Genomic DNA, 141,432 nt, shown 5'->3' with positions numbered 1-141,432 from the left:
GAGGATGGGTCAAGGCTGCTCCTGATGCTTGAACCTTTCTGGCTGTAGCAGCGGAGCTCTGGAGCTGGCCCATGACAAAGAGGTCCCGGACCGATCCAAGGCAAGTGGGCTGTAACAGCTCAATTCCCCAACCTAGCACTTTGGGTATAGATTTGTGGGCCAGCTAGCAGAAGAAATTTTCTAAGAAGCTGTCTCTGTAACTCCCAGAGACAAACTTGTCCGCTTTCAGTTTCCCTGAGACCAAAAAGAAAGACGGGTTGGTTGCTGCCACCACCAAGTGTAAATAAAAATATAAAATAAGCCCTTTTCCAGGGAAGAGATTACTTGGAATTCCCTCCCTGAAGCAATCTCTCCCCCTACCCCAGCCTCTGTTTTGCTTGGAGCTGGAAAAACAGAGGTTAATCCATGGAGAACAATGTGACTCTGCTTCTCCCGGGAAACCTAGTCACGTAGGCTTAAAGACACACACAAAATATCAATACCGGTTAACTGAAACAAAAAGAAAACACTTCTATTATTAAAACAAGACTACTGTAGCAAGGATAGTAAATGACTGGGTGTTAAAAGCCATGGATTGAAATAGACTCAGGGAGAATCCCTGGGCTGTAATCCTTTGTTACAAAAGAGAAAAACAATTAACCAGCTCAGACATGAATTCCAAACCTCCAAACAATAAAAACAATAAAAACCTAATGGATTATCTAAACTTTTCCCTACTTACACATTTCAAAGAGTCTGTTCCTGGGAGAGCCTGTCTCTCCTGCTACCTGGGGAAAAACTGCTCTGATCCAAAAACAAAGGAAAAAAATCCCTCTCTCTTTTTAAAATTCTTTATCTGCATTTCATTGGCTGACTGTCCAAAGCCCCCTCCCTCGGATGCCTCTCCAGAGTTGCTTAACCCTTTCCTCACTCTCCAGGTAAGTCAGACTCTTCTTAGCAGCTCCTATTCATGACATGGGGTCTTGGACCAGGCCACTCTGGCCACTGCAGGAGGGCTAGGAGAGATGTGCCTGGTTCAGGTCAGCCTCCCCCAACTACAAAACTGGAGGCTAGGTTGGGGGTGAAGCCCTTCCACCATGTAGCATTAGCTAATCATCTGTGCAGCTGCACAGCCCATGCTGGAGCCATGAAGGATACCATCTCTGAATGGTTACAACCCATACATGAGGGTAGCCCCATCTTAAAAGAAATCTTCCCAAACAGCTCCCCATCTTCATACCCATCATTGTCAGCAAGTTCCCCACTGAACGGGACACACCAGCCCAGACCCCGAGCAGGCAACAGATGTAAAAGCTGCAGACTTACCTCACTGCCACAAGGATTAACACTCACCCATACACCCATCACCCTTCACTCCCTCGCACACCTCTCCCAATGTCTGGTGTTCCTCAGCCAGGGAGCTGAGTGCCCCAACAAGAGCAAGGGGTCTGAAACCAGACCATGGGTCCCTCTCCAATGAGCTCTCATGGAAAACTGATCCAAGACAACACCAGTTCCGTGCCTCTAGGCGAACACCCTGCTGCTGCCCTGTCAAGGCTGGCCTGTGAAGCAAACCTGCCCCACACCCAGCACTTAAACTCTGCTGGACACTAACCAGCACGGGCTGAACACAGACACTGGGCATGGGGTGTTGTAGGTTCCACCTGCCCAAACTGCCAGATGTCTCCTGGCCCAGGCTCCACCTGTAGGCCCCCTCCTGCCTACAGTTTCCATGCCAGAGGCTGAGGCAGGCAGGTTGGGGGTTGCAATGTGCTCCCCGGGCCATGGTGCACCCACTGGTTCATGCCAGCTGCCCTGCACTTGACAGGCGTTTAGCTTCAGCTGAAGGATGCCCGGGGATGAGCTGCTTCATTGCTTTAACCTTTCAGCACGTCGTCCAGCACAGCAAGGCAGCACGAATTACCCAACTGAAGGAGAAAAATGAAGAATTGTTAAGTGGCCGAAGGAAGAATTCTTGCTAGCTACAGCCTAACACTTTAGAATTAGGGCAACTGATCGAAGTAATAATTATGGATGCGATTGCACTTAGCCAGAGGCCTCTATCTCACTTTTCCTCACAAGAGTGTTATTCTTTGGCCACTTTCTTCCCCTGAGGAAGCTTTGCCAAAACAATGCGACTGCTGACAAGACAAAGGTGAAAGCTTTGTTTATGGACTATGGTGCATGGAGGATTGTAGGTAACAGGAGAAGTTGATTAGTATGATGAGTGAGTCATTCTAAAAGTCCCTTTTATGAGAAAAAATAAGGTCAAGTTGACATGAAAACGCAATGACATAGAAACTGTATAAACATCAACGTCTGTGCAAATTGGCGCTTGCATTGTACTGGTTACCTAAGCAAAGGCACAATGCTGATTGGAGAAAGATGATAAACGTGTTCTGGGGGAATGGATGAGGATTCAAATGGAAAGAACACGAGTATAGGCAGGGGTTAGCAGCTCTGGCAGCCATGATGGAGTTCACATGAGCTTCACAGTACCCTGCATAGAGAACAGGTCCCATATGAGGAGAGGCTAAAGCGACTGGGACTTTTCAGTTTGGAAAAGAGGAGACTAAGGGGGGATATGATAGAGGTCTATAAAATCATGAGTAGTGTGGAGAGGTGAATAAAGAAAAGTTCTTCATTAGTTCCCATAATATAAGGACTAGAGGACACCAAATGAAATGAATGGGTAGCAGGCTTCAAACTAATAACAGACAGTTCTTCTTCACAAAGCAAATAGTCAACCTGTGGAACTCCTTGCCAGAGGAGGCTGTGAAGGCTAGAACTATAACAGAGTTTAAAGAGAAGCTAGATAAATTCTTGAAGGTTAAGTCCATAAAAGGCTATTAGCCAGGGGGTAGGAATGGTGTCCCTGGCCTCTGTTTGTCAGAGGCTGGAGAAGGATGGCAGGAGACAAATCGCTTGATCATTGTCTTCGGTCCACCCCCTCTGGAGCACCTGGTGCTGCCCACTGTCGGCAGACAGGCTACTGGGCTAGATGGACCTTTGGTCTGACCCAGTACGGCCGTTCTTATGTTCTTATAATAGGGTTTTTCAATCTAGCAGAAAAAAGTGTAAGATGAGCCAAAGGCTGGGAATCGAAGCCAGACAGAAAATAAGGCATTCATTTGTTGCAGTTAATCATTGGAACAACTTGCCAAAGTCATGGTTCATTCTCCATCGCTGGTGATTTTTAAACCAAGATGGGATATTTTGTTAAATGATCGGCTCTAGGATTTCCACAAGATGCACTGATGTCAGACAGTAGGAAGTCAGAGTTCTTGCGGAAATTCACGCGGCCAGTGTAGACAGCTGGCAAGTTTTTTCAGCAAAAGCAGCTGATTTTGTGGAAAAACTTGCCAGTCTAGACACAGCCTGAATGTTTGGCCATTTTCTCCTATTGGAAGTTTCCATTTTTTGACATTTTTGTCTGAATTTTTCTGGTCAAAGATCAGATTGTTTCAAGGTGGGAGGAAAAAGCCATTTTCAAGCCAGCTCTATGTGAACATCCATCCAGGGCTGTACATTCCGTGGGCCCTGCTAGCAGCCTGTCAAACCTCCCCTCACTCCGCCCCAAGAGAGTGGAGAGAGAGCTGCTTGGTGTTCAGAGCTCCATAGAGTCCCAGGCCGGGAGAGGTGGGTGTCCCCCTCGTATATCACAAACCAGGATTAATTCAGCTGTCTACACTGGCCGCGTGAATTTCCACAAGAACTCTGACTTCCTACCGTCTGACATCAGTGCTTCTTGCAGAAATACTATGCTGCTCCCGTTCAGGCAAAAGTCCCTTTTGCATGAAGCTTTTGTGCAAAAGGGCCAGTGTAGACAGCTCAGATTTGTTTTGCACAAAAAAGCCCTGATGGCGAAAATGGCAATCAGGGCTTTTTTGCGCAAAAGTGCGTCTAGATTGGCACGGACACTTTTCCACAAAAAGTGCTTTTGCGCAAAAGCGTCCGTGCCAATCTAGACGCTCTTTTCTACAAATGCTTTTAACAGAAAACTTTTCCGTTAAAAGCATTTGCGGAAAATCATGCCAGTGTAGACGTAGCCTCAGTGTCAGGAGAACTGTGGGTTCTGGTTTGCTCCGTCCCGCACTGGAAGCTGGCTGCTCAGGGTGCCTGGGTGCCCGGGGGGAGCACGCTGGTAAGAACCCAGCCTGCCTTCCTATCTGAATGTCCTGGGATCAACACTCTCCCACAGGTTCCAATAAAGCTGCAGCCAGCTGCTGCTAGGGGCGGAGTTATCCCTGTGCAGCGCTGAAGCAGCATTGTAGACCCTTCCCCCTGCCGGTAACCAGTGACCCCCACAGCCCGTATTCCCGGGTCCTGCAGCTCTCAGGCTGCTTCTTGTGGTGGAGGAATCCCCAGTGGTGATCAGAGCTGAGCTGTCTCCCAGGATAAAAGCAGCCCACAACTTGGGCATGGGAGGGGCTCGCTGCCTGCCCACCTCTAGGGTGCAGGGTAGATTTACAATGGAACATACCATGCCCTGGCAAGCCCCCCCCAACAACATGGGGGCCCCCAGGACCAGGTGGTCCAGCACCCCCCTCTGCCACGCAGGGAGGCCAGTCCCTCTGCAAGAGAGGGTGGGGGCAGGGGAGCAGGGAGGCTCACCCGAGAGCTGGCAGGAGGTGATGAGCAGCCCGACCAGGGGCTGGAAGGCTTCAGAGGAGCATGGGGCAGCCACCCTGCCCGCCAGAGAAAAGCGGCGCTTTGAAGCGGGAAAGCCCCGTTTCTCTGCAGCCCGGCTGTGCGGCTCCCCAGTGCTCCTCTGAAGCCTTCCAGCCCGCGGTCGGGCTGCCGGTGGCTCCCGATGAGTGGCGGCTGCCCGCGGGGTGGGGAGGGAGGCCGGCTGTGGCTGCCTGGGGGGAGCGGGGCAGGAAACAGCCACACTCTGAAGCAGGAAAGCTCCGCTTCTCCCTGGCTGCGCGGCTGCGCTGCCCCCTCCTGAGCTGAGTCCTGCAGCCCCTGGAGCGCTGCGCAGCTGTTGGCTTCCACCTGGTGAGTGGCGGCTGCCTGCGGGTGAAGGGGAGAGCGGCTGGGCGAGGGAGAGCCCTGGCGGGGGGCAGGGCGCTCAGGCAGTCGATGGAACTCACCTTCAGGTGGAGCACATGTGGGTCTCTGCCCTCTTCTCCAGGCCAGCCAGCGCAGAGCCACTGGGGCGCTTGAACCTGTCCTCTGTGACCATGAGATCTTCCTATCTCCTCTGTCAGTCTTCTCCAGCCCCACCATGGCTCTGCTCCTGCACTGGGCCCGCAGCTCCACCCCTTGCACCCGAGGCCCTGCCTTTCTGGGGGCTCAGACCTGCCCCCTCACACACCTGGCCCAGGTGCCTGGCTATTCTGTCAGCAGTCCTCCCTTAGTTTCTGTGCCTGTGGCCTGCACCCAGGTCTGGGCCTGCACTTAGGAGAGGCAAGGGCTGGCTTTCAGCATCCCACTATTCCAGACATTCCATTGGAGAATGGGTGTTCCAAACCATGGCCCACCCAGGCCCACCGGGAGCTACACCCCTGTTCTTTAAGATATTTTTAATCTGCCTAAAAACCAAGCCATAAAAAAGTGATACTCTGAGTCTGGCAGACAAAGACAAAAAATGAAGGTGAGGCGAAAAGATGAAGCTAAGCAAAAAGACAGTTTGTGATCTTATTTTAAAAATCTTGAAGTACTGAATAGAGAACATTCATCAAAAAGTAGGGGCAAGGAAACATTTCAATTATCTCATCACTTGCCGACTTGTGGGGATACCACAACAACTGCAAAAGTGGAACAAGTGGACTCTGAAGTGGCAATGGTACTACAAAGTGTTGGTAATTTTGTCAAAGTAAGCGAAGAAACCTACCCTAAAGGCATTGTATTACAGCCAAAATCTATTTTATTGGATATGATAGAATATTTGTTAGCAAATAAACCGAAAATAAAAGGAATGTGAGATTGGAGGACAAAAGCAATTTTGAAGTCTTCATGAGTCTCATTTTCTGACAATAAAGAAAAATGGGACCACAAACATGAGAAATTGGTGTGGTTTTTTTTTTCTGAAACCACCAAAGCAGTCTACTGTCATGTTTGCAAATTGTTCCCTGACCATAGTAAAGGAAAACAAACATTTGTTGATGGGCACTCTAATTGGAGAAATGTTGCAAGAGGTATTGCTGATCATGAAACTTCAACAGGTCATATTAATGCTATGTGTAAATTTGTTCAAAGATGTAAATTATATGGAAGAACTGATTGGCTGTGTCTAGACTGGCAAGTTGACTGGAAAAACTTGCCAGCTGTCTACACTGGCCGCTTGAATTTGCGCAAGAACACCGACGATCTAATGTAAGATTGTCAGTGTTCTTGCACAAACACTATGCTGCTCCCCTTCGGGAAAAAGCCCTCTTGTGCAAATGTATTTGCGCAAGAGGGCCAGTGTAGACAGCTAAAAAGTGTTTTGCGCAAAAAAGCCCCGATGGAGAAAATGGCGATCGGGGCTTTCTTGCATAAAACCGCGTCTAGATTGGCACGGACGCTTTTCCGCAAAACGTGCTTTTGCACAAAAGCGTCCGTGCCAATCTAGATGCTCTTTTCCGCAAATGCTTTTAACGGAAAAACTTTTCCATTAAAAGCATTTGCGGAAAATCATGCCAGTCTAGACGTATTTTTTTAACCTGCCTTGAAATCTTAGTTAATTTGACAATTTTCTCAATGAACATTTGAAAAATTATCAGTATTGTGACCCAGAGACGACCAATGTTTTAATGTACCAAACCTACAATGAATTCATTACTATAATGGCAAAGCTGCTCAGAAACCAATTCACTGATGAAGTAAAGGTTGCCAAGTACTATTCACACAAGAGGCACAGGCCGCCTGCTCCAAACGGGATGGCTCCCTCCCTGCCCCGTCTCCAGCCCTGCCATGGGGCATGGAAAGGGCCAGGGGAAGCCCGCCAGGCCTTGCACAGGTGCCACTCTGTGCAGTTAAATCCTTGGGCAGCCAGCCTGGCCCCCGGCCACTCATTGCCCTGGGTGCCAAGGGAAGGAGGCTTCACCACGGCCCCCTGCTTCGCTGGTTCCCGGAGAGGGCCAGGCCTTGCTCCAGGGCCCTGGGCCAGCAGATCCGGCTCCTGGCATAACACGGGACCAAGATTTGAGCCCTCGGTTGCTCCCAGGGAGGGGTGGGACGGGGATGACACAGAGTGCGGGTCCAGGCACGCGCCGGCTCTCGACGGCACAAATACGGAGTCACTCGCCTCATGCTGCACTAGCTCTATGCCTCTCACGCCGTAACCGCGGCCTCACCCCTCGGGCTGCAGCACAGCCCCCCAGAGAGCCACAGACTCATCCGCTGGGGCAGGGGTGCGGTGGTCACTGGGCCTTCGGGAAACGGCGCCCTGGCAAACTTCCATGTGGACACCCTGTGGGCACAGCGCCCCTCCCTCCCTGACGCCAATAGCTCCCCAACACCTGCGTCACTCCTGCACCCCAACTCTCACAGTGTGCCCTTAATGTCTGTACTGTGCCCTCTTGACCTCTAATCTTAGCACAACACCTTCGCCCCAACCCCTGACCCTGCTTATGCACCAACTCCTGCCCCCCATCCTGTGCCCCGACCCTGACCCGACCTCTGCTCTGATCCCTGCCCCCCAGCTTGTGCTCTGATCCCCTACCTCTGCCCTGACCCCCGCATGTGCCCCGATCCCTGACCCTGGTTTAATTTAAATTATTAAACAGATTAAGCATTTTAACTTTCCCATGTTAGTTTATCAAACTTCATTTTAAACTAAAATATTATTTTATGTCCAACAAAAATGGTTCCCATGTTTTCTTTATTTATGACAGGGGTGGGGAATCTCTTTTGGGTCAGGGGCCACAGATTCACAGAAAAATCAGTTGGGGGCCACAGAAGTGAGAAGCAAAATAACTCCTCCTAAAATCCCCAAGTGAAGGGTACAGTGTGTGGAACAGGGCTGCCAGCGAGTGGGATAGGGATGGGGTGCAGGACCTGGGAGGGAGGTGCGGTACAGTAAGGGGTGAGGGTGCAAGGCGGGGTGCAAAACCAAGCAGGGAGTAGGGTATCTGGCCAGGGGTGAGGGAGAAAGAACAAGGGAGGTGCAGGGTGTGGCCAGGAGGGAAGGTGCAGGAGCAACAGTGGATACAGGAATAGGGTGGGGTAGGATGTCTGGCCAGGAGGGACTGTGCAGGAGCAAGGGAGGGTGCAAGTGTGGCCAGGAGAGAGGGTGCAGGAGCAGGGCAGGGTGAGGGGAGTGAGTGAGGGGGGTTGTAATGTGCTGGTTCAGGCATGAGGGGGATACTTATCTGGCTGTGCACCCCTGTTGCTCCCATTTGCAAGTTGTTTGTAGAGATCTGCTCCCTTGTAAGACTGTGCTACTGGTAGCAGGAACTGCTCCTATTGGTTCCAGAAGTAGCACAATCCTACAGGCTGTGGTTTCTAATCAGAAAACCAAATGTTTAGGATTGCTCCCCATTTCAGTGCGGGGAGAGCTCCTCTGTTGCCCTCTGCACTGGCTTTGTGTTTGCGGCAACCCAAGTGGTACCTTGCCAGCACAGGAAATCCGGAGATTCCAGCTAGTTTTACGCGGTGGCGCAGAGCAAGCCGGGGGCAGGGTGGGGTGCACTGGACACAATGCAATACGGAAGTGTTCCTTGGTTTACACCAGCTCTTCGGTGAGGGGTGAAGGTGGGGGACAGAGTCCCCTAGTGACCCTGCTCCTTCTGGCTGCACTTCCTGCCACCTGGGGAGACAGGCAGCCCCCTTCCCAGGCTTCCGGAGGAGCTGCACTCTGCACGGCTGCCCTACAGAGCAGCCCTTCCCACGTCAGAAATGCAGACACCATGAGCAGAAGGCAGGATGGGCAGGTCCTGTGGGGGAAGGACTCTGGGCTCCTTTGCTTGCTTCCAACGGCCCCAGCTCTGCCGCCTCCAGGGCTTCTCCAGCAGCCGGCGCGGAGCTGCCCCCGGGCAGTACCAGGAGGGCTCATGGGCAGATGCCATGGCACAGCCGATCCCACATCTAGCAGAGCTGGCTCCCCGCAGGTGGGGCTGGATGTCAGGCTGCAGCGGTGCTAGAGGGCTCCCAGCGGCGCATGGGCTGCTGTTTCCCCATTGGGTGCTTCCAAGACTTCTGCCCAGGCAGCAGCGGAGCAAACCTCATTGCCATTCCCCCAGTGTGGGGGGGAGCTCTCTCCCTCCTCCTCCCCCATGCAGCAGGGAGGCAGCAGGGGATCCCCACCTCATGTGGGAGGAGGGGGGGGCTGAGCTCGAGCCGCAGACCACCTAGGAGGCAGCCGCGGATCTCTAGTGATTTTTTTGGAGTGAGAAAGTATCTGGAGTAGAAGCCCTTTCCTCTCTGATGTGCTGGTACGAGCTCTATTGCCCCTATCTGGAGACCCTTCGGGAGCAGGGTCTCATGAGTGGGGTCCCTGAAGGGGGTTGGGCTGGAGGAAAGCAAAGGAAGGGAATCGTGAGGCCTTTTGCCATTTTGCCCAATTACCAAGCCCACCTCTTGGTTGTCCGCCTGGCAGAAGGGCTGAAGGCTGCACTGGTACTGGTTGGCTGGTGGAAATGTCATTGACCAGATATGCAAAAGGTCTGTCTGCCATTGGAGAACTGAGACATGGCAGGTTGCTCTTGAGGCTGCCTCTGCCAGCATCTGAGGTCAAGCTCCTCTGCGTCGGCTATGAGGATGGCTTGCCTCATGGGGTGCAAAGATGATTTAGCTTCTTTTTAAGTTGACAGACATACAGGTCCAAGGTCTTGAGCACGGCTCACGAGTCCTTGAGCGAATGCAAAGCCACCTCTGTGGTAACAGAAAAGGGGAGGCCCTCAACTGTATTCTGTACCTCCCTGGGTAGCGCAGAGAGGTGCAGCCAGGAGGCCCTACATGTGGCCACTGACATCGCAAGTGATCCGCTGTGCAAGGGCTCCATTTTGGTCACATGGGGGGCTGCAGCCATGCGCTCCAAGACACAGTTTGCTTTTCATCCCGTTCCCCAGATGCTAAGGGAATGAGGGGAAGGTGCCTGCGTCCCGTGCATGCCTCTCCTGCCTGGCTGGTGAAGGTAGCTCCACGTCCATGCAGCAAGCAGTTACTTTGACATAATGTCAAAATAATGGTGAGCTGGAGGACTGCTTACTCTGACTCCCATAACCCTTATTTTGCGAGAAGTAAGGGAGGCGGGGGAAGAGCGCTCCAGCTCAGACTTCCTGCTGCGTAGACAGTGCCAGAAGCTGAGTTAAGCTATTTCAACTTCAGCTACGCAATTGAAGTAGTGGAAGTTGCACAGCTTAATTCTACTTTAGCCTTGCTGTGTAGACGTGCCCTGAATATTTTCAGTTTCTCAAAATAGTAGTATGTATATTTTGCCAGCAATGCTGAATAATTGGCTATTCTAATCCGGAGGGATGCAGACGAATATGATTTCTGACCCAGGATCTCCAGTCTCTTCCAGTTCTTGTCATAAGACGTGGACCTAAATTAAGTTTCCTTATCCCTGGGGTGGGCTGCATCCACCCCAAGTGAGCTCGGTGTTGGGTGGAGGAACAAACATTCTGCCCCTGTGGCAGGAAGATAGTACTGTCAGTTCCCCTCTTGGAAGTTGAGGAAATAGAGGCTGGAGTTTGCCACAGTATCGCTGCTGGATCCAATACGGTCCTGTTGACTGGCAGAGCTATTTTAGATGGCGCTGATGCCTGCAGCCCATCAGTTCAACTTGTGTGCCTCAGGTACTTCCACAAGGGAAATGCCAAGGGAATTGGCCACCCTCTTGTACAGGCCCTGACAGGACTCAGTTGTCGCTTGCTGAGGGCAGAGGGGCATCATCGATTCATCTGGAGGGAAGAGACGTGGGATGGAGGTAAAGTGTCGTCCTCCTGAGTCTCCTCCAGATCTTCCTTCTCCTGCGTGGTGTCCGATGTGGTCGGCACAGGGGGCTTAAGCACCACTGCCTGGGGCTCATCTGCGGCTGTCACTTGCGGCCCTGCTACCTGAGCCCCGAGGGGCCCCCAGGGATGCCATCCCTGCCACGACAGTGGGAGTGGAATGGGAGGGAACCACGGGAATGGCTGCCACAACTGGGGTTGGCTCTGCTGCTGCTGCTGGGAGGAAGGCTTGGGGAGGGGTGTCGGGAGAGTTCCCCCTCATCCTCACTGTCACGGAAAAGAGTGGAGCTGAGCTTGGGTGCAGCCAGTCTGCTGGGGCCCTAACGTGGGTGTAACGTCGGTACCAAATAACAGTGTGCCCAGCTCCGGTGAACTGCCAGCTCCTGAGGGTGCTGAGAGGCCCTGGTGGAGGGAAGAGCAGCACTGCTGGTGTGGAGGGCTGAAATGGCTGCGGTGCCAGCTTGACCCATGCCTTGGATGTGGTCGATACCGAGGAAACGTTGGTCCACGGTGCCGGTGCCGTCTTTGCAAGTGTCTGTACTGGTGGTTCCGGTTGGCCTTTAGCCACCGTCTGATTCAGCGGCTTGGGCATTACTGCCAGTGCAGGGACAGTCTTTTCAGCTTCGGTGCCAAGACTGCAGGGCGAGCTCTTTGGCCAGCACCACCCCTCGGAGTTTGTCTGTAACCAGACGACCCCAGTTCCTGTGCATCCCCCAAAGCATGTACCTTAGGAGTGGAGAAGGCTTCTGCCGAGGGGACAGCTTCTCGGGTGGTCTGTCTGCTGTGGGAGATGGATGTTTCCTCTTAGCCATTTCCTTGGCTGGAGGATCCCTCGGTGCTGACAGCCCTGATATGACGCCGCTGTAGGCGTGATGTGGTGTGGTGGGGAGGGCTGGTCTTTGTGCCTTCTCCATAGGCAGGGGTTTGAGCTGCAGTGACCTGGCCTGTGGGAATCTGGAAAAGAGCTTCCTACAGTGGTGGCAGCTCTTCAGAGACTGGTCCTGTCCCAGGAACCAGATACATTGCTCATGCCCATCAGAGACTGGAATGGACATCCGGCATGTGGGGCATCTCCTCAGTCCTGGAGGGCCCGGCACCACCACTCTCCCGCTAACTACTAGGGCTGTGTCTAGACTGCATTGCTATTTCCTGACACCAGAGGTATCCCAAAAACGCAACACCACGTCCAAGGATCGCATCCACTTTTTCAAAATGTTTTCCAAACGAACGGGTGCGATCTTTCACCACCCCTGTAAATCCCGTTCTAGGAGGAGTACGGGATGGCTCGAGAGAGTACTTTTTTCCAAAATGTGGCGCTGTGTAGACACGCCAAATTTCAAAAAAGCCTTTTTCAAAAGTAATTGAATAAAAGATACGCAATTAAAGTACTGCAAGTTGCATATCTTGTTCCGATTTAACAGTGCAGTCTAGACGTAGCCTAGGAGAATACAGGACAAAAACTTTTTTTAATGAAAGAGACGCATCAACAACTGGGATAGGGGGAGCCAAACCAGTAATAATTACCTAACAACTATCTGCTAATTAACCAAATAAGACTATCTCAGTACTGACCATGGGGCACTGCTGGGTTCCCACCAAGCCTGGAGCAGTTGAGAAGGAACTGAGGGATGGTTGGAGGCACACAGGGCTCTGGGGGGATACTGCTGCTAAAATGTTCCAATTATAAGCGCAGGAGCACTAAGGGTATGTCTACACTACAAAGTTAGTTCGAACTAATGGACGTTAAACTACACTAGCGCTCCGTTAGTTCGAATTTAATTCAAACTAGCGGAGCGCTTAGTTCAAACTAGGTAATCCTCATTCCACGAGGATTAAGCCTAGTTTGAATTTACTAGTTCGAATTAAGGGGTGTGTAGACCCTTAATTTGAACTAGTGGGAGGCTAGCCCTCCCCAGCTTGCCCTGGTGGCCACTCTGGCCAACACCAGGGAAACTCGTCTGCCCCCCTCCCGGCCCCGGACCCCTTAAAGGGACACGGGCTGGCTACGATGCCCGTGCCAGGTGCAAGCCTGCCAGCACCCAGCCAGCAGACCCTGCACCTGGCACGGATCGAGCCACCCACCCGATGCCCCCCAGCCCATCCCCTCTTCCCGGGACCAGGCTGGCGGCTCCCGGGAGCTTGCCCGGGACCACAAGAGGCGGGCACCCGCCTGGGCTAGTGCGAACATCGTGGACCTTGTCCACAGCCTCCACACTAGGCACAGGAAAGTGGCCGTCTAGGGCAGGGGAGCTGCCAGCCTGGCCACCCAGGAGCAGGTTTGCATGAAAATCAAGGTGGTCCACTGAGACCCCCGACTTTGAGCCCTGAGTTTACAATGGCTGTACTGGGTCAGACCAAAGGTTCATCTAGTCCAGTAGCCTGTCTGCCGACAGCGGCCAACCCTAGGAACCCTGGAGGGGATGGACCAAAGACAGTAACCAAGCCATTTGTCTCGTGCCATCCCTCTCCAGCCTTCCACAAACTTTGGGCAGGGACACCATTCCTACCCCCTGGCTAATACCACTCCATGGACCCAACCTCCATCACTTTATCGCACTTCTCTTTAAACTCTGTTCTAGTTCTAGCCTTCACAGCCTCTTGCAGCAAGGAGTTCCACAGGTTGACTCTTTGCTTTGTGAAGAACAACTTTCTGTTACTAGTTTGAAGCCTGATACCCATTCCTTTCCTTTGGTGTCCTCTAGTCCTTCTATTATAGGAACTAATGAAGAACTTTTCTGTATGCACCCTCTCCACCCCACTCATGCTTTTAGAGACCTCCATCCTGTCCCCCCTCTGTCTCCTCATTTCTAAGCTGAAAAGTCCCAGTCTCTTTAGCTTCTCTTCATATGGGACCTGTTCCAAACCTCTGATCATTTTAGTTGCCCTCCCCTCTCCCACCCTCTCTCTTCCCCTCTCCCACCTCCTTTTCCCAGTCTCCCCGAGTTTTGTTCAATAAAGAGAGATTCTATTTTTGAACACACGTTTTCTTTATTTTGTACATCAAGAAAAGGGGCTAGGGAAGGGTAAGTGGAAGGAGGTGAGGGAGGAATGGGGTACGTGCCCCCGATGGGGAGGACTGGGCTGACTCTGCGGGCTTCTGGAGGTGGAAGCTCCCCTGCAGCCCCCCAATTGTCCCCTCTCCCCAGATGGCAGCCTGCGGCAAGTGCAGCCGGTCTGATGGCTGAGTGCTGTGATGTGCCCAGTGTGGGTAGTCCGGGCAATCCAAGCCAGGACTGCTTTGCAAGCGGGGCACCCCTGAGAACTGTCTGTCCGGGGTGGGGGTCGGGTCCCTTTAAGCACAGCCCTCAGCTAGCCTGAGACAGCAGCTCCACGCTCTAAGTCCTATTCTGATGCCCTGCCGGCACTGCTTCCGGCCATCCTTAACCCCTATTCAGGGTCCACTTAATGTGAACATGCTAGTTCGAATTAACAAAATGCTAATTCGAACTACAGGCAGTCCCCGAGTTACGCGGATCCGACTTATGTCGGATCCGCAGTTACGAACAGGGCCCTCTCCCTGGTCTCCAGCAGACCAGGGAGAGGAAGCAAAGCGGCGGAACACGCGGGCAGCGGACAGCCCAGACGCGTCTGGGCTGTCCGCTGCCCGCGTGCTCTGCGGCTTTGCTCTGCAAACCAGGGGGACGGGGAGCAAAGCAGGGCAAAGTCCGCTGCCCGCGTGCTCCGGGGCTTTGCCCTGCTTTGCTCCCCGTCCCCCTGGTCTGCAGACCAGAGCAAAGCAGAGCAAAGCCGCGGAGCCTGAGGGCAGCAGGACAGCCACGGCGCGTCTGGGCTGTCCCGCTGCCCCCGTGCTCCAGGGCTTTGCTCCGGACGCTGTGGTACAGCAGCTGGGGCGCTGCCGGTTGGTCCCGTAGCGCCGCTCTGCCCCAGGCGTCCTGATTCAGCCACTGCTGGTCAGTTTCAGCAGCGGCTGAATCAGGACGCCTGGGGCAGAGCAGCTTGGGTGCTGCTGGGTTGGTCCAGCGGCGGCGCTACTGGACCAACCCAGCAGCACCCCAGCTGCTCTGCCCCAGGCGTCCCCAAGTCAGCCGCTGCTGAAACTGACCAGTGGCTGACTACAGGAAGCCCCTGCCCCGGGCTTCCTGGAATCAGCCGCTGATCAGTTTCAGCAGCAGCTGACTTGGGGATGCCTGGGGTTCTTAAGTTGAATCTGTATGTAAGTCAGAACTGGCATCCAGATTCAGCCACTGTTGAAAGTGATCAGTTTCAGCAGCGGCTGAATTTGGATGCCAGTTCCGACTTACATACAGATTCAACTTAAGAACAAAACTACAGTCCCTAGCTTGTACGTAACCTGGGGACTGCCTGTAGTTTTTTAGTCTGGATCCGTTAGTTCGAATTAACGTTGTAGTGTAGACGTACCCTAAGACACCTACATTGGAATGCCCACAGGGATGCTCCTCGAAGAAGAAGAAGAATCACTTCACTAGATCTGCTGGCAGTGCTCCTCCTAATGCACCTAATACCTAATTTTTGGCTACAAGGGCCCCCTGTTAGAATCATAGGGCTGGAAGAGACCTCAGGAGGTCATGAAGTCCAGCTCCCTCCCCAAAGCAGGACCAATCCCAACTAAATCAACCCAGCCAGGGCTTTATCAAGCCGAGACTTAAAAACCTCTAGGGATGGAGAAACCACCCCCTCCCTAGGGAACCCAGCCCAGTGCTTCCCCACCCTCCTAGGGAAATAGTTTTTCTTACTATCCAACCTAGACCTCCCCCACTGCAACTTCAGACCATTGCTCCTTGTTCTGCATCTGTCACTACTGTGAACAGCCTCTCTCCATCCTCTTTGGAACCTCCCTGCAGGAAGTTGAAGGCTGCTATCAAATCCCCCCTCACTCTTCTCTTCTGCAGACTAAACAAACCCAAATTCCTCAGCCTCTCCTCATAGGTCATGTGCTCCAGCCCCCTCATCATTTTGGTTGCTCTCCACTGGACCCTCTCCAATGTGTCCACATCCTTCCTGTAGTGGGGGGAGGGGGAGGAGAACTGGACACAATACTCGAGATGTGACCTCACCAGAGCCGAATAAAGGGGAATAATCACTTCTCTGGATCTGCTGGCAATGCTCCTCTTAATGCAACCTAATATGCCATTAGCCTTGTTGGCTACAAGGGCACACTGTTGACTCATATCCAGCTTCTCGCCCGCTGTAATCCCCAGGTTCTTTTCTGCAGAACTGCAACGTAGCCAGTCGGTCCCCAGCCTGTAACAATGCTTGGGATTCTTCCATCCCAAGGGAAGGACTCTGCACTTGTCCTTGTTGAATCTCATCAGATTTATTTTGGCCCAATCCTCTAATCTCTCCACATCACTCTGGACCTTATCTCTGCCCTGCAGCATATTTACCCCTCCCCCTAGTTTAGTGTCATCTGCAAACTTACTGAGGGTGCCATCTATCCCCTTGTCCAGGTCATTAATAAAGATGTTGAACAAAACGGGTCCTAGAACAGATGCTTGGGGGTATGTCTTCACTACCCCCCTAGTTCGAACTAGGGGGGTAATGTATGCATACCGAACTTGCTAATGAAGCCCGGGATTTGAATTTCCCGGGCTTCATTAGCATAAAGCCGGCGCCGCCATTTTTAAAAGCCGGCTAGTGCGAACCCCGTGCCGCGCGGCTACACGCGGCACGGACTAAATAGTTCGGATTAGGCTTCCTGTTCCACGAGGCGTACAGATAGTTCGGATTAGAAGTCTAATCCGAACTATCTAGTCCGTGCCGCGTGTAGCCGCGCGGCACGGGGTTCGCACTAGCCGGCTTTTAAAAATGGCGGCGCCGGCTTTATGCTAATGAAGTCCGGGAAATTCAAATCCCGGGCTTCATTAGCAAGTTCAGTATGCATACATTACCCCCCTAGTTCGAACTAGGGGGGTAGTGTAGACATACCCTGGGGCACTCCGCTAGAAACCAACCTCCAAACTGACATCGAGCCGTTGATCACTACCTGCTGGGCCCGACAGTCTAGCCAGCTTCTATCCACCTTACAGTCCATTTATCCAATCGATAGTCTCTTAACATGATCAGTACCCTCGGATGCATTAAATCTGGGCCCATGGATTTGTGCATGTTTAGCTTTTCTAACTAGTTTCTAACTTGTTCTTTACCCACCAAGGGCTGTCCACCTCCTTTCCATACTGTGTTCCCTAGTGCATTTGCCTGGGAGCTGACCTTGTCCGTGAAGACAGAGGCAAAGGAAGCATTGAGTACTTCAGCTTTCTTTGCCTTCTTTGCCAGGGCTGGGCAAAACAAGGCCCGGGGGCCAGATCCGGCCCACCAAGCCACCGGATCCAGCCTGCAGACCTCCCTGCCAAGACCCTCAGGCACACAGGGCTGCACAGGTTAAAGCACAGTCCATGCTGTCTCTGCTCTGCAGGGAGGGGGAGGCTGCATGAGATTGCCCCTGCCCCCAGCCGAGAAACAATCAGCCAATAGGAACTGACCCCAGCCACTCTCTCAGCTCCTATTGGAGCTGAGAGATTGGCCCCGGGGGCAGCAGCAAGACTCTTTCCCCTCTGGAGCTGAGAGCCAAATGGAGGGAGCAGCTGCAGTTTCAAGCAGGGCTGCAGCAGGCAGGGAGCCCAGCCTGCCTTGGGGTGCTGCACGGCTGCTGGCTTAGGTAAGTGCCTCCTAGCCAGAGCCTGCCTCTGGCACCCCGGCCCCTCCTGCACCCCAGCTCCCTCCCCAGGTCACCATCTAAACCTGCACCCCACTGCCCCAGGTCAGAACTCCCTCCCAGACTCTGCACCCCTCCTACACCCCTCCTCCAGGCCAGAATCCTCTCCTGCACCCAAACACCCTCCCATACTCTGCACCCCATTCCCCTGCCCCAAGTCACCACCCTATGCCCTCTGCAGTCTGCACCCCCTTTTCCCCTTCTCCCAGGTCACAGCTCCCTCCCAGACTTTGTCTCCATCTCTCCCTCTTGGAGCCCCTCCCCCAGGTCAGAATCCTCTCCTGCACCCCTACGCCCTCCCTGATCTTACACCCCAATCCCCAGACCCAGGGCACAAGCTCCTCCCTTGCCCAAACTTCCTCTCAGACCCCACGCCATCTCCTGCTCCCCAGTCCCTTACCTGTGCACCCTGCTGTGCCCAACCTCCATCCTAGACCCTGTGCTCTCTCCACAGAAAATCTTTCCAAAACCTTGGAGTGGTTCCCCCACACACCAAAAATTATTGCCCACCCCTGCTGTTGACTCATATCCAGCTCATCCACTGTAACCCCCAGGTCCTTTTCTTCTGAACTGCTGCTTAGCAACCTGTAGCCATGCTTGGGATTCTTCCATCCCCAGGGCAGGACTCTGCACTTGTCCTTGTTGAACCTCATCAGATTTCTTTTGGTCCAATCCTCTAATCTGTCTAGGTCACTCTGAACCCTGTCCCTGCCCTCCAGTGTATCTACCTCTTCCCCTAGCTTAGTGTCATCTGCAAACTTGCTGAGGGTGCAATCCATCCCCTCATCCAGGTCTTTAATAAAGATGTTGAACAAAAGGGGTCCCAGAACCACCTTTGGGGCACTCCGCTAGAAACCAATTGCCAACTAGACATCAAGCCATAGATCACTACCCATTGAGCCCAACAATCTAGCCAGCTTTCTGTCCACCTTACAGTCCATTTATCCAATACATACTTCCTGCTGCGTCTAGACTGGCAAGTTTTTCTGCAAAAGCAGAGGCTTTTGCGGAAAAACTTGCCAGCTGTCTACACTGGCCGCTTTAATTTCCACAAGAACACCGACGATCTCATGTAAGATTGTCAGTGTTCTTGCGGAAATACTATGCTGCTCTCGTTTGGGCAAAAGCCCTCTTGCGAAAATGGCGATCGGGGCTTTCTTGAGCAAAAGCGCGTCTAGACTGGCACGGACGCTTTTATGCAAAAAGTGCTTTTGTGGAAAAGCGTCCTGCCAATCTAGACGCTCTTTTCCACAAATGCTTTTAACGGAAAACTTTTCTGTTAAAAGCATTTGCGGAAAATCATGCCAGTCTAGACGTAGCCCCTTAGTTTGCTGGCAAGAATATTGTGGGAGACTGTATAAAAGCTTTGCTAAAGTCAAGGTATATCACATCCACTGACTTTCCTACATCCACAGAGCCAGTTACCTCATCATAGAAGGCAATCAGATTGGTCAGGCACGACTTGCCCTTTGTAAATACGTGTTGACTATTTCTGATCACTTTCCCCTCTTCCAAGTGCTTTAGAATGGATTCCTTGAGGATCCCCTCCATGATTTTTCCAGGGACTGATGTAAGGGTGACTGGTCTGTAGTTTCCTTGATTGTCCTTCTTCCCTTTTTTAAAGATGGGCACTACATTTGTCTTTTTCCAGTCTATCAGGATCTCTCCCGATCTCCACGACTTTTCAAAGATAATGGCCAAAGGCTCCACAATTGACATTTGCCAGCTCCCTCAGTACCTTCGGATGCATTAGATCTGGCCCCATGGATTTGTGAATGCCCAACTTTTCTAAATAGTTCCTAACCTGTTCTTTCTCCACCCAGGGCTGCCCACCTCCTTACCATGCTACCTAGTGCAGCAGTCTGGGAGCTGACGTTGTCTGTGAAGACAGAGGCAAAAAAAGCATCAAGTACTTCAGCTTTTCCCACATCATCTGTCCCTGGTTTACCTCCCTCATCCACTCCCTCTGGCTGTGTCTACATCGGCATCCCTTTCCGGAAAAGGGATGCTAATGAGACACTTCGGAATTGCAAATCTGCGGGGGATTTAAATATCCCCCGCGGCATTTGCATTTACACGGCTGCCGCTTTTTTCCGGCTCAGGGTTTTTGCCGGAGAAAAGCGCCAGTGTAGACACGATTTTCCGGAAAATAAGCTCTTTTCCGGAAGATCCCTTATTCCTATTTGAAAGGCAGGGACAGAGCCCAGGAATTGAGGAGGTGGGAAAATTTTAATTGAAACCATTTTCTGTTGGTAAATCCCAGGAGCATTCAACAAGTTTGTTTTCCACATTCACAGATGAAAATTCTTTGCAACAATTGTCTGCTTCACAAAACTGTTTGTCAGGTGCGGTGACATTGTCACGTGGCACCCGAAGGGGAGTCACTTTGATCCAGACACTGGGGAAGACGCTTCAGTCTGTGTTAGGAGTCGCTCCTCTTAATGATTTAAACATAATGAAATACCCATCAAAACCGACTAGTTCAGCTGTCCTACAGCAGAGCCCATCCAGGTCAGTTTATGGCATTGAACTGGGACTAGAGCTGGGTCAGACCATGAAAAATTCCAGAGGATCAGGAGAATGGGGAAGTGAGAGACTGCAGCGCCATGTGGTGGCCACAGGAGAAATCGCCAGTTCCTGGCCCTGCGTGAACTGGTTGCTGAGTTCACATGGAAAGTTGCACAATGGAAGGTTATCGTGTGTAATCATCATGTGAAATGACTCAACATGAGCCACTCACACCTTGCTGCCAGCGACACCCTCACACGGCTCCTCATGGCTCCCCAGCCGCCCCCGCCATGGGGCAGAAAGGAGAGGGCTGTTACACCCGACTGACAGTGGGGCTACGTCTAGACTGCATCCCTCTGTCGACAGAGAGACGTAGATTAGGCACATCGAAATTACTAATGAAGCAGGGATTTAAATATCCCGTGCCTCATTAACATAAACATGGCTGCCACTTTTTTTTGAAATGGAGGTTTTTTTTTTAAAAAAAAAAACGGCAGTCTAGACACGGATCTGTCGAAAATAAAGCCTTTTTCGACAGGTCCTGTATTCCTCAAAAATGAGGTTTACAGGATCTATTGAAAAAGGCTTATTTTTGACAAATCTGCATCTAGACTGCCGGGTTTTTTTCAGAAAAACTTAAAAAAAAAGCAGGTGTCAGGGTTGGGGGTGGGGGCTCAGGGCAGGGGGTTGGGGAGTTATGTGCAGGTGTCAGGGTTGGGGGTGGGGGCTGGGGAGTTATGTGCAGGTGTCAGGGTTGGGGGTGGGGGGCTCAGGGCAGGGGGATGCAGGAATCTGGGCAGGGATCTAACCTGCGTCCTAGACTGCTGACTTGGCCCCCAAGCACACGGGGGGACCTAACAACTGTTTCCCGACTTACAGAAATTCTATAGAAGGCTGAGGGAGCAAACGAGGATGGTGTTCAGCTTGCTTCAGGATCAGGCACCCGGACCCCTGCCCAAGGTGCCATAGCCAGGGTGGCACTACGCCCTTGGCTGCAGTGGGACTTCACTCAGCTGCCCACAGTGCAAACTCCTGCTCCCTACCCCCACCCCTCAGCACCAGGCTGGCAGTCTTCTCCCCGACCCCAGTTCCCTCCCCTTTGCCCATGCACTCCCCAGCCAGCTGGCCCAGGGCTCCAGCTCCAACCCCCGAGGAGCCCTGAGTACCACCAGCCTCCACTGCCTGGAACAGAGCAAAGTCTCCCCCTGCGCTGTTCAGTCTGTGGCTGGGGCCAGGCAGGGGCTAGGAGCAGAACTTGGGGATGAGTGGAGAAGCCAGGCAAAGCTGGGAAGAGACTGGGGGAGGGGTACTTGGAGAGGCTGAGGAGAGAGGGGGAGCCGAGCTCGGCGAGCAGCCGGCAGGGAGCAGAGGGGCACAGCAGAGGAGATACTGGTCTGGGGATAGCTGGGGGAAGCTGGGTGGGATGCTGAAGTCTGAAGGGAGGGGGCATCATGGGCAGCTGTGGGGGGTTGTGAGAGGAGTACAGGATCTTTCAAAATGAGGCATTTTGTCCAAAATGCCCCATCTGAACGGCCTTTTTTTCCAAAAAGCCCCATTTAAAAAAAAAAAACGGCAGCCGCCATTATGCAAATGAAGCGCGGGATATTTAAATTCCCACTTCATTTGCACTTTCAATACATCTAATCTACATCCTTCTGCTGACAGGGGTGTAGTTTAGACACACCCAGAAGGTCCTTACTGGGTTAGATTCTCTTGCCCACCTCATTCCTGGTACAGCAGGTACCACGCCAACCGTACAGGATTGGGATTAGGGCTGAGCTATGATTTGTCATGGCCTGGTCTGCCAGCTGGGACAAGCTCAGGTTGGGGAGAAGGGATTTGGCATTGTCTCCGGAGACTTTGAAACCCTAGAAGGGAAACAACAAAATAGACAGGCCCTGCCATTTGCCATTTCACTGCGGGGACGAGTGTTCTTATCGCACTCAATCTGCCTTGGGGAAGTGATGCTGTCACAGCCCCTGAGACAAAGCAAGTGCCACTGAAATTCCACTGCTGAGCTGGCTCTGCTGTTGATTGGTTGATGCTTATTTGTGGACCGAGATGCTGGCAGCTGGCTGTGGTGGTTGGGTGGAGCAAGCGGTGTCTGGTCGGGTGTATGGGTTCGCGAGATAGTCACGCAGGTGTGGAATATTATTAAGGGTTGGGAAAATGCAACTTTTTAAAAATAGGGGCCATAATGCCAATAACTGAACTTTAACTTGTCTAAACTATCCTAATGCACTAATTTGTCCCAATGTATCTATTTTAAACCAAGGTTTCCAGTGGCTTGCTGAGCTCCATCTTGGGCTGAGGACTGTTGAGAAGGAACTGAGAAGTCTGGGTCATGGGTGCCCTTGATGACGTGCCAACAGTGCATGAGACAGGCACCACTGTGTGGGACCCATGCAGGCACTGCTACAAAGCTCTCCAAGCAAAGGGGCAGGGCTGCACCATGATCTGGAATGGAGCATCCATGGGGACACCTCTCAGAGAACTGGTCCTGCCTACTTGTGTGTTAGTGTCACCAAATGGATATTAGACATTAAGTTGGCAGGAATGTGCTTAGTGTTTTACAAAATGCTTGTAGGACATCACATATATTGTTCCTGCTCAACTGCAGCCCATGTTATAATGCAGTGGTCCCCAACCTGTGGAGGTTGCCGGGCGCCAGGGGGCGTGGCCGTTCGCCCGCCGGGCGCCAGGGGACAGGGGTGGGGCCCCCCCATAGCCGCGCGCCCCCCCCATACCCGCGCGCCCTCCTTCAAGTGCCCGGGGCCACCTCCAAGGGCCGCGCGCCCGGGGCTGGCGCCCCCCCTCCTCCAAGCGTTGGGGGCCGGGACAGGGGCCGGCTCCCCCCCCTCCAAGCGCCCGGGGCCGGGGCCGGCGCCCCCCCCTCCAAGCGCTGCGCACCCGGGGCTAGCGCCCCCTACTCCACAAGCGCCGCGCGCCCGGGGCCAGCGCCCCCTCCCCTCCAAGTGCCGTGCGCCCGGGGCCGGCGCCCCCTCCTCCAAGCGCCCGGGGCCGGCACCCCCCCTCCAAGCGCCGCGCGCCCGGGGCCGGCGCCCCCTCCCCTCAAAGCGCCGTGCGCCCGGGGCCGGCGCCCCCTCCTCCAAGCGCCCGGGGCCAGCGCCCCCCCTCCAAGCGCCACGCACCCGGAGCCGGCGCCCCGTGGCCAGCGCTCACCATGCGCCTGGAGCCGGCTCCGGCACTGTGTATGCGCTACATGCCCAGAGCCAGGCCAGCCCCGAGCACGTGGCGAGCGCACACGAATGCCCCCACGGGCGCCATGGCGCCCGCGGGCACTGTGTTGGGGACCACGGTTATAATGTAACAGAAAACATTTGCATTGCACATATCCCTATAACTAAAGCCATGTCTACACTACTAAAAGAAGCTGACCTAGCTTCTGTGGGCAGAGAGCCACCACACCAATTACATGGCTTGTGTGGCTCTTCTCTTTGCTCCTTGTGTCAGCAGTGTGACTGCTCCTGAGGAGAGCTTGTGCCACGTGGACTGTCCATGGGGTGCATTGTGGGACACTTTCTGAAAGCCAGCAATGGACAGGTGGAGATGGCGTCACTAAGCCAGGTTGCAGGGCAGTTACCTCAGCGGGAGCAACATCTAAGTGTGGACACCTCCTTAGCTGCCTTGTGTTGCCTTAACACTGGGGTGTAGAACCCCTCAAACAGAAAGAAGCCTCCGGTAGTTCAGTGGAGACCAGGAACCTGCTCCTTCACACACATTTGAAGGAAAGTGCTTATCATGTGTGATCATCAGAGATAAAAGGCTCTAACTGCTTCCCCGTCTCCGGCATCAGAGAACGAGCCCATGGGAGAAGTGACCCTGTCAGCTTGTTTCTGTGAGACAAAGCTCTAAATACGGATACAAGGAAAACTTTAAAAAATCTTTATCTCTGGACTGTTTGGATTCTAAGGGTGCATCTACACTGCACTGTAACTCGAAATAAGATACGCACTTTGAGATACGCAGATTGAGTGTCTTATTTTTATGCTATTTCGAAATAGCTTATTTCATCATTTGGTGCTGTCTACACAGCGCCAGATTTTTAAACAAAGTGCTATTCTGAAACATCCTTTACTTTCCATAAATGAGGTTTACAGGAATGTTGGAGTAGCGAGCCCAAAATAACGGGCTTGCTGTGAAGACGCGGGATAGCTATTTCGGTATAGTTCGGAATCCTGAAATAGTGTTGCAGTGTAGACATAGCCTAACAGGGCAGAATAGCTAACCAAGAAGATGGAGAACCCCACAGTTATTCTGGGTAGGCCTGGGAGATTTGTGGGGAACTGGCAGATTGCTACATCACAGCTACCATTTGCATTTATAGACTGTAACTCACCTGTTCATATATTTTACCTGCTTTAACCTCTTAATAATTAACCTCATAATAATTTTCACTTTTTTCCCTAATAAATCATTGTTTGGATTACTATAGAACTGACTACTGACACAGTGTGAGATCTAACATGCAACTCAACCTGGGTGAGTGATTGATCTCTTGGGACAGGAGTAATTCTGGTGTGATTTTTGGTGTAAGTGAGCATTTCTTATAGGGTATGTCTACACTAGCCCCCTAGTTCGAACTAGGGAGGCTAATGTAGGCATTCGAAGTTGCAAATGAAGCAACACCTCATTCCATGAGGAGTAATAGTTAATTCGAACTAAGGACTTAGTTCGAATTAACGTTTTACTGCCGCGTATAGCTGCGGGCAGTTAGTTCGGACTAAGGGGATTTAGAAATGGCACCCAGTCGGGAAGATGCAAATAAAGCCTGGGATATTTAAATCCCGGGCTTCATTTGCAACTTCAAATGCCTACATTAGCCACCCTAGTTCGAACTAGGGGGCTAGTGTAGACATACCCTTAGTGTCTGGGTAGCATGATAGACTGGAGTCTCTGTGACTCCCTTATAAGACTTCTGCAGCACTTCAGGACTCCACAATGGTTACTGGCTTTGTGAAATCTAATTGTAGAACATGCCACTAGTTTGGGGTGTCTGCCCTGCTTTTGACAGTCTGCTCTGCAGTCACAAGCCATTCTAGATAGTGTGATACCAGGCTTGTGTTGTTTTACTGAGGTTATAGCTCACTTGAAATAGAAGGAGTGAGATTAGAAGGAGCTGAAGAAGCTCATAGTTGGAGAAGAGAACAGAGGAGATTTCTGGCCCAAAGTTACTGGCAGACATAAGGGATAAAATACAAGAAAGCAGACAAGGTTGGAAATATAGATCCAGCTTCTCAGCAGGGCCCTGCCGAAGTCAATGGGACTGTGTGGGCTCACACTACCCCTAAGGCCTTGAAAGCAAGGATCAGAAACCAGCCTGAAACACAACACAGTAGGGAGCGCCTGGAGGGGTTCAAAGAAGGGATTAAGACATGCCTGTGAAAGGACTGGAAGGCAGCAATGACCACGCTCCAGAAGACAGGAGGGCACAGAAGCCAAGGCAGAGACAAGCTGTAGGAATGGAAAGAATGAGGAAAATGCGACAGTATAAGGGGTGTCCCTCATATGCAAGTTGTTCTGCCATTATGGGATTTCTTGCTCCTTTCTCTGAAGCACCTGGCAATAGCTGCTGCTTTGAAAACTTACACTGGTTTTTGACTGAAAAAAAAAAGCTGACATTTTTCATGAGAGCTGTCTACTTTCTATAGACAATGCTTGACCTTTTGAAAAAGCACCAAAAGAAAATGTTTCTTAGTTTTTATATTATTATTATTATTATTTATTATTATTATTCATAATAATTAATAATAATAAAAGTTACAATTTTCCACAGGTAAACTGAGATGAAAGTTATTTTTTCTTCTTCATTTTCATTACAGTTGTCTGCAGGAGGGAAAAAATAAGTGCTGGTCAGTTCTGGATAGAAGATTAAATGGACCATTATTCAGCTCCAGGGTAGTAGAGACTGGGATGCCAGATTAGATGGATCCATCTTGTCAATTCTTAGTGTATAGCTTGTGTTTGGGAGTAAGATCACATGCTTTAGCTCCTCCATATCCCTCACTTTCTATTGTTTGTCACTAGCATTCCTCAAATACACCATACACTTCACCCAACTGTGGAGGTCTACCCTGTCGTACCTGCTCCCCTCCCTGGCTCACCCATGCAATGCCATCTTCTTGCCCAGCCCCCTTTGCCCTTAAATTGGAATTGAGAAGTGGTTGAAGGAGGAAAGGATGTAACTAGATATTTGCCCATGGACAGGTCCTTTGGCCAGGGAGTGTTATGATCCACCTATTTCCAGCCACCCATGTTGCACAAGCTGGATTTACTGGACTGGGGAATGGAAGGATACTGTAATGGACAGGAGGAGTGCTGACCAGCACCCAGTAACTAAGGGGTTAAACTTGGGTAGCCAGAAGAACCATTGGGCATGTGGTGCTGAATTTTGAATTGTATAAGATTCCTTGCCTGCTTTCTTTGTGTGGGAGAGAGAAACCAGGAGTTGAGAGACACAGAATGATTTAAACCCAGACAGGACTACTATGCCTCCAAGGAATTCGGGGCATGGAAGTGGACTGAACAAAGAGAAGATTGGAAGTAAGTAAAGGGAGTGGGGAGTGAATCTAGTCACTTTCAGGGTATTTTTTCTTTATTTTGTGGTTTGGTTTGAACTACTTTGTGTGGATCTATTTACCCCTCTCCATTTACCATCTAAGCATTGTTCCCAGAGATTTTCTGTGTTTTTAATTTGTTTTCCTTACTTGCTCTGTAACATCTAGCAACCAAGTCTGCTTTCTCAAGTATCTCTTTTGTTTTGTAATAAAAGTCACTTTTGTAAGTGATTCTTGTGTCCTGGAAGGTGCAGGAGGTCTGTGTGTCGGTGTGTGTCTTCATGGCTCAGACTGAGAGGTCAGCTACCGGAGACTGCAGCTTGTTTTTCTCTTTTCAAGCTCTCTTGTGGCAGAAGAGCTTGGGGTACCCTGAGGTGGGTTCAAGTGTTTGCCCCTGGTTTTAGGGATAAAAATCGTTTGATGGCGGCAATGACCCCTCCTCCCCCGATACCTGTATATTGTGATTCTGGGGGAAGTTGTGATTCTGAGGCAAGGGTGGGTTGGGTTTTTTGAGCTCTTTGCGGGACCTCATCTTCTGCACCCTGGCTGGGGCATCTGCAATAGTTTGTGTATGTGCACTTTTGGGCAGCCCAGATTGATATCTTCATGGGTTAACAGCCCCCCACCCAGAAAAGTTTCCCCATCCCCGCTTAAGACAATAATAAGCAGCACCTAATGTGACAGCCCTTCCCCCAAGTCCCCTCCGCACACCTCCTTTTCAAAGCCCTGCCCCCACCCCACACTTATGCCCGCCCTGACCGTGTGCCACCTCTTCCTTGCAAGACCCCACCCACTGCTCACTCACATCCATGCCCTTCCCCTGCCCCCTCAGCACAGCTTGCTGCTGTGGGTGCAGACACGGACAGAGGTAAACGACGGCAGCAGATGGCGGGTCGGCTCATGGGCTGACCCCGGCAGTTGTGGGTTGGATGCAGAGCCGAGGGCTCCATGGGTTAGGCAAGGCACCTTCTGGCTCAGAGGGAGGCTGTGGTTACCCACCTTGGCACAGCTCTCCCATGGTCCCCAGGGTATCGGCAGCGTGCCTAGGACCGGCTGCCCAGCTTCCCAGCCCGCTTTGCACTGAGACATAGCCTGAGTTGCAGTTTTCCAAGGATCCTTTATTCCACTGTGGCAGCATAAAAAGGCCGTAAAGGGCGGTGTGAAGGAACCGCGCAGGCGGATTCACGTGCTACTTGAAAGCCGTTTCCCGAGAAATGCCGGAGTGGGCTGCTTCAGATCTGCCGCAAACGTCTTTGTTGACAGGTACAGAAGCGATTTCCCAGCACTGCTGGGAGCGCCGCACACACAGGAAGGCACACACTGTCACCTGCGATGAGTGACCGGCCAGCCCAGTGCAGAGAAGGGAAGGGGTGGCTCTGCCGGCTTTCAGACACTGCTAGAAGAGAAAGAGACCAAATCTTGTCCCTCCTGCTGGGCTGCCAAAGGGATCGAGCTTGACAGAACTTTTTATCCAACCACCTCAAAATATTTTAAGAGACTCCTGCCTGCCAACTGGACCGAAATCCAGTGAACTCTGTGGACACTGGGACCATCTCATCAAGAACCCAGAGTCCATACAGTGACTGAGAGCATCCGCCCTGCCTCGCACCTCACTCTAGGTTAATAAAGGTGCCAGAAGAATTGCCCCAGGGCTGGAGTAATGTAGTGCTGGTACGGGCAAGAGCTGTGCTGCCCACCTCAGAAGTCCCAGCGTATGGGCCATGCCAGGCTTGGGGCAAGAGCAGTCACCCTCATACTCTGTGTCCCTGCAGCAGTTCTGGGTGGAGCCAGGTGGTGAAGCAGCCCGTGGCTGCCCTCCTCTATGCCAGGGGCCAAAGCAGAAGCAGAGCGAAGGTGCCACAGAAAGGAATCTGAGCTACTGTCTACTCCAGCCAAGGGGGAGGCAGGTAGCCCTGGCCAGCCAAGGGGGAGGCAGGTGGCCCTGGCCAGCCAAGGGGGAGGCAGGTGGCCCTGGCCAGCCAAGGGAGAGGCAGGTGGCCCTGGCCAGCCAAGGGGGAGGCAGGTGGCCCTGGCCAGCCAAGGGGGAGGCAGGTGGCCCTGGCCAGCCAAGGGGGAGGCAGGTGGCCCTGGTCAGCCAAGGGGGAGGCAGGTAGCCCTGGCCAGCAGGTTCCAGAACACAGGTGTCGGGTGGGGGTCCCTGGCTTCCAGCCCTGAAAGTCCCTTCTTGCTTACTGACCAGGCTACGTCTACAATGCAATCAGAAGGGGAGACTGCAGCAGGGGTAGGGCTGCCTCAGTAGCTTGACAGCAGCTAACAGCCTGACCACAGGCCTGCCCCAGGCCCCAGGCAGGTACTTGTGCAGTTCTCCCAGGCTGCTGCAGCTTTGCTGCTATTTTTGGTGAGCTAGCTCACCCAACCCAGTGGAGCTATCGCTGCACATGCTGCGGTCCCACCTGGCTGAGGGGTAGACACACCCAGAGAGACCAGCCGGGCTTCTGCCCTGGGCACATGGCAGCAGCACTGGTTCATCAGAGCTGGCTGCAGCTTCAGGGCCCCTTTTCAGTCCCAGGGGGTGTACAGGCACGAGAGGCTAGAAGAAGAGCAAGACCATCTTCCCCCTCCATTCTGCACTGGGGCCCAGGGCCAGCAAGAGGGACTTCAGGCTTGGCGGGCTGGTTGGAATGTTGTTGTCACAGCTGCCACTCCAGTGAGGACGCGTTTTCACTCTGAGCTATGGGTCTGAAGGGCAGCGTCAACTCTCCTAGGACAGGTTTGGTATTTTCCATCAGACAGCCCCAACCCAGTAGTGGATTCTCCAGCACTGAAAAGGCTCCAATCCAGACTGGATGCTTTTCTAAAAGGTCTGCACCAGTCCTGGCCTGGTTACGCGGGGGCTGGACTAGAGCATCTCGGAGGCCTTCTCTCGCCTTGGAACCTGTGCAATCTAGGAACCAGGCTAAGCCCAGGAGCACACAGGCGGCGAGTGGGTGGCCAGGCTGCCCTGGAAGAAGCAGCCCTTTGAAGAGCCCCTTACCTTCTTGGGAGGTCTCGTGCCTTCCAGGCTTCAAAGACCTCTGTGATGTTCCCCACCACCTGCCCACTGGGCAGCCGCAGGTCATCGGAGTCATCACCATTGAAGTTCCCACAAGGTGCACACAGCTCGTTGGCCAGGCTCTGGCTGACTGTCACCGTCACCTCCCCGCTCAGGCTGAACAGGATCTTTATTCTGGAGCCCTGGACAATCATGATGGTGCCCTGAGACTCGCTCACAGACAGAGTTTTGGACAACATCACCGGGAACTGCTTTTGGTGACCTCTCACCTGGAAGGCACAGACGGGAGATCAGAGAAAACCTGGGCTTTGTGAGAGGGAGTCTAGTGTCTGCAGGCCCCATTATGAGACAGTGGGGCCCATATAACACAGCAGGGGGTGCTGATTCTTTGGGCCAGCGCAACAGGTCCCTGATCACAGGTGGGTGGGGCCCGTGTCCTGCTGTGTGTCTATGCAGTGCCCCGCACAATGGGGCCCTGATAACAGGTGGGTGGGGCCCGTGTCTTGCTGTGTGTCTATGCAGTGCCCCGCACAATGGGGCCCTGATCACAGGTGGGTGGGGCCCGTGTCTTGCTGTGTGTCTATGCAGTGCCCCGCACAATGGGGCCCTGATCACAGGTGGGTGGGGCCCGTGTCCTGCTGTGTGTCTATGCAGTGCCCCGCACAATGGGGCCCTGATCACAGGTGGGTGGGGCCCGTGTCCTGCTGTGTGTCTATGCAGTGCCCCGCAAAATGGGGCCCTGATCACAGGTGGGTGGGGCCCGTGTCCTGCTGTGTGTCTATGCAGTGCCCCGCACAATGGGGCCCTGATCACAGGTGGGTGGGGCCCGTGTCCTGCTGTGTGTCTATGCAGTGCCCCGCACAATGGGGCCCTGATCACAGGTGGGTGGGGCCCGTGTCCTGCTGTGTGTCTATGCAGTGCCTAGCACAATGGGGCCCTGATAACAGGTGGGTGGGGCCCGTGTCCTGCTGTGTGTCTATGCAGTGCCCCGCAAAATGGGGCCCTGATAACAGGTGGGTGGGGCCCGTGTCTTGCTGTGTGTCTATGCAGTGCCCCGCAAAATGGGGCCCTGATCACAGGTGGGTGGGGCCCGTGTCCTGCTGTGTGTCTATGCAGTGCCCCGCACAATGGGGCCCTGATCACAGGTGGGTGGGGCCCGTGTCCTGCTGTGTGTCTATGCAGTGCCCCGCACAATGGGGCCCTGATCACAGGTGGGTGGGGCCCGTGTCTTGCTGTGTGTCTATGCAGTGCCCCGCACAATGGGGCCCTGATCACAGGTGGGTGGGGCCCGTGTCTTGCTGTGTGTCTATGCAGTGCCCCGCAAAATGGGGCCCTGATCACAGGTGGGTGGGGCCCGTGTCTTGCTGTGTGTCTATGCAGTGCCCCGCAAAATGGGGCCCTGATCACAGGTGGGTGGGGCCCGTGTCCTGCTGTGTGTCTATGCAGTGCCTAGCACAATGGGGCCCTGATCACAGGTGGGTGGGGCCCGTGTCTTGCTGTGTGTCTATGCAGTGCCTAGTACAATGGGGCCCTGATCACAAGTGGGCCCCCACTGTGCTTCCATACTTGGGACTCCTTATTCCCAGTCTCCCTCCCCTACTGTGATAGAAATAAGGCTGGGCAGAGAATATATAATGGTCCCCAGAGTGTATTCCTTCAGTCCTTGGAGCCACGCTCAAAGCAGGATTGTTTTGGGGGTTGTGAATACCCAAGGAGGGAGGAAATGGTTTTCTAGTACTCCCATGATTTTTCAAGAGTTTGAAATGTTTTTTATCCTGAATTAGTACAGAAAGTCTTCAAAATGTTCACAAGCAAGAGACTGTGCTTGTTGTTGCTGTTACAGCTCAGTCAAAATGGTTTGTTTCAGTAAAGTGGTGCCGTTTCTGTTTTGACCTTTCCTGTTAACTGGTTTGTGAACTAGCTCACCAATGGTTTGAGCACAAAGCTGCTATTCTATATGAAAAACCAGAATTATTCATTTTGAAAATACCAAAATGTTTCATTTTGACCATTTCAGATCTTGTCCAGAGGGGTTGGGTTTGTTTGTTCATTCGGGGCCTTCATCAAATCCAACCTGCTTCAGGAAAAGTTCTGGGTTCAGCAAATACGTATTTTCTGTCCAAAAAACAATGCCAGAAATCCTGCCCACAACACAGACATGCATGCTTCACTCTCCATTTCCAGCTGGGACCAGGACTAGATCTACTCAAAGCACCATCCTGAGCCCCAGCTCTCACCCACTTAGCAAAGGCGAGGGGTCTCCTCGGACAACGCTCGCGCCAGGGGTCGAGTGGTTAAAATGACTAAACAAAAGTCTTCTCTTCAATCCAGATCCCTAGAGCTACTGCAGGTGAGCCTGCTGGTGTGCTAGGAACAGCCTTTATATTGGCGCAGTGCAGCCTGGCCATTAGAGGAGGTGAGGAGTTCAGGCTCCTCGCTCCATGTGGTGCTTAATCCATTGGTGATGAGTGGCTAAGGTTCAGAACGGAAGGGTTCTAGGCCCACCTCTCAGAGGGTGGGGTGAGGGTCCAGGAGGTTAGTGCTGGGGGCTGGGACTCCTGTATTAGTGGCTACTTCAGGGTCCTAAGAGGAGTCCCGCACTCAATTTCCAGCGTAACATGTGACTTTGGGCAGATCACTCCTCCCCCAGATTTTTGCTCTCTCCTTGGATTAGGCTGTGCTAACCCAGCTTCCTCTTACCCAGACCTCCTTTTTCTTATTGATATGGATAAGACCCTCATCGAAGAAAACGTAGATGCCTTCTGGAGTTGCCAAGTCATCTCCTCTGAACACAATAACCACCATCCGGAACCAGGGGAGGTTGGTCCCTTCGCAGAGGGAAGTCAGCTCATAGGCCCCATCAAGGAGGACTTTCCTTGTGACACCATCGAAGGAGGTGAACCATGCTCCCGGGGCCAGTGTGCACCGGCCCATCTGCTGCACACAGCTGCGCATCCCATTCCTGACCATGCATTCCTCCTCTTGGGTGCACTGGGACTCCTCACAGACAACCTCGCCTGAGGCCTGGCAGGTGCATATCTCGGAGCAGCCACTGGAGACAAAGCTCTCCCCAGCCTGTAGGGAAAGACCCAGACAGCTTTGCTTAGGGAATGCAAAGGGAGTCACACCCAGCAGGAGAGACTGGAAGCAGCAGTATACAGAGCTGTGGGAGGACCAATGGAGACAAGCAGTCAGGAATGTTGACCACAAAGAGAGCAAGGTGCAGGATTGACAGGCCTCCAGACTGAGGTTCACTAACTTCCCCCCCACCCTCGCACACACACAACAATGCCCCTGCCCAAGGGTCAGCTGCAGTGGTGATTTTCACGTGCAAGGCAGATTTTCCTACCAGAGCTTTTCTTTACACACAGTCAATGTTCTTGTTTCCCAGGAGCCAGAGTAGAGGGGAAGGGCCTCATACTCCACCCACTGAACTAAGGCTATGTCAGAGCTGGGCCCCAGGAGGGGAAGACCCCATATTGCTTTCCCCATCCTCCTCAGCCAACTAATCCTGGATCAGAGTCAGACACCTCGTCCCATGTCCCATTCCCTGCACATTTGCTCAGGCGCCAGCCTGCCATACCGTTTCATTCCTGCATGGTCCAGCTGTCACTTAAATGTCCTGTAAACAAACTACATCTCAGTACTGTACCTGGATATGTGTGTACGGCTCTGATCTGACCCCAAGGGAGTCACGTTACAGACCAGGTGATTGGGGAGTTCCCTAGATCAGTCCACCGAGACTGCAGGGGCGACCACGCAGAGCCAAGGAAACCCAGACACCTGGCTCCCCCACAGGATGCTCCGGGCTCCATGTAACACTGGGAAAGGAGCTTCTGGGGGCAGCTGCTGCTTTGGTTGTTCCAGCCCTGCCATCCCTCTAGTAGAATCAATGGGACTCACATTTCCTAGGCACCGCTGCCCTGAGCACAGACGAAGCCGCAGGGGGGCTTTGCCAGCAGGAAATGCTTCTCGGTTTTCGGTACAACCGCACAGAACATGCTGCTTTGCAATCATTCTAACCCCCACTGGAATCCTACCGCCAGAGGAGAAGGGCAGCACCAGAGAGGCCCAATGGATCAATTACCCAGCACCCACCTTGATGTAGCGTCCATTGTGCACACAGCCACACTTGTCCATGGAGACGCACACCCCCCCATCAGACACATACTCTGGATCACATAAGCAGCCTTCAAAGCACTTCCCGGTGCAGCGGACAGGGGCGAACAAGCTAGCGCAGGTGAAATCACAGGACCTGGTGCACAGCTCATAGTGGCTGTTGGCCGGGCAGGCCAGGGCTGGAGAGAGAGAAGAAAGTTACAATCATCTCAGACAGAAAGCCAGGTTGAGCTGAGCTCTCCCACCAAAACAGAGAGAGGACATGACTTAGTCTGGAGAGGCACTGGGGGGTGGGTACCACAAGAACCACAGCAAATATGGCTACTGAAGTACAGACTGTGGATTGTCCTGTAGACTCACGGCAGAAGGAGGCCGTTCTCCAGGTCTTGATCCTGGCCCCAGTGGCTTGACAGGCAGCCGCGTAGGCCTGCAGGCTCTGGCAGAGGGTTTCTCCCGTCCCGTTGGTGGTGCACATGTCGTGAAGACACTGGCTGAAGTACTCGGCCGGGCTGACCAGTGAGTGGCAGTCTCTGAAGGGACCTGAGGCAGCTTTGATCAGCCCACAGGAGCTCTCCGCCTGGTATGGTGCTGTCTGGGCCACATCACACGTGGGGCACTTCTCACCGCAGCCATCAGAACACAAGGCGCCCTCAATGGGCACCTTCCAAGAGGAGACAAATTCATCCACATTCTGGGTGTTCTTCACACCAGGCAGCAGGAGGTCGTCATTCTTGTCATCATTAAAATTTCCACACAGGCCACACACATGTCCCTTGTAGGTGCTGGGGATGGACACTCGGAGGTAGGTGGCAGCATCATAAAAGACTCCGAGGCCAGCGGCAGACTGCAGAATGATGTTGTTCCCCTCCTGGTTGATCCAAAGTTTCCCATCATTCGTAGCCAGCGGGAGGGTGTAGAGCTCCCCGCCAACCTGTGCCAAGAAGAGGGAAATTCACCCATCAGTGGTGGGGATTCGGTACACACACGCACACACATGCGTACACACAAGCACTAGTGCAATATAAAATTAATCTCAAACCGGGACTTACCAGAACCTTCCACTTCCTTCCCCGCTCCATGGTGATGGTGTAATCATGAACAGAGACCACCACTGTCTTCATCACAACCACATGGCCACCACCAGCACCCTCATTCTCTACCACCACGGAGAAGTTCCCCAGCCCAGAGTCACTTCTGCAGACCTTGGCTAAGGTGTAAGTGCAGGAGCCCTGGAAGTCAAGGGCCCATCCATCAAAGGCTGTGTAATGATTGCCGCCAGACACAAGGCATGTTCCATAGCCTACGGTGTGGCAGCCCAGGACTCCGTTCTTCACACCGCATTCCTCATTTACTCCACAGGAGGCCTCCCGGCACTCGATGACCCCGTTGCCCTTGCACAGGCACCGCTCCCGGCAGGAGGTGCTGGGGTAGAATTCCTCTTCTTTCTGGTAGTACCTGTCCTGGTGCACACAGCCGCACTGCGCGACGGGGACGCACTGGTCTCCACTCAGGGTGAATCCAGTATCACAGAAACACCCTTCAGCACAGGGCTCCTCACACCGATGCAGAGCCCACGTGCTGTGGCAGGTGGTAGGGCAGCTGGTTCCACAGAGCTCGTAGTGAGAGTTAAGGGGGCAGGTGGGTTCTGAAAAAAGAGTTGGAGAAAACTGAAATATCAGTGTGAGGCGAAGCTGGTTGAACTCACCCCCCCCCCCCTTCCCCTTGCTTAGTGGTGTAGAAAGTCTCCTTTTCATGTCTGTGAGGATGTTTAAAGCAAGAAAATGAGAATCAGGACTCCTGGTCCTAGCCTTGTCTCTGAAAAGCACGCTCTAGTTGGCCATTAGAACGCCTGGGTCCCATTCCAATCGGGGGGAGGAAGGGCCACCTCTCCACTGGAAGAGCAGGAATCTGCATTATGTTGCCAGCAGGGGGCTCAGAACTCCTGGGTTCTTTCCCTAGCTCTGCTACTTACTGATGAAGGATCCCTTTGGCCAAATCCTCCCCATGAAAGACACCAGTCATTCCTGCCTTGCAGTAAATTACAAGATTCGTGAATGCCTATCATAGACTCAAAGACTCATAGAATCCTAGGGTTGGAAGAGACCTCTGGAGTCACTGAGTCCAGGCCCCTGCCCACAGCAGGACCAACCCCAACTAAATCATCCCAGCCAAGGCTTTGTCAAGCCTTGCCTTAAACACCAAAGTAGTAATTCAGTTTACTCTGGGAAGGCGAAGTATAAGACTGGGTCTACATTACAGACTCCCATAGGTAAATACACCATGCAGGAATGTGGAAAATCCACACCCACCACCAACCAACCTCCTGGTCTAAACAGCGCTATGGCAACAAAAGGGCTTCTTCCGTTGCCATAACTACTGTTTCTGGAGGAGGTGAATTAACTACACCCTTGGGAGAAGCTCTCTAATCAGCAGAGACAGCATCTTCACTGAGCATTCCAGTACCACAGCTGCGTCGGTGCAGCTGTGGTGCTGTAAGTGTGGATGAAGCCATGAAAATACCGGAAACAGAACAGATCGGCTCTAAGCGAAAGTTTCCAGGCACATCTAAGCTTTAAATAATGCAACACAGAATGAAAAAATATTTCAGAGACCGTATACATTTTAATCACACGGTGAAAATGTCGAGGCCTAGAAGCTGTAGCAACCATATTGTACCCTGTGAAGTAAACAGTTCTGACCTCGCCCTGCCGAGGGCACTGGTGCACATGTGCAACAGCCAGACCCTAAAGCAGACTATAGTAGGCGACACTTACTGCAGAAGGAGGCCGATCTCCACTGCCCTGTCGGGATGCCCCGGGCCTGGCAGGCCATCACGTAGGCGCTGATCGCGCTGCACAGAAAGTCATGGTGACCCTTGTACTGGCAGGTGTCAAAGGCACAGTCGTCGAAGTAGGGGGTGGGGTCGACGGCCCCATGGCACTGACTGAACGGCCCATCCCCTCTGGCGAGGACCCCGCAGTACTGCTCTCCCCTGTAGGTTTGTCTCTGAGCCTCGCTGCAGACTGAGCAGTCCCCGGTGCAACTAGCCGAGCAGCCTGGGACCTCCCCCACCTTCCAGCTGTCGGCGAACTGAACCTCATCAGCTGTCCGAGTTCCATCCTTCATGGTCAGATCGTCACTGGGGTCCTGATTGGCATTGCCGCAGAGCCCGCAGACGGCGCCGGCGTAGCTGCTGGGTATGATGACCCTGGCGTAGCTGTACCAGTCGAAGCTCACTCTCAGGTCAAAGTCAGTCTTGATGAAACCATGGACACCACTGATGTAGGCTTTGAATTTGTTCTTCTGGGAGAAGGGCAGGTCCACAAAGACACCATCCACCTGGAAAATATATAATAGAGATTGTCAAGGATTTGATTCAGCCTGACATAATTCCATTGAGCTGCCAGACATGGCCTGGCTCCATCGTAGAGGATAACCTAGTGTGTTAATATTTCATCCCATTGCCCTTCACGGAGAGCTTTTCCCTTTTCTAAAGCTCCTTCTCGCCAAGAGTGCTACACAGCTAATGTATTAAAGACTAGAGGTGGGTAGAAAATCTCACACAAAGGACACACTTGCTGATAAATGCAGTTTTCTTCAACCAGAAATCATGTCCTCGTAGAATAACAATTGGTGGGATAGCTGAGATGGGAAAAGGCAGGCTGGATGCCATGGGACACATGCAGGAGTAGTTTCTACAATTACGTTCAGCCCGGTCGTTAGGGCATTCACCTGGGATGCAGTATGCCTGGATGCATCCCCCTCCCCTGCCTTATAACAAGCAGGATTGAACTGCGGTATCACATTTAACACCAGAGTGAGCTAAACCCCCGGGGGCTAGGTTGGCTTCATTACAGTGTTCAGGGGGTAGATTTTTCACACCCTGGAAAGACGTAGCATTAATATGAAATATAGAATCTTAGAATCCTAGAATCCCAGGACAGGAAGAGACCTCAGGAGGCATCGAGTCCAGCCCCCTGCCCAAAGCAGGACCAATCCCAACTTTTTAAATCAACCCAGCCAGGGCATTGTCAAGCCGAGACTTAAACACCTCCAGGGATGGAGATTCCACCCCCTCCCTAGGGAACCCATTCCAGTGCTTCCCCACCCTCCTAGTGAAATCGTTTTTCCTAACATCCAACCTAGACCTCCCCCACTGCAACTTGAGACCATTGCTCCTTGTTCTGCCATTGTCACTACTGAGAACAGCCTCTCTCCATCCTCTTTGGAACCCCCCTTCAGGAAGTTGAAGGCTGCTATCAAATCCCCCCTCACTCTTCTCTTCTGCAGACTAAATAAGCCCAAATCCCTCATCCTTTCCTCATAGGTCATGTGCTCCAGCCCCCTCATCATTAGTGCAGGACTCTACAGTTGTCCTTGTTGAACCTCATCAGATTTCTTTTGGCCAAACCCTCCAATGTGTCTAGGTCACTCTGGACCCTATCCCTGCTCTCCAATGTATCTTCCTCTCCCCCTAGCTTAGTGTGATCTGTGGACTTGCTGAGGGTGCAATCCATCCCCTCATTCAGTTAATTAATAATGATATTGAAGAAAAGTGGCCCCAGAACTGATCCTTGGGGCACTCCGCTAGAAACTGACTGTCAACCAGACATCGAGCCGTTGTTCACTACCCGTTGAGCCCGACAATCTAACCAGCTTTCTATCTACCTTATAGTCCATATATATAAGCAAAGCCAAATAAAAGCCAAGCCTCCCTCCAAATATCCCATAGTTCCGTAGCTAGGGGATGATCCAGAAATTCAAATTCCTTCTTTGCAGTGAGCCAAAGGAGGAATGGAATCCAGGTCTTCCCCATCTCAGGGGAGTGCTCAAGCACTGGCCCACAGAGAGTGGTTAGCGGGGCGGGCAGTTGTGGGAATCTAGCCTGTCATTTCCTTTGCTGTGTGGTTTTAAATGGCCAGAAACAAAAGCTTCCTTTTAGGCTGGATGGAATGTTTCCTTTGACTCAAAAGAGAATTGTTGTCAGCATTTCCAGAACCAGCAGTGAATCAAAGGCCTGTTATTCACCAAGCTCCACTCCCCACACCCCGTGAAGTGACTTGCTGGGGAAATCAGCCAGGCCTACACTAAACCCTTACCTCAGTGTAATCGCATTACTTGGAGCATGAACACCTCTGCCCACACAACTCAGTCACACTGAGCTAACAGGCAGCATAGTGAGTGCTTTGCTGACCGAGCATTTCTCCTGGCCACAGAACCACTGCCTCTTGTGGAGGGGGATTAACTACCCCAGCTGGAGAAGGTCTCCTGTCCACATAGTAGCATCTTCATGGAAGTGCTACAACAGGGCAGCTGCTTCGGTGCAGCGTTTCCATTGGAGCCCTGCTCACAGAGGCACAAAGACAGGAAGCGACTTGACCTAGATTGTTGGTCAGGGGCACAGGAAGGAACAAAATCCAAAATGTCTCACATCAGACCACTTCCCCCAGGTAGGAGCAGAATGGAGGGGCTCTAGTTCTTAACACTGTAAGCCAGTAGGTCCCACAGCTATGACGGAACACAGGGTTCCTGGCTCCCAGAGCCCCTGCTCCAATTATTAGACCCAACACCTCTTACAGGCCAGTGGTGGAACCCAGGAGTCCTAGTTCCCAGCCCCCCTGCTCTAAACACTAAACTCCTGAGCCCTTCCGAGAGAGAAGAAAAGAACAAAAAGCCCAGGCAAGCGATCACTGAGATACCTTCCTGTATTCCCCCGTGATCCTGTGTCCCTACCTGGATCTTGCGAGGATGCTCCTGGCTCAGGCTGATGGTCACGTTGTAAACCTCTAAGGTCACAGTTTTGGTGAAGGACACGGCCTTGCTGCCCCGGTTGTTATTCTCCACTTTGACGTTGAATGGGGTGAGCGTGGGGTCCTGGGAGCAAAGAGCCGCGAACTGGTAGATGCAGGTGCCCATGAAGTCGTACTTCTTCCCATCAAAGGTGGTGTAGTGGGGATCTCCAGTACCTATGCAGGTGGAGTAGCTGATTGGCTGGCAGCCCCGGACCCCGTTGACCACGGCGCATCTCTCACTGGCCTTGCAGCTGGTCTCCTGGCAAAGCACCATGCCCAGGCTGGGGTCACACCTGCACCGAGAGCGGCAGTTCTCATCGGCCCAGAACTCCTCGCTGGGTTGGTAGTAGCGGCCGTTGTAGTCGCAGCCACAGCTCCCCACGGGGACGCACTGCCCGGCGCTGAGGACGTAACCGGCGTTACACTGGCAGGTCTCCACGCAGGGCTCCCGGCAAGAGGTGTTGGCAGTTCGGTCGGAGCAGCTGGCTGGGCAGGCGTCCCCACAGGCCTCGTAGTGGCTGTTCTCAGGGCAGGGCAGGGCTGGGACAGAATTGGGAGGGGGAGTTTTAAAAAGACAGGAAACAAATGAAAAAAACGCCCTAGACACATAAAAATGTAGCCGTGTTAGTCTGGTGTAGCTGAGAAAAAATACAGGACTAAACCATCTTGTTAGTCTTTAAAGTGCTACATAGTCCTGTATTTTGCCCTAGACACATAAGTGCAGGATGTAGGGGTCGAGGTGCTGCAGCACCCCCTGACTTGCAGCCGTTTCCACTATACACAGTGTTTACAGTTTGGTTCAATGGCTCTCAGCCCCCCCACTAGAGAAATTGTTCCAGGCCCCTGGCCTAGACAGTGAGAGCTACAGACAATTCTCATGTGCAACCAGCACCTCAGGCATGAGGCACCCTGCACAAAACAGTCCGCAGGAAAAGGGGGCCGGGATTCATTTCTGCATTCGGGAACCACAAGGCCAAATCTCAGGGGCCATGAGCCGATCTCTGCTAGCATCTACGGGGAGCACTCAGGGTGAGTCAGGGCTGACCAGTGTGGAGCCAGCGGTCAGTGTTCTGCATGCAGAGGAGCAGGGTATTCCCCTCTTGAGTCAGTGCTGGCTCCAACGCCCCAGAGTTGTATTAGAATTCTAGGGCTAGCAGAGCCTTCAGGAGCCACCAAGTTCAGCCCCCTGCTCTAGGCAGGACCAACCCAACTCAATCATCCCAGCCAGGGCTTTGTCAAACCAGGACTTAAAAACTTCTAGGGATGGAGATTCCGCCCCCTCCCTAGGGAACCCATCCCAGCACTTCTCCACCCTCCTAGGGACATAGTTTTTCCTATAACCTAGAACTTCCGCACTGTAACTTCAGACCATTGCTCCTTGTTCTGCCATCCGTCACTACTGAGAACAGCCTCTCTCCATCCTCTTTGGAACCTCCTTTCAGGTAGTTGAAGGCTCCTACCAAATCCCCTCTCACTCTTCTCTTCTGCAGACTAAACAAACCAAAATCCCTCAGCCTCTCCTTGTAGGCCACGTGCTCCTGCCCCATAATCATTTTGGTTGCCCTCTGCTGCACCCTCTCCAATGCATCCACATCCTTTCTGTAGTGAGGAGCCCAGAACTGGACACAATACTCCAGATGTGGCCTCACCAGAGCCGAATAAAGGGGAATAATCACTTCCCTAGATCTGCTGGCAATGCTTCTCCTAATGCACTTCACTGTGCCATGGACACAGTACTTCAGAAGTGGTTGGGAAGGCTCAGTAGGGGATCGGTGCTCTCCCCAATGCTCCAAGGGGTACTAAGGGTGTGTCGAGACTACATGGCTCCGTTGACGGAGCTATATAAATTAGTGAATTCGGCATAGGCAAAGAAGCGGGGATTTAAATAATTCCGTTTCACAAGGCAACCAGAGTGGTCAACAAAGGCTTCCCCTGTCGACCGTGGCACGTCTAGACTGTCCCGCTGTGCCGGATCAGCTGATCAGCAGCACAGTGTGGTGGCCATGTTTATTTTAATGAAGTAGGGATTATTTAAATCCCTGCTTCTTTGCCTATGCCTAATACACTAATTTACATGGCTCCATCAATGGAGCCATGTAGTCTAGACACACACTAAGGGTCCTGTACTGCAAGGGGCAGAGGAGGGAGCTTAGGAGACATGCTCACTCCCTCAGAGTCAGTGTTGTTCTCACTGCCCAAAACCCCCAGATATACCCAGTCATGCACCCAGGCCACTCACCATCCCCTCCATCAACCAAGTGCCCAGATAGGTTACAGGAATGGAGCTGGGACTTGATTTATCATTCATAGAGAATACCAAGATTTTGGATTTTCTTCTATTCCGAAAGGGAAGAGAAATGAAATTCCTGCCCCCAACATTGTTGCAGGTCAATCCAAGTGTTTGGTTTGATAAAATCAAAACCTCACTTTCCCATTTTCAAATCAAAGGCTGTTTCAAAATGAGAAATCAAAATGTTCCATTCTCTAGCCTTGCTGACACGTATGGTCTGCAATGACATTTTGTTATAACAGGCAATTTGGTAACCATTTTGAATGTGACGAGAATGGCATTTTCCCTCCAAACTCCAGTGGAATGAAAAACGTTCAGGCTTCTCTACTGACTACACCTGACCACACCATTTCAGAAAAGGCACCCCGCTGCCAGACTCACCACAGCCAGACGGTGTCCTCCAGTCATCGAGGGTAATTCCGTAGGCTGTGCATGTTGCTGCGTAGGCCTCCAGTGCCTGGCACAAGATTCTTGTAGCGCCCTTGTTCAGACACCCGTCGGCGACACAGCTATTAAAGAACTCACTGGGGTTCACTCTGGAGTGACAGTCTCTGAAGGGCCCTCCCGCTGCTTGGCTGATCAACCTGCAGCGACTGTCGCTCCTGTACAGCTCCTTTGTGCTCTCATCACACGTCAGGCAGTTCTCTTGGCAGGAATCCCAGCACAACGCATCCTGGTCTTGGACTTTCCAACCGGCTGCCCAGGCCACAGTGGAGGAGACCCTGGTGCCATTGGGTGACGTCAGGTCATCGTCAGGGTTCTGGTTGAAGTTCCCACACAGGCCACATGTGGCCCCATAATAGCTGCTGGGGACGGTGATCACCAGATGCCAGTCCCAGTTATATGCCACTTGGAGGCCAAAGTCTGTCTGCAGGATGGCGCGGAGGCCACTCTGGTACATGCGGATTTTGCCATCTGCCAGTGTCACCGGGAGACTGGTGATCATGCCATTCAGCTAGAGACAATGACAGGTTATTGCTCTTTCATCCTCACTTGTTCTTATTGCAGATGTCACCTGACCACTCATTCCAATGGTACCTCATTGTCATTCAAACCAGTGACACATACATTAAGGGTCCAAATCCTTCATCTCGTTCTGCCCATTCCTTACCGGAAAGAACCAGGGAAATCAATCTGAGTTGGCCTAACTGCATTAAATACAGGTTTGACAAACACCCATCAACGAAGTTTTGGCTACACTTCAGCTTGCACGGACTAGGATGATTTCTTGAGGTGCCCTCTGGCCCTACGTAGACTTCTGCATGCAGTATGTCCCTATCTACACAATCTTCCTACAGTATCTGTCCGTCTGCAGAATTCTCTATATCTATCTATCCATCCATGCTACCTAGCTAATGGCCACTCATCTGTAGAATATAACCATCCATCCATTCAACCATTCTCTCACTCATTTCTCTGTTCACATTATCTAGCTATATGATTTACCCTCCCACAGTATCTATGGTTTATTCACAGAATCTCCATACAAACATTTAAATATCTAGGTCTCTAAGGGTATGTCTACTGTGGGAGAAAAATCAATTAACTCCAATTGTGTCTAAGGGGGGACTGTGCAAAAATCAAAACTCTCTAAAAGAAAACTGCTGTAAGGGTTAAAAGTTTTCCAGACCTCTCTCCCTGTATCAGAGTGAAATCAAATTAACTCTAATCAAGACCCTTACAATGCCTATCTCAAGTTCATGAATACTCCTAGTCTGTCACAATTTGACATGTAAACCCTTTTGTGACAGGGCAGAGGCGCCCCGCACTCTGATCCCCCTGGAAGTTGCCTTCGCGGCGACCCAGGGGTCGGAGCGAGAGGCCCTGGCACCAGCCGCACCACGAGCGGCGGTGTGTGGGCAGGAGTCGGAGGTGCCAGGGACAAATGGGCCGGCCCCAGCGTGGGGCCACTTGCCACACCGGAGATCAATCTTCTGGTGTTTGATTTAGCAGGTCTAGTTAAGACCAGCTAAATCAATGCTGAAGTTGGCTCTGGTCAGCACCAGCATTCCTCACACTTGTGAGTAGTAAAGAAAGCTGATGGGAGTGTTTGCTCCTCTCAGCCTTCCAATGTGATTACAATGCCAAACTTGGCTTAAGGTAAACTGACTTCAGCCATGCAGTTGCGTATCCTAAGCTGACCTTCTGGGTCTAGAAAAGACCTGAGAAAAGACTGCATTTTCTCTTTGAGCTCTATGCAAACTTCTGACTGGCCATTCTGACACATGCACCATAACTAAGTGTAGAATTCAGCTCTCTACTGAGACCCTTGATCTCTGTTACCTATTCCCACTGATTTCAATAGGGTCTTGATTTCACCTCTAGTAACTTTCTATCAACACTCCTTTCATTCTCTGTCCCTTCTATGGGCTGAAGACCCTTCTCCCATGCTTCTTCTAACACCTGAAAAACTGCACCACCTTATTCTAGGTTAGAAATGTCAACTGAAAACATCTATTTCCCATTTCCATGTGTCTTTCTTTCTCTCATCTCCTGATTATAGGATGCTATTTGTGCAGGATAGACACTCTGCCATATCACTATATAGGGCATGTCTAGGCTACATGGAAGATGGATGCTGCCATGGTCAATTTTCCAGGGTTCAATTTAGCAGGTGTAGTATAGAGCTGCTAAATCAAACTCAAAGGGCTCCCCCATTGGAACTGGTATTCCTACTCTTCACGAGCAGAAGGAAAGTTGACTGGAGTGTTTGTGCCTATCAACAGGGATTTAAGATATATAGACTCCAGCTACATAATTTACATACCTGGACTTGCCCTATCTTACTTTGACCTCTCCATACAATGTAGACCAGGCCTATGTGTTACAAGTCAAAATGGTGCAATCCTGAAATCAGAGACTCACCCGGACTTTGCCAACTTCCCTCTTGTAGATGGAGATGTTGTACCCATAGACATAGATGTTGGTCACTCGCAGAATGGAGATGGCTTGGCTGCCCCTGTTATCATTCTTCTCATCAACAGCAAAGGGTTCCAGGGCTGGGTCATGGCCACAGTACTTGGCGACGGTGTAGGTGCAAGAGCCCTGGAAGTCAAACTTCAGGCCATCAAAGGTCTGATAGTGTGGGTCCCCCCAGCTCCAGCAAGTTCCCAAATAGTCAGGAACACATGTTGCGTGGCCATCCTTAGTCTTGCAAGTCTCCTTGGTCCCGCATTTCAGGGCTTCGCAGTTTTCTGAAAGGAGAAAGTCCATTCACATCAACAGAGTGGGGGACCCAAGTCAAGTGTCTAGACTGGGGGTGCAAAATCCATCATGGGTGCAGCATTCATGTAGAACCAACTGACCCAACCAAGGCATGCTGAGGCCACTCAACAGAAGTTTCTCTGGTCCCATGGTGCCACTCACACACTTAAAGCCGTGCAGATGCTTAAATGCCCTGGCTTCTGATCCAATGTGGCCTCAATAACCCACTGCGGTGGCACTGACATCATTGGCTCATTCCACTGATTTCATTGGGGCTATGTCTACACTACAGAGTTTTGTCGGGAAAATCAGCCATTTTTCCAACAAAATTCGTGGAGGATCCACACCTCAAGCACGTTTTTGCACAAAAACATCAAAAGAATAAGGGGGGAGGGTTGCGCAATTGGTATTCCACTTTCTACGAGGAAGAAGCCTTTTTTGCGAAAGGCGTGTGTGGATGGGGGAAGGGGTGGGGGGGTGCACCCGGCTGGAAGCAGGCTAGCCACAAGGGCACAGGAATGCCCCCAAGCATACCGAGGAGTGCTGCACAGAGCGCACGGGCATGCCTACACATGTGAGACAGCAGCCTCTCCCACAGACAGCACAGTGAGCAACAGCTCCCAGCTCCTCTGCCACCCTTGACGGCATCCCACTGTGGCAAGACACTTCCTTTGCCTGCCTGTCCATGGTATGAGACAGGGGGAAAGGGGGCATCATAGTCCTATGGACACGTTGGTGCTCACTCTAGATAGTCCCATGCTCAGATCACTCTCCATCCCCTCCCTCCATCCCTGTTGCATTTACCCCATTGCCACTTGTTTCAACAGGGTACCAACCTCCCGATTCATTACAGCCGGACGATGTCCTCCAGTCATAGACAGTGGCTCCATGGTCCTTGCATTTATCCGCATAGTCCTCCAGTGCCACACACAGAATGGTCTTTTCCCCTCCATTCTGACACACATCATAGAGGCAGTTGTCAAAGACTTTGTCGGGGCTCTCTCTGGAGTGACACTCTCTGAAGGGTCCCAGTGCTTTACTGATCAGCCCACAGTGACTGTCGTCCCCATACAGATTTCTCTTGCTCTCTTCACACATTGGGCATGTTTCTTGGCAAAAATCCCAGCAAAAGGGGTCCCGGTCTTGGACTTTCCAACTGGGAGCCCAGGCCACAATGGAGGAGGCTGCGGTGCCACTGGATAACAGCATGTCATCCTCAGGGTTCTTGTTGAAGTTCCCACAAAGGCCGCACATGGCATCATAATAGCTGCTGGGGAGGGTGATTGTTAGCTGCCAGTTCTTACTGTATCCCACCTGGAGGCCAACGTCCGTCTGTATGATGGTGCTGAGGCCTTTCTGGTACAGTCTGATTTTACCATCTTTCAGCGTCACTGGGAGACTGGTGCTCACGCCGTTTAGCTAGAGACAGACAGGAGGGCAGGAACATGGGAGGCATTATTCTTCTTTCATCCTCATTCGCTCCTGTTCCCAATGCAGCCTCCCCATTCCTTTTGCCTGTTACTTTATGTCACCCTAACCAGCAGCAAGTAAAATACATCACGTCCTTAATCACTTTTTACTATTCATCACTCAAGAGGGACAACAGAAATCAGTCCAAGGTCCCTGAATAAACACAGTGTTTATCATTATCTGCCGATAGGATCTATCTCCAGAATTCCTTGTATCTCTGCATAGATTCTACCTACCTGAAATATCTATCCCTCTAGCCCAATGTCTTGTTTCTCTCTCTCTGAAGGTTTTCAAACAGACAGATGATACAGATCTGAGGTATTCTTGTACCTGGATTTCCCAGATGACATTCTCAGCTCATGGCATCTATGTTTGGGACTCTGTGTGAGACCGTTCACAAGAGTACTGTGCCCCGTATATTGAAAAGTGTCAGAGCCCTGAGCTGGGAGACTCACCCGGACTTTGCCAACTTCCCTCTTATAGATGGAGATTTTGTGCCCATAGATGTAGATGTTGGTCACTCGCAGAAAGGAGATATCCTGGCTCCCCCGATTGTCGTTCTTCTCCTCAATGGCGAAGGGCTCCAGGGTGGGGTCGCTCCCACAGTATTTGGCCAGGGTGTAGGTGCAGGTGCCCTGGAAGTCAAACTTCAGACCATCAAAAGTTTGGTACTGTGTGGCTCCTGAGCCCAAGCACACGCTCTTGTAGTCAGGAACACACGCTGTGTGGCCATCCTCAGTCAGACATGTCTCTTTAGTTCGGCATTTCAGAGATGTGCAGGCATCTGAGAGATTTGAAAGAGAAACCCCTGGTCATATCAACATGGCAAGGAGCTCAAGTCCAATATCTAAGCTCCTAAGTGCCACAGTAGCATAAATAATACCAATTGATGTATAATAAAACGGTAAGACATCTACCTATGCTATGCCATGAGATCTAGATCATTGTGATTTAAAAGTATCTCAGCCAATCACCACCCTTACTCTACATCTAGAGTTGTTTGCATTTAACAATGTCTTGGGTTGTAATAAGTCAGTGGTATAAGGGACATTGCTTCACAGTTCTTTAAAGATTGATTCACCACCTGTACAACTTAATACAAACTCTCCAGATGCCCAAACAAATCAACACAGGATCCCCAAGCCTGATCCCCCAGATATTCTCCCCTCATTTGTCACCCGCACAATCCAACACAAAATTCTTCAGTCCGGTTGCCCCGCCCTTATGCAAGTTAACACAACCACCAAAACAACACAGCACATGTTAACCCCAAGCACACAGCCCCTCACCAAAGCATATACTCCTCTTTTACCACCCCACAGAATTTCTCAACACAACACAAGCACTTGCTCAACTATGTTTAGATTTACCACCAAACAATAAACATGAGCGGCATAGCTGTGAATACCAACAACAACATGGGAGAGCCAGACTGGCCATGAGCATATTCACCCAGAACCATGCCTGCCATGGCCTGCTGAGTGGATGGTAAGTCCATGTAAGTCAACAGAACATGGCTTGCTACAAGCCATAGTCCTAGTCCAGCTGCTGCTATAGCCCAGAGTTCATTTGTGAATTCCCACTGCCTCCAGTGGGAACAGGATTTCAGTCCACAATGAGGAACTGAAGGGCTGCAGGTGCTGAGAGTCAAATGCTTAGAGCTTTGAGCGCCTTCAGATCCCATGCACTTCAATGGGAGAACAGTTCCTGGATCTCTCCCCATTCTAGCTCCACATCCGTCTACAGACATTTCACGCTGGAGACCGACACTAAGGTTCCAAGTCCCCTATACTCGGGGACACTGAGGAACACTGACCTCCACCGTCGCCTGCTTGTCAGTTCCAAACCACTGGCAGCATCTGTGTGTGCACAGAGGAGACCTTGGCAGTTGGCCAAAACCCTCCCCTGCGACGCTCACCTGTGCTGATATGTTTAGATACTATCTCATGCCAAGGGAGTGCCCGACTTCCCGCCTGAGCGGAGACTTACACCTACATGCACTCTAGCCAGCTGACTGGGCGATTGGTTAGATCTCAGCTAACAAGGCCAGGTGGGTTAGCTCTTGGAGGAATGGCTGCTCGGGGAGCGCTACCCCCCAAAGTCAGTGCTGAGCCCAGTACACCTGGGATCCTGGATATTTCTAGACAGTGCTGGGTCCTGTCATGAGGGCAGGGCGCTAGACTCGATGACCTCTCGAGATCCCTTCCAGTCCTAGTGTTCCATGATTCTATGCCCTCCGTAACCTGCCCAGCCCTTTCATGGGCACTGCATTCATACAGAACCAGCGGAAATCAATGAGGCTACACACAAGTTTACAGCTGCGCATGTGCACCGGTGCCATTGCTCTGATCCCGCAAAGTGCCAAGCACCCCTGATAACATATTTGATGTGGCACTGAAGTCCTTGGCCATAGGTGCTGGAGCTGGGGGAGCTGCCCCGCTGCTGCCTTGAAGGGGATTCCAGCGAATGCCGGGTTTACAGTTTGGTTCCCTAGCTCTCCACATCCCCACTATAAAAACAGTTCCAGAAGTGAGTTATTGGCTGACTCCCAGTGACTCCATCCGGAGAGGGAATTCAGTCCATCACCTTGGCTCATGCAGCCCATGATGCCATCTCTGATCCGGCAGGTTTCTCCGCTGGCGCAGTGGTGGGCTTTGCAGGTCACGTCTTGGGCGGGAAGGCAGGTGCAGCTTTGCTGGCACTCGCTCATCAGGATGGTCTCACTGGGCTGAGGGGACATTTGGAAAAGGGGAAATGATACATTGTAATGGGGAAAAGATTATTTATAACAACAGCTGGCAGTGCGGAACCCAGAGCTGTGTGTGAGCAAGTTGGTTCTGTGATCATATTGTTTGCTCTTAATGTTAAAGAGAAAGGGCGGTCTCATGGGCGCAGCTCTGAGCCAAGGGCCAAGAAAAATGCCCAAGTTCGAACCTCCCACTGGCTCCTGACTCACTGGGCAGCTGTGAGCAAGTCAGTGCCCCTCTCTGTGCCTCAGTTTCCTCACCTGAGACAAAGGGAATTACACGGTGCTTCAGGCAGTGAGTCCTAGCAGAGCGGGATGCCAGGCAGCTTTGGCCCAAGCTCTGATCCGCTGCAACAAACTCTGTTGCTGGCTCAGGTAGGGACTAAGATGTGTATAGAACAAAGATTAGATCCAACCCAGACCACTCAGGGCGGTACCTTGTAATATCTCCCATACTCGAAGCACCCGCAGCTGTCCTGAGGCACACAGCCCTGGCCATCGAAGAGGAAGCCGGCGTCACACTGGCAGCCTTCGGCACAGGTCTCCGGGCAGTTTATATTGTTTCTAGCACAGGCGCTGGAGCAGAGGCTGGCACATACTTCGTAGTAGCTGTTGGCTGGGCAGGTCATGGCTTAAATAGGGAGAGAAACAATTGAGGGCAGGAAAGATCTCACAGCATGAGCCAGGCCCAGAGACATGAGGGAGAGGAGAACAGGCTGGGAGGACGTGTTTTTAAGGTTGGTTCCCATCCAGAAGAATTTCTGAAGAAATCCAGAGATCTGGAATGAGATGCCTTGCAATTATGACACCCACCCCCAACTCACTCCCAGAGTATCCTTCAGCATCCCGGCACTTACGGCAGAAGGAGGTGCTCCTCCAGGGCTGGATGGAGGCCCCAGCCTCCTGGCAGGCCGTCACGTAGCTGTGGATGCTCTGGCACAGGACCGGGGAGTCCCCGTTGGCCAGGCACACGTCATAGAGGCAGTTGTTGAAATACACGCTGGGGCTGACCGTGCCATGGCAGGCGGCGAAGGGGCCGTCAGGGGCCGTGAGCACCCCGCAGTAGTGGCGCTGTTTGAAGACGTCCTTCTTCCTCTCCTCACAAACCGGGCAGCTGTTCCCACTGCATCCGTCCTCGCAGGCCGCCCCTGGGACCGGGACTTTCCAGGCCAACCCGAATGCCGCCACGTTAGGGGCTGGCTTGCCGCCAGGGAGCAGAAACTCGTCGTCCCGGCGCCCGTTGTAGTTCCCGCACAAGCCACACGTCTGTCCCTGGTAGTTCCCTGGAACAGTGACTCTGGCCTGGTAAACCAGGTCATAGCTCACGGTGAGGCCAAAGTCCGTTTGCACCAGCACGTTCCCGCCGTGCTGATATGCTTGGAGCTGCCCCTCGGCCACGACCAAAGGCAGGTTGTGGGAGACCCCATCCACCTGGGAGAGACAGAGTGTTCCCTGTGAGTCACGAGGAGCAGACGCTGTAAGGATTGGGACAAGGACTTTTGAGCGTCTGCTCTGATTGACACTGGTATAAACCTAGAATGACTCCAGACTTACTCCAGTGCCACTGAGATCAGAATCTGGCCCCAGGCCTGCAATAAATCAGAGGCAATAAAAGCCCTAATCACAGTACCACATGATTACTCTGGCCCACATCTCTCTCGGCCCCTCACTTCACTCCTCATACTTTCTCTTCTCCCCTCCGTCCATCTCCTTACCCTGCTCTTTGTCCGTACCTCTTTGGGGGTATGCCTAGACTACACCACTCTGACAAAAGAGAGATGTAGATTAGGCACGTCAAAATTGCTAAATAAGCAAGGATTTAAATATCCTGCGCTTCATTAGCATAACCATAGCCGCTGCTTTTTTTAAAAACTGTTTTTTGGAAAAAACCACAGCAGTCTAGACACAGATCTGTCAAAAAATAACCCCTTTTTCGAAAGATCCTGTAAACCTTATTTTTTGAGGAATACAGGATCTTTCGAAAAAGGGTTTATGTTTTGACAGAGCCACGCCTAGACTGACTTTTTTTCAAAAATATCTGTTTAAAAAAAAAGCGGTGGCCATGTTATGCGAATGAAGCACGGGATATTTAAACCCCTGCTTTATTAGCAATTTCGACGTGCCTAATCTACATCTCTGTCAGCAGAGAGGTGTAGTCTAGACACAGCATGGGAGCCGACCTCACCGCATCTCAGCCCTTCCCTTTGTGCTCGCCTGTACTGTGTGATTTTTGTTAGGTGCTCAGCAATGTTCCCTCCAATCTCTTCCATCCACGTGAGGATTTTTTCCATCCATGTGTGGAATAAATTATTTTATGTGCACTGAGGCATGTTGAATGTGCTCCAGCAGTAGAAACAAACAAAAGCAACCGAACAGAGGGTGCTCTGCTACTCAGCTGGGCAGCATTTTAGTCTCTCCTGAGTGGCTGCACAAGCACTCAGCTTACAAGGCACACTGGTGCTCAGATAATCAGCATCACTGCTCTGACTTGAGTCACTCCCTGCTGACCTGCTCCTCCCCTGCTGTGCTGAGGAGCCCCCCCAGAGTCAAGGGGGGAGTAGAGGGAGGCCTGAGGGAGGATTTCAGAGACAGAGAAGGGTAACAGTTCCGCTGCCAACAGACAGATTTTCAGCGAGAGGATGGTCAGGAGAGTTCAGATTCAAAGTCTATAGCCGGGGGAAAAGGAAGGCAAATCTTTAAGGGAAAACATCTTTTCCTGACATTTGGGACTCAATTCTGGCCTACTTCTCTGCTCTTCCTTCAATACTGCCCACCTCCCTCCTGTTCCTCTCTCTGGAGCATCCTCTTCTCCTCTGGCCACATTTGGCCTGCTTCCTGCCCACCCCTTCACTCACATCTGGGTTTTTCTTCTTGTCCATCTCCCCCTCCCCTAAAATCCTGAGTTAGGAGCCAAGAAGGGAAGCAGAGAAGGTGGAGCTGAGTTGGAGGATGCTCATTGTGCCCAGGAGAAGCCCTCATATAGCAGCCTCCAGGAATACTACTTTCAACCATCTCCTCTTGGCTAGGAGACTGCCCCTTCCTCCAGGGAAGACCTGCCCTCAGTTACTCATGCTTTTGCCTGCTCTTGGCTGGATTACAGCCGTGCAATAGAACTGGACACAAGACTTGTGCGCTTTGAAAATGCCAGCTGGAGCACTCCTGTACAACACATCTCCCCCACAGCACTGGCTGCTGTGAACCTCCCAAACCCGTCCTAAGCTCCCTAGAGAGAACACCAAGTCCAGGTGACATTCTCTGTCCTTGTCTTCAAGGGTGCTCGCTATCCTGAGTCCGGCGTATCTAAAACATCAGTTAAACATCTGGGATGAGACGCCTGTGTACGCAGGGTCTGAAGGAGCTCTCCCTAACATCTGGTGAAGAGCTGGGGGGAGGACTTCGGAAGAGATGGGAGGTTCATGAACACCCCTCAGCAGAGGGGCTGCTTTGCCAGCATGGTCAGTGTTGGCTGGGGGGTGCAGAGGGAGTGAAACCTGGCTATCCTGATGGCGTGAAGAAAGCGGAGCAGAAGGGTACTTGGCTAGCCCTGATTGATGGAGGCGTTTCCCATCAGGAAGAGAGGCAAACAGGGGCATGAACCCCAGAATAATCAGCATGGGACACAGGACTCTGCCTGCTTTTGACCTGTGGCAAGGAGAAAGTCACAGCCCCAGAGCTGGGGGAGTCCTCTCTCCCTGGGGATGAAAGGGGAGAGAGGCAGGGAGCTCCTCCCAGAGAGCGTGGGGAGTGGTGAGACCCTCCCGGGGCCAGTGCCGATGGAGCAGTGAGCCCCTCCTGGGGACAGTGCTGGGGGAGCAGTGAGGCCCTCCCTCCACTACCCCCCCCCGGCCTCCTATGCAGAGAGGAGGAGGTAACACACGTGCAACAGGTGGCATATTGCTCAATGCATTCCTGGAAGATGCTTGTGATAAGCCTTGTGACAGGGTGGCTTGCCCCTGAGGGGATAGAGGCCTGAGACTAACCAAACCTTAGATTGAGTCTGCTCATGTACCACCAGTCACCAGATTGCCTTATAAGAGCAGATGGAGGAGTCCAGAGAGCTGGCCCAGCAGGGAGCTCTCAGGGAAAACAGAGAAGAGTGCAGAGGTTGCTGCAGGCCAGTACACGTCAGCAGGGAAACCTGACACTTGGGCAGTGAGAGGACAGGCGGGAAATGCCTGGGAGTGACCAGAAAAAGAGATAAGTGAAGGGTCTTGAAAATGTAACTTGTGGGTTACATAAATAAGCCAGACTCCCAGAAGGACAGTTATTATGGGCATTTCTAAAAGTTCTTCAAAAGTTCAAGAGGGGAAACTGAGGCAGGCCCCTGCACAGTGGCCATGGGGGGGACAAACCAGTATAGAATAGGAAAGAATTGCTCTGTCCAAAAGGAACACTCGGAATGATCTACATGAGGATGTGGAGAAGGACTTACCATGATGAGCCCTTGTCTGTTCTGCAGCAGGGTGAGTGTGATCCCGTACACCTGGATGGACACCTGCTTGGCCACGGACACGTTCCCGCTGCCCCAGGATTCTTTCTCTATACGGATGGTGAATGGCATCAGGTTGCTGGAGTCAGTGCAGGTCTTGGCCAGGATGTAGGTGCAGGTGCCTTGGAAGTCAAAGGGGACCCCATCGAAAGAGAGGTAGTGGGGATGGCCAGAGGCAGAACAGGTGGCAGATCCAAATGGGTGGCATTTCCGGACACCGTCCACCACCCCGCACTGCTCACCAGTACCACAGGTGAAAGCCTTACACACAACTTCTCCCCAAGCCTGACACATGCACTGCTCCTCGCAAGAGTCGCTTGGGTGAAAGGTTTCCCCGACCTCGTAGTAAAGACCTCTGTGGAGACATCCACACTGGGAAATGGGGACACAGCGGTCGCCACTGAGAACAAAGCCCTCGTCACACACGCAGCCTTCCTTGCACTGGGTCGTGCATTGCACCGGGGCATAGAGGTTGCTGCATGTCAGATCACAGCTGCTGCGGCAGAATTCATAGTGACTGTTCAGGGTACAGGATGCAGCTGTAAGAAGAACAGAGTTAGCTCACCAAGTGCAATAGCAATGAGCACAATGAGCCATTGCAGGACATGCAATGTCATTCAAGCTCTTAATTGTTTTCCTTTGGTTTCATTAATTGAAAAACAGGAAACACCCCTAATAAGATTCTGGGTCTGGAGGTCTGTGGGCCCACCAGCACTGGGCAATGGCATACAGACGACCTATCTGGTCTGGTCAAAGAGCCAAGTGTTGGGAGGGGAAGGCCCATCGATGGCCATCTGAAGCTTTTTGTTTATTTTTTTGTTTTCTGCAAGAGTGACCCCATAGGGGAAGCAGTGCAGAGCAGAGGGTACTCACGGCAGAATTTCGGTGTCCTCCAGGAATACACCACAGCTCCAGCTTCCTGACATGCCTCGGCATAACCAGCAATGGCCTGGCAGACGTTACTCTCCCGCCCACTCAGGAAGCAATAGTCGTACACACAGTCTAGGAAGTATCCATGCGGGTCCATGTTGCGGTGACATCCTCGGAAGGGGCCACCCGTGTCCAGGATGAGCCCACACTGCCCTCTGCTCCCTCGCTGCTGTTCTTCAATAGCTTCTAGATTTGCACATGGAGGTATCGTCACTGCAGAGCATCCAGGGACGTCTCCCACCTTCCAGCTCTGGCCCAAGCTGCCGGGGTTGGGTGCCAGCGTGCCGTCCCTCATCAGCAAGTCGTCATCCCTGTCCCTGTTGAAGTTGCCACACAGACCACACACGGCCCCCGCGTAGGTGACAGGCAGCGTGACCGTGGTGCGTCCTGACCACCCGGTAAAGGTCACACTGAGGCCAAAGTCTGTCTGGATCACAGTGGCCCAGCCCTTTCTATACGCAGTGATTTTCTTATCCCCCAGGTAGAAGGGAAGATTCATCAGGAAACTGTCCACCTGTCAAAGCCAAACATTCAGTACAAGGAACATCTCTCGCCCCTGGTGGAACCAATCACTACAGCACGGTGGTATGGTCCGTAACTCTAATAATAATCCGCCTCTGTTCAACTCTCTCTCCAGGCTGGCCGGCTCCCCTCTCCACGTCTTGCCAGGATCCCAGCCCTTCTGACTGGGCAGGATCCTCTAACCAGACTTGCATTACCCCAACTTTAGCCACTGCAGCTCCCTCCCCTCTGTCCTACTGGAGCCCTGCTCCTCATGTTCCCACATATCCTGGAGTCTGACCCACCTCAACTGAAAGGACAACAGCCTTCTTCACCCTGTATTTCACAGCCCTCCCACACACTGCCTGTACCCTGTGCTCATGACACAGGGGACTGCGTAGAAATGATTCTGAGAGAGTGGAGACAATCTGAGAAACTCACCAGCACTTTCCCAGGGAACTGATCGCTGACCCGGAGGCTGGTCTGATACATCCTGATCTGGAGAGGAGTGGTGTTGTTCTCCTGGAAGTGGACTTCAAAGTCCACCAGCCCCTCTGCCTTCTTGCACAGGGCTGTGAGCTGGTAGCGACAGGTGCCTTGGAAGGTGTATGTCTCTCCATCGAAGGTGGTGTAGTGACGACTGCTTGTCATGGAGCAGGTGGCATAGCTGGAGGGGTAACAGCCCCGCACACCGTGCACTAGCCCACACGTCTCCGAATGTTTGCACACGGCAGCCTGGCATTCGACTTGTCTAGAGTCTGCGTTGCATTTGCACAGTGTGCCACATGCCTCATCCAGCCAGAAGCTCTCATTGGGGGCATAGGGGCGCCCCTCAAACAGGCACCCACAGCCGCTCTTGGGTATGCATTTCCCCTGGCTCAGCACAAAACCATCCTTGCACTGGCAGCTTTCCACACAGGGGTCTTGGCAGCTGCTGGGGGCCAAGTGGTCCACACAGGTGGCTGGGCAGGCTGTTCCACAGAGCTGGTACTGGCTGTTCTCCAGGGGGCATTCCAGGGCTGGGGAGCGAAGGAGCCACAGATTAACATCATGTTGTCTCTAGGCAAAAGCAGTGTTCACACCGACAGAGGGGCTGTATCTCGGGGTGCTCTGAGAACCGTGGAATCCCAGTGGCCTTGGTGGGACCCAAGGGTGCTTGGGACATTGGAGGACAGGGACTGGCATGAATAGCTCAAGATGCGAATGTGAAGAAGGCTTGGAGCTACTTTAAAGCAAAGTGGATGAAAGAATCTGAAGCTTGGCTTCCAAGCAAGGGGAAGAAATTCATAGGAAAGGATTTCAGACCAAGTTGGAGGAGCAAACATCTGAAGCCAGCGATTAAGAGATAGCAGAATGAAGGGGTGTCATTTTGGGAGGGCAAGGAATAAGAGGTCCTCCGGAAAAGGGCTTTATTCCGGAGGATCGCGCCAGTCTAGACGCTTTTTTCCGGCTTTTCCCCAAGCCGGAAAAAAGCGGTGGACATGTTTATTTAAATCCCGCGGGGGATATTAAAATCCCCCGCGGATTTCCCTATTCTGACTTACCTGCTTTGCATGACTTTTCCAGAATTAGGGGCCAGTCTAGATGTAGCCAGAGTGTAGAAAATTGTGTCTGCTGCTGGTGCATATGAATTCTCTCTGGGCTAGATGCACAGAGAGCTGTACCGTGAGAGGAGTAGAACAGGAAGAATTGAGACCTTTCCAAGTTTTGGCCCAAGCAAGGGTATGTCTACACTACCCTCCTAGTTCGAACTAGGAGGGTAATGTATGCATACCGCACTTGCTAATGAAGCCCGGGATTTGAATTTCCCGGGCTTCATTAGCATAAGCGGGGAGCCGCCATTTTTAAATCCCCGCTGCTTCGAACCCCGTGTAGCGCGGCTACACGGGGCTCGAACTAGGTAGTTCGGACTAGGGTGCCTATTCCTCGAACTCACGAGGAGTAACGGTAGTTCGGAATAGGACCCTAGTCCGAACTACCTAGTTCGAGCCCCGTGTAGCCGCGCTACACGGGGTTCGAAGCAGCGGGGATTTAAAAATGGCGGCTCCCCGCTTATGCTAATGAAGCCCGGGAAATTCAAATCCCGGGCTTCATTAGCAAGTGCGGTATGCATACATTACCCCGCTAGTTCGAACTAGCGGGGTAGTGTAGACATACCCCAAGGGAGCACGGGGGCGTCATTTGAGTACCCCGCCTCAGATGCCTAAATGTTGTGAGCCAGCCCTGGATTACAGCCACGCATACTGAGATGCTGCTTGCTCTTGGCATTTTCCCTGCACTGACAGAGAGTGTGGGGAAAGTACACAGCTTGTGTCACTCACTCCACTGCCCCCTGCCATGCCTGGTCAGGACCAAGAGGGAGGCAGGAAAACTGTGCGCTGGGTAGGAGAAGAGCAAGCAGCTTCCTGCTACACTCAGCTGTAGCCTCTCAGCCCCATCCCTCTGGAATGGTGCCCTTGTGCAGAAAGCCAGCAAGGGATGGAGGACGAGATGGACCAAGAGGGAAAGCTGCTTCCTGACGCTTAGAAAGTATAGGAAAAAGTAAGACCTGCCAAAAGCCAAGCCAAGTCTGACCCTGCAATAGAAACTGCACCCAGCAGTAAAAAGGTTCCATTACCATAGAGGGAAAAGGGAAAGAAGGAAAGAAAAGTGAAACCATTATGCTCTGAGGGTGGCATGGAGACTAAAGATAATGCTGGCATGGCCCAACACATAAACAAATACTTTGCCTCAGTTTTCAGTAAGTTTAATCATGAGTTTAGGGGTATTGGCAGGACAACTAATGAGAATAAGTATGTGGAAGTAGAATTTAGCACATCCAAGGTTTAGATTAAACTCAAACAGCTTAATGGGATTACATTGGGGGGCTGGATAATTTCAATCCAAGACTATTACAATAACTGTCAAAAGGGAAGATAACTGATTTTTTTAGACAAAGGGAGTTCAGTAGATCAAATATACCTCATTTTCAGTAAGGCATTTGATACACTGCTACATGGGAACAAATTATTAGTTCACATGGAGAAGACAGGGAGTCCTATGGTTATTGAAAGGTGGATAAGCAAGCAATTAAAGGGGAGACGAAAACAGGCCATAATGAAAGGTGAATTGAAGGGTGGAGGCAAGTTATTAGTGGAGTCCCTTGGGATTGGTCTTGGAACGAGTCTTAGTTAACATTTTCATTAACAACCTTTGAACAATAAGTGGGATTGTGCTAACAACATTTGTGGCAGACATGGTGTGGGGAGGTATTGTCAATGGAGAAGAGGATTGGAATGTCAAACAAAGAAGAGCTGGGTGACCTTGAAAAGTGAAGAAACAGACTAAGAACAAGAAGTTTTGTTATATGCGGGGGACACATCAGTTGGAAGTGACAGAGGAGAAAGATCTATGTGTATTGGATGATCAAAGGATGGCTCTGCGCCACCAATGTGATGCACCCGGGAGAAAAAGTCTAATGCAGTCACAGGATGCTTGAGCAGCGGTATTTCCTGTAGAGGCAGAGAATTGTTAGCGCCTTGACAGAAGACGCTGGGGAGACCGTATCTGGGATACCGGGTGCCATTCAGAAATTGACCGCTAACAAGTTGAGTCTTGAATTAGATGAAGGTTTCTAACCACCACACGAGTGAAGCTCTGGAGCAGCCTCCCGAGAGCTGCAAGAGGCGTAAAAACCTGACTAGCCTGAAGCCGGAGCTTGCTAGTTTTGTGGAGGGGATGGCATGATGGGACTGCCTACAACAGCATGAGCGGGGAGCTGGCCTATGACTGCTGACAGCAGGTATCTCCAGCAGCCAGAGATGGGACACTAGGAGGAAGGGTTCTGATTCATCACAGAGATTTCTTTCCCAGGTGCCTCACTGGTGGGTCTCACCCACATGAGTAGGTGCCAGCTGATTACCAGATTTAGAATGAATTGTCTCCTAGGTCAGATTGGCAGAGAGCCTGGGGATGATTTGCTTAATAGTCATTTACATGGTGGCTTCTGTGGCAGGTACGTGAAGCCTTTAATTCATGATTAGAGGATGTCAGTAAGTCAGCCAGAGGTCGGGGCCTACTTCAGGAGCGGTGGGCGAGGTTCTGTGCTTTGTAATGTCAGGTCACACTAGAGGAACATGCTGTCCCTTCGGAGCTTAGAGCAATAGGGCTCTACCTGCAGTTATGGGCCACTTGCACAGAGCTGTGGCCCATGTGACGCCCTCGGGCCATGTGTTGTGTGAAAGCGGCTCACAGAACACACAGAGAACTCCAGATGTGGCCTAAAATGGGAAACAGGTTGAGAATATCTGTCTCAGAGGCTATGATTCTAGGAGTGACCTAAATACCGACACCTTACCACAGTCTCCCGGCTGTTGTGAATGGATATTAGATACCCAGCGACAGGCACCGTGGCCATACCCTGGACAGACAAGTACAGTGGGTACAAGAGAACCCAGGAGTCCTGATTTCTTGACTGATATTTGCTCAGTCACAAACTGCTTGATCACACCCCTTCCCAAAACCAGGGCTAGAACTCCACAATGCTGGGCCAGAGTCCCAGATCTAACTGCAGAGCACAGACCTTGGCATACAACTCTGTACTCACGGCATCTGGCTAGCTGCCTCCAGTCCCCAAGTCTGACCCCCTCCAGCTGGCAGGCATCCGCGTAGGCCTTCAGGGCCTCGCACAGGGCCTTCCTGTAGCCGTCGGTGTGGCAGAGATCGTACACGCAGTTGTCCAAGTAGGCTGTAGGATCCACCTTGGCGTGGCACTGGCTGAAGGGCCCATCTGAGACCTTGGTTATCAGGCCACATGAGTCCTCCTCCTTGTACTTTCTGGCTATGCTGGCGGCACAGGGCTTGCAGCCCCCAATGCAGTCATGCCAGCAATGCTGTTCCTCATCTTCCACTGCCCAGCTTCTCCCCAGGGCGGCAACACTGGGAGCCAGGTCCCCGTCTGGGGTCTGGAAGTCATCAGTGGGATCCCCGTTATAGTTACCGCACAGGCCGCACAAGCTGTTGGAGAAGTCACGGGGGACGGTGACCCTCAGGTGGTTGTTCCAGTCATAGGCTACGCTGAGCTTGAAGCTGGTGCGGAGGACAAGGGAGGTGCCGCTCTGATAGAGACGAAGGACACCATTGTTCAGGGAGATGGGTAAGTGGGCCCTGGTGTTATTCACCTTTGTGATGAGAAAGAAAGGGCAAAGGTCACAATCACGTGCACAGGCCTTTCGTTTACATACCGAGCTCCACTCCAGTGTGGTTGGTCACTGGTGTGTGCCAATCCCCATAACCATCAGGGGTTTGAAAAGACTGCGCTGTGTCCAAGAAGTCGATTTCAAAACCTGGCTGGTTTCTCCTGCCGCCAGCTCCCTGGCAGCCTGCTGAGCAGACTGGCTGGGAGCTGGGGTTCCAGTCTTCATCACAAAATGTAACAATTCACAGGGGTTGTGCCCTATCCGAAGGAAGCTCATTTTCAAACTACTGAAGCTTCAGGGGGTAGCCGAGTTAGTCTGTACAGAAAAAACAACAAATGGTCTGGGAGCACTTTGTAGACTAACAAAACATGTATCATGAGTTTTCGTGGGCACTGGCCACTTCTTCAGATGACTGGAGTTTTGAGTTTAGGGTATGAAGACCCAAAATAAATAGGAGAGAAGGTGTGGGGGGAGGGAAAAAAGAGGGGGGTGGGAGACAGGGAGCTAGAGGGAATCAGTAAGTATCTGAAGCTTGGGTAGTTAAAACGCAGCAGATAAGAATCAAAGTCAATTGACAATACTGACTTTGTGCCAGGGATGTGTCGTGATCGAAGTGCTCAAGTCTACGCTTTACTGGGCATGCAGATCCCATTTCCTCGAGACAGAGCCAACAGCTCCCCACGCCGAGTCACGCACCCCACTCTCCGCAGCACAGCACCCTCGCGTGCCATGCTGGGGACGGGGGTCAACGTGACTCCCCACGGCACACCGGGGCTTACGTCAGTACCGAGGTCGCCTCTGTAACTACTGAGCAGGCTGCTTTGACTGGAGCCCATAGGGGACACGAGTCAGCTGGGCACTTTCAGAACCCATCACATCCCAACCACTTTTCTTTGCCTGCTCTGCCCTAGCCGCAACATGCCCCATCTCTGGCGGGGCCTGCTGTTTCCTGCCTTTTATTGATCAATGCCAATGGGCATAGGAGGAGGTTGGGCCCAGCACTCACCCACACCAAGCTGATCTCAGCCCTGGCAGCTGTGATGGTGACTCCATCCACCTGGATGGTCACTGATCCAATGTAGAAGACCTGTGTGCTCCCACTGTTTTCACTCTTGGCCGTAATGCGGAAGGAGGGCAGGACGGAGTCACCCTTGCAGGTTTTGGCCACAGTGTAGGTGCAGTTGCCATGGAAATCATAAGCCCGTCCGTCAAAGGTGTGGTAATGCAAGTATCCCCTGGCCCAGCACGTGCCCTGAGACACTGGCACACACTCTGGCTGCCCATTTATCATTTTGCAGATAGCTCCTTCCCTGCAGACGACCACGCTGCAGGGTGAAATTGGAGGCTCTAGCAGGGAAAGACAAAAGACAGAGGAGATATGCCAGACTAATCAGTAACATCTGTCTAACTTTCCATCTTTCTCCCCACATGCCTCCTTATATCCATAATCACAAAGCACTCCCGTTTCCCTTCCTCCCCCGGCACTGCCTTTGCATCATCCACAAACCTCCCACAAATCCCACGCCGAGGAAATTGCCGACCCAGCTCTTCTGTGCACATGGGGTGCTGGATAGAGCAGAGACCCTGACCCAACATTGTTCCAGACAAAATTCTGTCATAGTCGGGTCAGGATTTCAGGCTAAATAAAGGGAGAGGGAGAGGGAGAAGGACGAATAGACACAGAGAACATGACTTTTCTCACCACTTGCGAGTAACCCACAGAGCACGTTTCAATCACTGACTCTCCATTACCTTTTCCCATGCAGCCCATGACGCCGTCTCTAATCTGGCAGGTTTCTCTGCTGCCACAGCGGTGGACTTTGCAGGTCAGCCCTCGGGCAGGAACACAGGTGCAGCTTTGCTGGCACTCGTTCGTCAGGACCACCTCGCTGGGCTGTGGGGTGTTTGGAAAGGGGGAAATAAGGCAATGTGACAGGAATTGGTCATTTAAAATAATTTCTGGCCGTGATTAAGAAATACATTAAGGTGCAGATCTTATTATTTTAACAACACAGGATTTTAAAAAAATCATTATGATCAATCAGAGTTTGAGATACATACAACACTCCAAAAACATCTGTTAAAAGAATCTTTTTCTTTCTTACTTTGGGATACGCAGGCTTAATTCTTGGCGCCATCACAGACTTCTTGAGTGAGCTCAGATAAGCCCCTAAGCGTACATCTACACTACAGCTGGGGGTGTAAGTTACAGCTCAAGGAGACATACACTCAGGTTTGGGAATCTCCCTAATATCCTCAGACATGAAGACTGAAGCAAAGAATGTATTTAGTTTCTCCACAATGACCTTATCATCTTTGAGTGCTCCTTGAGCATCTCGACTGTCCTGTGGCCCTACTGGGTGTTTAGCCGACTTCCTGCTAATTTTAAAATATTTTGCTATTACTTTTTGAGTTCTTGGCTAGCTGCTCTTCAAACTCCTTTTTGGTTTTCCTTACTACATTTTTACACTGAATTTGACAGAGTTTATACTCCGTTCTGTTTTTAACTCCCACTTTTTAAACAATGCCTTTTTATCTCTCATGGCTTCTTCTTCTTGCTTGTTAAGCCAAGGTGGAATATTTTGGGTTCCCTTATGGTGTATTTTAATTTGGGGTACACATTTAAGTTGGCCCTCTGTTGTGGTAGTCCAACTTCCCATATGCTACTGGCTCACTGGGTGGCTTTGGGCAAGTCACTGCCCCTGTCTGTACCTGAGCTTCCCCAAAATCGACAAAAGGCTTTACGTTGTCTGGTCTTTATTGCACTCTGGGCATTGGGTAGAAGCAGAGTCGGATTGCCAAGACAATGCTCTGATGTGCTACCGCCAACCATGTTCCTGACTAGCATACAGATTAAGATGTGTAGAGACCAAAAATTAGATTGGACACAGACGCCTAGAAGCTGCACCTTGTAGTATCTCCCTTCTTTGAAGCACCCGCAGCTCTCCTGAGGCACACAGCCCTGGCCGTCAAAGAAGAAACCATCGTCACACTGGCAGCCTTCAGCACAGGTCTCTGGGCAGCCCATGATGTCTCCAGTGCAGGAGGAGGTGCAGAGGTCGGCACAGAGCTCATAGTGGCTGTTGTTCGGGCAGCTCATAGCTTAAATAGAGAGAGAAATGATGAATGCCGGGAGTGAGCTCACGCCCCAGCTTAGACCGACAGACAAGGAGAGGAGAGCGGAACAGAGAGGAGAGGACATGGCACCGTTGTCACAGAACAGGAGATTGTTTGGTTCCCCCCAGAACAGTTCCAGAGGAAACCTGGTGATCTGGAACGAGATGCCTAGTAACACTGACCCCCCTCTTCCACAGAGCGCCTTCCTCAGGGCACTTACGGCAGAAGGAGGAGTTCCTCCAGGGCTGGATGAAGACCCTGGCCTCTTGGCAGGCTGTCACATAGCTATGGATGCGCTGGCACAGAATCTCTGTATGCCCGTTGGCCAGGCACACGTCAAAAATACAATTGTTCAGATAGACGCTGGGGCTGACTGTGCCGTGGCAGGCGGCGAAGGGGCTGTCAGGATCTGAGAGCAGCCCGCAGTAGTTGCTCCCTTTGAAGACCTCCTTCTTCCGCTCCTCACAAACCGGACAGCTGTTTCCAGCACACCTGTCTACACAGGATGCTCCTGGGATCGGGACTTCCCAAGCAGAGCCAAATGCTGCCACATCAGGGGCTGTGCTTCCGTTGGGGAGCAGGAATTCCTCATCTTCCCGTCCATTGTAGTTCCCACACAGGCCACACGTCTGGCCCCGGTAGCTCCCTGGGATAGTCACTCTGGCCTGGTAAACCAGGTTGTAGCTCATGGTGAGGCCAAAGTCAGTTTGCACTAGGACATTAGAGCCATGCTGATATGCTCGCCATTGGCCCATTATCACCGGGAGGTTGTGAGACACCCCATCCACCTGAGAAAGACAGCACATTCCGCTCGTGAGCAGAAAGGGTGAGCACTGCATGTGTGGGTAATGGCTATGAACAACAAAGTTTGAAATTCAGCTCTCACTGCCCCCTGGGGTGAAATCCAGAATGACTCATGGCTTCGGAATGATTTGTCCTCACCTTCCAAACTCTTCACCTTGTCACTCTGACCTACAGTTTTTATCTCATCTCTCAGGCACTTCCCTCTCTCCTGATCCTCTGTCTTTATCCTCCCCATCTCCTCAACCCATGCTTGGTTTGCTCTTTGTCATGGCAATTTCTGGACTCAGAACAATATCCTACTTCTTCTACATCTCCCCTCTCTCCTAAAAATCTCTCCCCCGGTGGTGACACCTTCCTTCATCCTCTCTCTCTTCCTCCTTTCTAAAACATGTTCCACTGTGTTGTGTTCAATTTGTACCAAAGGCGACTGCCATGGGACAGATTCTTCAGCAAAGAGACTCCTAGAACTGCGTAGTAACCTCAAAACATCAGAGTCCAATGGCAAAGAGCTAATGCCTGGGATTGACCAGAAAAGGAGGTGAATGACTGCATGTGAAAACTCCTATTGGAACGATCCTCCGAGGAGGGCTGTTGCTATTGGACTTGAAAAATTTAGACTTGGACTTTTGCAAATTATTGACAAATCCAAGATGGGAAGCTGAGGCAGCCACATAGAGTGATCTTGGGCCACGAAAGAACACTCGGAATGATCTACATGAGGATGTGGAGAAGGACTTACCATGATGAGCCCTTGTCTGTTCTGCAGCAGGGTGAGTGTGATCCCGTACACCTGGATGGACACCTGTTTGGCCACGGACATGTTCCCACTGCCCCAGGATTCTTTCTCTATACGGATGGTGAATGGCGTTAGATGGCTGGCGTCAGTGCAGGTCCTGGCCAGGATGTAGGTGCAGGTGCCTTGGAAGTCAAAGGGGACCCCATCGAAAGAGAGGTAGTGGGGATGACCAGAGGCAGAACAGGTCACAGATCCAAATGGGTGGCATTTCCGGACACCATCCACCAGCCCGCACTGCTCACCAGCACCACAGGTGAAAGCCTTACACACAACTTCTCCCCCAGCCTGACACACGCACTGCTCCTCACACGAGCTGCTTGGGTGGAAGATATTCCAGGACTGGTAGTAAAGTCCCCTGTGGAGGCATCCGCACTGGGAAAGGGGGACACAGTGGTCACCACTGAGAACAAAGCCATCGTCACACATGCAGCCTTCCTTGCATTGGGTCGTGCATTTCACCGGGGCATAGAGGTTGCTGCATGTCAGATCACAGCTGCTGCTGCAGAATTCGTAGTGACTGTTCTGGGGACAGGATGCAGCTGTAAGAAGAATAAAGAATTAGCTCACCGAGTTCATTAGCAATATGCACAATGAAGTGTTGTAGGACATGCAATTTCATTCAATCTCCTAAATTTCTATTTTCTTGTCTTGGTTAATTAATAAGAGGCACCCTCTGTAAACCAGTCAGGCCTGATTAACTTGATTGCCTGTGTCCTATTGCCTGATTTCTTTGAAGCAATCTTTTTCCTAGGACTCAGCTTCTTATTTTGACTAAGGTCTTGGTGTAGAAGGTGGAGGGCTCATGCACCTGGGAGTGTCCTGCGGATTTCTCACCACTGGCTTTTTGTTGTGAAAACAGATTGACAATGCTTAAAACTCCAATGGAGAAGGAGTTGGTGAGTTCCTAGTGGACAACCCCCATGTCCCAGCTCTAATTCTGTCCCTGTCTCACCACATAAGACAAGGACCAGATGAGTTGTGAAGGATACAGGCACAGCTCTGGGGCAGCTTCTATGGCCTCCGGCAATGCTGTTCCCATCCTTTGGAGACACAACTTAGTAGTAAATTAAGAAATGTTTTACATTGCCTGATCATTTCAATAAGGATCTCACAGCCAGCTCAGAATAGTAATCCCCATAGGGCAGGCAGTGCTGAGAAGGGAAGACTCACGGCAGAATTTTGGAGTCCTCCAGGGATACACCACAGCTCCAGCTTCCTGACATGCCTCGGCATAACCAGCAATGGCCTGGCAGACGTTACTCTCCCGCCCACTCAGGAAGCAATAGTCGTACACACAGTCTAGGAAGTATCCATGCGGTTCCACCTTGTGGTGACATCCTCGGAAGGGGCCACTCTTTTGGAGAATGAGCCCACACTGCCCTCTGCTCAGTCGCTGCTTTTGTTCAATAGCGTCTAGATTTGCACATGGAGGTATCGTCACAGCAGAGCATTCAGGGACGTCTCCCACCTTCCAGCTCTGGCCAAAGCTGCCGGGGTTGGGTGCCAGCGTGCCGTCCCTCATCAGCAAGTCGTCATCCCTGTCCCTGTTGAAGTTGCCACACAGACCACACACGGCCCCCGCGTAGGTGACAGGCAGCGTGACCGTGGTGCGTCCTGACCACCCAGTAAAGGTCACACTGAGGCCAAAGTCTGTCTGGATCACAGTGGCCCAGCCCTTTCTATACGCGGTGATTTTCTTATCCTCCAGGTAGAAGGGAAGATTCATCAGGAAACTGTCCACCTGTTAAAGCCAAACATTCAGTACAAGGAACATCTCTCGCCCCTGGTGGAACCAATCACTGCAGCACGGTGGTATGGTCCGTAACTCTAATAATAATCTGCCTCTGTTCAACTCTCTCTCCAGGCTGGCCGGCTCCCCTCTCCACGTCTTGCCAGGATCCCAGCCCTTCTGACTGGGCAGGATCCTCTAACCAGACTTGCATTACCCCAACTTTAGCCACTGCAGCTCCCTCCCCTCTGTCCTACTGGAGCCCTGCTCCTCATGTTCCTACATATCCTGGAGTCTGACCCACCTGAGCTGAAAGGACAACACCCTCCTTCACCCTGTATTTCACAGCCCTCCCACACACTGCCTGTACCCTGTGCTCATGACACAGGGGACTGCGTAGAAATGATTCTGAGAGAGTGGAGACAATCTGAGAAACTCACCAGCACTTTCCCAGGGAACTGATCGCTGACCCGGAGGCTGGTCTGATACACCCTGATCTGGAGAGGAGTGGTGTTGTTCTCCTGGAAGTGGACTTCAAAGTCCACCAGCCCCTCTGCCTTCTTGCACAGGGCTGTGAGCTGGTAGCGACAGGTGCCTTGGAAGGTGTATCTCTCTCCATCGAAGGTGGTGTAGTGACGACTGCTTGTCATGGAGCAGGTGCCGTAGCTGGAGGGGTAACAGCCCCGCACACCGTGCACTAGCCCGCACGTCTCCGAATGTTTGCACGCGGCAGCCTGGCATTCGACTTGTCTAGAGTCTGCGTTGCATTTGCACCGTGTGCCACATGCCTCATCCAGCCAGAAGCTCTCATTGGGGGCATAGGGGCGCCCCTCAGACAGGCACCCACAGCCGCTCTTGGGTATGCATTTCCCCTGGCTCAGCACAAAACCATCCTTGCACTGGCAGCTTTCCACACAGGGGTCTTGGCAGCTGCTGGGGGCCGAGTGGTCCACACAGGTGGCTGGGCAGGCTATTCCACAGAGCTGGTACTGGCTGTTCTCCAGGGGGCACTCCAGAGCTGGGGAGTGAAGAAGCTACAGATTAACATCATGTTATCTCCAGGCAAAAGCAGTGTTCACACCGACAGAGGGGCTGTATCTCGGGGCGCTCTGAGAGGCCTGGAATCCCAGGCTATGTCTAGACTGCAGGCTTCTTTCGGAAGAAGTGTTTCTGGAAAAGATCTTCGAAGAAACTTTTTCCTGAAGAGAGTGTCCACACTGCCAAAGCTCATCGAAAAAGAGATCTGCTTTTTCGATAGATAATATCCACACTGAATGCACGCTCTCTCGAATGTAAGCGATGGTTACTATGGGTGGGGTGGCTACCAGGGTATTAGTTCTTTTTTCTCTTTCCTCTTCTTTCGAAAGAACTCATTCTTCCCCGTCCACACACACTTTTCTGCGAAAGAGCTCTTTTGGAAAAAGGCTTCTTCCTTATGGAATGTTGAAAAAACTCCTCTCTTCTTTTGATTTTCTTTCCAAAGTATGCAATTTTAGTGTGGATGTAATTTAAGTTTTTTCAGAAAACGGCTGTTTTTCCAAAAGAACTCTGTAGTGTGGACAGACCCACAGTGGCTTCAATAGGAGCCAAGGGTGCTCATCATGCTGCTGTCTAGAGGATGAATCAATAGTAGGAAAAGTGATGTAAAAACTGGGATCATTTCACCTCAGCCTCTCATGTGTTTTGAGCAGATATTAGACACTAAGGCTATGTCTAGACTGCAAGCCTCTTTCGAAAGAGGCTCTTTCGAAAGCATCTTTCGAAAGAGCCTCTTTCGAAAGAGAGCGTCTAGACTGCACAGAGAAATTTCGAAAAAGCGGCTTGCTTTTTCGAAAGAAAGCATCCAGTGAGTCTGGATGCTTTCTTTCGAAGAAGCCCTATTTACATTGAAGAACGCCTTCTTTCGAAAGAGGAACTTTCGAAAGAAGGCGTTCTTCCTCGTAAATTGAGGTTTACCGCCATCGAAAGAAAAGCCGCGTTCTTTCGAATTAATTTCGAAAGAACGCGGCTTGAGTCTGGACGCAGGGGAAGTTTTTTCGAGAAAAGGCTACTTTTCCCGAAAAAACCCCTGAGTCTGGACACAGCCTAGAAGTGAGAAGCCCTTTAGCAGTTCCACAGACAGACAATACAGTGGGCACAATAATACCAGGGCACAATCTTTCCTCATACCCTCTCCCTATAACCAGGCTAGAACTCAAAAGTGATGAGCATAAATTTTCCCAATTTAACCATAGACAATAAATCATATTTCTACTCACAGCATCTAGCTAGCTGCCTCCAGTCCCCAATCCTGACCCCCTCCAGCTGGCAGGCATCCGCGTAGGCCTTCAGGGCCTCACACAGGACCTTCCTGTAGCCGTCGGTGTGGCAGAGATCGTACACGCAGTTGTCCAAGTAGGCTGTAGGATCCACCTTGGCGTGGCACTGGCTGAAGGGCCCATCTGAGACCTTGGTTATCAGGCCACATGAGTCCTCCTCCTTGTACTTTCTGGCTATGCTGGCGGCACAGGGCTTGCAGCCCCCAATGCAGTCATGCCAGCAATGCTGTTCCTCATCTTCCACTGCCCAGCTTCTCCCCAGGGCGGCAACACTGGGAGCCAGGTCCCCGTCTGGGGTCTGGAAGTCATCAGTGGGATCCCCGTTATAGTTACCGCACAGGCCGCACAAGCTGTTGGAGAAGTCACGGGGGACGGTGACCCTCAGGTGGTTGTTCCAGTCATAGGCTACGCTGAGCTTGAAGCTGGTGCGGAGGACAAGGGAGGTGCCGCTCTGATAGAGACGAAGAACGCCGTTGTTCAGGGAGATGGGTAAGTGGGCCCTGGTGTTATTCACCTTCATGGTAAGAAAAAAAGGGCAAAGGTCACAACTGAGTGCACCATCTGCCATTTCCAAAGTGGCCCTACTCAGATTAGCAATCTGCTCCAAATCTGTCAGGGAATTTGGATCCAACTCAGAACCCGAATTACACTGCATCATATAACATGGAGCTGAGAGGGAAAGGTAATTCTTTTTAGAGTATTTTGGTGTTTAGAAATGTGTTTTAATAATGGCACCACACCTTGAGAGGTTGAGCCTGGGACCCTATGTTCTTAATTTTGCTAGATACTACAAATTGTGACTGTAGTAAAGAGATTGGAGTTAGAGCTCATCCCAGCACTCTGTCTTCCAGTAACTGCCCTTTTTTGTCCTGTGTTGTCAGGGGGGTTAACTGCTTATGCTAAATGACCTGTTCCATCCAGCTATGACACTCTGAGGACTCATCTATACTTGGAACTCTGCAGGTGTGGAAAATCTGCACCTCTGCAAAACACAGTCACACTGAGCTACTCCTGGTGCAGATAGCTCAGTGTTGGCAGGAAAGCATCTCCCATAGACATGCGCACAACCTGTCAGGGCATGAAGACACCACAAAATTAAGTTGACCTGAATTCAGCCAGCATAAAGCCACCTCAGTGATGACCTAACTTGTGCATTTCAACTCTGCTCTTTGTATCTGTGATGTGCATCCTCATCAGGAATGCTTGCACCAATTGGACTCTCAGGGTGGGGCACTGTGGGATGGCTTCTGAAAGCCAGTTACAGTCCATGTAATCGAGGCAGAGTCTCCAGTGATATTGCATTGACCTAACTACGTTGACAGTGACTCTGCACCTCTCATTAAGGTGCAGTTATTAAGTCAGAGAAGCAGGGCATTTACATCAGCAGATGCAAAATTTTACATTAGATGCTTACATAGTTAGGTCAATGTCAGCTTTCTTGCATTGACCTTACTCTGTAGCATAGACTGAGTGGAGTACAGACACCAACAAGACAAAGCTGTCCCTTTGGTCTAGGTAGCATCTTCCATAAGCAGCTGCACTGGTAGACAAGCCCTCAGGTAGACTACAGCATTGAGTGTGGATATTCCATGCCCCTGCATATGCACTGACAACATTGGCACTCCCAGACTGGAGCACCCCCTTGCAGATCAGCTCCCCCTTCCTTCCCAGCACCATCCTAGCACCTCCTACCCACTGAGGTCAGCAGTTCCATGGTGCACAGGAGGTTCTGAGGGAGAGAGAGGGGTGGAATGGGGCAGGAAAGGGTGAAGGAGGGATGGGGTCTTGGGGGAAAGGGTGAAGATGGGGTTGGGCGCCCCAAGAGAATCAAAAGGTCGATTCTAATTCATAGACTAGTCCTGAGTACCCTTCCCAGACAGAAGATAAACGACATAAAATAAAAAGAAAGTCATTTCCTCTCCCACCTTGTCTCTTTAACATCCTGAGACCAGCATGGCTACCACAACTCTGAAAATAGTTAAACAGTTGGACATTTTATTCCAATTTGGAACAAAAATGAAAAATTACAAACTTCTCTGGGAAGGGAAGGGAAGGGAAGGGAAGGGAAGGGAAGGGCAAGCCACCTGGTTTCCATTGGGGAGTCACTAAAACCGCAGCATCTCCTCACAACATTTTGTTGTTAATGAATTAGAAAATACACCCAAGAAATATTTCATTTGAATTTGTCCAACCCGTTTCAACACTAAAACTACGATTCAGGGACAACTGGCAGGTGCTTTTGTGGGGAGAGAGCTGCATTGGCTACAGCCATTAGGGAGCGGCTCCTCTGCGGGGATGGGCCACATCTGTTACAGCTGTTAGGAAGTGGTGCCTGTGGGGGATGGGCCCACGATGGTTAGAGTCATTAGGGAGCAGTTCCTGTGGGGGAGGGGTTTGCATTGGTGAGAGCCATTACAGAGAGGTGCCTGCTGCGGGGGAGAGTCCTGAGGGATTTTGACTCTTAGCACTGACTTCTGATTCTAGATCTAGCTACTAGCCCTGACTGCTCCAGTCACTAAGTCAGACCACCCCCACCCAGTTGCTGACAGGAGCCCCAACCACAGTGCTTTGGAATTACCCCGCTGACCACCTTTACCATACCATGACACACGGGCTGTGTCTAGACTGGCCAGTTTTTCCGGAAAATCAGCCACTTTTCCAGAAAAACTTGCCAGCTGTTTACACTGGCTGCTTGAATTTCCGCAAAAGCACTGACTTCCTACTGTAAGAAATCAGTGCTTTTTGCGGAAATACTACGCTGCTCCCGTTTGGGCAAAAGTCCCTTTTGCGCAAAACTTTTGCGCGAAAGGGCCAGTGTAGACAGCTGAGAGTTGTTTTCTGCAAAAAAGCCCCGATCGCGAAAATGGCGATCGGGGCTTTTTTGCGGAAAAGCGTGTCTAGATTGGTCACGGATGCTTTTCTGCAAAAACTGCTTTTGCGGAAAAGCGTCTGTGACAATCTAGACGCTCTTTTCCGAAAATGCTTTTAACGGAAAACTTTTCCGTTAAAAGCATTTCCGGAAAATCATGCCAGTCTAGATGTAGTCAGGGTGCCTGGTGTTGCCAGGATCGGAATTGGTTAGCACTGACTCCAAGGGCAGAGTGGGATACCTGAACATCTGAGTGTAGTGCGGTCTCCCTGTCCTCACCCTCCCTTTTCTCACCCAGCAGCACAGCGCCATGGCTTCAGGGACAGCGCCATGGCTTCGGGGACAGCGCCAATTCAGCACAGAAGCACTTTCTGCTTCTTAACCAATTCTGCCCCTTGCAACACTTTGGGCAAATGTTTCAAAGTACCCTCAGTGCTGACAAAACCCAGCACTCACCCACACAAAGCCGGCCTCAGCCCTGGCTGCTGTGATGGTGACTCTGTCCACTTGGATGGTCACTGACACAATGTAGGAGACTTGTGTGTTCCCCCAGCTTTCACTCTTGGCTGTGACATGGAAGAAGGGTGTGATGGAGTCACCCCTGCAAATCTTGGCTACAGTGTAGTTGCAGGTCCCATGGAAGTTATACACCCGGCCATCGAAGGTGTGGTAATGCAAGTAGCCCCCAGCCCAACACATGGCCTGGGAGACTGGCACACACTCTGGCTGCCCATCTATCATCTTGCAAACTGTTCCTTTCTTGCAGCGGACCACAGTGCAGGATGGCTTTGGAAGATCTAGTGGAGAAAGACAATAGATAGACAAGAAACACCAGACTAATCAGTTATATATGAAAGCAGAAAGGGAACTGAGGGTGGTGTGAAAACCAGAATGAAATGTAGTGTCTCTGGAATCCAGCTAGTTAATATAGCCTGTTTATGAAATGGACTGAATATGCATTTGTCTCCCATACATCTCAAAGGTCCTCTGCTTAGAAATCTCTCTGCCTGGGGGTATGTCTATACCGTATTCTTACCTCGAAATAAGCTATGCAATTTGCGCTATGAAAGTTGCGTAGCTTTTTTTGAGGTCATTTCAAAATAAAGCACTATTTGGACATGTCCCTTAACCCTCATTGAATGAGGATTACAGGGATGCTGGAATAGTGCACCTATTATTTTGAAATATATTTTGAAATAATGGTCACGTTCAAAGATGTGGAATTGCTATTTCAGGATATTTCCGGTATCCCAAAAGATATCGCTGACTAGACATAGCCTGGGTGAGTCCATAGCAGACTTTGAGCCAGCAGAGCAAGCTGGATTGGCAAGTCTAGGTCGTGTTGAGTGGAAAATCAATAGGACTCTCTTGGGCTTGGGTTAAACCAGCTGGTTTTCCTGATTCCTCTGGGTAGAGTTGCTAGGTGTCTGTTTTTTTTACCAGAAAACCCAGGCAAAAAGAGAACCTGGCAGTGTCCAGTCAGCTTAAGACTGGATACTAACAATTCAGTAACCTGAATTTAACTGGACTCTGCCACCAGTGGCTCAGGAGATCAGCAGTTACTACTGGAGCCTGGAGGAGCACTAAGCAATCCCTCTGACTTAGAAAGGTACCAGTGTACTGGTGGATCTTCCTTCCTGACCTGAGCACAGCTCTCTCTCTCTCCACATGCACCCCGCCATCCCACCACCCCAAAGCCTGCTCAGCTGGCAGCGGAAGGGTGGTGGAGAGAGCAGTGACCGACCGGGAAGGGAGAAAGGGGGGCAAAGAGGAGTGGGGGGCAGGGTCTGGAGGGGAAGAGGTGGAGCAGGGGGAGGGAGGAGGTTCTGTTGCTCAGTGTCCAGTTAAAATAAATGAGGAAGATGGCCACCCTGCCTACGTGATCAGTGCAGAGGTGGCTGCATGCTCAGTTCTTACTAACTGCAACAGAGCAAACACACTGCAGCCGGGGATGGCGGATGTCAGAAGCAGGGTACGTAGCCACCATTGGGCCGACTCATTCAATTTCATGGGAAGAGTCAGGCTGGCTCAGAAAATGACCTGGCCTTCTCAGGCTTGGAGTCCTCAGTGATAAGGCCCAACACACCTCTAGCATGGCACAGACGAGGAGAGTGGTTGGGAGGTGATGTGCTCTGACAATGCCCAATGACCGATGGGCCCTGTGGGACCATAGCCAAGCTGTTCTGTTTATAGCAGCCCCCAGGCTGCACCCAGGGAGAGTCTCATGAGTGTGCTCAGCTCCCTGACACCTGCTGACCCAGCTCTGCTGGACACAGCAGAGACCCAACAAGTTTTTCCAGCTTTCCAATTGAAATTCTGTAACATTACAGATCAGGGCTACTGGCTAAAGGAAGGGGGAGAAAAAGTGAGAGGTGAGAGGAGACATAACCACGCCTGGTACTCGCTGCCTGTGCAAACCCCCTCTGGGGCATATTTCAAACAATGACTCTCCTCTACCTTTACTGGCGCAGGCCCTGACGCCGTCTCTGATCTGGCAGGTTTCTTCTCGGGCGCATTGGTGGGCTTTGCAGGTCACCCCTTGGACAGGAACGCAGGTGCAGCTTTGCTGGCACTCGTTTGTCAGGACCGTCTCATTGGGCTGGTTGAACATTTGGAAAACAGGAAATAACACTGCAACTGGAAAACCTGTAATTTTTTAAAGCACTAAAGCCAGAGCTGCAGATGTGTTTTTCTAACAGATGTATTCTAGGAATAATACTGGGGCAGCTCTCTGTCCTATGTTATCCAAGGGCTCAGACCAGATTATCACAATGGTCCGTTCTGGCCTTGTAATAGAAGTATCTATAAAAATGATTGTGTCAGAATATAATTTCCTCTTGCCTGTCTAATGGACTGTGGATTGGATTTAAGGCATGGAACAATGTCTAGGTTTGACCTTCCATCTGCTACCGACTCACTGTGTGGCCTTGAGAAAGTCACTATGCCGTTCTGTGCCTCAGTTTCCCCACAACAGGCACAGGGCAATAAACTTTCTGTCCTTTTTTGGCACTTTGATCATTAGGTACCAGCCAAGAGGGAAGACAGCCTGGATGAACCAATCTCTGATCGACTATAGCAAACCCTATATTCATGACCAGTCTAAGGATTAAGATTTAGCCAGAGCAAAAATTAGCTCAGACCTAGATACCTTGTAATATTTCCCATGCTCGAAGCACCCGCAGCTCTCCTGAGGCACACAGCCCTGGCCATCAAACAAGAAGCCATCATCACACTGGCAGCCTTCAGCACAGGTCTTCAGGCAGTTCATGATGTCTCCAGTGCAGGAGGAGGTACAGAGGTCAGCACAGAGCTCATAGTGGCTATTGACTGGGCAGCTCATAGCTTAAATAGAGAAAGACATAACTGATGCCTGGAATTCTCTCCCATCACAGCCTGGGGGACACGTATGAAGGAGAGGAGAGGAGAGCACGACAGGGAGAAAAGGACCAGGGCACTTTTGAAAGGGAAAATGAACTTGTTGGTTCCCACCAGAGGAAGCCCAGAGACCTGGAACAAGATGTCCAGTAACACTGACCCCCTCTGCTCCCACAGTGACTCCTAGAGCACCTTCAGTATCCCGGCACTTACGGCAGAAGGAGGCGCTCCTCCAGGGCTTGATGAAGATCCTGGCCTCCTGGCAGGCCGTCACGTAGCTGTGGATGCTCTGGCACAGGACCGGGGAGTCCCCGTTGCCCAGGCACACGTCATGCAGGCAGTTGTTCAGATACATGCTGGGGCTGATTGTGCCGTGGCAGGTGGCAAAGGGGCCATTGGGGTCTGTGAGCAGCCCGCAGTAGTTGCTCGCTTTGAAGACCTCCTTCTTCCTCTCCTCACAAACTGGACAGCTGTTTCCAGCACACCTGTCTGTACAAGGTGCTCCTGGGACCTGGACTTCCCAAGCAGAACCAAATGCTGCCACATCAGGGGCTGTGCTTCCGTCGGGGAGCAGGAACTCCTCATCTTCCCGTCCATTGTAGTTCCCACACAGGCCACACGTCTGGCCCTCATAGCTCCCTGGGATGCTGACCTTGGCTTGGTAAACCAGGTCAAAGCTCACAGTGAGGCCAAACTCAGTTTGCACAAAAATATTTGTACCGTGTTGATATGCTTTAAGTTGCCCATCAGCCATGATCACTGGGAGGTTGTGGGCCACCCTGTTCACCTGTAAGAGAGAGAACATTCCTTGTCAGTTACTCAGACAAGAGTCTACTCTGAGCCATGGCATAAATCAGAATGACTCCAAATTTCACATTGTCCTTCCAAGATAATCACATTATCATCCTGGACTACATCTCTTCTCTCCCCTTCGCTTTACCTCCTTCCTGGTTTTTTCCCTTTATCATCTATATTTTCTCTAGCAGGTTCTGTGCTTTTTTTCATGAGAGATCCTGCACATGGAACAGTTTCCTACTTTTTGTCCATTTCCCTCTCTGTCCAAAACACCCACTTCCTGGATGATACCTCATTCCTTCACCCCTTGCCTTCTTCTGTTTCAACCAATTCCCCATATGCTGTTTTGGCTCCAGGTTAGAGTGCAGGCTTCTCCGGGGAGAAATTCTTCAACACAGATCCAACGGAGTGAAAATGGGGAGGAAGCTTATTCCATGTTTGCAAAAATGTGAATTATATATATAAGTTTACCGAAATCATCTTCTCCCAAAAACATGGTGTATGAACCAAGAAGCGACACAAAGAAGATTGAGCTGAGCTAGAAGGATGCTCTGCTTGCCCAAATAATGCTTCTTACCATCTCCAGTTGGCCAGGAGACTCTGTCCCATCCTGATAGATGATAATTTGGCCTCAATCATTTTATGCCTTCATCACCTCTCTGGAGAGCTATATGAACCTTTCAGAACTCCAGAATGTTCATCAGCCTTGTCTCTCCTCTGGCTATTCAGAACACATCAAAACTGTCCTCTGCTCTGTTTGCTGCCTTCCAAAGAGAACATTGAATCTAGTGCAAGCTCTCAGAGCTTATCTTCAAGGCCCTCAATGGCCTGGACCTCAGGTTTTTAAAAGATCAATTAAACCTCTGGGATGAAGATTGTAGCTGACAACTTTGTTCTTCTGGAACAGTGGACTTCTCTCCAATAAGAGTAATGTGAGCCTGTGCAGGAGATGGAACTGTACTGGTGACCAGTTCTGAGGAATGAACTCCTTCAGGATCAAAGGATCTTCACAAAGCTCACCACTTCCATCCCAAGTGCAAGCTGCATTTCTCTGACCTGCTGTCTCTACCACATAGGAATATATAAGGCAAAAGTAAACCCAACACAAAACTCTCTCCTTCATGCATATCTCCTCCTGGGGATAGGATGAGGAAAAGGGCCAAGTTCCTTAGAGAATGTCTACACTACAGAGTTCTCTCAAAATAACAAGGTGAGCCTCCACACAGCAAGCGCATTATTTCGAAATAATTTTGAAACAACGGGATAGCTATAGTGAAATAATAACCCTTCGTTCTAGGATGAATAACACCTATTTCAAAATTGCTATTTCAAAATAGGTTTAGTGTGGACACTCAGGCTACATCTAGACTACACCCCTCTGTTGGCAGAGGGATGTAAATGAAGCACTTTGAAAGTGCAAATGAAACTGCAGTTTAGATGTGGTTTTTTCAACAATGGGGCGCCTTTTCGAAAGATCCTGTATTCCTCAGGGTTGTCAAAAAAACTGTGTCTAAACTGCAGTTTCAGTTTCGAAACGGCGCTTGTTCGAAACAATGCCGTGAAGTGATTATGCAAATGAAGTGCAGGATATTTAAATTTGCTCTTCATTTGTACTTTCAAAATGCTTCATTTACATCCCTCTGCCAACAGAGGGGTTTAGTCTAGACATTAGTTGCTGTTAGTTCAAAATAACTCCCCAGAGTCATTCAAACTAATTAGTCCCCAGTGCTTCCTGGGGCTCTAAGTTGAGGTAGCATGTCCACATTAAGGGAACCTTCCTCAGACTAATGTTGAGGCTTCCCTGTAGTGTGGACATGCTATTTCAAAATAGTTATTTTGGGAGTTATTATTTTTAAATAACTTATTTCGAAATAACCTAATAGTGTAGACATTGCCTTAGTGTATTGCTGGACCGTGCTCAAATACTACATGACAAAGCATCTTATAAGAATTTGGAAGTGGATGGTTTATTCTTTAGGGCCAGTGGGCCAGCAAAAGCTGAGTACTAAGGTGGCATGCCTGAGCAGGGGGCACATGTAAGAGCAGCAGGGGAAAGATGGATGGCTGGCACTGCAGGGAGACTTCTCATGGAGACCACAAGCAAATACAAAAGAGGCTGATAAGAATGAATAGGGAAGCTGAGGCAGACCACCTACAGTGCAACCTTTAGTCATGATGAGACACAAGGAGATGGTGTCACATTAATGAATTCGGGGGAAGCAGCCAGATCACTGTAATCTGTGTAGATACTGAATATTTCTCTGCATGTTGTTGAGCATTGGGCAGAACCCGGCCTATGGACATGCTAATTAGCGAGGCCCTGTGGGACAATGGCACTCATTGGGCCAAGGACACACCTAAAGAATGAGGGCTGACACCTGAGGACTGCCAGCAGGGAACACAGGGATAGGCCGCTGGCTAGGTGACCTGCTACAGCCAAGAAGAGACCAGGAAGGATGTATAAAGAGGCCATGTGGTGGACTCCATCTTCGTACTCAGCTCAGCACTTCATCCCAGAGGCAGCAGTGCAGGGATCGAAGAGCCGGACTGAACTGTGGACCCATCCTGATCCTTGGATGCCCAACAAGGACTTTTAAGCCAGCAGCTGTAACATCTCTGCTAGAGCCTGCATCGAGAACTGGGAGATTCAATGCATGTAATGTACTATCCTTTAACAACCTTACTCTCAATCTTTTCTTTATTGTAGTGATAAACCTTTAGATGTTAGATGCTAAAGGATTGGCTCAGCGTGATTTGTGGGTAAGATCCAGAGGGTAAATTGACCGGGGATCTGTGGCTGCTTTCTTGGAACCAGAGAGAACTTGTTCGGGGTAGGCGGGGTTGAGTTCTAAGACCCCCCACCGGTGTATGAGGCCCGGGACCCTCTGGGGCACGGATATTGCTGGGGTGTCGGAGGGGTTTTGCTCGTGAGGCTTCAGGCAGGCTGCTGAAGTGCTCTGTGGGACTGGTTTGTGGCTGTTTGGAGAGGTCACCAGTCTGGGGGCTGTAAGGAGCCCCGAAGTTGAGCAATTTGCCCTGAGCGGACGCCCTCAGCTGTGCCCAGACCAGCCCGGTCCGTCACAGATGGACAAACGTCAAACAACCCTGTATAGAATAGAATAAATTCCCTGTCCATGAGAAGCTGGAAGACTTACCATGATGAGCCCTTGTCTGTTCTGAAGCAGGGTGAGTGTGATCCCGTACACCTGGATGGACACCTGCTTGGCCACGGACACGTTCCCGCTGCCCCAGGATTCTTTCTCTATACGGATGGTGAATGGCGTTAGATGGCTGGCGTCAGTGCAGGTCTTGGCCAGGATGTAGGTGCAGGTGCCTTGGAAGTCAAAGGGGACCCCATCGAAAGAGAGGTAGTGGGGATGGCCAGAGGCTGAACAGGTCGCAGATCCAAATGGGTGGCATTTCCGGACACCGTCCACCACCCCGCATTGCTCACCAGTACCACAGGTGAAAGCCTTACACACAACTTCTCCCCCAGCCTGACACATGCACTGCTCCTCGCAGGAACCACTTTGGTGGAAGGTTTCCCCGGCCTGGTAGTAAAGCCCTCTGTGGAGACACCCACACTGGGAAATGGGGACACAGCGGTCGCCACTGAGAACAAAGCCCTCGTCACACACGCAGCCTTCCTTGCACTGGGTCGTGCATTGCACCGGGGCATAGAGGTTGCTGCATGTCAGATCACAGCTGCTGCTGCAGAATTCGTAGTGACTGTTCTGGGGACAGGATGCAGCTGTAAGAAGAACAGAGTTAACTCACCAAGTGCATTAGCAATGTGCACAGAGAGCCATTGCAGGTCATGCAGTATCATTCAAGCACCTAATTTTCTGTTTGCTTTGCTTTGGTTAATAAAAAGGCAACGTGTCCAACTAGGTCCCAGATCTGGGACACTGGGTGCCCGATAGGCACCAGGAGAAGGGATGCAGATAATCCCCCTTCTAGGGTTTATTATTTCATGGTTTCACTACTGGGCTGTGTCTAGACTGCATCCCTTTTCTGTAAAAGGGATGCAAATTAGACACATCGCAATTGCAAATGAAGCGAGGATTTAAAATCCCCCCCGCTTCATTTGCATAAAAATGGCTGCCGCTTTTTTCCAGCTCGGAGCTTTGCCGGAAAAAAGCGCCAGTCTAGATGCGGATCTTTCGGAAAAGAAAGCCTTTTCCGAAAGATCCCTTATCCCTATGCCTCTGCACTCAGTTGTGTGAAAATGATTTCCCAAAGGATGGCTTGTGTGGGATGTGTTGGTGGGTTCCCAGCCCAGTTCCTCATGGACAAGCATTCCAATCAGTAAGCCCACTTGAGGCCCAGCTACTATTATGTCCCAGTCTCAGAAGGAAAGCCAAGGATGGGACTGGTCATGAAGAGTATATTATATCCCTAGCAATATTTCTATGGCCCGGGATGCAGCAGCCAGGGGCATTACCAGTGCTGAACCCAACCTGCTGAGAGAGACCTTTGTTCAACATGTTCTTCAGTGTTTAGCCCCACATCTACCAGACAACAAGAGCTGACAACACCCATGGGGCAAGCAGCGGTGATCATGGGGGACTCACAGCAGAATTTTGGAGTCCTCCAGGGATACACCACACCTCCAGCTTCCTGACACGCCTCGGCATAGCCAGCAATGGCCTGGCAGACGTTACTCTCCTGCCCACTCAGGAAGCAATAGCCGTACACACAGTCTATGAAGTATCCGTGTGGGTCCACTTTGCGGTGACATCCTCGGAAGGGGCCACCCTTGTACAGGATGAGCCCACACTGCCCTCTGCTCCCTCTCTGCTGTTGTTCAATAGCTTCTAGATTTGCACATGGAGGTATCGTCACTGCAGAGCATCCAGGGACGTCTCCCACCTTCCAGCTCTGGCCAAAGCTGCCGAGGTTGGGTGCCAGCGTGCCGTCCCTCATCTGGAAGTCATCCTCCCTGTCCCTGTTGAAGTTGCCACACAGACCACACACGGCCCCCGCATAGGTGACAGGCAGCGTGACCGTGGTGCGTCCTGACCAACCAGTAAAGGTCACGCTGAGGCCAAAGTCTGTCTGGATCACTGTGGCCCAGCCTTTCCTATACGTAGTTATTTTCTTATCCTCGAGGGTGGAGGGGAGACTAATCAGGAAATTGTTCACCTGCAAACGTAAGAGACATGGAACATTGTTCACCTCTGATTGCAGCACAGAGCTGCATTGTTATAATAATCTACGGCTCCTGACATCTTCGTCCCGGCTGAGCTGCTCTCTTCTTTACAGCCTGCCTGGATCCCATCTTCCCAGAATGGGCAGAATACCTTTTTCCCTGATAATGGTCATTGCAGCTCACTCCCCTATGTCTGACCTGAGCCTCAGCTTTCCAAGTTCTAATATATCTTGAAAGTTATTGACACGGATGTCATGTAACCGCTTCTCCCTGACCCTTAAGTGTCTCCATTTGCTCCCTATGTACATAAGGATTCAGTTTAGTCTGTCAGTTTTATTTAAATCCTTCCATGCCCTTTCTGCACCAACTAGACTAGATGTGATTCCTGAAACTCACCATGATTTTGCCAGGGAATTGAGTGCTGACCCTGAGGTCAGTCTCAGAAACCTTGATCTGCACAGGAGCAATATTGCTGTCCTGGAAGTAGACTTCAAAGTCCACCAGCCCCTCTGCCTTCTTGCACAGAGCTGTGAGCTGGTAGCGACAGGTGCCTTGGAAGGTGTATCTCTCTCCATCGAAGGTGGTGTAGTGACGACTGCTTGTCATGGAGCAGGTGCCGTAGCTGGAGGGGTAACAGCCCCGCACACCGTGCACTAGCCCACACGTCTCCGAATGTTTGCACGCGGCAGCCTGGCATTCGACTTGTCTAGAGTCTGCGTTGCATTTGCACCGTGTGCCACATGCCTCATCCAGCCAGAAGCTCTCATTGGGGGCATAGGGGCGCCCCTCAGACAGGCACCCACAGCCGCTCTTGGGTATGCATTTCCCCTGGCTCAGCACAAAACCATCCTTGCACTGGCAGCTTTCCACACAGGGGTCTTGGCAGCTGCTGGAGGCCAAGTGGTCCACACAGGTGGCTGGGCAGGCTGTTCCACAGAGCTGGTACTGGCTGTTCTCCAGGGGGCACTCCAGGGCTGGGGAGTGAAGGGGACACAGATTAACATCGTGTTGTGTCTAGGCAAAAGCAGTGTTCATGCCAACAGAGGGGCTGTATCTCGGGGCGCTCTGAGAACCCTGGAATCCCAGTGGCCTCAATGGGACCCAAGGGTGCTTGGGACATTGGAGGACAGGGACTGGCATGAAGAGCTCAACCCAGAACCCTCTCCTCACTCTGAGTCCCTTCGCCCCAAACTCCCCACAGCCTGAGGCCCCCTCTTGCACTGCAAACCAGGCATTTCCAGCCCCACCACAGAGCCTGCTGCAGCCCTCAACCCCTCCTCCATTCCAACCTCCTGTCCCAGCGTGGTGAAAATGAGTGAGTGAGCAAGGATGAGCGATGGAGGGACAGGGAGGAGCCTCGCAGAAGAAGCAAGACGAAGATATAATTTGGTTCTCTACTATTAGAAAGTTGTCAGTGGTACTCCCAAAACCAGGGCTAGAACTCAAGAGTGCCAGAGCACAGACCTTGGCATACAACTCTGTACTCACAGCATCTGGCTAGCTGCCTCCAGTCCCCAATCCTGACCCCCTCCAGCTGGCAGTCATCCGCGTAGGCCTTCAGGGCCTCGCACAGGGCCTTCCTGTAGCCGTCGGTGTGGCACAGATCGTAAACGCAGTTGTCCAAGTAGGCTCTAGGATCCACCTTGGCGTGGCACTGGCTGAAGGGCCCATCTGAGACCTTGGTTATCAGGCCACATGAGTCCTCCTCCTTGTACTTTCTGGCTATGCTGGCGGCACAGGGCTTGCAGCCCCCAATGCAGTCATGCCAGCAATGCTGTTCCTCATCTTCCACTGCCCAGCTTCTCCCCAGGGCGGCAACACTGGGAGCCAGGTCCCCGTCTGGGGTCTGGAAGTCATCAGTGGGATCCCCATTATAGTTACCGCACAGGCCGCACAAGCTGTTGGAGAAGTCACGGGGGACGGTGACCCTCAGGTGGTTGTTCCAGTCATAGGACACCCTGAGCTTGAAGCTGGTGCGGAGGACAAGGGAGGTGCCGCTCTGATAGAGCTGAAGGGCCCCGTTGTCCAGCGAGATGGGTAAGTGGGCCCTGGTGTTATTCACCTTAACAGGGAGAAGAAAGAGCCAAGGTCACAGTCGCATCTGCAGGCCTTTCATCTACCTACTGAGCTCTACTCTGACCGTTTTCACTAATATTTGCCTATTCTTTAAAATCCAAACATTTTCAGTAGATGGTTCCTTTTCCACCCCCTTTTCCCAAATATCCAGGAAGGTTGGTTTTCATTCCACATTGGAAGGAAACTAATATTCCAATGACTGAGATCCTCTCCCCAAAGGAATCAGCTTTCTCTAGCCAGCTCGATGTGGTGATTCTATAATTTAATTGTGGTTCAGATTTGGGTCCAGGTTCACTGAAAATTGTGAGTTGGATCCATTGGGATTCACTAGCAGTACTGGACCCATGGTTACAGTATGACCCACTGTAGAGGTAAGAGCTGGTGCTAAGAATTGCTGGGAGCTTCTGTTAGTGATGGGGGCTGCATTGGTTGGAGCTCTTCCAGAGGGGCGGGGGGGGAGGGGTTAGACTGCATGGGTGAGTGCTGTTAGCAGCATCACTCGAGGGACGAGAGGTCTCCAGAAGCTGACTATAACGTCCAGGGGCCGCTGGGATACCTCAGGCTGGAGGCGGCTCTGTAGCACAAAGGCCCTGAGCTGCCTACTTGCGCCTCCATTTCCCCACTCTCCTCAATCTAGGAGGATCCCCCTGGATTCTGCTCAGGTGAGATCTCAGAGGAATCCTAGGGACATTAGAAGCTGCTTGGAAATTGCAGAAGGCTGGGCTCAGTGGAGCAGAATTTGCCCTGCTCCTGCATGACATGCTGTTCCTGGGTGCTTGGATCAGAGCTGACAGTTCCCCTCACTGTCAGCCACCCTGCTCCCCTCAGGACAGGGATCAGAGTGACTCTGAGGGAACAGAGCTTCCAATTGACCCCCACACCATTCCCTGTACCATGCAGCACTCGCTGGAGCCATGACGGGCACAGGGGAGAGTGCACCATATCTCCTACCAAACTGCTGCTGTGTGGGTGACAGCACCCATCAAATCAGTGATAATACCCACTGCAACATGTTGGGATATTGCTTTCAAGGTAGCCTGACCACGCCAGCCACTGTCTACACCAGCGGTTCCCAACCTTTTCCAGACGGGGACCCATTTTGACAATTCAGGAAGACTTTATGATCCAGGGCAATTCAAAAAAATGTGTGAATGGCTCCTTAAGAGCCACCTGGGGAGACCCCTGGTGACCCTTTTGAATGTAATGGCGACCCATATTTGGGACTCGACCCATAAGTTGGGAAACCCTGGTCTAGACTGTAGTTCTATGTAGAGGTCAGGTCTGTAGTTTCCTGCCTTCTATGCAGCAAAGCCAACAGGGTGGGCATAGGAACAGGCTGGACATTCCCAGCACTCACCCACACAAAGCCCATCTCAGCCCTGCGTGCTCTGATGGTGACTCCGTACACCTGGATGTTCACCGACACAATGTAGAAGACTTGGGTGTTCCCACTGTTCTCACTCTTGGCTGTGACATGGAAGGAGGCCTGGACAGAGTCACTCCTGCAAGTCTTGGCTACAACGTAGTTACAGGCACCGTGGAAATCATACGCCCGGCCATCGAAGGTGTGGTAATGCAAGTAGCCCCTAGTCGAGCACGTGGCCTGGGAGACTGGTACACACTCCGGCTGCCCATCTATCATCTTGCAAATTGCTCCTTTCTCACAGAGAACCACACTGCAGGGTGGCTTTGGAGGGCCTAGCAGGGAAAGAGAAAGGACAGAGGAGATATGCCAGACTAATCAGTAACATCTGTCTAACTTTCCATCTCTCCCCCCTCACCTCATTGAATCTACCAATCACCATGCTCTCTACTGTTTCTCTCCCTTTGGTCACAGGCACAGTGCTTTTGCATTGTTCACAAATTCCCCGCAAGTCCCATGCCAAGAGAATCTTTGCCTGGGGGTGACCACAGCAAAACCAGGTCCTCTCTCTCCCAGCCCGCAATGCCCGCACAGGTGCAGGTACAATGTGGGCAGCACAGAGCACGAAAGGCGAGTGTCTGAGATGTGATGGGTTCGGTCAGTGCTCAGCTGATCAATGGCTCCTGTGGGGCTACAGCCAGGGAGCTCCATGTAGAGCAGCCCCATGGTTTTAATCCACTCTCTGGCAGCTGCCCACCCTACTCTGCTATGCACTCCAGGAGCAGGATGCAGCAGATACTCTAGCCAACAGGGCTGTGTCTAGACTGGCAAGTTTTTCCACAAAATCAGCTGCTTTTGCAGAAAAACTTGCCAGCTGTCTATACTGGCCGCTTGAATTTCCGCAAAAGCACTGACGATCTCATGTAAGATTGTCAGTGTTCTTGCGGAAATACTATGCTGCTCTCATTCAGGCAAAAGTCCTTTTGTGCGAAACTGTTGCGCAAAAGGGCCAGTGTAGACAGCTCAGATTTGTTTTCTGCAAAAAAGCCCCGATCGCAAAAATGGTGATTGGGGCTTTTTTGCGGAAAAGCGTGTCTAGATTGGCACGGATGCTTTTCCGCAAAAAGTGCTTTTGCAGAAAAGCGTCCATGCCAATCTAGACGCTCTTTTCCGAAAATGCTTTTAACGGAAAACTTTTCTGTTAAAAGCATTTCCGGAAAATCATGCCAGTCTAGACACAGCCCAGCTGTTTCCATCTTTCAAGTTGAAATCCCGTAACTGTTCAGGTCAGGGTGCCAGGCTAAACAAAGGGGAAAGAGTGAACATGAAAAAGGAGAGGAGACATGGTCACTACTACATTACTCACCACTCCTGCAGCAACCCACAGGCATGTTGCACTAAGTAACTGTCCTTTACCTTCTCCGATGCAGTCCATGACACCATGTCTGATCTGGCAGGTTTTTCCGCTGCCGCAGCGGTGGACTTTGCAGGTCAGCCCTTGGGCAGGAACACAGGTGCAGCTTTGCTGGCACTCGTTCGTCAGGACCATCTCGCTGGGCTGTGGGGTGTTTGGAAAGGGGGAAATGAGGCAATGTGACTGGAAATGATTATTTAGAATATTTTTGGCAGTGCTAACCCCAAAGCTGTGTGGCGAGGTGTGTGAGGACACATATTGTGTCATAACTTTATTTCTGTGTCTAATGCAGGGGTGGGCCAACTTTTTGGTCTGAGGGCCACATCTCAGTATGGAAATTCTACGGAGGGCCATGAATGTTCATGAAATTGGGGACTGGCATGGAAGATCGGGGGTCAGACCAGAAATGAGGATTTCAGGGTGTGGGAGGAGCCTCTAGCTGGGGCAGGAAACTGGAGTAAGGGCTCTAACTGGAGGTTTGGGTTCTAGGGTGGAGCCAGGGATGAGGGTTTGGGGTACAGGAGGGCATTTCAAACTGGGACTGAACAGTTCAGTTTGGGTGTGTCTAGACTACATGCCTCCTTCGACGGAGGCATGTAGATTAGCCAGATCGGAAGAGGGAAATGAAGCCGCGATTAAAATAATCGCGGCTTCATTTAAATTTAAATGGCTGCCCCGATCTGCCGATCAGCTGTTTGTCGGCAGATCGGGGGAGTCTGGACGCGATGCCCCGACAAAGAAGCCTTTCTTCATCGACACAGGTAAGCCTCGTGAAACCAGGCTTACCTGTGTCGATGAAGAAAGGCTTCTTTGTCGGGGCATCGCGTCCAGACTCCCCCGATCTGCCGACAAACAGCTGATCGGCAGATCGGGGCAGCCATTTAAATTTAAATGAAGCCGCGATTATTTTAATCGCGGCTTCATTTCCCTCTTCCGATCTGGCTAATCTACATGCCTCCGTCGAAGGAGGCATGTAGTCTAGACACACCCTTTGAGAGGGAGATCAGATAATTCTCATTTGGCTCTGGGGAGGCCACATCTGGAGTATTGTGTCCAGTTCTGGGCCCTCCACTACAGAAAGAATGTGGATGCATTGGAGAGGGTCCAGCGGAGGGTGACCAAAATAATTAGGGGCTGGAGCACATGATCTATGAGGAGAAACCGAGGGATTCAGGTTTGTTAAGTCTGCAGAAGAGAAGAGTGAGGGGGGACTTGATAGCAGCCTTCAACTTCCCGAAGGGAGGTTCCAAAGAGGATAGAGAAAAGCTGTTCACAGTAGTGATGGATGCAGAACAAGGAACAATGGTCTCAAGTTACAGTGGGGTAGGTGTAGGTTGGATATTAGGAAAAACTATTTCAGTATGAGGGTGGGGAAGAACTGGAATGGGTTACCTAGGGAGGAGGTGGAATCTCCATCCCTAGAGGTTTTTAAGTCTGGGCTTGACAAAGCCCTGACTGGGTTGATTTAGTTGGGGTTGGTCCTGCCTTGGGCAGGTGGCTGGACTTGATGACTCCTGAGATCTCTTCCAGCTCTATGATTTTATGATTCTATCAGGGCTGGGGTAGGGGTTTGGGATATAGGGGGGCTTAGGGGTACAGGCTCCAGATGGTACTTCCCTCAAGTAACTCCTGGAAACAGTGGCATGTCCCTCCTCCAGCTCCAATGTGGAAGTATAGCCAGGTAGTTCTGCTTACTGCCCTGTCCACAGGCACCATTTCTGCACCTCCCATTAGCCGTGGTTCCCGGCTGATAGGAGCTGCAAAGCCAGCGCTTGGGGCAGGATTAGTGTGCAGGACTCCCAGGGCTGCTCTGGTAGCAGAAGCCACATGGAGTCCAGAGTTGGACAGAAGCACTCCGTCTAGAGCACTGGAGCAGGGCAAATTCCTGACCTCACTCCCTAGCAGGGAGTCAAGAGCTAGAATAAAGAATCTGAAGAGCTAGACACAGACCATGAGCCATACTTTGCCTCCTCTGGTCTAAAGACAGACAGCTTTCTTTGACAAGCTAACAAGCCTCGAGGATGGGGGGCAGCAAAGCTTTTGATAACATCTTGCATGACCTTCACATAAACAAACTAGGGAAATGCAACCTAGATGGAGCTACTATAAGAGGGGTGCAGAACTGGTTGGAGAACTGTTCCCAGAGAGTAGGAGAGTCATGCTGGTCCACTCCTGTTCAATATCTTCATTTAGATAATAGCACAGAGAGTGCACTGATAACATTTGTGGAGGGGGGCAATGCATTGGAGGTTAGGATTAAAATTCAGAAATTATCTGGACAAGCTAGAGAAATGGTCTGAGGGAAATGGGATGAAATTCAATGATGTCAAATGCAGAGTGCTCCACTTAGGAAGGAACAATCACACATACAGAATGGGAAGTGACTGTCTACAAAGGGGACTGCAGAAAGGGACCTGCTCATCATAGTGGATAGCAAGCTACATGTGAATCAACAGTGTATCACTGTTGCAATAAAAGGGAACATTATTCTGGGATGTGTTAACAGGAGTGCTGAAAGCAAGACACAAGTCATTCTTCTGCTTCACTCCACACTGATTAGGCTTCAGCTAGGGATATAAAATCCTGTTTAATTGGCTTACCAGTTAAACATATTGCTTAACTAGTTAACCAATTAAAGGAGGGCAAGTAGGAAGCACTCCTGCTAGGCTGGAGCACTCCCCGCTCCCCTTCCCCCTCCCACCACCATACACACATCCCCACCACCACAGGCCGGAGCTGCTCCAGAATCCCAGTCAGAGTGTCCAGGTCCACTGCAGGCAGGGGCTGCACCAGAGCAGCTAGCTCCTGTCTGAAACAGATCTGCCATGGCAGGCAGGCAGCCAAGTCAGGCCCACCAGTTAACCTTAACTGGTAAGCCTCACCCATGAAGAATGATGCTCACTGGTTAATCAGTTAACCCTTCACATCCCTAGCCTCAAATGGAGTATTGTGTCCAGTTTTGGGTGCCACATTTCAGGAAAGATGTGAGCACATTGGAAAAAGGCCAGAGAAGACCAACAAAAATGAATAAAGATCTAGAAAACATGACCTATGAGGGAAGACTGAAAGAACTGGGTTTGTTTAGTCTGGAGAAGAGAAGGCTGAGAGAGGACCTGATAACAGCTTTCAAGTACATAAAAGGTTGCTACAAAGAGCAAGGAGGAAGGAGAAAAATTGCTCTCCAACCTCTGAGGATGGGACGAGAAGCAATGGGCTTAAATTGCAGCAAGGGAGCGTTAGGTTGGACTTAGACAAAACTTCCTTCATGTCAGGGTGGTTAATCGCTGGAATAAATTGCCTATGTGGGTTGTGGAATCTCCATCACTGGAGATTTTTTTAGAGCAGGCTAGACAAACCCCAGTCAGGGATGTCTAGAATAGAATACTTAGTCCTGCCATGAGTTCCGGGAACTGCACTAGATGAGCTCCCAAGGTCCCTTCCAGCCAGAGGTGACTTGTGGGAGGGGCATAAAAGGTCACATGCCCTTCCCAAAAATGCTGTGGGGACAAAAGCTAGTGGCAGAGCCAGGGCCAGAACGTCTCCTCTTCCAGTTCCAGCTAGTCTGCCTGCCTAGCACACTGCCCAGTACAGGGCAGTGCTTGCGCTCTCCCAGGCACTGCTGTGCTGCACTGGGCAGTGTCCCAAGCGTTCAGTGTTGCCAGAGGCTGCCTGGGAGAATGCACAGCCAGCCTTCCCCACCCAGCCACTGTCAGGAATGTGCCCTGGGACAGGATGGGGAGAGAATAGGAGGTGGGAGCCAGTCACATGGGGGATCATGTGGGAAGGTCACATGCAGGGGTATGTAAGTTACGTCCCTGCCTCAGCAGGTTCCCCTTTATTACCCTCCTATTTGTTACCCCAAATTCCATCCCTAGAAGCTATACCTTGTAGTATCTCCCCTGTTCGATGCACCCACAGCTCCCCTGAGGCACGCAGCCCTGGCCATCAAACAAGAAGCCATTATCACATTGGCAGCCTTCTGCACAGCTCTCCGGGCAGTCGGTGATATTTCCAGCACAGGATGTGCTGCAGAGGTCAGCACAGACTTGGTAGTGGCTGTTAGCAGGGCAGCTCATAGCTTAAATGGAGAGAGAAAAAATTATTGGCTGGCAAATCTCATCTCATGGGATAGAGGGCCAGAGACATAAGAGAAGAGCTCAGGAGAAGACAATGACACCTGTGGGTGTTGGTTCACCCTAGCAAGATTCTGTGAAGAACCCCAGGAGTCTGGAAGTTCATTCTCAGAAATGCTGTCTCCCTCTCCCCTCTTGTCCCACACCCAGTGCATCTTGGCAATCTGAGCTCCATCAATATCCCGGCACTTACGGCAGAAGGAGGCGCTCCTCCAGGGCTGGATGGAGGCCCCAGCCTCCTGGCAGGCTGTCACGTAGCTGTGGATGCTCTGGCACAGGACCGGGGAGTCCCCGTTGGCCAGGCACACGTCATAGAGGCAGTTGTTGAAATACACGCTGGGGCTGACCGTGCCGTGGCAGGCGGCAAAGGGGCCGTTGGGGTCTGTGAGCAGCCCGCAGTAGTGGCGCTGTTTGAAGACGTCCTTCTTCTTTTCTTCACAAACTGGACAGCTGTTCCCAGCACACCTGTCTATACAGGATTCTCCTGGGACCTGGACTTCCCAAGCAGAGCCAAATGCTGCCACATCAGGGGCTGCCTTTCCACTGGGGAGCAGGAACTTGCTGTCCTGCCGTCCTCTATAGTTCCCACACAGGCCACATGTGTGGCCACGGTATCGCTGTGGAATGGTGACTCTGGCCTGGTAAACCAGGTCGTAACTCACCGTGAGGCCAAAGTCAGTTTGCACCAGGATGTTAGTGCCATGCTGATATGCTTGGAGTTGTCTGTTGGCCATGATCATAGGGAGATTGTGGAACACCCCATCCACCTGAAAGAGATATGGCATTCTCCTGTGAGCAGGAGCAGTGGACCCTGGCCAGAAGATGGAACAAGGCATTTTCAGATTCTGCTCACACTCACACATGGAGTAAATCCAGAATGGCCCATGTTTCCAGATTTGGAATTACATCCTCATCTTCCAAGGTGAGTTTGACTTATCCACATCTTCCAGGGGGAGTTTGTTACCTTGGCCTACATCTCTTCTTTCTTCTCCCTATCTGCCCAGATGTTCCCTCTTGAACCTCCCTCTTTTCCATCCCTATCTCCTCCACCCATATCTGGCCTGCATCTCCTTCTCATGACAATATAGTATACCTCTTCTTTTTCATCTCAGACTCTCTCCTAAAACCCACTTTTCTCATGAACCCTTCTCCATTCAGCTCTGACCTCCCTCCCCATCTAGACCAATTTCTACTTGTTCCAAGGTAAATGACAAGCTTCTCTGGAGAACTGACCACGGGAGCAGATTCTTCCACAGAGAGTCCAGCAGAGATCCCATGGGGAGAAATTTCATCCCATGTTTGCAAAACATGAGGTATGTGAAGGGGTTTCCCAAATAACTGATATTCGTAAATATGGGGTATGGATCAAGAAGAGGCAGAGAAGATGTATCTGAGCTGCAGGACACTTTGCTTGTGCTCACATAGCAGCATCCAGGAGTACTCATTTCTGCCATGTCCAGTTTTATGGCTAAGGGATTCTGTGCCGCTGCACAAAGCAGAATTTGAAGAGATATAAAGATGTGCACAGAATCCCCGCCCCCTTGGGCAGTGAGAAGACAGGCGGGAAATGCCTGGGAGTAACCAGAAAAAGAGAGAAATGGATGGACTTGAAAACATAACTTGTGATGTGCGTTACATTCATAAGCCAGACACCCAGAAGGAAAGTTATTATGAGAATATCCAAGAGTTATTCAGAAGTTCCAGAGGGGAAACAGGGGCAGGCCCCCTGCAAGTAGCCATGAGGGGACAAACCAGTACATACCAGAAAAGAATCTCCCTGTCCAAAAGGAACACTCAGAATGATCTGCATGAGGATGTGGAGAAGGACTTACCATGATGAGCCCTTGTCTGTTCTGCAGCAGGGTGAGTGTGATCCCGTACACCTGGATGGACACCTGCTTGGCCACGGACACGTTCCCGCTGCCCCAGGATTCTTTCTCTATACGGATGGTGAATGGCGTCAGGTTGCTGGAGTCAGTGCAGGTCTTGGCCAGGATGTAGGTGCAGGTGCCTTGGAAGTCAAAGGGGACTCCATCGAAAGAGAGGTAGTGGGGATGGCCAGAGGCAGAACAGGTGGCAGATCCAAATGGGTGGCATTTCCGGACACCGTCCACCACCCCGCATTGCTCACCAGTACCACAGGTAAAAGCCTTACACACAACTTCTCCCCCAGCCTGACAAATGCACTGCTCCTCGCATGAGCCACTTGGGTGGAAGGTTTCCCCGACCTGGTAGTAAAGCCCTCTGTGGAGACATCCACACTGGGAAACGGGGACACAGCGGTCGCCACTGAGAACAAAGCCCTCGTCACACACGCAGCCTTCCTTGCACTGGGTCGTGCATTGCACCGGGGCATAGAGGTTGCTGCATGTCAGATCACAGCTTCTGCTGCAGAATTCATAGTGACTGTTCTGGGGACAGGATGCAACTGTAAGAAGAACAGAGTTAGCTCACCGAGTGCATTAGCAATGTGCACAGAGAGCCATTGCAGGACATGCAATTTCATTCAAGCTCCTAATTTTCTGTTTGCTTTGCTTTGGTTAAATAGCTAAAGGCATCACCCAAGGTCTGAAGCACTGGCCTAGTCAGAGAAGCCAGACAATGGGATATATAAAATCATGAGTGGTGTGGAGAGGGTGGATAAAAAAAAGTTATTTATTAGTTCCCATAATAGAAGAACTAGAGGACACCAAATGAAATTAATGGGTAGCAGGTTTTAAACTAATAAAAGAAAGTTCTTCTTCACACAGCGTGTAGTCAACCTGTGGAACTCCTTGCCAGAGGAGGCTGGGAAGGCTAGGACTATAACAGAGTTTAAAGAGAAGCCAGATAATTTCATGGAGGTTAGGTCCATAAAAGGCTATTAGCCAGGGGATAGAAATGGTGTCCCTGGCCTCTGTTTCTCAAAGGTTGGAGAACGATGACAGGAGACAAATCGCTTGATCATTGTCTTCGGTCCACCCTCTGTGGGGCACCTGGTGCTGGCCACTGTTGGCAGACAGCCTACTGGGCTAGATGGACCTTTGGTATGACCCAGTAGGCCATTCTTATGTTCTTATGGGATCGGAGACAAACTCTTTCCAAGGACTACGGTTCTAATTCGTGTTTTGGATTCATGGTTTGACTAACAGCTTTTTGTTTGGAATCCAGGACAGTAGTGTTTAAAATCCAAGTGGTGGCTGGTATGAGATTAATTGGTAGGTTCCCAGCCCGGTCCCAATGGACAAACATAACATGTTCCAGTTTCAGCAGGGAAACTCAGGACTAGATGGACAAAGAAGAGGCCACTGCCAGACAACACACTTACAGGACAGGCAGAGTGGACAGGTCCAATAGATACTATCTGTGGTGTACCTATTCTTAAGAGGAGAGGAGACCTTTAAAAATGTTCTGCAGAACAGGATAAGCTTAGTGTTTAGATCAACATTTGCCAGCCAACAAAAATGAACAGTGCCCATATGGCAACCAGTGGTAAACATAAGGGGACTCACAGCAGAATTTTGGAGTCCTCCAGGAATACACCACAGCTCCAGCTTCCTGACATGCCTCGGCATAGCCAGCAATGGCCTGGCAGACGTTACTCTCCCGCCCACTCAGGAAGCAATAGCCGTACACACAGTCTATGAAGTATCCATGCGGGTCCACTTTGCGGTGACATCCTCGGAAGGGACCAGCCCTGTACAGAATGAGCCCACACTGCCCTCTGCTCAGTCGCTGCTGTTGTTCAATAGCTTCTAGATTTGCACATGGAGGTATCGTCACTGCAGAGCATCCAGGGACGTCTCCCACCTTCCAGCTCTGGCCAAAGCTGCCGGGGTTGGGTGCCAGCGTGCCGTCCCTCATCAGCAAGTCATCCTCCCTGTCCCTGTTGAAGTTGCCACACAGACCACACACGGCCCCCGCGTAGGTGACAGGCAGCGTGACTGTGGTGCGCCCTGACCATCCGGTAAAGGTCACGCTGAGGCCAAAGTCTGTCTGGATCACTGTGGCCCAACCCTTTCTATATGCTGTGATTTTCTTATCCTCCAGGTAGAAGGGAAGATTCATCAGGAGACCATCCACCTGTTAATGCAAAACGCAAGGGATATGAAACAACACTCACCAATGGTGGAAGTTCCAGCCAGATTTTGATTTCCTCTGGCACTGGCTACTTCAGTTCCCCCTTCTCTGTACTACTTAAGTCCCAGCTCCTCAGGTTCTCACATATTCTGGATGCCATTGGCATTTCACAGAGATATAAGATAACCACATGGCCACAATCCTTAAGCTTCTTTATTGGCTCTCCACTCCCACAAGAATTCTCTTAATATTTGCCTTGCTCTTGAAAATCCTTCTATGCTTTTTCTGCAACTGATTTTTGATCACACAAGTGACTTTCCAGAAATATTTCAGACACTAAATGTGATTTCTGAAACTCACCATAATTTTGCCAGGAAATTGAGTGCTGACCCTGAGGTCTGTCTCAGAAATCCTGATCTGGAGAGGAGTGGTGTTGTTCTCCTGGAAATAAACTTCAAAGTCCACCAGCCCCTCTGCCTTCTTGCACAGAGCTGTGAGCTGGTAGCGACAGGTGCCTTGGAAGTTATATCTCTGACCATCAAAGGTGGTGTAGTGTAGATTCCTTGCCACAGAGCAAGTGGCATATCTGGAGGGGTAACAGCCCCGGATGCCATACACTAGTCCACATGTCTCTAAACGTTTGCAACTATCAGGCACGCATTCAACTTGTCTAGAGTCTGCGTTGCATATGCACCGTGTTCCACATGCCTCATCCAGCCAGAAGCTCTCATTGGGGGCATAGGGGCGCCCCTCAAATAGGCACCCACAGCCACTCTTGGGTATGCATTTCCCCTGGCTCAGCACAAAACCATCCTTGCACTGGCAGCTTTCCACACAGGGGTCTTGGCAGTTGCTGGGGGCCGAGTGGTCCACACAGGTGGCTGGGCAGGCTGTTCCACAGAGCTGGTACTGGCTGTTCTCCAAGGGGCACTCCAGGGCTGAGAGTGAAAGACCCACAGATTTAGCAAAAAGACCTCTCCATCTTACTGACCACAAGAAGAGACAATGATGCTCAGCACATTGCAAGAGGTGCTTACCACTTTAAACAACCAGGCCAATAAATGGATAATTGACTTAAAAATTGGCATCACCTTACCTCAGCTTCCATGCTATATATTCAAAGTGACAGCTCCTATAGAAATAGCATAGCATAGCATAGATAGACAGGCAGGATGAAGTACTGTAGGTACAGTACAACCAAGAGCACTAGGCCACACTCCCTTCTGAGGAAAACAGAATGCAGGAGTGCTGGCCCCCGGGTCCTTTCATACAACTCTATACTCACAGCATCTGGCTAGCTGCCTCCATTTCCCAATCCTGACCCCTTCCAGCTGGCAGGCATCTGCGTAGGCTTTCAGGGCTTCACACAGAATCTTCCTGTAGCCACCATTGTGGCACAGATCGTACACGCAGTCATCCAAGTAGGCTGTAGGATCCACCTTAGCATGGCACTGGCTGAAGGGCCCATCTGAGACCTTGGTTATCAGGCCACATGAGTCCTCCTCCTTGTACTTTCTGGCTATGCTGGCGGCACAGGGCCTGCAGCCCCCAATGCAGTCATGCCAGCAATGCTGTTTCTCATCTTCTACCTCTGAGGTTTGTTCCTGGAGAAGGACACTGGGATCCTTGTCCTCAGCTGAACCCCAGGAATCATCAGAAGAGTCTTTGTTGTCGTTGCTGCACAGGCCACACAGGTTGTCGGAGAAATCACGGGGGACAGTGACCCTCAGGTGGTTCTTCCAGTCATAGGCTATGCTGAGGTTGAAGCTGGTGCGGAGGACAAGGAAGGTGCCGCTCTGATAGAGTCGAAAGACCCCGTTGTTCAGGGAGATGGGTAAGTGGGCCCTGGTGTTATTCACCTTCATAGTGCGAAAGAAAGGGCAAAGGTCACAACTGTGAGCACTAGTCTGTCAATTATATTTCATTCTGACTTCTACTCAGATGATCAGTGGGCACAGATTAAAAATTTTCAGTGAATCTGATCCCAAATCAGAACTAGAAATAGATTAAGGCATCATATTAGGCAGAATTTGCCATAGAATGTTAATTTTTTGGTGGAGAATTTCACTATTTCAAAAACTTAATTTCATCCCAATTGAGAATAAATCCAAACAATTGCCAAATTTGGGGAATAGAGGAACAGCTCTGACACAGTCCTCCTGAAAAGATGTAAGAAAGCCAGGTAAGCAATCTGGGAGAAGACTAAATTGCTTTTGGAATTTGCCTGGTTTCCATTAGAACATTGTTGAAATTGAACCAACTTCTCAAAACCTTTTGATTTTGACAAATTGAAAAATACAGGACTAGAACTAAGAATTGGGACTAGGACTAAGAATTGGTGAGGCCAACCATAGAGTAGGGGGCAGTGCTGATCCACCATTTTGCCAACCTTAAGAGATCAAAAATCATGATTCCATCTCTAAAACTCATGAAATCGGCCACAAGAAATGAAGAGCTTTTAAAAAAGGAGAATGGTGTGATTTTCTGTCTTTTGAGGTTAGAATTTTCCCTGCTGTCTCAGGGCGTGTGTGTGGCAATTCATGTTGCTCACTCTCCTAAATTTATAGGGAAGAGGATTTTGGTCCCGCTGACAGGAGATGTCATCCTCACATTTGCTTGGCCATGTTGGCAAGATTATTAATCCTGACCCCCAATACAATGGGTGAATCATAGAATCCTAGGGCTGGCAAATACCTCAGGAGGTTATTGAGTCCAACCCCCTACCCAAAGTAGGACCAGCCCTAACTAAAGAGAGATATGGAGAGAACTCTACTCATGTTCCACATTTCATCAGTCCAGCCATCTCAGTGACCCCCCATCATTCTAGATCCCCCAGTTCAACCCCAAACTCACATCCCCATTCATCCAACTCCCCCAAATCAGCCCCCTATTCTCCATCCCCCATCAGTCCAGCACCCCTCAGTTCATCCCCCACAGCCTCTCCTCTTCTCCTCTTGGAATTCTTCACTTACCCCCAGGCCTGGGGGGAGGCTACCATGGGATGGAGGCAGTTCCAGGGGCTCCTCACCCGATTTGCCCCATTTCAGGAAATGTGCTGTAGGGATGGAGGCTTGTACGAGCCTTCCCATGCCATTGCTCCCTCCTTCCCCCACCCTACCATATCAGAGAGGTGAGTGGAGGGGGGTGACTTTGTGGCTGGCATGGGGCTGGACTTTGCCAGGGACCGGAGCTTTTCATACCATCACCAGATGAGCCTCAGCCCCATATAGAACCCCAGAGTTGGCAATACTGGGCTTGGGCCAGTTAGAGCCATTAGTGTCGGCTCCTGTGGGGGAGGGGCCATGTCAGTTAGAGCCAGTAGTGAGTGTCTGCCGCGGGGGAGGGGCCATGGCAGTTAGAGCCATTAGTGAATCCCTCCCGCGGGGGAGGGGCCATGTCAGTTAGAGCCATTAGTGAGTGTCTCCCGCGGGGGAGGGGCCATGGCAGTTAGAGCCATTAGTGAGTGTCTCCCGCGGGGGAGGGGCCATGTCAGTTAGAGCCATTAGTGAGTGTCTGCCGCGGGGGAGGGGCCATGTCAGTTAGAGCCATTAGTGAATGTCTCCCGAGGGGGAGGGGCCATGGCAGTTACAGCCATTAGTGAATGTCTCCTGCGGGGGAGGGAGCCATGTTGGTTAGAGCCATCTGGGAGCAGCACTTGAGAGGCAAGAGGTCTCAAGGAAATGTCTATAATGTTCTGGGGTTCCTGAGGTTCCTTAGTTGCAGCAGGTTCTCTGAAGCAGAGCCCCTGATCTGCCTAGATGTGCCTCAGTTTCCCCATATCTTAGAGCTGAGTGATTATCCTCACAGGTTCCCTTTTACATTAGAAATTACCAGGGAACTTTGCAGAGGGACTCAGCAGAGCCATGACTTGCCCACAATAGCTCTGGTACAGGCACTAGTCCTGCACGATCAGCCATGGGAGACATCATGTCCAAAGTCTTCTTATGTTCACTTTATCAAGTGTAGTACAGCAAATCCTGTGTGCCTCTGACAGACAGCTCTTCACACTGATACACGCACCCCCTCCTCTCAGTGCAGCACCTCCTGCACCTTGCTGAGGAATTGGGTCATTGCAACTCTGAGGCAACAGTGTCCTCGACTGCTTGCCACGCTGCTTTCTGCCACACAGTACCCACTAGCACCATACTTGGGAATTGTACATAGCATCAGGTTGTACATGTGTGACCAGCACTTACCCTCACATAGCCGACCTCTGCCCTGGCCACTCTGACAGTAACTCCATCCACCTGGACAGTTACTGACCCAATGAACGAGATCTGTGTGTTCCCACTGCTCCAGCTCTCAACTGTGATGTCAAAAGAGTGTGGGTCACAGTCACACCCACAGGTCTTGGCCACAGTGTATGTGCAGGTGCCTTGGATGTCATACCGCCGGCCGTCAAAAGTGTGATAATACAAGTAGCCCCCAGCCCAGCATGTGGCCTGGAAGACTGGCACGCACTCTGGCTGCCCATCTATCATCTTGCAAATTGTTCCTTCCTTGCAGCGGACCACACTGCAGGATGGCTTTGGAATATCTAGCCAGAAACACAATTGAAAAACAAGAAACTAGATTAATCAATTATAGTTAAAAGCAGAGAAGGGTTGGGACAGTGTTCTCCCTAAGCTGAGTGCTTGGGCAACTTCCCAGGACAGATACATATGCCACCCAGCTGATTAGCAGAATGCCTGCAGTTGGCATCATATATATCTCCTGGTGGTGCACATCCATACATTGGTACACATAACAAAATGTATTCCAACACATAGGTGGAAAAAATGAGAGGGAGCATTGGCTGGGGGCTGGTGGAAAAAAATCTGAATTAAATTTAGTCTCAGCCTGTTAAATGGATGAGATGATGGAGCATTTTGTCCTTCCTTTTTTAAGCAATCATTGTTATTAGGGTAGCGTCTATGGCCCATCTAGAATGGCACCCTTCTGTGTTAGGTGCTGCACAAACCCAGAGCAGCAGAGGGTCTCTGCCCCAAAGGGCTTAGAATGGAAATAGAGAAGACAGATACAGGGTGGGGAACAAGGGATAATGTACAAGCAGAGTGAATAATATAAAAGCATGTCAATGCCGTGATTTTTTTATTGTTATTAATTATTATGTTGAGTGGATTGGTGCCACCAAGGATCAGTTGGATGAAAAGTAAATAGACGGCAACGTGGGGGAGGGGACATGGCTGGAGTGAAGAGGGTAAGATGGTAGTTGTGGAAAGAAGATAGAAATCCCCTCTATACTATCTATCTATTTCGATATCTTCTCTCTATAAATCTATTCCCCACTCACACATTTATCTATCCATCCATCCTCACATTTCCCTCTATACCAGTGGTTCCCAAACTTTTCGGCATCACGCCCCCTTTTTGATTTTTGAAAAACCCTCATGCCCCCCCCCCCCAGCAAAACTTGTTGAGCAAAAAAAAAAAAAGGGAACTGACCAGGGCAGCAAAACTTGATGGGGGGGGGGGGACTGGGTTGCCTCGTGCCCCCCCTGGAATTTCTTCACACATCCGCAAGAGGGCATGCCCCCCAGTTTGGGAACCCATGCTCTATACTATTTATCTATACCCAAACCTATCCAGCTAAATATCTATTGGCCCCTCCATAGTTGTTTATCCATATATGCCCCTCACATCACCTTTTAAGTCATTCTGTCATTCTCTCTGTATCTAGCCATCTTACATATCTGTCAATCCTCTTTATATGTGTCTATCCATCCATCCCCCCACTCTCTACATTGATCTATCAAAACACAAACATCTCTCTAGTCCCATACATATGCCCTTTGCACCATTCATAGAATCATAGAATTGTAGAACTGGAGGGGAACCCGAGAGGTCATCTATTCCAGCCCCCTGCACTCAAGACAGGACTAAGTATTATCTAGAGCTAGTGAACAGGAGCAGCTAACAGTGAGTTTTGTGAGGGAGTTCACCAGGTGAAGGAGGAGAGATTATGGGACCCTTGGGGGTAAGTGATTGTAGTGTGCCTGTGTTTGTGTTAGGGGGATACTTAATGGTTGCCTGAAAGATACTGTGCACTGAGATTGTGTATGTTTATTTGGAGGTCCATGTGCCAAGCTGTTTGCTTTAAGAACTATGTGGTGAGACTAGCAGTTAGAAGCTTCTTAATGAGGCTTTGAAAACTAACCCTTTGATCATTCATCAAGCCTTAACCAGGGGGCAGGGCTATCAGGAAGGCTCCTAAATGACCAGAGAGCTAGTGAACAGGAGTAGCCAACAGGAAGTTTCATGAGGGAGTTCTCCAGGTGTAGGAGGAGTAATTATGGGACTCTTGAGTAAGTGGTTGTCTGTAATGTGTGGGTTTGTAGGGTACTTGCTGGTTGCCTGAATGATACTGTGTGCTAAGCTTTTTTTTTTTTTTTTTTTTTTTTTTTTTTTTTGCCTGTTTGTTTGGAGGTCCATGTGCTGAGCTGTTTGCTTCTATCTAGGATGGTGTGCTGAGGCTAGTAATTAGAAACTCTGCAGGGTCTCAATACATGGATGAGATGATGGTGTAGGGAGGAGGGATTTAGATTTATTAGGAACTGGGGAAACTTTTGGGAAAGGGGGAGCCTATATTGGAAGGATGGATTCTACCTTAACCAAAATGGAACCAGATTGCTGGTACTTAAAATTAAAAAGGTCATAGAGCAGTTTTTAAACTAAAGGCTGGGAGAAAGCTGACAGGTGTGGAAGAACACATGGATGAGACAGAGACATCTCTTAGGGAAGGGTCTAATAATAGAGATTCTCTGTGCTTTAGTAAGTAGGAGATGATAGAAGATAATAAAAATGGGTAAGAACAGATGATAAACGGCCAAATAAAAAAGGGTGCTATTCAATCACATCAGGAAATGGCAGACAGCTAAAAAACATTTTTAAACTGCTTATACACAAACGCTAGAAATCTAAACAATAAGATGGGTGAACTAGAGTGCCTCATATTAAAGGAGGACATTGATATAATAGGCATCACTGAAACTTGGTGGAATGAGGTTAATCAATGGGACACAGTTATACCAGGGTACAAAATATATCAGAAGGATAGAACAGGTTTTGCTGGTGGGGGAGTGGCACTTTATGTGAAAGGAAATATAAAGTCAAACAAAGTAAAAATGAACCAAACTGTTCCATGGAATCTCTGTGAATAGTAATTCCATGTTCTAATAATAAAAATATAACAGTGGAGCTATATTACCAACCCTCTGACCAGGATAGTGATATTGACTATGAAATGCTAAGGGAAATTAGAGAGGATATAAAATTTTTTTAAAAATGTGGAAATGTGAAGGTGCGGTGCTGCCCCGGGAGCTCCCCTGGCTGAACAGGCCCCACCCCAATGGCCCTGCTGGGCATGCTCGAGAGGGAGGCTGGGGATAAAAGCCCGGGCAGTCAGTTAAGGGAGATAGCTGGAGGGGCAGGAGTTCAGGGAGGAGCTCCTGAACTGCACCAGCTGCTGCAGCCACCCCGGGAGCAGCAGCCCCAGCCCCAGCCCCAGCCCCAGCCCCAGCGCTGGGCAGGGAGATCGTCGGACTGAAACTGACCCGGGGAGCAGCACGCAGAGGATGGCTCACTGCATTGGTGGGAAGGAGCCCAGGGTAGAAGATTGACCTCCGGGAGCTCAGCGTGTTCTGGCAGGCATCCCCACTGAGCAGACAGCGAAAACTTTTGCTGCCATCAGGGCCCTGAGCTGGGAGCCAGCGGAGTGGGAGGGCCTGGGTCCCCCTACCTCTCCACCCCAACTCACGTGTGCTCCCTAGACTTGGGGAGAACTATGCCGGAAGGTCTTCCACAACCCTACAAAAGGACTTGTACTTTGGGATTGGGCCTAGAGGGCTGTATATGCCCTAAAAGAGGGGCATCTGCGTGGAATTTAGGGCAGCTCTGTCCAAAGGGGGCTGTAATCCAGCCATAGGGGACATTTGGGTTACCAAGGAGCAGGCACCCCCTTGACAGGAAATTTCAATAATCCCCATATTGCCTGGGTACACATCACTGTAGGATGGGATGAAGAGATAAAGTTTCCTTATATCTTAAAGGACTGATTCTCAGAGAAGCTTATTCTGGAACGCACAAGGGGAGAGGCAGTTCTTGATTTAGTTGTAAGTGGCGGACAGGATATGGTCCAAGAAGTAAACATAGCTGGACCGCTTGGAAATAGTGACTGTAATGTAATACATTTTAACATTCCTGTGGTGGCAAAAACACCACAGCTGTCCAGCACTATGGAATTTAATTTCAGAAAGGGGAACTACATAAAAATTAGGAGGTTAGTTAAACAGAAATTAAAAGGTAAAATGCCAAAAGTAAAATCCCTGCAAGCTGCATAGAAACTTTTCAAAGACATCATAATAGGGGCCCAATTTAAAACACAGTAAGAAAACCAAAAAAGTACCATCGTGGCTTAACAACCAAGTAAAAAAAGCAGAAAGAGATAAAAAGGCACTGTTTAAAAAATTGAGGAAAATGGAAAGGAGCATATACACTATCAAATTAAGTGTAAAAATATAATAAGGAAAGCCAAAAAGGAGTTTGAAGCCAAAAACTCAAAGAAATGACAAAATATTTGTTTAAGTATATCAGAAGCAGGAAGCCTGCTAAACAACCAGCAGGGCCATTGGATGATCAAGATGCTACAAGAGCACTCAAAGATGATAAGTTCATTGTGAAGAAACTAAATAAAATTTTTGCTTCAGTCTTCACGGCTGAAGATGTTAGGGAGATTCCCAAACCTGAGCCATTCTTTTAAGTGACAGATCTGAGGAATTGTCCCAGATTGAGCTAACATTAGATGAGGTTTTGGAACAAATTGATAAAGTTAACAGTAACAAGTCACCGGGATCAGATGGCATTTACCCAAGAGTTCTGAAAGAACTCAAACATGAAATTGCACAACTATTAACTGTGGTTTATAAGCTACATATTAAATCAGCTTCTGTACCAAATGACTGGAAGATAGCTGATTGGATGCCAATATATGAAAAGATCTCTAGAGATGATCCAGGCAATTATAGACTAGTAAGTCTCACATCAGTACTCGGCAAATTAGTTGAAACTATAGTAAAGAATAATATGGTCAGACACATAGGGTACGTCTAGACTACATGCCTCTGTCGCCAGAGGCATGTAGATTAGGCTACCAGACATAAGAAAATGAAGCGGCGATTTAAATAATCGCCGCTTCATTTAAATTTATATGGCTGCCGCGCTGAGCCGACAAACAGCTCATCAGCTGTTTGTCGGCTCAGCGCGATAGTCTGGACGCGCGGGTGTCGACATCAAAGGCATTTGTCGACCACCCAGGTATGCCTCCTGGGATGAGGTATACCTAGGTGGTCGACAAATGCCTTTGATGTCGACACCCGCGCATCCAGACTATCGCGCTGAGCCGACAAACAGCTGATCAGCTGTTTGTCGGCTCAGCGTAGCAGCCATGTAAATTTAAATGAAGCGGCGATTATTTAAATCGCCGCTTCATTTTCCTATGTCTGGTAGCCTAATCTACATGCCTCTGGCGATAGAGGCATGTAGTCTAGACGTACCCATAGATGAACCTAATTTGTTGGGGGGAAATCAACATGGCTTCTATAAAGAGAAATTATGCTTTACTAGAGATCTTTGAGGGGATCCACAAGCATGTGGACAAAGGGGATCCAGTGGATACAGTGTGCTTAGATTTCCAGAAAGTCTTTGACAAGATCCCTTACCAAAGGCTCTTAAGTAAAGTAAGTTGTCATGGGGTAAGAGGGAAGGTCCTTTCATGTTTTGGGACTGGCTCTGTTCAATATCTTCATCAATGATTTAGATATTGGCATAGAAAGTATGCTTATTAAATTTGCACATTATACCAACCTGGGAGGGGTTGTGACTGCTCTGGAGGATAGGGTCATAATTCAAAATGATCTGGACAAATTGGAGAAATGATCTGAGGTAAACAGGGTGAGGTTAATAAAGACAAATGCAAAGTGCTCCACTTAGGAAGGAACAATCGGTTTCACACATACAGAATGGGAAGCGACTGTCTAGGAAGGAGTATGGCAGAAAGGGATCTAGGGGTTATAGTGGATGACAAGCTGAATATGAGTCAGAAGTGTGATGCTGTTGCAAAAAAAGCAAATATGATTCTAGGATGCATTAACAGGTGTGTTGTGAGCAAGACACGAGAAGTCATTCTTCTGCTCTACTCTGCGCTGGTTAGGCCTCAGTTGGAGTATTGTGTCCAGTTCTGGGCACCGCATTTCAAGAAGGATGTGGAGAAACTGGAGAGGGTCCAGAGAAGAGCAACAAGAATGATTAAAGGTCTAGAGAACATGACCTATGAAGGAAGGCTGAAAGAATTGGGTTTGTTTAGTTTAGAAAAGAGAAGATCGAAGGGGGGACATGATAACAGTTTTCAGGTATCTAAAAGGGTGTCATAAGGAGGAGAGAGAAAACTTGTTCATCTTGGCCTCTGAGGACAAAACAAGAAGCAATGGGCTTAAACTGCAGCAAGGGAGGTTTATGTTGGACATTAGGAAAAAGTTCCTAACTGTCAGGGTAGTCAAACACTGGAATAAATTGCCCAGGGAGGTTGTGGAATCTCCATCTCTGGAGATATTTAAGAGTAGGTTAGATAAATGTCTATCAGGGATGGTCTAGACAGTATTTGGTCCTGCCATGAGGGCAGGGGACTGGACTCGATGACCTCTCGAGGTCCCTTCCACTCCTAGTATTCTATGATTCTATGGATTGATTATTGGTTAAAAGACAGGAAACAAAAGGTAGGCATAAATGGACAGTTTTCAGAATGGAGCGAGGTAGCTTGTGTGGACTTCCAAGGGTCTGTCCTGGGATCAATCCTATTCAATTTATTTATAAATGATTGAGAGAAAGGGGTGAACAGTGAGGTGGCAAACTTTGCAAATGATACTAAACTGCTCAAGATAGTTATGAACAAAGCAGACTGTGAAGAGCCTCACAAGGATCTCACAAAACTAGGTGATTGGGCAACAAAATGGCAGATGAATTTCAATACTGATAAATGCAAAGTAATGAATGCTGGAAAAAATATTCTCAACTACACATACAAAATGATGGGAACTAATTTAGCTATAACCACTCGAGAGATTTTTTTGTGGCTAGTTCTCTGAAAACATCCACTCAACGTGCAGCAGCTGTCACAAAAGCAAACGTAATGTTAGGAATAATATACAAAGGGATAGAGAATAAGACAGAGAATATTTTATTGTCAGTTTATAAAACCATGGTATGCCCACATCTTGAATACTGCATACAGATGGGGTCACCTCATCTCAAAAATATATATTGATATTGGAAAAAGTTCAGAAAAGGGCAACAAAAATGATTAAGGGTTTGGAATGGGTGCCATATGAAGAGAGATTAAAAAGATTGGGACTTTTCAGTTTAGGAAGGAGAAGACTAACAGAGTGGGATATGATAGAGGTCTACAAAATCACAATAGGTATGGAGAAAGTGAATAAGGAAAAGTTATTTATTTGGTCCCGTAACACAAGAACTAGAGATCATCAAATGAAATTAATAGGTAGCAGGTTTAAAACAAACAAAAGGAAGGTTTCCTTCACACGGTGCACAGTCAATCTGTGGAACTCCTTGCCAGAGGATGTTGTGAATACCAGGACTTTAACAGGGTACAAAAAAGAACTAGATAAATTCATGGAAGTTAGGTTCAGCAATACTTATTAGCCAAAATTGGTAAGAATGGTATGCCTAGCCTCTGTTTGTCAGACCCAGCATGTCTTTCCAGCTTCTAAGCTAAAATTCTGTAACAATAGGGAGTCAGGTTTGAGGCTACATAAAGGTGGCAAGATAGTGAAAAGTGTGACAAGATATTATCAAAGTTACTTTACTCACTGCTTGCACCAATAGCTGGAGATCCATATGCAGTTTTGGAGGCAATCCCAATGCTTAGAAGCCCAAATGGAGATCTTGGGTGCTCAATGGTTTCCCTCTTGAATCCTTTGCCAAGACTGTATTGAGCCCAGGAGAACTCTGTGCCTGGAATTGGCTTCCATACAAGGTTTCCTAATGGTTTCTTATCAGTGGTGATACCACCAGATTCTGATGTTTTGGCTGTTATCAGTGCATAGTTTTCATACTTGTCCTGCCCATGGATGTGATAGATCTGGCAGTATCCAGACACATCTGGGATCGTCAGGAGGAACGGATCATACGAGATTGCCCCTTTTTTCCCTCCAGTGCAGAAGAAGACAACCTGGATCCCTGCACTAGCAGAGATATACAAGGGGTTAGGGAATTTGATTTCAAATGGCACAACCTGCCCAGCAACCAGGTCCCTAGTGGCTTTCATGTTCCCAGCCCGATAATCCATGTGGGTATGTTGGGAAGCAGCCACATACACCAAGTCAAATTTGGGCTGGAAGGATAAAGGAGGTACGATGAATGTGGTGCCCCAGCCAGACACCGGCAGGAGTTGCTCACTCACATAGTCACAGGCGGTGTGCTTTAAAACACATACGTGTCCACTATAGACGGCCACGGGATTCGCGGACACAATCCTGGTGCCAGATAAGTCATCTTGGCTCTGCAGCTGGACTGCCTGGTAAGCTCTAAGTGAGATGACCAGTTTTCTCCCTGCTCTGTAGGTTTCTCCTTGGAAAGTTACAGCTCCTTTGAGGTAAACTTCAACAACGGTGGGATCCTTCCAGGCTACTACAGCAAATTGCTTACCAAGATCTTCTCGATTCCCCATTGGAGTCACCACATAGTACTCAGTCCCGAGTCTCTGCACAGGGTACACTACAGTGGTATCAGCCGTATAAGACTTGTAGTTCAGAGAGAGGATGGAGATCTCATGGTCAGAGCGGATGATGACTGTGTGGTCAGACACTTGGCTTCCAGCCAGGTCCACGAATGCAGGGATCATCACAGATACTGTGTCTTCAGGATGTGCAGTGACAGTGACCAAAAAATCTGCTTTATTCACTGAGATGGTGACGATCGTCCCAGGGACATAGCCAGTAATGAACAACTTGAAGTTTTTACCACCATAATACGGTAAGTGATTCTGCATGAAGACAGTGATAAATTCTGTCCCTTGGGGGCCTGAGCAAGAAGCAGGGGGTAGATCTGCAGGCTGAATGGTAGGAGCAGCTCTCAAAATGCCTAGACAGAGGAGAGAAATACTGAAAAGCATCACAATCCCAGTCATCAACTTTTACAAGCTCTGCTCTTGTCATCAGATTTGGGAACAAGCAGAAGAGACACAGGAATGGCAGGAATAACCCCACCTCTGCAAGTGAATGTCACTGGTACATTTTACAAAGCCAGCTGTACCTTCATCTCTTCCTCCAGTCTCCAGACAACTATGAGACCTCTGCTGTCTACATGGGGACTTAAGTCAGCATACCTATGCAACTCAGGGATGTGGATTTTTCACACCCCTGACTGATATAGTTAAACCAACCTGTGTCTCTAGCATAGACCAAGCCTTGGAGTGTCTTACGTTTTGTCTCAGGATCTATCCACGTTTGTCCTGAGAAGTGCATTTCCCTCTACCTCAACTGATGTTCCTGGACAGTCACACATCAACCCAGTCTTTGTGTATAACTATTTTGGGTAGGGGTGATTTTATACAAATAGTTATATGAATATAATTTCTGTATGGATCCAGTCACACTGCTATAAAGATGCCCAAGGCTCTGTCTACATAACAAAGTTTTACCATTTGTACGATATAGTTATGCAGGTGATATATTTTACTGATATAACCCCCAGTGTGGACACCTGAATTCCAGAATGAGTATCTTTTTTCAGTTTCATTTACACTGCTTCCCAAGTAATATTGACTAATCAAAAAAGTGTGCTCTTCTAGAGGAATAAGGCCATGTCTACACTACACATTTCAGCCTTCACAGTTGTGTCAGGCAGGAGTGGGAAGAGGTGTTATAGTTGACCAATATAGATATGCCAGCAAAAGCCTCTAGTCATTTATGCCAACAAAACTGTGCTGTTGCTGGTATATTTCACTGGGCCAGATTTACATTACAGATGGTTGGTCTACACTACAAAATTACACTATCCTACAAAATTAGATTTACCTAACTATGTCTCCCAGGGGTATGAAAAATCCATACCCCTGAGCAACATACTTAAGCCAATCTAACTCACCATATAGACAGGTTGATGGTGGATTTGCACAGTGATGGGAGAACCTCGCCCACTGCTGTTGATCTACACCATGCAATTTTAGTGTGTTAAGTGCAGACATAGCTGAATGTAGTGTAAGGTTTACCATATAAAGTGCAGAGTTTTGCTGGCATAACGCAATTAGCTTGAAGTATAAAAACGCCACAATCTTAAATACACAGCGAGACCAGCAAAACCCTTGGTATACACTCATTGCGTACTGGCAAGAGTCCTTTGCCAGAATAGGTCATGTTGCTCAGGAAAGTGGTTTAAGAACTCCTTTTGCCAGCACAAGCTGCATCACCACTATAGGGTTTGCCAGTTTGGCTACACTGGAATAGCTGCGCCAAAAGAACCTCTGTTGTCCAATAGCCTGAGGACTAGTCTGCTATCTATCTATCATAGAGAGTTTGTGCATCTGTCTGTCCATGAATCCATCTGTACATCCTTTTATTGAAGAACTTCTAAACAGTCAGAGTTAGGACCACCACGTTTGGGCTATGTCTACACTGGCATGTTCTTGCGCCAGAAATATGCAAATGAGGCTAAGCGTGGAATATCGCCGAGTTTCATTTGCAAACCTAATGAGTCGCCATTTTTGCCGAAGAGGTTCTTGCGCCAGAAGGAGCATCTACACTTCCCCTTCTTGCACAAGAAAAACCCTCTTGCGCAATGCCGTTATTTCTGAAAATAATCAGCGTAATGGCATTGTGCAACAGGGTTTTTCTTGTGCAAGAAGGGGCAGTGTAGACAGCTCCTTCTGGTGCAAGAGCCTCTTCTGCAAAAATGGTGGCTCATTAGGTATGCAAATGAGGCTCGGCAACATTCCACTCTTAGCCTCATTTGCATATTTCTGGTGCAAGATCCCGCCAGTGTAGATATAGCCTTGGTGTGCAGCTTCCTCTTTTCCTAACGTAAAGCAAGGTCAGGGTTTAGTTGTGCCAGGACAATAGGATGTGCCTTAAATGGCATTGTTTTCCATAACACAGACAGGGAGGGGGCTGATCAGAGGGACAGTTATACTGCCGACTGACCACGGGGAGCAGCTATGCTGCAGAGTGGCCAAAGGGGTATGGCCTCACCAGGAAGATAGTGGCTAGCTGGGGCCAGGGCTCTCCATGTTCCTGGCCACCAGCATGTTACCTGTCCTCCCCACCCCAAACTCCTTCCACCAGCCCTTGGTCACAGCACCAGACAGGGAAGGGGTAACCAACCAGCCAGCAGCCCCACCATCCCAGAGGAGCATCATTGGTGCTGAGGCTGGGCCATGCAGCCCCACGCTCCCACCCCCAGGCTTCATGGCCCAGCCTCAGCACTGCTGGGGGCTGGAGCCCAGCCACACATACTTGCCTCCCCCCACACAAGGAGCCTCATTGGCAGTTGAGGCTGGACCATGCAGCACCCTCCCTCCTCTCCTTCCAAGGAGCCAGTGACTGGATCTGGGCACCATATCCCCAACCCCCCAGGGGGAGCTGGCACCTACAGCATCATCCTTAGTGCCATGGGTGGCCCTAGTCAGCCCCCCTAGACATCTAAGCCCCCTCCCCTGAGTTCCCTGACCTGATCACCCACCTCCTGCCCTCAATCCTTCACTCCTGCCCCCTTACCCTGAGCTCCCCACATCCTACCACCTGCCCTGACGACTGCACCCCCTAATTCCTGCCATGAGTCCTCCAACCCCTGCCCTTACTCCTGTACCCCACACACTGCAAGTCCATGCTCTGAAGGACCCAAGCAATGCCAGGTAAGTCTTCTAGTAAGTTATACTGGCAAAAGCACTGTATGGCTGGTATAATGTGGGTCGCCCTAGGAGTGCTTTGCCAATACACTGATACAGCAGTCCTTGTATATGCTCCTAGTGACGACCTTACCTGAAAGTGCCTATTCAGGAGGTTATACCAGTAAAACTTCATTGGTTTATATTCAATCCTTTGGTTACACCAAAAGAACATGGCTTGTGTAAACAAATCCTTATGCTAGTAAAGCTTGCTTTTTGCCCAGATACTTACACTAGTGCAGCCCTTTGCATGTCACTGCTATAGCTGCTAAAAGTTGCTTCAGAACACTATAGCTTATTCTCTTTCCTATATGGAAATAGCTGCGTATGACGGGCCAGAAATATTCACTTGGTAATTCCTGCATCATGTGACTGAGTCAGGGTCCTCCTATTGCATACATTTGTGTGTTTACCCTTAACTCTGTCCCCTTCAAAGACTGGTCATTGAATGTTCTGATGAAGGCACACTCTGGAATACCACTTTTCATCCAAGCCCTGGTCTACACACATATTTTGTACTGATATAACTATGGTGGTTAAGACTATGCCAAATTATAATATCAAAATCTAGAGCAGATACAGTTCTTTTAATGAGAAAGTGTCTTACTTCTCATCCTCACTACAAAGTCTTGCCAGCATAGCAGTCAGCTAGAAGTGAGGGGGGGAAATCACACCATTTAGCCAATGCGGGCTGGCAAAGCCCCTGTTGCAGACACAGCTATGCCAACAGAAGAGTGTCTGTTTGCACAGCTAATGTTATTCAGAAAGATGGTAAAAACAGAGCTCCTTCTGCTTCACACCACATTTCCACAAGGGGTCTCTTCCAGCACAGCCAAGGTGCTGTAACATTAGACAAGTGTATCCCCTTTCCCTGACAAAGTGGTGGAAGCACATGTCTATTAATATAATTATATTTCACTAGGGAGGTTGTAGTTCTTTAGCTATAGCACTTTAGTTAATGTGGGTCAAGCAGTTTGGACAATCTAAGTGAATGGTTGGGGCTGCTGTCCGGATGGTTTGCTCCATTCCCTTTTAATGATTCTCATTTATAAGCCTTACTGATGTACCAACATGGCAGAAAAGGACTCATTCTCTCCTGCTTCACAGGGAATCTCTTTACAAAGCACCCTCTCCAGGCTCACGATACATTGGAGTAGAGCACACAGCAATCATATTTCTGTTCTGTATCAGGTCTGCTGACAGTCTGAGCAAAAGGGGCAATTGCCCAAAGGCTCAGACAATTTAATGGGCCCTGGGGCCCCAGCTACTGTGGTGGCAGTTCTGCCTGTTCTGAGGAAAAAGTCTCTAAAGTCAACAACTCTTTTGATATGCCTCATGTAGGTTCACGGGTGGGGTTGCTGTCAATGGGTTTATTTGGTATTGATTGCTACAGTGCATTGGCCCCATGCTGAGTTCTAGCCTTTTCAAGTCTGAGAGAAAGTGTTGTCCAGTGCAGGGATTGGGAAGGAAGGGAACAGGGAAAGATGGTGGAAGACAGGTGGGGGGGGGGGGGGAAGACTATCAAATAGATTATACTTGCCACCAATAGCCGATGAGCCATATCCAGCCTTGTCTTTAATCCCAACACTCAGGACACTAAATAGGGAGTGGGGATTCTCTATGACGTGGTTGGTAAACCCACTTCCCAAGTCGTATTCAGTCCAAGAGTATGCAATGCCTGGAATAGGCCTCCACGTAGGAGCACGTAGTTGTTTCTCATCAACAGTAACACCAGCAGTCTCAGCCGTCTTGGCTACAATCACAGCGTAGTTCTGAAACAGCTCCTGCCCATGGATGTGATAGATCTGGCAGTATCCAGACACATCTGGGATCGTCAGGAGGAACGGATCATACGAGATTGCCCCTTTTTTCCCTCCAGTGCAGAAGAAGACAACTTGGATCCCTGCACTAGCAGAGATATACAAGGGGTTAGGGAATTTGATTTCAAATGGCACAACCTGCCCAGCAACCAGGTCCCTAGTGGCTTTCATGTTCCCAGCCCGATAATCCATGTGGGTGTGTTGGGAAGCAGCCACATACACCAAGTCAAATTTGGGCTGGAAGGATAAAGGAGGTACGATGAATGTGGTGCCCCAGCCAGACACCGGCAGGAGTTGCTCACTCACATAGTCACAGGCGGTGTGCTTTAAAACACATACGTGTCCACTATAGACGGCCATGGGATTCGCGGACACAATCCTGGTGCCAGATAAGTCATCTTGGCTCTGCAGCTGGACTGCCTGGTAAGCTCTAAGTGAGATGACCAGTTTTCTCCCTGCTCTGTAGGTTTCTCCTTGGAAAGTTACAGCTCCTTTGAGGTAAACTTCAACAACGGTGGGATCCTTCCAGGCTACTACAGCAAATTGCTTACCAAGATCTTCTCGATTCCCCATTGGAGTCACCACATAGTACTCAGTCCCGAGCCTCTGCACAGGGTACACTACAGTGGTATCAGCCGTATAAGTCTTGTAGTTCAGAGAGAGGATGGAGATCTCATGGTCAGAGCGGATGATGACTGTGTGGTCAGACACTTGGCTTCCATCCAGCCCCACAAACTCTGGGATCTGTACCCATGTTGTCTCTCCTGGATTTGCCTGGACATTGATACTAACATCTGCTTTGTTAACAGAAATGGTCACTGATGTCCCCGAGGTGTAGCCTGTGATGAACAACCTGAAGTCTTTACTACCATAAGTAGATAAGTGATTCTGCATGAAGACAGTGATAAATTCTGTTCCTTGGGGGCCTGAGCAAGAGGAATCTGGAATGTCTATAGATGACACTGTGATGAAGATATCTGAAGCACCTGTAAAGACAGAAAGACAGAGGAGATAGGCATAAACCACTGTTTCAATTCTGTCCATGCCCCACCTTATGAGACACCCTTTTTTTTATTATTATTCAGTGTCAGTTTTACTATGGAAACTTTATTAAAAGGAATTACTAAGGGAAAAAACAACTGAAGACAGTTGGCAGTTTTTCAAAGGGACGTTATTAAGGGCCCAAAAGCAAACTATTTCACTGAGTAGGAAAGAGAGAAAGTATGGCAGGAGACCACGCTGGATCAACTGAGAGATCGTATATGATTTAAAAATAAAAAAGGAGTTGTATAAAAAGTGGAAACTAGGTCAAATTACAAAGGATGAGTATAAGATTAGAAAGGCAAAGGCACAAAATGAACTCAATCTACTAGAGACATTTGGGGTATGTCTAGACAGCATCCCTCTGTCAGAAGAGGGATGCAGATTAGGCAGGTCGACATTGCAAATTAGGCAGGGATTTAAATATCCTGTGCCTAATTTGCATAAAATGGCCACCATGTTTTGCCGACTCAGCACTTTGTCGGCAAAAAGCGGCAGTCTAGAGGGGGATCTGTAGAGAAAGAAAGCCTTTTTCGACAGATCCTGTAAACCTCCTTGCAGCAGGCATAAGGGATCTGTCAAAAAAGGCTTTCTTTCTCTACAGATCCCCCTCTAGACTGCCACTTTTTGCCCACAAGCTGCTGAGACGGCAAAATGCGGTGGCCATTTTATGCAATTTAGGTGCGGGATATTTAAATCCCTGCCTTATTTGCAATGTTGACCCGCCTAATCTGCATCCCTCTGCCGAAAGAGCGATGCAGTCTAGACATACCCAAAGGGTAACAAGAAAATATTCTACAAATATATTAGAAGCAAGATAAAGACCAAGGACAGAGTAGGCCCATTGCTCAGTGAAGAAGGAGAAATGATAACAGGAAATTTGGAAATGGCAGAGTTGTTTAATGCCTTCTTTGTTACAGTCTTCACCAAGAAGACTGATGGTGACAGGATGTCAGTGGAAGGGGGTAGGTTTAGAAGTTAAAGTAAAAGAACTAGTTAAAAAATACTTAGAAAACTTTTTTAAATTGTATCCTTTGGTATACAGGCAGTCCCCAGGTTACGTACAAGATAGGGACTGTAGGTTTGCTTTTAAGTTGAATTTGTATGTAAGTCGGAACTGGTACATATTGTACCCCAGGTGTCCCCGATTCAGCCGCTGCTGAAACTGACCAGCGGCTGACTACAGGAAGCCCGAGGCAGAGCTGCTTTGCCCCGGGCTTCCTGGAATCAGCCGCTGATCAGTTTCAGCAGCAGCTGACTTGGGAACACCTGGGACAGAGCAGCTGGGGTGCTGCCAGGTTGGTCCCCGCAGCGCCGAGGTGCGGCGCTGCGGGGACCAATCCGGCAGCGCCCCAGCTGCTCTGTCCCAGGCGTCCAGATTCAGCTGCTGTTGAAACTGACCAGCAGCGGCTGAATCGGATACGCCTGGGGCAGAGCAGCTGGAGTGCTGCTGAGTTGGTCTGGTAGCGCCGACCCTTGGTGCGGCGGGACCAACCCGGCAGCACCCCAGCTGCTCTTGGGGACGCCTGGGGCAGAGCAACTGGGGTGCTGCTGGGTTGGTCCTGCAGCGCCGCTCCTCGGCGCTACTGGACCAACCCAGAAGCACCCCAGCTGCTCTGCCCCAGGTGTCCCCAAGTCAGCCGCTGCTGAAACTGACCAGCGGCTGACTACAGGAAGCCCGAGGCAGAGCTGCTCTGGCCCGGGCTTCCTGGAATCAGCCGCTGATCAGTTTCAACAGCGGCTGACTTGGGGATGCCTGGGACAGAGCAGCTGGGGTGCTGCCGGGTAGGTCCCCGCAGCGCTGCACCTCGGCACTGTGAGACCAACCTGGCAGCCCCCCAGCTGCTCTACCCCAGGCGTCCTGATTCAGCAGCTGCTGAAACTGACCAGCGGCGAGAAAAGCCTGGTCTGCTGGGGGCGGGGAGGGCACACTAGCTGCGCCTCCCCCTCCCAGAAGACCAGGCTTTTCTCGCCGCGGAGGACGGGGACGGCGGGACCGCTGCACATCTCGGCGGTCCCGCCGCCTGCATCCTCTGTGGCGAGAAAAGCCTGGTCTGCTGGGAGGGGGGCGCACTAGCTGCGCCCCCCCAGCAGACCAAGGAGACGCGGAGCAGCTTTTCTCACCGCAGAGCGGCTTTTCTTGCCGCGGAGGACGCGGGCGGCGGGACCGCCCAGACGCACCGCGGTCTTGCCATCCGCGTCCTCCGCGGCTTTGCTCTGCGTCTCCCTGGTCTGCTAGGCCCCCCTTCCAGCAGACCAGGGAGACACGGAGCAGCTTTTCTCGCTGCGGAGAACACGGGCGGCGGGACCACCGCAGCGCGTCTCGGCGGTCTGCTGGGGGGGAGGGGCGCAGCTAGTTCGGGCTTCCCTCACCCCATTCTTAAGTAGAGATCCAACATAAGTCGGATCCACATAACCCGGGGACTGCCTGTATATGGTTGTGACAATTTTCTTCCACTATTTGATCTGAGGAAGTGGGTCTGGCCCATGAAAGCTCATCACCTAATAAACCATCTTGTTAGTCTTTAAAGTGCTACATAGTCCTGTATTTTGTTTTAGAAAACTTAAATGTCTTTAGGTCACTAGATCCTGATGAAATACACCCTAGAATACTCAAGGAGCTGACAGAAGAGGTATTTGAGCCTTTAGCTATCTTGTTTGAAAAATCATGTAAGTTGGGAGAGATTCCAGAAGACTGGAAAAGGGCAAATATAGTCTCCATCTATAAAAAGAGAAATACAAAGAACCCAGGAAACTACAGACCAGTCAGTTAACTTCTGAGCCAGGGAAGATAATGGAGCGAGTAATTAAAGAATCAAACTGCAAACATCTGGAAGATAATGTGATGGTAACAGCATACATGGATTTGTACAGAACAAATCATGTCAAACCAGTCTGATAGCTTTCTTTGATAGGATAACAATTCTTGTGGATAAGGGGGAAGTGGTGAACTTAGGATGCCTAACTTTAGTAAAGCATTTGAGATGGTTTCACGTGGCCTTTCTGTCAATAGTCTAGGGAAATACAACCTAGATGGGGCTACTATACGGTAGGTGCATAACTGGCTGGATAACCATTCTCAGTAGTTATCAATGATTCAGTCATGCAGGAAGGACATAACAAGTGGGGTTCCACATGGGTTTGTTTAGGGACTGGTTCTGTTCAATATCTTCATCAACAATTTAGATATTGACATAGAAAATATGCTTATTAAGTTTGCAGGTGATATTAGCCAAGCTGAGAGGGGTTGCGACTGCTTTGGAGGATAGGGTCATAATTCAAAATGATCTGGACAAACTGGAGAAATGGTCTGAGGTAAACAAGATGAAGCTTAATAAGGACAAATGCAAAGTGCTTCACTTAGAAAGGAATAATGGCTACGTCTAGACTGGCATGATTTTCTGGAAATGCTTTTAACGGAAAAGTTTTCCGTTAAAAGCATTTTTGGAAAAGAGCATCTAGATTGGCATGGATGCTTTTCCGCAAAAGCACTTTTTGCGGAAAAGTGTCCGTGGCCAATCTAGATGCGCTTTTGAGCAAAAAAGTCCCGATCGCCATTTTCATGATCGGAGCTTTTTGGAGCAAAACAAATCTCAGCTGTCTACACTGGCCCTTTTGCGCAAAACTTTTGCGCAAAAGGGACTTTTGCCTGAACAGGAGCAGCATAGTATTTCTGCAAAAAGCACTGATTTCTTACAGTAGGAAGTTAGTGCTTTTGCGGAAATTCAAGAGGCCAGTGTAGACTGATAGGTAAAAGCGGCTGATTTTCTGGAAAAACTGGCCAGTCTAGACACAGCCAATCTGTGTCACACCTGCAGAATGGGAAGTGACTGCCTATGAAGGAGTATGGCAGAAAGGGGTTAGAGTGGACCGTGAGCTAAATATGAGTCAACAGTGTGACACTTGCAAAAAAAGCAAACATGATTCTGGGCTGCATTAACAGGAGTGTTGTCAGCAAGGCACGAGAAGTCACTCTTCTACTCTGCTCTGCCCTGATTTGCCAGTACTGCGGCAAATGGAGTATGGTTTTGTCCAGTATCACAGACAAGGGATGCCATTTTGATGAGCACTCGAGTCCATCCCTGCCATGTTACCTGACACACATTGTGTGTGCCACGTTACAATAGTGGGCATGGGCCCATGTCATTCCCAGAGGTACCAGAATGTTTGGTATTCTAGGAGAGCTCAGTAACCCCCCTAGCTGAAGGCCTATGGTTTGATCCCCTTCCGCGACATAGTGGGAGTGTTATCCACTCTTGTAGTCAGTCCTGTGTTCACTCTGTTGTTACATTCACTCTTAGCTGTATTGTGCTCTGTGTGTGTGTGTGTGTATGTACCTCAGTTTCCCCCAGCCATCTGCATGGGGGATGGGGGAGGAGGCTGGGTATGACTCACTGCAGAAGTGTATTGGGCCCAGACATTTGAGGGCCAGACACAGGAGATAACAACTCCTGCCCGGAAGGGAGACAAAGGGTAGGCGAGGCTGACACCAGGCTGGGGGTGGGGGAGTACGGCCTGGGGGAAGGGTCAGTCTCGGCTGGGTTAAGATGAGAGAAGGCTCTTAGAGCAGGAAAAGGGGGGAGAAGGGCCTGGGACCCAAGAGGAATAAGGCTGCCTGCTCTTGGTCCCTGTGTGAACATCGATCTTATGCTACGCTGTGTCCCTGTGAACCAATAAACCTTCTGTTCTGCTTGCTGGCTGGGGGTCACGTCTGGCTGCGAATGGTAGTGCAGGGCTCAGGGACTCCCCGGCACGCCATGACACCTTCTCCAACAACCTGCCTGTATGGCTGTGGTTATTTGTTTATGTTCCGTTCCCCTACTCCTGTGAGCCAGCCTGCCCCTTACACACATGCACAAGGCTAGATTTGAAACGGTGCTCTCGAAAGTTGAAAGGCCCTTTATCCCATCTCTGATCCAGCCAAACCCCTGAACTTGGGGCCAGACTGAAAATGTTGCCCTAGAGGTGAAAGTCCCATATTCCATTCCCTGAGCCAGTCAAGCCCTCCCCTTGATCAGGGGCCAAGTTGGAACCAGCACCCTAGAAGCAAGAGGCCCAATATCCCATTCTCTTGACCCCTGAAATGTTGACCTCAGGATCTTATCTATGATCACTCCGGCAGGCAGGGGCAATGGGAACAGAGCCAGATCACCAGCAAAGCTACTGGCCCAGGATTTTTTTTTTAACTTCTGCAGCTGCTCTAACCACCTGAAGTCTCTGGCGGTTGGGGCGGGGGGGAAAGGAGGCCCCATCTGCCAACCCCAGAGTGTGAGGAGGTTTCTCTTCCGCATAGTTCTAGGCCTAGGGCTGCTGTGCTCAATGATGGTGCCAATGGAGTTCCATTTTGCTCCCACACTCCTTAGTGTCGCTGTCCCTGTTTTCCCAGTTTTGCCTCTTTCACCAGCATCCTCCACCCCGTCACCTGCAATCACTCTTCCTTCTCTTGGCAGCCACGCTAGTTTAAGTCCACCATGAAAGGCTTCGGTCCAATCCCCTCTACTTGCAACAAAAGGAAATGGACACAGCAGACCTTTAGTCAGCAACTGAAAACATCTGCAGTGGGAGGGCTGTCGTCTTGGAAAGAAACCAGGACCCAAGGGACAAGTCTCCCCATATGCTTCTTCCTGAGACCTTCTCAGTCATGCTTTTATGATTTTCCCCTTTCCTCATCTCCTCCCCTGCGGGCTACTCCATCAGTCATTATCCACACTGGATTCTTTGCCTCTTCTCTCCTCATCTCTCTTGCTGCTGCTCAGACGAGTGTCGCCGGTCACCTACATTTCCCCCTTTGCTCTCTAGGGCCCAGTGAAATGTAGGCATTGCCTAGACACTTAGCAGCCCATCAGTGGTCAATGGTATGTTGGCCCACTCAGTACCTACAGTGCTCTGGAAAATGAGATTTAGTCTCCTAACATGGTTAGCTGTTGCAATGCTGAGTGCAGTGCACCTTTCCAAACCTGGGTCCAGGTGACTATGTGAAGGCCTCAAAGCACTGCCATGGTGTCTAAGTAAATAGGCATCTTGATCCCATGGCCTTTCTTGCCCCACTTTGTCAATAACTCTCAGATCTACTTCTACCCCCTCCCACCCCTTGAACTCTCTACCTCCACCCAAACGTGTGTCTCTGTCCTACTACCTCTTATGGACATCCCACCACTTCCTTCAGCCAAACAGCATCCACCAAGCCAGTCTTCCTACTCTGCCTCCCTGCCTTCCATCACTGCAGACACATCGATGCAATTCCATAATCCCAGCTGGCAGGGACCTTCTCTCTCCCCCAGCCAGTGGGGCTTTCTCTCTCCCTTTCCCAGCTCTGGTACTATGGCAAAGGGCCAGGGGCAGGGGTTCAGGGCAGGGACGGCCACTTAAATAGTCCAATGGCCAGCAAAATGGCAAGCCCCAGCCCCAGGAGGCCACTCTCTTGGTCATGCAGCTGCCCCCAGTGGTCACTCTGCAGTATCACATCCCTCCAAACAGCCCCCTCCCTTTCCATGTTATTGAAAACGGTCCCATTCCTGTTTTCCTGGCGCAATTTGGTGGCCCTAGCTCTTACCGTTTAGGAGGAGTTCTTGAACAAACAGATTCATAGACAGGCAGATGGACAGACAGAGACACACATTTCTAAAATATAGAGCTAGATGATGGCATCTAAATTAGTTATTACTATTCGAGAAGGATCTTGCAGTCATCGTAAATATGTTCTCTGAAAAGATCCACTCAATGTGCAGCAACAATCAAAAAGGTAACAATGTTTTCATTAGGGAAGGAGGCAGAAGATAAGACAGAAAACATCATAATGCCACGATATAAAGCCATGATCTGCCCACATCTTGAATACTGTGGGCAGTTCAGGTCATCCCATCCCAAAAAAGGTGTATGAGTATTCGTGGGCAATGGGTGCATGATGGGATTGGGGAGGCAAGACCTAGCTCCGTCCCTTCCATGCCACAGGAGTCCAGTCCCCATTGTGGCCACTGGCCCCTGCCCAAAGCTAGCACTTCCGTGCCACTGCCAGGCAGCCATACAGGCCCAGCCCCCACTGCCCCATAGCCCCTGGAGCAGCTGGGCAGCCTCCCGGCCCGGCTCTAGTTCCCAGAGCAGCCAGCCATCTGCATGGCCCCAGCCCCATTCCAGGCCCTGGAGCATCTGCACAGCCCCAGTGCCCCCAGAACAGCTGAGCATCTCCACTGCCTTTCCATCTCCAGAGCCTTTCCAGCCAGCCAGGCAGCCGTGTGACCCCAGTGTTCCCAGCTAGCTAGGCAGCCATGTAGCCCCAGCTTCCTGGCTGGCCAGTGTGGGCGGGGGTCACCTCAGTCTTTTTGGGAGAGCAATGCCTTCCATTGCCTTTTTACCTGGAGCCCAGGTGAGACTTGAGGAAAGTTCAGGGAAGGGCTACATACTCATGAGGGTGTGGAACAGCTCCGCTATGAGGGAGGGTGAAAAGACTGGAATGTTTCGGCTTGGAAAAGAGACAACGAAGGGGGTGAGGTGATAGAGGCCTGTACAGTGGGACCAGAGTGGAGAATGTGAATGAGGAAGTGTTATTGACCCCTCCATAAAATACACAAACCGGAAGTGGCCCAAAGAAATGAACAGGCAGGTGGTTTAAGACAACACTGTTGTGGTGTAAGACAGCACTGTTCCACACAATGCACACTCAGCTGTGGAACTTGTTGCCAGGCCAAAAGTATCACAGGGTTCTGAAAAGCACTTGATCAGTTCATGGAGGACAGTCCCTGAGTGCCTGCCAGCCAAGAGGATCAGCAACACAGCCCAGTGCTCTGGATTGCCCTAGACCTCTGGCTGCCAGAAGCCGGGGCTGAATGACAGGGGACGGGTCACTCAGTAAATTGCCCTTTTCTGTTTACTCCCTCTTAAGCCACTCTCAGAGCCCCAGCCACTACCAGAAGGCATATACCCAGCTAGATAGACCATTGGTCTGACCCAGGGTGGCTATTCTTCTGTCTAGGAATGTCTGTGATGAATTTCTATGAGTTTGGAGCCAATCTGTGGCCTTGTGTGGAAAGACCAGTCACATCAATGGCTCCGGGTGAGCTTTGCTTGAAGATTTGATATTGTTATTAGTTCCAGTTGCTTCATTACAAAACTCAGGAGGGATAGTAAGTCCCCATGACATGAGCTTCATGCAGAGATAATTGATATGGTCACCCTGCAAAAAACATACAAATGTCTGCGGTGTTGTTGAAATGAATACTCACTCCACAGCACGAATATCCAGGCCCAGAAGCGTAGGATGGCATTTGCGAACTCCATGGCTGAAAACAGAAAGAAAATACATCTGAAATTAATGAAGAACATAGCTTCATTTTGTGCATCTTTGTGGAATGGGAGCAGAAGCTTCCAAGCCTGGCATTATATACAAAGAATGATTTCTTAAATCTTTCACCAGCTCTTTTGTAACTGTAACAGTCTAATCATTGAAGTTGATTGAAAAAAATCATGAAATGGCACTAAACATTAAAAAGGCCGTAGAGCAGTTTTTAAACTAAGAGATGGGGGAAAGCCGATTGGTGCGGAGATTCATGTAAATCGGAAGGGGTATGTCTACACTACCCCGCTAGTTCGAACTAGCGGGGTAATGTAGGCATACTGCACTTGCAAATGAAGCCCGGGATTTGAATTTCCCGGGCTTCATTTGCATAAGCGGGGAGCCGCCATTTTTTAAACCCCGCTGGTTCGAACCCCGTGCAGCGCGGCTACACGGGGCACGAACTAGGCAGCCTAGTTCGAACTACCTAGTTCGTGCCCCGTATAGCCGCGCTGCACGGGGTTCAAACCAGCGGGGTTTTAAAAATGGCGGCTCCCCGCTTATGCAAATGAAGCCCGGGAAATTCAAATCCTGGGCTTCATTTGCAAGTGCGGTATGCCTACATTACCCCGCTAGTTCGAACTAGGAGGGTAGTGTAGTCATACCCTAGGAGACTTCTCTTAGAGGAGAATCCATTGACAGAGATTCTCTAAGCTGTACTCAGAAAGAGAGGAGGGGAGAGGACAAACCATGGGCCAGAGCAGACAAACAACCGCATATAAAGGAATCCAATGCACCAGGGAAGGGCAGACAAATAAGCAGTGGCAAATTTTTTAAGTGCTTCTACACAAATGATAGGAGTCTGACTAATAAGATGGATGAACTAGAGGACCTCGTATTAAAGGAGGAGATTGACATAATAGGCATCACTGAAACCTGGTGGAATGAGGAAAATCTGTGGGACACAATCATACCGGGATATAAAATACATCGAAAGGATAGAGCAGGCCAGATGGGTGGCGGAGTGGCACTGTATGTGAAAGATTATGTAGAATCAAATGAAATAAAATATTAAATGAATCAACGTGCTCAATAGAATCACTATGGATAGTAATTCCATGCTCCAATAATATGAAATTAGCAGTAGGAATATATTACCGACCACCTGACCAGGACAGCGATACTGACATTGAAATGCTGAGGGAGATTAGAGAGGTTACCAAAATAAAGAACTCTGTCATAATGGGGGACTTTAATTATCCCCATATTGACCAGATACATGTCACCTCAGGAAGAGAAGCAGAGATAAAATTTCTCAATGGCTTAAATGACTGCTTCTTGGAGCAGCTGGTGCAGGAACCCACAAGGGGAGAGGCAATTCTCATTTTAGTCCTGAGTGGAGTGCAGGATCAGGTCCAGGAGATAACTGTTACAGGACCACTTGGGAATAGTGACCATAATATAATAACATTTAACATTCCTGTGGTGGGAAGAACACCTCAGCAGTCCAGCACTCTGGCATTTAATTTCAAAAAGGGGAATTACACAAAAATGTGGAGGTTAGTTAAACGGAAATTAAAAGGCACAATGACTAGAGCCAAATCCCTGCAAGCTGCATGGAAACTTTTTTAAAACACCATAATAGAGGCCCAACTTAAATGTATGCCCCAAATTAAAAAACATAGCAAGAGTCCTAAAAAGAGTCATCGTGGCTTAACCACCATGTAAAAGAAGCAGTGAGGGACAAAAAGGTATCTTTTAAGAAGTGGAAGTCCAATCCAAGTGAGATAAATAGAAAGGAACATAAACACTGTCAAATCAAGTGTAAAAATGTAATAAGAAAAGCAAAAAAAGATTTAGAGGAACAGCTAAACAAAAACTCAAAAAGAAATAACAAAATGTTTTTTAAGTACATGAGAAGCAGGAAGCCTGCTAAAAAGCCTGTGGGTCTCCTAGACGATTGAGATATAAAAGGAGCAATCAAGGATGATAAAGCCATTGCGGATAAACTAAATGATTTCTTTGCTTCAGTCTTCACGGCTGAGGATGTTGGGGAGATTCCTGAATCTGCACCGTCCTTTGTGGGCGATGAATCTGAGGAACTGTCTCAGATTGAAGTGTCATTAGAGGAGATTTTGGAACAAATAGAAAAACTTAATGTTAACAAATCTCCGGGACCGGATGGCATTCATCCAAGGGTGCTAAAAGAACTCAAATGGGAAATTGCTGAACTATTATCTGTGGTTTGTAACCTATCCTTTAAATCGGCTTCTGTACCTAATGATTGGAAGGTAGCCAATGTCACACAAATATTTAAAAAGGGCTCTAGAGGCAATCCTGGCAATTACAGACCGGTAAGTCTAACTTCAGTACCGGGCAAATTAGTCGAAACAATAGTAAAGAATAAAATTGTGAGGCATGTAGAAGGACATAATTTGTTGGACAAAAGTCAACATGGTTTCTGTAAAGGGCAATCATGTCTTACTAATCTATTAGGGTATGTCTACATTACAGCAGTAATTCTAACTAACTTAGCTAAGCTAATTCGAATTAGCGCATCTAGACTTAAAAACTAGTTTGAATTAGCGTTTTGCTAATTCGAACTAGCGCGTCCACACTGATTGAATGCTGGGACGCATTTAAGGGCGGCCGAAACCGGTTCTGTCAGGGCATCAGGTCAGTAGTTGCTTTGTGTGGCTGCTGTCTGAGGCTATCTGAGGCTCGTGCTTAAAGGGACCCCCTGGACAGCCGGTTTTCAGCTTTTCCGCCTGTTTGCCTACCTCGCTGAGGGACAGCAAAGCGTTTTTCTCTGCGCTCGTCTGTGTCAGTGGTTCCCTTTGGGGATGCCGCCACAGTTGGCAACATGGAGCCAGAGCTCGCCCTGGGCTTTCTGGTGCAGTTTTTAGACTTGCTGCTGCAAGCCTGCCAGCAATGGCTGGAGGCTGCCTGGCACCACCTGGTGCACGTCAGCCCCCTACCTCTCCACTTGGTTTCCCTGGGGGACGTGGAGGAGCCGCAGCAGCGCCCGGATGCCAGCGTGCCCCGCCACATCTGGCGTCTGGACACCAGCAGCGACTGGTGGGACCGCATTGTCCTGGAGCGCTGGGGAGACCCAGAACTTCAGGATGAAGAGGGACACCTTCCTGGAGCTCTGCGAGTGGCTCGTCCCTGCTCTGCGGCGACAGGACACTCGCATGAGGCCTGCCATCCCCCTCCAGAAGCGTGTGGCCATCGCCCTCTGGAAGCTCTCCATGCCGGACAGCTACCGATCCGTCGGGAACCAGTTCGGCGTCGGGAGATCCACCATCGGAGCAGTGCTCATGCAGGTACGGCACCCACCGGCCACTGGGCCGGGGGGGTGTTGCAAGGAGGGGATGGGCTGCCCCAGGGAAAATGGGGTAGGAGGAGGTGAAAGTGCCCTGCACTGGAGGGTTCGGTCTGTTCTTGCTGTACTACATGCCGCCCGCAGAGGTTGCTTCCGGAAGTGGGGCACAGGGCAGTGCCAGGCAACGAACACTCCCAGCCACCCGGGCGCCCCAGTGATTCGCAGTTTGCTGTGTCCCTCTGCAGGTGGTCAAGGCCATCAACCGGGTGCTGCTCCTCAGGGTGGTCCACCTCACCGACCCGGACGTGGTCATCCGCGGGTTCGGCGCCCTCGGCTTCCCCAACTGCGGAGAGGGCCATCGACGGGACGCACATCCCTATCCATGCCCCGGAACACCAGGCCTCCCAGTATGTCAACCGAAAGGGGTACTTCTCCGTCCTCCAGCAGGCCGTGTGTGACCATAGGGGCCAGTTCACGGACATTAATATGGGCTGGTCCGGCAAGGCACATGATGCACGGGTGTTCCAGAACTCCTCCATGTGCCAGAAGCTGCACGCTGGGACCTTCTTCCCTGACCGCCACATCAGGGTCAGGGACGTGGACATGCCCGTGTGCCAGGCTGGGGATGCCGCCTACCCCCTACAGCCCTGGCTGATGAAGCCATACACGGGGCACCTCAACCCTTCCCGCCAGGCCTTTAATGCCAGGCTGACCAGGGCCCACATCATGATTGAGGGGGCCTTTGGCCAACTGAAAGCCAGATTTAGGTGCCTTCTCACCCGCCTCGACCTCGCTGAGCACAATATCCCTCCCGTGGTGGCAGCATGTTGCGTGCTGCATAATTTGTGTGAGTGAAAGGGGGAGGCTTTCCTGCCAGCCTGGATGGCTGAGGCTGAGTGCATGGCTGGCCACTACGCTCAGCCCCGCACCACCGCTGTCCGGGAAGCCCAGCGGGGGGCCGTCTGGATCCGGGAAGCCCTGCAGGAGAGCTTCCAGGTGCAGGAGGAGGACTGAACTCTCCCTGCATGCCCCACTGGGGTCTTCTTCCACCCTCCCCCCCTTCCCCTTTCCCCTTCCTAATCCCCCTTTCTAATGTCAAATAAAGACACCTGTTTTGACAACCAAAATCTCTTTTTATTTTACATAACTGGGGTGGGGGGAGGGAGGAGTGAGGGTGGGAGAGGGGAGGGGAAACCTGGGAGGAGGGAACTGGAAAGGGGTGGAAGGAGAGGAAGGGAAGGGAAAGCTCAGACTTGGGGGTCCTGCTGGCTCTCCCATCTCGCAGCACTGCGGGTGCAGGGTCGTCGGGGGGGGAGTGTGTGTGGTGGGTGGGGCAGGAGGGACACGGGGTGTGGAGGAAGTGGGAGGGGGAGCAGGGGTGAGAGGAGGAGTGAGAGCTGGGACGGCCGCAGGGGCCGGTGCAGGAGGAGGCAGGAACCTGTCCACCAAGGTCTGGAGGTGGCCTCTGAGGGCACGGCCCTGCTCTTCCTGCGCCTCCAAACTCCGCTGCCGCAGCCGCAGGTCCTCCCGGACCCAGTGGTCCTGGGTGCAGAGCTGGTGCTCCAGAAGCTGCAGGTGCCGCCGCTGGTACTCCTCCTGGTTCCTGGCGTGCCTGCTGGCCCGGGTGCGGGTGGCTGTTGCAGGCGAGGTGGTGTTCCCTGCAGTCCCAGGTGCTGTGGCTGTGGTGAAACAAGAGCAGTGGTCAGTTCTCCCTGGGGACATGGTGGGTGAAACCCAGCCCCCCTCTGTAAGGCCAGGGCCCCTGCATGACACCCAGCTGGGCTCCCTCTCCCCCCACCTCTCCCGTACACATAAGGGGAGCATGATGGGACTCACATGCAGAGCCCTCCTCGGCCTTGGACGACTCAGCTCTGTGGGATGCCTCAGGAGTCCTGGGTCCTGGGCAGGCTCCCTGCAGGCTCCTGGCTCTCAGCGTCCTCCTCCTCCTCCTCCATATCAGGGATGGGTTCTCCCCTGGGGTCAATCACCACCCGGGGGGCATGGACTGCATGAGCCCCCAGGATGCGGTCCAGGGCCTCAAAGTAGGGGCAGGTCTCTGGGTCAGCCCCTGGCTGGCAGGCCCTGGAGTAGGACTGCCGCAGGCCCTTTATTTTGCAGCGGACCTTCTCCCTGGTCCACATGTGGCCTCTGGCAGCCAGGCTGGCAGCCATGCGACTGTAGATGGCTGCATTCCTGTGGCTAGTGCAAAGATCGTGGATGTTGGAGGCCTCCCCCCAAACCTCAATGAGGTCCACGATCTCCGCACTTGACCAGGCGGGCACCTGCCTCTTGCGGCCCTGGGCAGGCTCCTGGGAGCCGCCAGCCTGGTCCCAGGAAGAGGGGGAGGACTGGGTGGCAGTGGGTGGCAGCAGGTGGCTGGCTCATACCGTGCCCGGTGCAGAGTCTGCTGGCTGGGCGCTGGCAGGCTTGCAACTGGCACAAGCACTGTTGCCAGACCATGCCCCTTTAAGGTCTCTGGGGCTGGGAGGGGGGCAGAAGAGTTTTCCTGGTTTGGCCCAGAGTGGCCACTAGGGCAACCTGGGAAGGGCTAGCCTCCCACTAGTTTGAATTAAATGGCTACACAGCCCTTAATTCGAACTACTTAATTCAAACTAGGCGTTAGTCCTCGTAGAATGAGGTTTACCTAGTTCGAATTAAGAGCTCCACTAGTTCAAATTAAGTTCGAACTAGCGGTTTGTATGTGTAGCACCTATTAAAGTTAATTTGAACTAACGGCTGTTAGTTTGAATTAACTTTGTAATGTAGACATACCCTCAGAGTTCTTTGAAGGGGTTAACAAACATGCAGACAAGGGGGATCCAGTAGATATAGTATACGTAGATTTTCAGAAAGCCTTTGACAAGGTCCCTCACAAAAGGCTCTCGTGTAAATTACATGGCCATGGGATAAGAGGGAAGGTCCTTTCTTGGATTGAGAACTGGTTAAAAGACAGGAAACAAAGAGTAGGAATAAATGGTAAATTTTCAGAATGGAGAGGGGTAACTAGTGGTGTCCCCCAAGGGTGAGTCCTGGGACCAATCCTTTTCAACTTATTCATAAATGATCTGGAGAAAGGAGTAAGCAGTGAGGTGAGCAGATGATACCAAACTGTTTAGGATAGTCAAGACAGAAGCAGACTGTGAGGGACTCCAATATGATCTCACCAAACTTAGCAATTGGGCAACAAAATGGCAAATGAAATGTAATGTGGATAAGTGTAAAGTAATGCACATTGGGGAAAATAACCCCAACTATACGTATAGTATGATGGGGGCTAATTTGGCTATAACAAATCAGGAAAGAGATCTTGTAGTTATCGTGGACAGTTCTCTGAAAACTTCCACACAGTGTGCAGCGGTGGTCAAAAAGGCAAATAGGACGCTAGGAATTATTAAGAAAGGGATAGAAAATAAGACCCAGAATACCTTACTGCCCCTGTATAAAACTATGGTACGCCCTGAATACTGTGTACAGATGTGGTCTCCTCACCTCAAAAAAGATATTTTGGCCTTGGAAAAGGTTCAGAAAAGGACAACTAAAATGATTAGGGGTTTGAAACGGGTCCCATATGAAGAGAGGTTAAAGCGACTGGGACTTTTCAGTTTAGAAAAGAGGAGACTGAGGGGGGATATGATAGAGGTCTATAAAATCATGAGTGGTGAGGAGAGGGTGGATAAAGAAAAGTTATTTATTAGTTCGCATAATAGAAGAACTAGAGGACACCAAATGAAATTAATGGGTAATAGGTTTAAAACTAATAAAAGAAATTTCTTCTTCACACAGCGTGTAGTCAACCTGTGGAACTCCTTGCCAGAAGAGACTGTGAAGGCTAAGACTATAACAGAGTTTAAAGAGAAGCTAGATAATTTCATGGGGTACGTCTACACTACAACGTTAATTCGAACTAACTTAGTTTGAATTAGTTAATTCGAACTAAGCTAATTCGAACTAACGGATCTAGACTAAAAAACTAGTTCGAATTAGCGTTTTGCTAATTCAAACTAGCATGTCCACACAGAGTGGACCCTGAACTGGGCTTAAGGATGTCCGGAAGCAGTGCCGGCAGGGCATCAGAGGAGGACTTAGAGCGTGGAGATGCTGTCTCAGGCTAGCCCAGGGCTGCGCTTAAAGGGACCCGACCCCCACCCCAGACAGACAGTTCTCAGGGGTGCCCCGCTTGCAAAGCAGTCCTGGCTTGGAGTGCCCGGACTACCCACACTGGGCACATCACACCACTCGGCCATCATACCGGATGCACGTGCCGCAGGCTGCCATCTGGGGAGAGGGGGTAATTGGGGGGCTGCAGGAGAGCTTCCACCCCCAGAAGCCCACAGAGCCAGCCCAGTCCTCCCCATCGGGGGCTCGTGCCCCATTCCTCCCTCACCTCCTTCCACTTACCCTTCCCTAGCCCCTCTTCTTGATGTACAAAATAAAGGACATGTGTGTTCAAAAATAGAAACTCTCTTTATTTAACAAAACTCGGGGAAACTGGGAAAAGGAGGTGAGAGAGGGGAAGAGAGAGGCTGGGAGAGGGGAGGGGGAAAACTGGGAGGAGGGAGCTGAAAGGGGGAAGCAAGGGAAAGGAGGGGGTGGGGAAACTGAAGGATCGGGGTGGGGGTCTCGCCGGGCCGACCGCCTCCCAGTACGGCGAGGGAGGGGGCCTCGGCGTCCCCGGGGGGATGGGGTGGAGGGTGTGGAGGTTGAGGTGGGGGGTGTGGACATTGAGGAAGAGGTTGTGGGGGTTGAGGAGGGAGAGGTGGGAGGGGGAGCAGGAGTGGGAGGAGGGACAGCAGTTGGGGGGGTAGCAGGTGCAGGACCAGCATGGGGCACCATGCTCTGCAGCAGGAGCTGCAGGTTGGTGCTCAGCCCTCGGAGCTCAGCCAGCAGCTCGTGGCGGACCTGCAGGTCTTCCCTCATCCACGCCCGTAGTGTGCGGTGCACGGCTCGCAGGGCCCCAAGGTGCTGGTCCCTGTACTCCTGCTCCGTGCTGGCAGTCCGGAGCAGGCCGCGTGTGCGGGAGCATGTCCCGGGCGGGGTGGTGCACCCTGCACGAGCAGCTGGTGCAGCTGTAGAGAAAGAAGAGAAGTGGTCAGTTCTCCCTGGGGACGCAGAGGATGATGCCCAGCCCCCTCCCCAACTCCGCAACGTGAGGGTGACCATGTCCTGCACCGTCACAGTCACTGTGCTTGTACAGAGGCCATGGTCAGGATGTCTGGCTCTCCCCGGGACTGGGAGCTGCCCCAAGACCGCACCCATGTCCCTGTGCCATGTATAGTGTGGCCGGGGCGGTGTGGGGGAAGGGGAGATGTCTCCTGCCTCCGTGTAGAGGGGACATGTGAAGGGAAATCATCCTGCTGGGTCCTGCCCCGGGGTCGGGAGCATGTCACGTCTCTTTGCACAAGCATGTGCCTATTGGGCAATGGCCCCTGGGTGTCACGCAGCTGGAGCCACCTGCCCAAGGGTGGCATGGCACGTGCTCGCACATGCACAGGTGTCTGTGTGATCCGTGGAAGGCATGGCCCATGCGCGCGGTCCCTGGTCTCCCTCCCACCTCCTCCCCCGAACTACTTAATTCAAACTACTTACCCGGTACGGTCTCCCTGGATGACACTGCTGGCGGTGACCCTTCTGGTGCGCCCAGGTCAGGGCCCTCTGGTCCCGGCTCGATGTTCCCCGGGCTGGCACGGACCGCCCTGCCCCCCAATAGTTGGTGGAGGGCAGTGAAGTAGGGGCAGGTGGCAGCCCCTGCAGCGGCGCCGCCCCTTGTGGCCCTGGAGTACGCCTGCCGCAGCTGTTTAATTTTAATGCTCCTGGGTGCGCCTGTGTCCCCTGCTGGCCATGGCGGCTGCTATGCGCCCATAGACAGCCGCATTCCTCCTCCTAGTGCGGAGATCATGGACGTTGGGGGCCTGCCCCCAAACCTCAATGAGGTCCATGACCTCCGCACTAGACCAGGAGGCCGTGCGCCGTCTACGGCCCCTGGCTGGCCCCTGGGTGCTGGGGGACTGGGCAGGGGACGTCTCACTGGCACTGGCTGCCTGGCTCATCCTGCAGCCACTGGTTCGGGGCAGAGACTCCTGGCAGGGCTGGCTGACTCTAGTGCCGTCTGGCCAGAGTCTACCCCTTTAAGGGCCCGTGGCTGGGGGAGAGGAGAAGAGTTTTCCTGGTTGTGCCCAGAGTGGCCAACAGGGAAACCTGGGAAGGGCTAGCCTCCCACTAGTTCGAACTAAAGGGCTACACCAATAATGTTAGTTAAATGTATTTGTTATCTATCTATAATCAGGGAAGTAGTTTTATAAAGACTTTGGTGGGAATTACCTTGGATTTTTTTTTAAAGCAAGTAATTTATAACACAGAGTTCATGTTACATTTGTGAAATGTAGACAGAAGTATTCCAAGAAGTATATCACACAGCAATAGTGTAGGTTAGTGGTGTAGGGGGAGAGACCTCAATATTGAGGTACAAACAAATATTAATAAAATCACTATTAACTGTTTTATTAGGTCACTACAAACTTGTTTGCAGCTTTAATAAATATTAAGCTTTATCTATGAGTATGTTGGAGTCAAGTTGCTTATAACATTACCAAACTGTATTCATATAGTTATGTTGCAAAATATTAAAGCTAGTCCACAGAATTTCAAGAAACTTTTACCTTATCTCTTAAGCAGAGATCACAGTTTATCACCTACAAGTGTTACACATATCCTGGCTTTAATTTCATACTCTTCTCTTTGTGTCATGTTTAAAAGATGTAGTGATAATTGAAAGTCGTGCTTTGCACAAAATATTCAGGAAGTTTAACTGCTATGACAAACTGAATTTAACTTTAAGGAGCCTGAGTGCAGACAGGCCATATCAAACTTTGATGTTTTAGGAAGAGATCTGTTTTTAAAAGGAGCATAAGAATGTGCCATCAGAGCAATAAATCTAGGTCATAAAATGGGTCTCTATCAGTCCCGCCTTTCTTTTTAAGAAGGACCTCTGTTTGTGTCTTTAAAACTTTAAGAAAACATAGGGTTGGAAATGTTTTATGCAATTGTTTACTTCCAATTTGGGATTTCATTTTAAGGGAAAAACTTTGTTATTTCTAAACAAACAAACAAACAAACAAACAAACAAACACAATACAAGGAGTCCAGTTGCACCAACAAGCAGAGATATATCTTTGCAGAGATATATTTGCAAATATTTTCTTATTAAAAGCAAGCTTTCCTATAATAACTGCAGTATTTCTCTCCCCCCACCCCGCACGCACATCTGTCCACACAGAACTGGCCAAGCCCCTGGCCTGAGCCCTTCCCCCACATACATGGAGCTGGCCTGAGCCCCTCTTCCCTCCCTGTGCTGCTGGCCCAAGCCCCTTCCTACCCCCTATGCAGAGCTGCTCTGAGCACCCCTCTTCTTCCCCATGAAACTGGGTTGAGCCCCTCTCAGCCCCTCTGCCCACGGAGCTGGCTCAAGAACCTCTCCCACTCACATGCCACTGGCCCACAGCCTCCTCCCCACCCCTTGGAGCTGGCTGAGCTTAAAAGGGGAACTGTCCCAGGCAAATTAGGATGTAAGAGCTACCGCAGGAGCCCAGTAGGCAGCAGTAGGGAACCCTGGACCCACCATCTGCCCTGGGTAGGGAGTGGGGTGCCCAAGCGCAGCCCCCAGCCCATGTTGGATACTCTGGCTGCCCTTTCTGCATAGCTCGAAGGTTTGTTCCTTCCAGCATCACAAGTTGACCCAATACAAGATGTCACCTCCCCTCAGCTTGCTCCTGTCAAGCTGCGTTTACCTTTGCAACTAGAAAATCTTTGGGCAATGCTGGGGGGGGGGGGGGGGGGGATGCTTTCAGCCAGCTGCTCTTGTTACCCTGCAGAGTTGAGAGTTCCATTAATCCCTGGGAGACCCTCAGCTCTCAGCAAAACTGTACAGTCCTGCCTGGGACTGTTAGCAGCGCCCATTTGCCCCTCCCCCCGGGCAAGAAGGGGAGGGGCGATACGATGAAATGCATTTGTCATGGTTATTGAGAGGAAGGCTGGCCAGAGCTCAGGGATTTAGTAGACTCCTATACCAGCCCAGCCACAGCCTTCCTCGGTGACCTGAGCCAAGTCCCTGGCATATGTCCACACTGCAGCTGAGAGATGTAGCTCCCAGCTCTGACAGACGTACACCCAGCCGCTCTGCTAAAATAGCAGTGTGGCCCCGGTGGGTGGCAGAAGGGGTTCGCCCCCAGTACAGACTAGGCAAGACTGCATGGGTGGCTAACTGTGGCACTATCACGTGCTGGGTCGAGCAGGGCTAGGGCGGTGCATCGGCCCACGTGGGCGTCCCACTGCCCAGCTGCTTAATCTCTCTGGGCTCCAGGCTGCTGACTGTAAAACAGTCGTGTCCCGCCCCCAGGTGTGCTGTGAGACTAAACACATTCCCGGTGCTCAGCACGGCAGGAGGGGTCCAGATCAGCAAGGGGCATACTGAGTCGTTGTGTATGTCAGTCAGATCTTCCACAGTCAAACGAGCGGGGCCAAAATTATAGTACAGCTCTCAGCCCCTTCTTGGCCAGAGTGGGGGGACAGTTGTCTAGCTGGGCTCGGATGGGGCTGCCCATTGACTAGTTGAGGAGCATTTGTCCATCATGGGCAATGTGCCCTCTAATCTTTTCAATCCTGGTGTGGATTTTCCCATCCATGTGTGGAATAACATTTTTGTGTGCACCGAGGCATGTGCGGATTTGCACCGCCAGCCTACTTGTGGGTATTCTGCTAATCAGCTGGGTGGCATTCGAATGTCCCCTGAGCACAAGCGCATGGCCTACAGGGAACCAGACCAGGGGCAGGCAGACAAGCTGGCCTGTGGCTCTGCTGCAGTGCAGCAATTCCTACATCCCTCTGGTCTTTCCATGAGCAGCAGCTATTGAAATGCTAGAGAACAGCCCAGAATCTCTTACCTTCAGCCCCCATCGGGACGTCTGATTTACCTCTGAGCAGCAGCCAGAGAGAGCTGTGTCCACTGCATCTCCCGCTATCTGCCTTGCACTATCTCTGCCTCCTCTTTATACACAGAGCGGCTGGCAAGCCCCACTTCCACAGAACTCCCTGGCACTGCTCCCACTGGCTGCAGTTTGAACTCCTAATGTCCAACAGCCGAGGTACGTGACAGGAGGCATCACACCCTGGGGCCAGCTCTTATCTCAGAGCTTGTGGGAAAGCCCCTATGGGGCAATGTCCATTCGGCAGCCTGGGGAGTGAAGGACAGCGCTGAGGCTGCAGACGCCCCTTTCCAGGTTCCACTTGCAGGTGCCAGGGAGTGACATGCCTGGGACCAGTCAGTAGTCTCACAGGTAGATCCTGCACAAATATGAAATGTCAGTCCACAGCCGTAGCCACAGAAATGAGCTGCAGATACCTCCATCCATGGCCGTGGATGCAGGTTCCCATGGATACAAAGCAGATATCTGTGGACTTGCAGGGCTCTCCTTGTAGGAAGGGGGGCACAGCTGTGTGACGGGGGGTGGTCACAGACGACCCCTCGGGGGGGCCTCCCAGGGTGCTGACATGGCCACTGCCATTTGCCTTCTGCTCTCTGGGGATCCTCACCGCCTGATCCTGCTGGGCCAGCTCCTCTAGTCTCCCCCAGCCAAGGCCCCAAATTGTGGTCCCTGCCCCCACCGAGAAGCAATATAGACACTGAACCACTTCAGGTCCAAGGAGAGTGCAGTTTAGGGCCCAGTCTCCTGAGAGAGCACTCCCCAGATGGGATCAAAGCCCAAAGAATTAGGTAAGCCCCTTTAACAATGAAAGGGGGAATGTGCACGCTGGTTGCCCCCCCCCCCCCCCAGGTAACAATCGCTTACACTGGGTTTGACAGAAAATAAAACTGGTTTTATTAAGTTGAAGCCGTAGGATTTAAGTAGCAATAAGTGAGAACAGGCAGAGCAAAGTAGGTTACAAATCAAAAGAAACAAAACCGCTTGGCTAATTCTCCACTGAAATCTCAGTGCAAACTTAAACTCACCCTAAAACCTCTTTTCCAGCTGCCCCTCCAAACCAGGGCTGTTTTCCCCACCCTGGGGTCTCAGGCTCCTTCCTTCAGGTGCAGCCCAGCCAAAAAGGCCAAGGCCTCTCCTCGCCTATTCTTTTTGTTAAAGAATTGAGGCCCCTCCCCACCGACCACTGCTCAGACTCCAGGACAAAAGAGATAGTTTAACCGTTGAGGGTAACACCCTCCCTGTCTCTCACTCACATGTTTGAAACCCACACAGGATTCCCCACTCCATGTGGCTAATTTTCCACACACAAATGGTACATACAACAGAGTTAAGATAAACAGAACCAGCAGATCATGACATGAAGATCGATGGGTTACATGAGATAATTTGCTCAAACCACCTTTGACTTATGTATATTCCTGTCCATGAATCCATTTCATAAAGCATGGGGGGGGGGGCCTCACAAGCTGGGCCTCTCTGGTCTAGGGTATAGCCTGCTGTGCCCTCTGGTACTGATTTCTTGTGTGCTGTTGTGTTACACTGCAACCTTCCACAAAAGCATCTGATGCCGGTGTCGCAGAGCCGACCTTAGGCCGATTCAACTGATTCCTCCGAATCAGGCCCCGTGCCTGAGGGGGCCCCACGCCCTTGAACCCGGAAGTGCCGGCGAGTTACTGTTCAGAGCCGGGGGCCCTGCTCCAGCAATATGTAGAGCTGGGTCCCCCCCGCTGGTCCTCCCCCACACGCATCCTCCCACCCCGCCCCCAGAGCATCCCCCTCAGCCGCGTACCGTCCCTGCCGTGCGCAGCTCTGTGCGGCTCCCCCTCACCGGCTGCTGCTGCTGCTGCCATGTGCAGCTTTCCCATGAGCGGGGATACACCTGGGCATGACGTGACATCACAGCCTGGGAATTTAAAAGTGCTCGGTGCGGCGTGGCCTAGCTTCGGGTTCAGAGTCCGGGGGCCGAGCGCAGATTCTGGCTCCGCAAAGTGAAAGGCAGAAGGTAGGGGTAGGGGAAAACTAGGGGGACAGGAAGGGGGCTTGTGGGAAGGGGAAGGCGGGAGAAGAAGGGGGGCTTGTGGGGAGGGAAAGGGGAAGGGGGGCTTGTGTGGAGGGGGAGGGGTGGGAGAGGAAGGGAGGCTTGTGGGGAGGGGAAGGGGGAGAGGAAGTGGGGCTTGTGGGGGGGGAGGGGAAGGGGGGCTTGTGGGGAGGGTGGGGAAAGGGGGATGGGGGCTTGTGGGGAGGGGAAGGGGGAAGGGAAGGGGAAGAGGAGCTTCTGGGAAGGGGAAGGGGGAGAAGGGGGGCTTGTGGGGGTGGGAAGGGGAAGAGGGACTTGTGCGGAGGAGGGAGGGGTGGGAGAGGAAGAGGGAGGGAGGCTTGTGCGGAGTGGGGGAGAGGAAGAGGAAGGGGGGCTTGTGGGGAGGGGAAGGAGGAGAGGGGACTTGTGGGGAGGGGGAGGGGGCCTTGTGGGAAGAGAGACAAATGCCAGGAGGCCAAGTGCAGACAATGAGGGAAAGGGCAGGAGGGGAGGTGTCAGTGGGAGGGGGGACAGGGTGATGCTGGGAGAGGAGGGGGTAAGGGCATTGGCAGTTACGGAGTTATTGGCAGTGCTGGGGAAGGCTTGAAAGAAGAGGTGGGCGTGAGAAAGGTGGAAATGGAGCAAGTCATGTGTGAGGGCACAGAGGGGCAGGAGGGGAATGGGGGCAGAGAGTGGTGAGGGGGTGGGCATCAGGGAAAAAGAGGGCAAAGGGGGCAGAGGCAGTGAGGGAAGGGGGAGACACCAGGAGGGTGCAGGGCTAAGAGAAGGTGCAGGTGCCAGGGGATTCCGGGGGGTGAAGCAGAAGGGCAGACACCTGCAGGGGAGGGACCAGCACCAGAGGAGAGAGGCAGGGCAGGTGTGTAGAGGAAGGTGTTAGGAGAGGGGATGAGGAGGGGTAGCTCACATGATCAGAGTGGGGCTACTGAAGGAGTGGGCACGGTGGGGGAAAGGGCTGGTGGAGGGGGCCAGGTCTCAGGAGGGCTGAGGGCAGTGAGAAGGGCAGGAGTCAGGACAGGAGAGGAGGGTGAGGAGTTGGGGGGCAGCAGGCACCAGGGGAGCTGATGGAGCAAGGGGAGGAGACATGGAAGTAGAGGGAAAAGGTAAAGGTTTATAAAATATTTATTAATAACTTGGGTGCCACAGTGGCACATCCAGACAAGCCACATGAACTCAGTACAGGTGCACAACACAAAATCCATTCTGCTCATGGGAGGAAACTCTTAGTCTACACTGGCAGCTTCTTGTGCAAGAGCATCTTGTGCAAGGGTTCTTGTACAAGAAGTCTTGCGCAAGAACATGTCCACGCTGCGAGGTGCAAGCTGTGCTTTTGTGCAAGAACATCCATGGCAGTGTGGACGCTCTCTTGAGAAAACGCCAATGGCCGTTTTAGACATAGGGGTTTCTTGCGCAAGAAATCCCTGCCGAGCATCCACACTGCCCTCTTGCACAAGAGCTCTTACACCTGTTAGAAAAGAGCATAGCTCTTGCACAAGACACCCTCTCTTACCACGCCGTACTGTAAATTTCCTTGCACAAAAGAAGGAGGGCAGTGTGGCTGCTCTGTGGGTTCTTGCTCAAGAACGACTGTACTTGCGCAAGAAGCCACAAGTGTAGACATAGCCTTAGAGGGAACACTTCCCCCAGCCTCTCTGCCCCCGAGTTAGGGTATATCTACACTACAGCGCTAATTCGAACTAACTTATTTCAAATTAGTTAATTTTAAATAAGCTAATTCGAAATAACACATCTAGATCCAAAAACTAATTCGAATTAGTGTTTTGCTAATTCAAAATAGTGTGTCCACACTGATTGGATGCTGGGTCGCATTTAAGGGCAGCTGAAACCAGTTCTGGCAGGGCATCAGGTCAGCAGTTGCTTTGTGTGGCTGCTGTCTGAGGGTATGTCTACACTACCCTCCTAATTCGAACTAGGAGGGTAATGTAGGCATACCGCACTTGCAAATGAAGCCCAGGATTTGAATTTCCTGGTTTTCATTTGCATAAGACGGGCACCGCCATTTTTAAATCCCGGCTAGTTCGAACCCCGTGCCGCGCAGCTACACGCGGCACGGAGTAGCTAGTTCAGATTAGGCTTCCTAATTCGAACTAGCTGTACTCCTCATTCCACAAGGAGTACAGCTAGTTTGGATTAGGAAGCCTAATCCGAACTAGATACTCCGTGCCGCGTGTAGCCGTGCGGCACGGGGTTCAAACTAGCTGGGATTTAAAAATGGCAGCGCCCGTCTTATGCAAATGAAGCCCAGGAAATTCAAATCCCGGGCTTCATTTGCAAGTGCGGAATGCCTACGTTACCCCGCTAGTTCGAACTAGCGGGGTAGTGTAGACATACCCTGAGGCTATCTGAGGCTTGTGCTTAAAGGGACCCCCCTGGACAGCTGGTTCTCAGCTTTTCGCTTGCTTGCCTACCTCACCGAGGGACAGCAAAGCGTTTTCCTCTCCACCTGCCTGTGTCGGTGGTTCCCACTGGGGACGCCGCCGCAGTTGACACCATAGAGCCCGAGCCAGAGCTCGCCCTGGGCATGCTGCTCCAGTTTTTGGACTTGCTGCTGCAAGCCTGCCAGCAATGGCTGGAGGCTGCCTGGCACCATCTGGTGCACGTTAGCCCCCTGCCTCTCCCCCTGGCCTCCCAGGGGGTTGTGGAGGAGCCGCAGCAGCTCCCAGATGCCAGCGTGCCCCACCTCATCTGGCGTCTGGACACCAGCAGCGACTGGTGGGACCACATCTTGGAGCACTGAGGAGACCAACAGTGGACCCAGAACTTCAGGATGAAGAAGGACACCTTCCTGGAGCTCTGCGAGTGGCTCGTCCCTGCTCTGCGTTCCTGTGCCTAGTGCAGAGATCGTAGACGTTGGAGGCCTCCCCGCAAACCTCGATGAGGTCCATGATCTCCGCACTAGACCAGGTGGGCACCCGCCTTTTGCGGCCCCGGGCAGGCTCCTGGAAGCCGCCAGCCTGGTCCCGGGAAGAGGCGGAGGTCTGGGTGGCAGCGGGTGGCTGGCTCGATCTGTGCCAGGTGCAGGGTCTGCTGGCTGGGTGCTGGCAGGCTTGAACCTGGCACAAGCACTGTAGCCAGACCGTGGCCCTTTAAGGGCTCCGGGGCCGGGAGGGGGGCAGAAGAGTTTCCTTGGTTTGGCCCAGAGTGGCCACCAGGGCAAGCTGGGAAGGGCTAGCCTCCAACTAGTTCGAATTAAGTGGCTACACAGCCCTTAATTCGAACTACTTAATTCGAACTAGGCGTTAGTCCTCGTGGAATGAGGTTTACCTAGTTCGAATTAAGCGCTCCGCTAGTTCCAATTCAATTCAAAATAGCAGTTTGCATGTGTAGCCCCTATTAAAGTTAATTCGAACTAACAGCTGTTAGTTCGAATTAACTTTGTAGTGTAGACATACCCTTGATGTCACACATATTGGGTTAGTGAAATTGCAGGATAGTTGTACGAGGGAGGTTTGGTGGGGGCCAAACTAATCCCTGTTGGTAGGAGGAGAGTGGGAAAAGTCCTTTGAGAGGGGTGACATGACATCTTTTACTTCTGGTCTTGTGTCCATCTTGCCCCGAGTGTGTTACCTCCAGAGGCCTGGTTAACGGGGGCCAGGGAGTGTGGCTAATGGGGGTCAGGGGGTGTGTCTAATGAGGCACCACCAAAAATTATATAAATCTGCCGCCCCTGCCAGCCCTGGAGGAAGAGTGTGTTGGCTGCGCCACAGGAGGTGTGAGTTTGATGCAGGGTTTTTGTGTGTGTGTGTAATTTAAAAAATTCTTTGCCCCCCTGAACTTTTGTATCCTTTTTTTTTTCCTCAATAAAAATTGCTGCGGGGCCCTGTCGAAATTGTTCGAATTGGGCCCTGCACTTCCTGAGCACAGCAGCCAGGAGGCTGGTGGCAATTAAGTAAGCCAGGGGGTGTGGAAGTTCCACACCAATTCCTGGGGAAAGATTTCAGCTGCATTACCCAGCCAGGGAGGGGAAATGGATGTTCAAAGTGCCAAGAGGCCCTGCCCAGCCAGGGTATGTCTACACTGCAGAGGTTTTTCCAAAAAAACTGGAGTTACGTCCACACTACAATCGTGTTCTTTCGAAAGAACAGAGGGGTTTTTCAACAGCGGTAAACCTCTTTCTACAAGGAAGAACACGTTTTCCGAAAGAGCTCTTTTAGAAAAAGGAGTGTGTGGATGGGGAAGAGGGAGTTCTTTCAAAAGAAAAGGAAAGAGGAAAAAGCACAGGTGCCCTGGTGGCCACTCCACCCATAGTAATCACAGCTTACATGTGAGATAGCATCCAGGCTGAATGGACGCTATCTTTCAAAAAAAGCAGATCTCTTTTTCAATGTGCAGTGTGGACCTCTCTTTCGGAGGAAGTTTTTTCAGAAGATCTCTTCTGGAAAAGCTTCTTCCGAAAGAAACCTGCAGTCTAGACAAAGCATCAGTCTCTCCTCAGAAGTCATGTGCTCCAGCCCCCTAATCATTTTAGTTGCCCTCTGCTGGACCCTCTCCAAAGCATCCACAGTCTTCCTGTAATAGGGGGTCAAGAACTATACGCAATACTCCAGATGTGGCCTCCCCGGTGCCACAGAGGAATAATCACTTCTCTAGATCTGCTGGCAATGCTCCTCCTAATGCAACCTAATATGCCATTAGCCTTCTTGGCTACAAGGGCGCACTGTTGACTCATATCCAGCTTCTCATCCACTGTAATCCCCAGGTCCTTTTATGCTGAAATGCTGCTTAGTCAGTCAGTCCCCAGCCTGTAACAATGCTTGCGAGTCTTCCATCCCAAGTACAGGACTCTGCACTTGTCCTTGTTGAACCTCATCAGATTCCTTTTGGCCCAATCCTCCAATCTGTCTAGGTCACTCTGGATCCTCTCCCAGCCCTCCAGGGTATCTACCTCTCCCCCTAGCTTATTGCCATCTGCAAACTTGCTGAGAGTGCATGAACAAAATCAGCCCTAGAACTGATCCTAGGGGGACCCCACTTGAAACTACCCTCAACTAGACATCGAGCCATTTATCACTACCCATTGGGCCCGACAGTCTAGCCAGCTTTCTATCCACCGTACAGTCCATTTATCCAATTCATATTTCCTTAACTTGCTGGCAAGAATATTGGGAGAGACAGTATCAAAAGCTTTGCTAAAGTCAAGGTATATCATGTCCATTGCCTTCCCCTTGTCCACAGAGCCAGTTACCTCATCATAGAAGGCAATCGGGTTGGTCAGGCATGACTTGTCCTTGGTGAATCCTTGTTGACTATTCCTAATCACTTTTCTCTCTTCCAAGTGCTTCAAAATGAATTCCTTCAGGATCCCCTCCATGATTTTTCCAGGGACTGAGGTGAGGCTGTCTAGGCTGTAGTTCCCTGGATTGTCCTTCTTCCCTTTTTTAAAAATAGGCACTATATTTTCCTTTTTCCAATCATCCAGGATCTCTCCCAATCTCCACAAGTTTTCAAAGATAATAGCCAAAGGCTCTACAATGACATCAGACAACTCCCTCAGCACCCTCAGCTGCATTAGATCTGGCCCCATGGATTTGTGTATGTCTAACTTTTCTAAATAGTTCTTAACCTGTTCTTTCTCCACCGAGGGCTGCCCACCTCCTTCCCATACTGCGTTGCCTTGT

At 50.8% G+C, this 141,432-nt stretch overlaps 1 protein-coding gene across 2 annotated transcripts; it reads right to left on the bottom strand.

Annotated features, from left to right (window-relative positions):
* Positions 1–27,741: 27,741 nt before the first annotated feature.
* LOC102449199 (IgGFc-binding protein-like) lies at positions 27,742–133,811 on the bottom strand. Of its 2 annotated transcripts, none has more exons than XM_075907483.1 (48): positions 133,717–133,811; positions 121,406–121,462; positions 111,866–113,131; positions 106,254–107,525; positions 98,570–98,910; positions 95,659–96,232; positions 94,734–95,311; positions 93,806–94,376; positions 92,147–92,742; positions 90,508–91,081; positions 90,066–90,259; positions 86,184–86,325; positions 84,762–85,102; positions 82,817–83,390; positions 81,725–82,302; positions 80,751–81,321; positions 79,332–79,927; positions 75,595–76,168; positions 75,155–75,348; positions 74,464–74,605; positions 72,463–72,803; positions 69,078–69,651; positions 67,260–67,837; positions 66,261–66,831; positions 65,034–65,629; positions 63,711–64,278; positions 63,282–63,475; positions 62,126–62,267; positions 61,380–61,720; positions 59,782–60,355; positions 55,638–56,215; positions 54,639–55,209; positions 53,709–54,304; positions 50,134–50,707; positions 49,714–49,907; positions 49,117–49,258; positions 46,986–47,314; positions 45,897–46,479; positions 44,722–45,050; positions 42,238–42,811; positions 39,508–40,106; positions 36,549–37,113; positions 34,824–35,419; positions 34,135–34,705; positions 33,754–33,953; positions 32,356–32,730; positions 29,638–29,924; positions 27,742–28,038 (listed from the first exon to the last, which is right to left on the bottom strand). In XM_075907483.1, exons 1-48 carry the CDS (start codon positions 133,727–133,729, stop codon positions 28,029–28,031), a joined length of 21,900 nt encoding a protein of 7,299 aa, XP_075763598.1. In that variant the 5' UTR covers positions 133,730–133,811; the 3' UTR covers positions 27,742–28,028. The 2 variants fall into 2 exon arrangements, with proteins under 2 accessions (XP_075763598.1, XP_075763599.1); XM_075907484.1 differs by having other exon boundaries at positions 27,742–28,035.
* Positions 133,812–141,432: the final 7,621 nt, after the last annotated feature.

This window comes from Pelodiscus sinensis, chromosome 24, assembly GCF_049634645.1.
Source record: "Pelodiscus sinensis isolate JC-2024 chromosome 24, ASM4963464v1, whole genome shotgun sequence".
NCBI lineage: Eukaryota > Metazoa > Chordata > Testudines > Trionychidae > Pelodiscus > Pelodiscus sinensis.
Note: the sequence above shows the minus strand (reverse complement) of the source record. Positions and strands in the feature narration are given on the sequence as shown.

Bases quoted from the DNA above. Each gene is read 5' to 3' on its own strand.
- LOC102449199 (XM_075907483.1), bottom strand. The intron at 96,233-98,569 runs GTAAGTGCTGGT...CGCACTATGAAG, and splicing joins CAGAGGTCGGCTATGTGAGG to GTGAATAACACCAGGGCCCA. The intron at 95,312-95,658 runs GTGAGTATAGAG...TTTCACTCTCAG, and splicing joins GAGGCAGCTAGCCAGATGCT to CCCTGGAGTGCCCCTTGGAG.